Raw genomic sequence first — 121,896 nt, forward strand, 5'->3', positions numbered from 1 at the left:
CACTCAGGGATCATGATATTGAGGGGTCAAAGAGAGGTGAGTCCTTTTTTTTATAATCAAAGAGTACATTGTGGAGACCCATTATACTATATGGAAAGCTATGTGGGGGCCATTATACTACTAGCAGGGCTACGTGGGGGCCATTATACTATATGGAAAGCTATGTGGGGGCCATTATACTACTAGCAGGGCTATGTGGGGGCCATTATACTACTAGCAGGGCTATGTGGGGGCCATTATACTACTAGCAGGGCAATGTGGGGGACATTATACTGTTTGTAGAGCTATGTGTGGGCAATTATTAGGTTGGCTATGTGGGGGCCATTATACTATTAGGAGGGCTATGTGGGGGCCATTATACTCTATGAAAGGCTATGTGGGGCCATTATACTATTAGGAGGGCTACGTGGGGGCCATTATACTATTAGGAGGGCTACGTGGGGGCCATTATACTATTAGGAGGGCTACGTGGGGGCCATTATACTATTAGGAGGGCTACGTGGGGGCCATTATACTATTAGGAGGGCTATGTGGGGGCCATTATACTATTAGGAGGGCTACGTGGGGGCCATTATACTATTAGGAGGGCTACGTGGGGGCCATTATACTATTAGGAGGGCTACATGGGGGCCATTATACTCTATGAAAGGCTACGTGGGGCCATTATACTATTAGGAGGGCTATGCAGGGAACAATATACTGTTTGGAGGGCTATGTAGGGGCAATTATTCTATTAGATTGGCTATGTGAGTGCCATTATACTATTAGGAGGGCCATTATACTATTAGGAGGGCTATGTGGGGGCCACTATACTATTAGGAGGGCTATGTGGGGGCCACTATACTATTAGTAGGGCTATGCAGGGAACAATATACTGTTTGGAGGGCTATGTGGGGGCCATTATACTATTAGGAGGGCTATGTGGGGGCCACTATACTATTAGTAGGGCTATGCAGGGAACAATATACTGTTTGGAGGGCTATGTGGGGGCCTCTATACTATTAGTAGGGCTATGCAGGGAACAATATACTGTTTGGAGGGCTATGTGGGGGCCATTATGCTCTATGGAAGGCTATGTAGGGGCCATTATACTATTAGGAGGGCTATGTGGGGGACATTATACTGTTTAGAGGGATACATATGGACCATAATACTGTTTGGTGGGCTATATGGGGTCATTATATTGTTTTTAGGGCTATGTGGAGGGCATCATACTGTGTGGAGGGTTGTGTTGGAGCCATCATACTGTGGAAGGAGATGTACGGACCATCATACTGTGTGGAGAGGTGTGATGGCCATTATACCGTATGAAGAGCCATTGTACTGTGTAGAAGGCTGTGTGGGGGACATCATATTTTGTGGGGGGCTGTGTTGGGGTCACAGTTGGGGCACGATACTGTGTTGAGGTCATGATACTTAGCCGGGGGAGGAGGGGAATGCATTACAGTAGGGTCACCATACTTACATGTGGCGGTACTGTGGAGGAATTCACTGTGTGAGTATTATACTATGTTCGGGGGGCACTTTTTGATGGCATCATATTTTATTGGGGCAATGGAAGGGTAATCTAGGAGCTTCAGTAGGAGGGAATTACTTTGTAAGGTCTGCAAAGTTTTAAAATATGGGACTTCTGCTATGGGCACCATGATTTTTATGTACAGCCCTGAACTATTATATTCCATTTTTGGGGAATAAGCCGTTCATTTTCGGATTGACCCCCTCTGAGATATCCAGGAACTGGTCCACATTATCCCTACGTGAGGCCGAATTTGCCATGTCACCAGGTATGAAACGTCTCGGGAGTCAATAGAGTAATGGCATCCTGCCTCCAGTATGCTTATAAGTCCACATTAATTGTGAGGTTAACCACATAGGACCATCTTATGAGATATGAACAGCGCACACCCTGAGGAACAAAGGTCCTTGCAGACATTTTTTTGATCATTTTGACAGCACTGTGGATGAAAGAACCTCCTGTAACTTCTCCAGGTCCAGAGCTCATTTGGTAAATCATCATAATTAGCCTTAAAATTGACAACATTCTACGTTTCTTTGTAGACAGGATGTTGAGGAGCTCTCACTGCTTTCTTGGTAGACTTTCTGTCTTACTTGCACGGTTAAATTGGTGTTGACAAGTCGAGATTAAGAACAGATCATTATAGACGGCTTTAGGTTATTAAGAATTTATGGACGCAGAGACCAAACCGACTCCACCTCTTTAAGCCCCTTTGTAGATCCCATAATCTCTTGTAGTTTGGATGACTTCACCATCGTGAGGAGCAGGACACACCCTAGGAAGTTTTAGGGTGAAGAGTTTTGAAAGGGCCAGAATTTTTGAGTAGCTCTTAATAAAAACCAGTATCTTCTACTCGCCACCTTCTGGCTCGTTGTAGGCCTCATCAAACACCAACCTACGTCAGATCTGGATGGGGCATGTATCTGAAAGTCCACCACGTTAAAGTCTTATTTTTAGTAGACATCTGACTAAGGTTTGTACAGGTTTCCCCATAATGGTGAAGGACCGTCAAGGGGCATAGAAATCTTCACACAACTGATAAGTAAGCAAACCAGAGACCACCCAACTGCATAAACTCTCCAAAATTGAGAGTGGGGTTTGTACTACTACTGTACTGTCACGCTCCTGCCCCTGAAGACAGCAATCGAGTTATGTAGATGATGTCATGCGTTTTGTATACACATATTGTGCCATGTGAAGTGTGTACTATGTCCTGTGGTTTTTAGTGTGTATTGTGATATGGTAAGGTATAAAGTATAGAGCAAGACATAGGTTAGGTTTTAGGACATAAAGTAGTGACTATAGGGTACGACAGACTTTGGTAAGCATTATAGGTGTAATACAGTATGTTTAATATATGTAAATGTAGTGCATATTGGTTGTGAAGGAGATCTGTCAGTTACAGAAATAGGGACAAAGTTCAGGACTAGCCCATAGTGGGAGGGGAAAGCCCCAGCCAAAAGGGACTGTTTTCTAACAGGCAATCAAGTAAGGAAGTTTGTTAATAAGGTCAAGTCCAAGTTGCAGTGAGCTGATAGTGGAAGCTAGAATGTATAGTTCGGGGCAGTGGGAGGCCTTACTGGGATCCACTGCAAACGTTCCTGTAAAGTCCGGAGCTCAAGGCTCATACAGGTACTACAAAGAGTGCCTTATCCTCTGGAATGCAGAGGAAGATGGACGGGGAACCGCGTGAAGAGAAGGTAATGGATCCCGGGTGTACTGTGGAACTGGACGGGAAATCCCTGGGGCTAAGAGAAACAGTAAACGTAGGGATAGTCCAGGAGGATCGGATAGAAATGCTGAAAATCTGCTGTATTAAGGAAACCAGAAATAAGAAATTTTGTACCAGTACTGCAATTTACAATCTAATGAACTTGAACTGTCAAGTAAACTTCTGTGATGAAATAAACTGGGTGTCCCCTGATTTATGTGTGGCGGCTCTGGAAGATGGAGGCCTGGAGACAACGGCGGCCACCAGCTTACAAGTGAGTGTAACACACTCCACACACGACAGCACATTGGGACGGGGATTTTCCTGTTAAGTACCAGGGCGTCATGAAGCAGCAGCTCAACCATGGCTACCTCCTCACCTCGGCCATGTCTCTGAGCACTGAACACCTTATACTTCTGTGTCTTGCTCAGTGGCGGTCGGGCTCAGCCTCCTCACCTTGGCCATGTCTCTGAGCACTGAACACCTTATACTTCTGTGTCTTGCTCAGTGGTGGTCGGGCTTAGCCTCCTCACCTTGGCCGTGTCTCTGAGCACTGAACACCTTGTACTTCTGTGTCTTGCTCAGTGGTGGTCGGGCTTAGCCTCCTCACCTTGGCCATGTCTCTGAGCACTGAACACCTTGTACTTCTGTGTCTTGCTCAGTGGTGGTCGGGCTTAGCCTCCTCACCTTGGCCGTGTCTCTGAGCACTGAACACCTTGTACTTCTGTGTCTTGCTCAGTGGTGGTCGGGCTTAGCCTCCTCACCTTGGCCGTGTCTCTGAGCACTGAACACCTTGTCCTTCTGTGTCTTGCTCAGTGGTGGTCGGGCTCAGCCTCCTCACCTCGGCCGTGTCTCTGAGCACTGAACACCTTATACTTCTGTGTCTTGCTCAGTGGCGGTCGGGCTCAGCCTCCTCACCTTGGCCATGTCTCTGAGCACTGAACACCTTATACTTCTGTGTCTTGCTCAGTGGTGGTCGGGCTTAGCCTCCTCACCTTGGCCGTGTCTCTGAGCACTGAACACCTTGTACTTCTGTGTCTTGCTCAGTGGTGGTCGGGCTTAGCCTCCTCACCTTGGCCATGTCTCTGAGCACTGAACACCTTGTACTTCTGTGTCTTGCTCAGTGGTGGTCGGGCTTAGCCTCCTCACCTTGGCCATGTCTCTGAGCACTGAACACCTTGTACTTCTGTGTCTTGCTCAGTGGCGGTCGGGCTCAGCCTCCTCACCTTGGCCATGTCTCTGAGCACTGAACACCTTATACTTCTGTGTCTTGCTCAGTGGTGGTCGGGCTTAGCCTCCTCACCTTGGCCGTGTCTCTGAGCACTGAACACCTTGTACTTCTGTGTCTTGCTCAGTGGTGGTCGGGCTTAGCCTCCTCACCTTGGCCGTGTCTCTGAGCACTGAACACCTTGTACTTCTGTGTCTTGCTCAGTGGTGGTCGGGCTTAGCCTCCTCACCTTGGCCGTGTCTCTGAGCACTGAACACCTTATACTTCTGTGTCTTGCTCAGTGGTGGTCGGGCTTAGCCTCCTCACCTTGGCCGTGTCTCTGAGCACTGAACACCTTATACTTCTGTGTCTTGCTCAGTGGTGGTCGGGCTTAGCCTCCTCACCTTGGCCGTGTCTCTGAGCACTGAACACCTTGTACTTCTGTGTCTTGCTCAGTGGTGGTCGGGCTTAGCCTCCTCACCTTGGCCATGTCTCTGAGCACTGAACACCTTGTACTTCTGTGTCTTGCTCAGTGGTGGTCGGGCTTAGCCTCCTCACCTTGGCCATGTCTCTGAGCACTGAACACCTTGTACTTCTGTGTCTTGCTCAGTGGTGGTCGGGCTCAGCCTCCTCACCTTGGCCGTGTCTCTGAGCACTGAACACCTTATACTTCTGTGTCTTGCTCAGTGGTGGTCGGGCTCAGCCTCCTCACCTTGGCCGTGTCTCTGAGCACTGAACACCTTGTACTTCTGTGTCTTGCTCAGTGGTGGTCGGGCTTAGCCTCCTCACCTTGGCCATGTCTCTGAGCACTGAACACCTTGTACTTCTGTGTCTTGCTCAGTGGCGGTCAGGCTCAGCCTCCTCACCTTGGCCATGTCTCTGAGCACTGAACACCTTATACTTCTGTGTCTTGCTCAGTGGTGGTCGGGCTTAGCCTCCTCACCTTGGCCGTGTCTCTGAGCACTGAACACCTTGTACTTCTGTGTCTTGCTCAGTGGTGGTCGGGCTTAGCCTCCTCACCTTGGCCATGTCTCTGAGCACTGAACACCTTGTACTTCTGTGTCTTGCTCAGTGGTGGTCGGGCTTAGCCTCCTCACCTTGGCCGTGTCTCTGAGCACTGAACACCTTGTACTTCTGTGTCTTGCTCAGTGGTGGTCGGGCTTAGCCTCCTCACCTCGGCCGTGTCTCTGAGCACTGAACACCTTGTACTTCTGTGTCTTGCTCAGTGGTGGTCGGGCTTAGCCTCCTCACCTCGGCCGTGTCTCTGAGCACTGAGCACCTTGTACTTCTGTGTCTTGCTCAGTGATGGTCGGGCTTTGCCTCCTCACCTCGGCCGTGTCTCTGAGCACTGAGCACCTTGTACTTCTGTGTCTTGCTCAGTGATGGTCGGGCTTTGCCTCCTCACCTCGGCCGTGTCTCTGAGCACTGAACACCTTGTACTTCTGTGTCTTGCTCAGTGGTGGTGTAAGAAGATGAGCAGAGACAGAGTCAGCAGTTCCCGGTGCCCTTTAAGGCCGGAAATATCGGGACTGTCACCACTGTTGCCGGGGGAGGTTTCTTCTGGGGGGATGGACGTTCACGCTGGACAGTAAGGCTTCAGGGAATTTAAGGAGGACTAAGAGCAGAAACGGGTCAGACTTGGAGGGAAAGCGACAGAAGGTTAACTCCCTCTCCACACTCTTGGTATATAATTTCCCCATAGACTGGGTAGTTGTAATTATGTTGTGGGCCACTAGGTGGAGGCATACTGGTGTGGCCTGGTAGGATGTTAATAGAGGGTTAATTATAGGAGGGGTTGCCGGGTAGTAAGAGGGAAGCTTGTAGAAAGTTAAGTCAGACGGGGCCAGGGTGCCCAAGAATCCACATAGGCTATAGGCCCAGACAGCTTGGCAGTCATGTAACGTTATTGCCCACATTACCCTCGGCCACTGCAGGTCTTAGCTGGAGAAGATGTGGCGTCTTACAGCCTGGGCCAATGCTTTTAGGGCAGAAGTTGGCTGGACTAAAGAGATGAAAGGAGTTGGCACTTCTTCGAGATCGGTATAGCCGGGCCGGATGCTTCACTGGGGGTCACCAAGCATGGTGATTGATGAATTCAGTACTGGGACAAAACAAGCTGAAGGAAATGTCATTGTAGTAAGGTCAGGACTGGAAGGAACTGGGAAGCAGTCTAGTATGGTCCGGTCCGGGCGTGCACTACACAGAAGTGACAGCAAGCAAGGGAAAGATCAGGAAGCAAGTAAATGTGATGATATACCAACTGTGGATGTAACGTGTGAAATCCTAAGTTAAGAAAGTATTAAAGTTGTCTCGGACTGTGTCTCCCTTGATCTGAGTCGCCTAGAAGTGGGACCTTTATGGCCTGGGAAGTGCCCGGGTGAAGATAGGATGTTTCTGTGTCTTGCTCAGGAGTGGTCGGGCTCAGCCTCCTCACCTCGGCCGTGTCTCCTCGTACACGTTGTACTTCAGGAATATGACAGCACTGGATGATAATGCCAAAAAGGCCTGTATATGTCACAGTGGGTTCATTGATAGGTTGTGCGACTCTAATGAATTTGGTATATTCTTCTGCCATCTGCCAACAGCAGAAATGTACATGAGGCAGGGGCTGGGGTACATTCCACTTTTAGGGAGTAACTTGTGATCCATTTTTTGTGTGTGCTTGGCCACTTTGGCTCCATCCACTTTTCTAAAAGCTGGCTGGGAAAGGCTTAAGGGTGTGTGCACACGCTGCGGATTCTGCTGCGGATCCACAGCAGTTTTTGCTGCGGTGTACAGTAGCATTCTAACCTATGAGAAAAAAAAAAAAAATCAAAATAATTTCACTTTGGGACACGTGGAAGATGACTCACGACTGCGTTCACACACAAAAGCAGTTTTGAAAAGATCTCCTTTATTTACATTTCAAGTCAAATCACATGCAAAAAACAGTTTTCTTGTTTCATATGAATATCGTAGTTAGCAAAAAACAGTTTTAATAGCAATTAAATATACAAAAATATAGCTTACAAAAACAGTGAGTTTTTATTTTATTTATTTTTTTTTTTACGTTTTAAAAAATAATTCTGCTGCAGAATTTGCTCTTCTCTTTTTAGTGTACAAACACGTCTATGAAACCGAGAACCTGAGGTCTCACAAACTACGCGAGAAAAATAATGAAAAGCAAAAAAATAAAAATAAAAAATAAATAAAACACACAAGGAGAAAAGTAATAATAAAACAAATATCCTTTTTGTGGTTTAACACTGTATTGACATTACCGTGTTTGGTCAATATGGATAGGTCATGACTTTAAAAAAAAAAAAGTCTTTTTGTAGAGGGATTTAAAAGGGACATGACACTCAGGCACGTTATTGCTTCCGGAATTTTCTTCCAGAAAGTACAAACAAGGAAAAGTGGGAAATTCTTAGAAACCACTTCCCAGTTGGAAATATTAATGATGTATATCAATGATGTATATCATTGCCATAATTGTCATCAAAATTCTAAAGAAACTCCCACAGCAGGCATAATAATGGAGCACAGATCTAATGTTGTTTTCATTATTTAGAGGAGACTATATCGAAATATCTTCACTAGATCAACATTGAAAACACAAAATGCTGCCCCCTGTGGTCATAAATAAGGGTTAGAAATGCCTGGGAAATTTATTTCTCAGTAATTGGAGTTCCCCATGTTCTGGACTTAGAACCATTACTGATATGTGACATCATGATAATTGTAATATGACCTTTACATTTTTTTTTTTAAAAAAATAGAAAAAAAAAAAAGTTACAAATTTTGGCACAAGATTTTAGACAACTCCCCACCATCACAACACTCCCTCATCTACCTATTACAATCTAGTTAGATTCTAGCGAGAAAATTTGACCAATACAAAAATACGTATCCAACAACTGGGCCTTAAGATCAAATCCTTAAAAAAAAAAAAAAGTTTGCGAAAACGACACTGGATCATCTATTTTGTCTATACATGGCAGCCATAACCGCTACACAACCTTGAAGGGCACTGATGTCCCCAAATTTCCTTCTGATTGGTATAGAAATCAAGATGGCTGCCTCCATTGTGTACTTCTCCGACGAGGCTTTAAAACACTTTTTCACAGATAAACTAAAATTATTAGTGAAAATTTTATATTTTTGGACAAATGAAAGACCAGCTAAAAGATCTACAGTGTCCAAAGAAAATCTAATTTTAGTCTCTTTAAATACCAGCAGCCATTGTGGTGTGTGGTAAAGATACAATCAACCAATATTTTAATACAAAATACAAGTTCCTGATTATGTGGTTAGTTTTAGGTGATATTTTGAGGAAAAAAAAAAAAAAAAAAGAAAAAGGTATTATAAAAATAATAATAATCTCTTATCTCACAAGATGGCCGCCACCACAATTAAAGGGATAACATTTTAGTCAACCAATTTTACCAAATGCTCCAAAAACTTTACAACTGACTCCATTAAAAAAAAAAAAAAAAAAAAAGAAAAAAAAACACGTTAATAAACAATTAATCCAACCTGACCTGGAAGAAATTAGAATATTTCAAGACCATACCCATTACATGGACGATACAGATACATTTTTAAAGCAACAGAGCCCTTATAGACAAGTATACAAACTCGGCTTTAGTCACTCAGGCACAACTAGGAGTCTAACGTTACAATATACTTCCCATCGATTACCGCGCTCGTCACATAGGGAAGTCAAAAAATTAACCAAAAATACTTTAAAAAAAAAATAATTTTTGGACTGCACGTCAGAACTAATTACATTATGGGAATCGTAGGGAGCACCACAGGTATCAGTGTAAGACCATAGTAAGGAGCGCATCAAGAATGCAAAAAAAAAAAAAGTTTGGCCAAACTATAAGAAATATATTTTATTACAATGATTTAAAGCAAAAAATAAAAAAATAATAGAGAAAAAGCTCATAGATTAGGCAAGCTATCAAGAAAATGTAAATTCTTCATTTTGAAAGCCATACACCTGACTGTAAAAGTCTACTTGTTATTCTTAGGTTTCTTTTACACTTCCCAGTGTTTTTTGCGGGCAGTATTGCTAAAATTTTCACGGTTTGCCGCAAAAAAAAAAATCTTTTTAGGGTCACCGCTTTTTAGGTTTTGAAAAATTGGGTGAAAAAAAAAAAAAAAAAACGGCGTTACATCCCCCCCCCCGCCCCATCACTGGCGCTGGCTGGGGAATGAGAACTGTAGAAATTTAGAGGATGAGGCTCATAAAGCAAGAATGACAGTCTGACAGCAATAATACGATTGTTAGATATTCGTAATACTGAAGTGGCTTAGATACACCGATGGAAAACACCATATACCAGAGTCGACATAAGAAAGCCGAGTCACTGACGTGCACATATACTCTAGAGCTGCACTCACTATTCTGCTGGTGCAATCACTGTGTACATACATTATACATGTACACAGTGACTGCACCATCAGAATAGTGAGTGCAGCTCTGGGGTATAATACAGGATATAACTCAGGAGCAGTAATGTAATGTATGTACACAGTGACTGCACCAGCAGAATAGTGACTGCAGCTCTGGGGTATAATACAGGATGTAACTCAGGATCAGTAATGTAATGTATGTACACAGTGACTGCACCAGCAGAATAGTGAGTGCAGCTCTGGAGTATAATACAGGATGTAACTCAGGAGCAGTAATGTAATGTATGTACACAGTGACTGCACCATCAGAATAGTGAGTGCAGCTCTGGGGTATAATACAGGATGTAACTCAGGAGCAGTAATGTATGTACACAGTGACTGCACCAGCAGAATAGTGAATGCAGCTCTGGAGTATAATACAGGATGTAACTCAGGATCAGTAATGTAATGTATGTACACAGTGACTGCACCAGCAGAATAGTGAGTGCAGCTCTGGGGTATAATACAGGATGTAACTCAGGATCAGTAATGTATGTCTGGAGTATAACACAGGATGTAACTCAGGATCAGTAATGTAATGTATGTACACAGTGACTGCACCAGCAGAATAGTGAGTGCAGCTCTGGAGTGTAACTCAGGATCAGTAATGTAATGTATGTACACAGTGACTGCACCAGCAGAATAGTGAGTGCAGCTCTGGAGTATAATACAGGATCAGTAATGTAATGTATGTACACAGTGACTGCACCAGCAGAATAGTGAGTGCAGCTCTGGAGTATAATACAGGATCAGTAATGTAATGTATGTACACAGTGACTGCACCAGCAGAATAGTGAGTGCAGCTCTGGAGTATAATACAGGATATAACTCAGGATCAGTAATGTATTGTATGTACACAGTGACTGCACCAGCAGAATAGTGAGTGCAGCTCTGGGGTATAATACAGGATGTAACTCAGGATCAGTAATGTATGTACACAGTGACTGCACCAGCAGAATAGTGAGTGCAGCTCTGAGGTATAATACAGGATGTAACTCAGGATCAGTAATGTAATGTATGTACACAGTGACTGCACCAGCAGAATAGTGAGTGCAGCTCTGGAGTATAATACAGGATGTAACTCAGGAGCAGTAATGTAATGTATGTACACAGTGACTGCACCATCAGAATAGTGAGTGCAGCTCTGGGGTATAATACAGGATGTAACTCAGGAGCAGTAATGTATGTACACAGTGACTGCACCAGCAGAATAGTGAATGCAGCTCTGGAGTATAATACAGGATGTAACTCAGGATCAGTAATGTAATGTATGTACACAGTGACTGCACCAGCAGAATAGTGAGTGCAGCTCTGGGGTATAATACAGGATGTAACTCAGGATCAGTAATGTATGTCTGGAGTATAACACAGGATGTAACTCAGGATCAGTAATGTAATGTATGTACACAGTGACTGCACCAGCAGAATAGTGAGTGCAGCTCTGGAGTATAATACAGGATCAGTAATGTAATGTATGTACACAGTGACTGCACCAGCAGAATAGTGAGTGCAGCTCTGGAGAATAATACAGGATCAGTAATGTAATGTATGTACACAGTGACTGCACCAGCAGAATAGTGAGTGCAGCTCTGGAGTATAATACAGGATCAGTAATGTAATGTATGTACACAGTGACTGCACCATCAGAATACTGAGGGCAGCTCTGGAGTATAATACAGGATGCAACTCAGGATCAGTAATGTAATGTATGTACACAGTGACTGCACCAGCAGAATAGTGAGTGCAGCTCTGGAGTATAATACAGGATGTAACTCAGGATCAGTAATGTAATGTATGTACACAGTGACTGCACCAGCAGAATAGTGAGTGCAGATCTGGGGTATAATACAGGATGTAACTCAGGATCAGTAATGTAATGCATGTACACAGTGACTGCACCAGCAGAATAGTGAGTGCAGCTCTGGAGTATAATACAGGATCAGTGTATAGTGTCTGTACACAGTGACTCAACTTTTTATGTGGACTAATTCTATAGGTAAATGATGACACGGTGTTTTTTTGTTGTTGTTTTTTTCTTTTAAAGAACAGCTATTGTTTTGATTGGTTACTAACACTTGAATATTCTACTTAGTCTTGCCAAAACTGTTGACTCATCTCAAAAACACGACCATCACATCCCAATAAGCCTTCTGTAGCAAATGACCGGCGCTAAATAAAGTAAGGCGCTTGGAGATAACACTGAGCGGGGAACCAGAGCACACTGCTTCCTAACTAGAAGAGAAAAAAAAAAAAATGTATAATATAATAATATCTTTATCTTATTATGAAAATGACTGAGAACAACAAAAGAGTAAGAAAACTCGCAGGATCTACATAAGGAAGGAGAATGGTGAGACAAATACCAGAGAAGTGACGCCTTCAAAAACAGCGCCACACTGGTCCACAGGCGGTGTGTGGTATCACCACTTCATTTAGCGCTGCAGTAACAGACACAAGCCAGGTGAGGCGCTGTAAGACAGAAGTTCTATCCTTCTAGCAAGAATGACTTTAAAAAAAATAAATAAATAATAATCTTTATTATAGAGAGTGATTAAAAAATAAAGTTATTAGGATCCACCGAAACCTGAATTATTAATATTAAATCCAACATGGAGTATGTGGGGGGGGGGAAACACACGTAGATCAAAAAAGGTGATCTTGGGTCGTGCAGTTCCCTTTAGAATCCTGATGTTTACATTTAAGCTGTTGCCCCGGAAACAGTTTCCTTCAAAATTCCAAATGCTTCCGTTTAAATCATTGCCTAGCAACAGATGTTCTCCCAAAGAGGTGACTACTTAGGGCCTTCGTGTCTTGCAAAACAGTTTATTTTCCACCCCGGATATGCTTTAACATTAATCTTTTGTATAGGAAAAAAAAGATGTAATCTGTGATATTGTCTCCTCATTAGAAATTTGGATGGTCCCGGGCTTTTTTTTTTTTTTTTATAAGGGACGATTTTACAAGACACCTTTAGCCATCTTTGAAAAAAAAAAAAAATACTAAGTGCTCTTATCCTATCCGGCAGATAGGACCGATCATTGCCACGTTACACGGGCCTCAAAGTCTTAAATATACAATTTGGCTTTTTTATTGTTAATTTAAAAAAAAAAAAAAAAAAAATCCCTAGTTTTTTTTGCCCCCCCCCCCCCCCCCCGCCCCAACCCGACAAAAAAAAATATCATGCGTAATATAATGACAACCATTTTATGGGCACTGACAAGGCTTGGCATTGCCAACATAGCCTGGCATATGATGCTTTGGGGGGGGGGGGGGGGGGGGGGGGAGTTACTAAAGGGTTAATGGCCCAAGTGCTGCGTTTCCTGTAAAATTCTACCATTTCTTGGTCGCCTGGCGACAACTTCCTGTAAAATCCACAAAAAAAAAAAAAAAAAAAAAAAAAAAATAATTTTAAAACGTGGATCAGTTTCCCCCTTCAACACTTTTGCGTCTATCGCTCGCTGAAGAAAGAGTCAGCTGAAAATGTGTCAGTGAGCTCTTTGGACAAAAAGTCTGTAACTGTTATCTGTCGTTTTCTGAGCTCTTCTCAGCCGATTTATGACCAAAGCAAAGCATTTTTTGTGGCTTGTAGAAACCGGAGGGGGGTAATATTTTTAATAAAACCCCCAAAAAATGATTTTTTTTTTTTAGCCCCAAAAAACACATTTAAACCATTATCAGCTCTGAGGCGCCTCAATGGTGTAATTAGGGCAGAAAGGTCCGACTTTCGGGATTCTGGTGAAGCTGGTATAAGTGCAAGTAATGGGTGCACTAATTTATGAAGACCCTACGGGTGTGTACAGGACCCCGGCGAGGACCAGGCTTCTCTCATCCAGGGGTCTGCACGCTTTACAGGAAGCAGTTTGCATAGTGCGGCATTACTCCATCCCCAGCTCCTCGGGGGCCGGCGCCATCCCTTCCCTTTGTAAATGGACACTGGTGCCGCGTCCGACCTCGGCACAGCGAAACTTCCAGTAAAAGAATTTCCATATAAAAGGTTTTAAAAGAAAAACGAAAAAAAGTTGCAAGAGTCCCAGTGAGATCTTGTAAAGTGCTCGACCAAGGCCAAATACTGCTGCCAAGTTCCCTTGTGTGCCCCCTGCGGAGGGACGGGCGATCAAAGTGCTTTGGTTGCTACAGAGACCACACATCCATGTCAGAGATGGCGGCAGGAATCCATCAGCTGCAGACCAGGATTCTGGGATCTGCCCCGAAGAATCGGGATAAGGACATGTGATCTGTGGCTTCTGGTATGGGCGACCCTTGACGACGTGCCAGCCGTAGACTATACAATGTTCTCCGCCCCGGGCAGCGGGCCCTGCGGGGGTCCGGGCTCCTGGTTATTGTGAAGCTGTGCCAACTGCAGGACGGGCATGTTACACAAAGGGCACACTTTCCGCACTTCCAGCCATTTAATGAGGCACCTGAAAGAAGAACATAATTAGAGAAACAAACATGGCATAAAGGGTTAATAATATAAGGGACACAGTGACTGCACCAGCAGAATAGAGAGTGCAGCTCTGGGGTATAATACAGGATGTAACTCAGGATCAGTAATGTAATGTATGTACACAGTGACTGCACCAACAGAATAGTGAGTGCAGCTCTGGGGTATAATACAGGATGTAACTCAGGATCAGTAATGTAATGTATGCACACAGTGACTGCACCAACAGAATAGTGAGTGCAGCTCTGGAGTATAATACAGGATGTAACTCAGGATCAGTAATGTAATGTATGTACATAGTGACTGCACCAGCAGAATAGTGAGCGCAGCTCTGGGGTATAATACAGGATGTAACTCAGGATCAGTAATGTAATGTATGTACATAGTGACTGCACCAGCAGAATAGTGAGTGCAGCTCTGGAGTATAATACAGGATGTAACTCAGGATCAGTAATGTAATGTATGTACATAGTGACTGCACCAGCAGAATAGTGAGCGCAGCTCTGGGGTATAATACAGGATGTAACTCTGGATCAGTAATGTAATGTATGTACACAGTGACTGTACCAGCAGAATAGTGAGTGCAGCTCTGGAGTATAATACAGGATGTAACTCAGGATCAGTAATGTAATGGTCGGGATCATGTGTGTTGCGTTCTAACCTTAACCCCTTTCCTACATTAGACATACTATTCCGTCCATGTGATCTGGGACCTAAGTCTCAAGGACGGAATAGTACGTCTAGCGCGATCAGCGGCGCTCAAGGGGGGGGGGCGCCGCTGATCGCAGCCGGGTGTCAGCTGATTATCACAGCTGACACCTGGCACTATGTGTCAGGGGCGGTGTCGGACTGCCCCCGACACATTAACCCCCGCACACTGTGATCAAACATGATCGCAGTGCTTCGGCGGCATAGGAGAGAAGGGAGGGGGCTCCCTCGTGCTTCCCTGGGCCTCCTTCCCTGCAGGTCCCCGGATCCAATATGGCGGCGGGGGCCTGCAGGGAGGCGTCTTCCTCACTGCCTGCAAAGCGCAAGCATGAGGAAGCCTGTGTAGCGCCTGTGTCAGATCAGCGATCTGTCACATGACAGTGATGTCCCCCCTGGGACAATGTAATAAAGTTTAAAATATATATAAATTCATTTTTTGAAAAAACAAAACAATAAATATACACATATTTGGTATCGCCGTGTCCGTAATGACCCGACCTATAAAACTGTCCCACTAGTTAACCCCTTTCTTGAACCCCTTAAAAAATAAAAAACGAAGCAAAAAATAATGCTCTATCATCATACTGCCAAACAAAAAGTGCAATAACGCGCGATCAAAAAGACGGATATACCGTATTTTTCGTTTTATAAGACGCTCCGGATTATAAGACGCGCCACAAATTGAGAAAAATAGGAAAAAACTTTTTTTAATAAAATGGTGGTGCCTCTTATAATCCAGGTGTCTTATTGCTTACCGGGGGTGGTGGCTGCGGTGAAGTGGGGTCCCAGGGTCGCTGCTGGAGGAGGCAGCAGCGGGGCAATACTGCAGGCAGGGATGAGAGGGTGCTCCGATGTGCATTTTGCTGCCAGGGGGGCTTGTGCTGCTGCCAAGGGGGCTGTACTGCTGCCGGGGGGGGGGGGGGGGGGTCGTGCAGCAGCCCGGGGCTCTGCCTACATTTACCGGGTGTCCGTCGGCGCTGTGGGTGTCTCCGGTTCCAATTCGGGGCTCTGGCGACATTTTGCGACAGGCCAGAGCCCTGGGGCTCCTTCTCGGCTCCCTCTGTTTTGGGATTCGGCAATATGGCGGCGCATGCGCCGATTGTGATCTCGGGACTGAGATCTCGAGAGATGAGATTTCAGCGAGATCTGTCCCGAGATCATCATCAGCGCATGCGCCGCCTCCGGCGGCGGCCGCCATATTGCCGGAGCCCAAAACAGAGGGAGCCGAGAGGGAGCCCCGGGGCTCTGGCCTGTTGCAAAATGTCACCAGAGCCCTGGGATTGGAACCGGAGACACCGCTGGGCACGTGGAGACACGGCTGGGCACCCAGAGACACCCACAGCGCCGATGGACAGCCGGACACCCCTGCGGCCTACACCCAGTAATGTATAACCTCTTTGTAAGACGCACCCCCATTTTCCCCCCAAGTTTGGGGGAAAAAAAGGGCGTCTTACAAAGCGGAAAATAGAGTAAATATCCATGGTACCGCTGAAAAAATAAAAAAGTTATTGCTCGCAGAATAAAACGATGCAAAAATAGTTTTTTTTTATATAAAATAGTTTTCATTGCATAAAAGTGCCAAAACATAAAAAAGGACATAAATGAGGTATCGCTGTAACCGTACTGACCCGAAGAATAAAACTGCTTTATCAATTTTACCGCAGGCGGAACGGTGTAAACGCACCCCCCCCAAAAGAAATTCATGTAATGCTGGTTTTTGTTCATTCTGCGTCCCAAAAATCGTAATAAAAAGCGATCAAAAAGTGTCACGCGCCCGAAAATGGTACCAATAAAAACGTCAACTCGTCCCGCAAAAAATAAGACCTCACATGACTCGGTGGGTCAAAATATGGAAAAATTATAGCTCTCAATATGTGGTGATGCAAAAACTATTTTTACAATAAAAAGCGTCTTTTAGCGTGTGACAGCTGCCAAACATAAAAACCGCCATATATAGTAAATCAAACCCCCCAGTTATCACCCCCTTAGTTAGGGAAAAATAATAAAATAAACAAAAAAAAAAAAAAAAAAATGTATTTCCATTTTCCCATTAGGGTTAGGGGTGTGTTGGGGTTAGGGTTGGAGTTAGAATTTGGGGGTTTCCAATCGCAACATGACGTTTGATCTCAATTCCAGCCAAAAACGTCAAATGGCGCTGCTTCCCTTCCGAGCTCTGCCATGCGCCCAAACAGTGGTTTACCCCCACATATGGGGTATCAGCATTCTCAGGACAAATTGCACAATAACTTTTGGGGTCCTGTTACCCTTGGGAAAATAAAAGTTGGGGGGTGAAAAGATCATTTTTTTGTGGGAAAAAATATGATTTTTTAATTGTACCGCTCTACGTTATAAACTTCTGTGAAGCCCTTGGGGGTTCAAAGTTCTCACCACACATCTAGATAAGTTCCGTGGGGGGGTCTAGTTTCCAAAATGGGGTCACTTGTGGGGGGTTTCCACTGTTTAGGCACATCAGGGGCTCTCCCAACGCGACATGGTGTCCGTTCTGAATTGCAGCCAAATTTGCAGTGAAAAAGTCAAACGGCGCTCCTTCCCTTCTGAGCTCTGCCATGCGCCGAAACAGTGGTTCCCCCCCACATATCAGGTATCATCGTACTCAGGACATATTGCACAATAACTTTTGCAGTCCAATTTCTCCTGTTACCCTTGGTAAAATAAAAAATTTAACCTGAAGTAATTTTTTTTGTGAAAAAAAAAGTTAAATGTTCATTTGTTTTTTTAAACATTCAAGAAATTCCTGTGAAGCACCTGAAGGGTTAATAAACTTCTTGAATGTGGTTTTGAGCACCTTGAGGGGTGCAGTTTTTAGAATGGTGTCACTTTTGGGTATTTTCTATCATATAGACCCCTCAAAGTGACTTCAAATGTGATGTGGTCCGTAAAAATAAGATGGTGTTGGAAAAATGAGAAATCGCTGGTCAATTTTTAACCCTTATAACTTCCTAAGAAAAAAAAAAAAAAATTTGGGTTCCAAAATTGTGCTGATGTAAAGTAAACATGTGGGAAATGTTACTTATTGAGTTTTTTGTGTGCCGTATCTCTGTGATTTAAGGGCATAAAAATTCAAAGTTGGAAAATTGAGAAATTTAAAAAATTTTCGCCAAATTTCCGGTTTTTTTTTTTTTCACAAATAAACGCAAGTTATATCAAAGAATTGTTACCACTAACATGAAGGACAATATGTCACGAGAAAACAATGTCAGAATCACCGGGATCCATGGAAGCGTTCCAGAGTTATTACCTCATAAAGGGACAGTGGTCAGAATTGTAAAAATTGGCCCGGTCATGAACGTGCAAACCACCCTTGGGGGGTGAAGGGGTTAAACACAGTGAAGGCGCAGGACTTACTTTCTGTGAAAGGCGTGCTTGCATGGACATATACCCAGCTCATCCTTGGGCTTGAACTCCTCTAGGCAAACAGCACAAATCTACAAGGAGATGAAAGCAGAATGACGTGATGTCATGTGGGAACCAACAGAGGAAATTATAGTTTTCAGAGAAATCAGACACTAACCTCATAGAGATTCAACTCTTTTACTTTCTCTTTCAAAATAACCTGAAAAATAAAAAAAAAAAAAAAAAAAAAAATATATATAACAGAAACTTTAGTCCTACCAATGTTTTATGTCAGAAAATAAAAATCCCCTCTTCCAAATACTGATTGACTGGTTATTATCACATCAGGGGGCGTTAAATCAGTGCAATATCGCCCCCTGGCTTCACTCATTAGAATTTCTGGAACACTGGTCCCAAACTTGTTTCATAACTACAGCAGGACAGACAGAAAGTTCTAGCCATTGTCAAACTTTCACAGTCCTAATTTTTCTTTGCCTATGACCAATTTGCCTGTCTTATATGGAATTCCGGCCATCCAAAGACTCAGGGGGTGAAAGAATGCAGAAATCGGAAGTTTGGAGCCTCACCTGTTTATACGCATAGAGCTCCTTACGGGTCTGATGTCTCAACCTGTAGAGGGCGATAATGAGAAGGACAGGTGAGGACACTGGTACCGCCACCAGGCATCACACATACTGTATGACGCTCGACAAGAAATCAACATTTTTTTGATCATTTTTTCGTCAGCCAAGTGCACCCTATAAAAATAGTGGGATGTCTTAAAGGGCAGTAGACACCCCAGCAGCACAGAGCATTTCAGGAAAGAGTGGTGTGAGGGACGCTGACACAATAGGATGACATTGGAGTAAAGTGTGAGCGGGACTGAGGAAAGGATCACCCAGCAGCACCGAGTATTTAAGGAAGAGAAGGTTGTGCTGATACTGTGGCTCCATTTATAAGAGAGCAGGCAGATCACAGCCACAAGTCAGCGTGCTACTCTCCTGAAACACTCTGCTCTGCTGGAAACCTTGCTCCTGCAGTGCACAAGTCAGTTTCCTGACCTTATGGGGGATAGCGAGTTAACTCTTCACCCATGTGGCACTAATAGATGGGATACGGTAAGGCACAAGTTAATGGAGCCTTGTAGAACAATCAGAATCTCGCAGCAGCACAGAGTATTTCAGGAGAGAAGACATGTGCTCACGTGAAGACTAATTGGTTATATTACTGCATCAGGTATTTAAGTGGACGTGAAGAACACAAGCCGATACGCCATCTGCACAACAACGAGACATAAGCACTAAATGCATCTCAAGTGACAGAGAAAATTGACATTAACGCACATCGACCAATCAGCTTTCATAAAACAATCATGAGTCAAGCCATAAAAGCATACATCCGACTGGTTGCGATGGGTCATTTCGCATTTGCCATTTGCCGACAGCTACCCCCTATTGTGTGCAAGTGAACACCGAAAGTCCTATAGCACTGCCATGGCAACCAGTCATTATAGGGAAGAACATTGTGGAATTTACCTCCATTAGAAGAACCTTTATTGTCTTGGAGTTCAAAACACTGAAATCTGTAAAACAGGCAGCACAGTCTAAAAGGAAAAAGCCCTTTGTAAACTGCATGACGACATTTATAGCAATGCAAGATTGGTAAGAAAAAAAAAAGTGAAAGAAAAATCAAGTCAATACTCGCATCACTCTAAGAAAACTAAAAAGGAGAGTGTAAAAAGAAACAAGGAATAGAAATCGCCACCACAACTACATCAAACGAAACACACACAGCACGTGATGTACCACAGAGAGACATTGCTTATAATCCGAAACAATGAATAGGAACCGAAATGGGCTTCTCGCACACCCCATGACTTTCATTTTTAATGCTGTCTCTCAACACAAGCTTGTCAAGTATCTACAAGTAAATAGATTATTGCATTGGCATCATCATTGGTTGTAGCTCCCGGTAAACCTCTATATGGCAACTATTACTACTACTTCATCAATCCAGAAGGTATAGGCTCTCATGTACAGCCCAATGTGTCATCTACATGGAGTAGTAGACTGCTCGATGAGGATTTCATAGCTGTTTTCTAGATCAACAGTCCTAATAGCAGGTCACAGGATTGAGACCAATGTTTTAGGAGCACAGGCTTGGCTCATCCCAATACAAAAGGGGTCATGGGAACACATTATTATAGCGCCATTTATTCCTTGGCGCTTTACATGTGAGGAGGGGTATACATAATACATACAAGTACAGTAATCCTAAACAATACAAGTCACGACTGGTACAGGATGAGAGAGGACCCTGCCCGCGAGGGCTCACAATCTACAACGGGATGGGTGAGGATACAGTAGGCGAGGGTAGAGCTGGTCGTGCAGCGGTTTGGTGGATCAGTGGTTACTGTAAGTTGTAGGCCTTCAAGTTCTTTTTGAACGTTTCCATGGTAGGCGAGAGTCTGATATGTTGTGGTAGAGAGTTCCAGAGTAGAGGGGATGCGCGGGAGAAGTCTTTTATGCAATTGTGGGAAGGGGAGATAAGAGGGGAGTACAGGAGGAGATCTTGTGAGGATCGGAGGTTTCGTGCAGGTAAGTACCGGGAGACGAGGTCACAGATGTACGGAGGACTCAGGTAGTGGATGGCTTTGTATGTCATGGTTAGGGTTTTGAACAGGAGTCTTTGGGTAATGGGGAGCCAGTGCAGGGATTGACAGAGGGGAGAGGCCGGGGAATAGCGGGGGGACAGGTGGATTAGTCGGGCAGCAGAGATAAGAATAGATTGGAGGGGTGCGAGAGTTTTAGAGGGGAGGCCACAGAGCAGGAGGTGCAGTAGTCAAGGCGGGAGATGATGAGGGAATGGACTAGGGTTTTTGCAGATTCTTGGTTGAGGAATGAACGGATTCGTGAAATATTTTTGAGTTGAAGTCGGCAGGAAGTGGAAAGGGCTTGGATATGTGGTTTGAAGGAGATATCAGTGTCAAGGATAAACCCAAGGCAGCGAGCTTGTGGGACTGGAGAGAGTGGGCAGCCGTTTACTGTAATGGATAGGTTTGTTGGGGGGGGGGGGGGGGTCACGTGAGATGGGGGGGGAAAGATGATTAATTCTGTTTTGTCCATATTAAGTTTTAGAAATCTAGCAGAGAAGAAGATGAAAGGATGAAATAGCAGACAGACATTGAGGGATTCTGGTTAGTAGGGAGGTGATATCTGGTCCAGAGATGTAGATCTGTGTGTCATCAGCATAGAGGTGAGACTGAAAGCCATGAGATTCTATGAGCTGTCCGAGGCCGAAGGTGTAAACGGAGAAGAGCAGGGGCCCTAGGACTGAACCTTGCGGGACGCCGACGGATAGGGGGCGCGGTGAGGAGGTGTGGTGCGAATGGGAGGCGCTGAATGTCCGGTCTGCTAGGTATGACGCGATCCAAGATAGGGCCAAGTCTGTGATACCAAGAGATGGGAGGGTCTGTAATAGTAGGGAATGGTCCACTGTGTCAAAGGCAGAGGACAGGTCCAGGAGGAGGAGGACAGAGTAGTGTCGCTTGGCCTTGGCGGCTAGTAGGTCATTGGTGACCTTAGTTAGGGCAGTTTCAGTGGAGTGGTGTGGCCGGAAGCCGAATTGCAAGTGGTCAAGGAGGGAGCAAGAAGAGAGGTGGGAGGACAGTTCAAGATGGACATGTTGTTCCAGTAGATTTGAGGCATAGGGGAGAAGTGATATAGGGCGATAGCTAGATACAGAGGATGGGTCAAGAGAGGGCTTTTTGAGGATAGGTGTGATTGAGGCATGTTTAAAGCTTGAGGGGAAAACACCAGTTGTTAGTGATAGGTTGAAGAGATGGGTTAGGGTTGGGATGAAGACTGTGGTGAGGTTTGGGATGAAGTGGGATGGGATCGGGTCAAGTGCACAGGTAGTGAGATGTGATCTTGAGAGTAGAGTGGAGAGTCAATCTTCTGTAATGGTGGAGAAGTTGGTTTTGGGGGAGGAGGGCAGGGCAGGTAGGAGGAAGAGCACTGGGGGTTGTTGACCAAAACTGTCTCTGATGACCAAAACTGTCTTCCTATAATCTAACATGTTATGGACAGTTAAACGCTTTACCTGAATATTTATTATTTTTAAAAGGTTCCTAAAATGGAGAACTTACGGTTTCCGATCTAGAAGTGTCCTCATATCCTTGATTAATAGTTAAGTTCCTCTCTTTCCTGGAGATCAGCAGCAACTCACTAGTTCTTCTTTCTAAGAGTGCTGTATCTAGTAATGGGTAATGTATCAATACATGGGACAGACGGATTAAAAGGGAAAAACTAGAAACAAAAAAGGGGTTGAAGGGGGGGGGGGGGGGTCGCTTAATTACCAAAACAGCGCCACACCTGTCTACAGGTTGTGAATGGTATTGCAGCTCAGCCTCTTTCACCTTCTTGGCATACTGTTCCTGAACTAGGAAGCTCAGGATGAATAACGCTATTAGTTCTAATCTGATAGAAACAGATCATGATACTTAATAAGACTAACCCGCAACATCAGATGAACTGACGGGCAGGGAAGGTGCAAGCTCTGGAAGAACAATATGTGCTTTTTTTTTTTTTATCTTATGCAAGGCTGGTTTCACACTTGCGTTTTTTTCCGCGGGATTTTAGCGCTAAAAAACGCATGCGTTTTTTTTCCCTATACTTTGCATGGGATGCGCTTATGTGCGCATACACACGCGTTTGTATGCGTTTTTGCGCGCATGCGTTTTTTTGCGGTATGCGCTCGGGCGCACAAAATGCATCCTGTTGCATTTTTTGGGCGTCCGACTTGCCTCAAAAAAACGCATGCGCGCGCAATGCGTTTTTTTACAGCAAGACACCCATTATAAGTCTATGGGTGCGCATATGTGCGCATTGGCATGCTTATGTATGCGTTTTTTTGCACATGCGTTTTTTTTTTGTTAAGCATGGAATTTAGGGGTTTGGGTTAGAGTTAGGGTTAGTTAAGGGGGTTTAGGGTCAGGGTTAGGGTTAGTTAGGGTTTGGGTTAGGGTTAAGTATGGTTTGGTTAAGGGTTAGGGTCAGGGTTAGGGTTAGGGTTAGTAAAGTCATGGTTTGGGTTAGTGTGAGGGGCCACCTAATGTTTGGAAAAACGCAAACGCATAAAAACGCATAAAAACGCATAAAAACGCTGCGTTTTTTTCATGCATGCTCATAAAAATGCAGCAGTTGTATGCTTTTGTATGCGTTTTTTCAATGCGTTTTTTTGCGGGAAAAACGCGCTGCAAAAAAAAGCAAGTGTGAAATTAGCCTAATCCCTTTAATTAAAAACATTTATATATCACAGCTGGGTCTGAGCACACAAGGGGTTGGCTGTAGGTAAATACGGGATATTGACTTTATGATGTAGGAGCTGTGCCCTCTCGACATTCGCTTTCATTTTTAACGGATGTTTATTTTCCTGCAACCAAGGCACGCAATGTCTTATGAGAAAGAGAAACTGATACAAAGTAGCACCCCGCTGTGACTCAGCGGCTGCAAAGTGGAAGCATTTTTAAAAAGGAATGTAAACAGGTGTCAGGGGGATCTACAGGGTTAAAAACCACCCTGAATTTTAGTTTTTTATAGGACTGTAAAAATAATATGGATAGTAGCTGTCTATTTATGACCCAATGGATAGATTGGGTAATAAGTTGTTTTTTTACCTCTTAGGAGCATAGAAAAAAAAAAAAAAAAAAAGCGTGTAATAATACCGCCACATGGTGCCAAGGTAATATTACCGCACCATATTACGTGCTTAAATAATATGCAGCATGCACATAATACTGCCACAAAGTGCCAAAGCAGCACTGCCACATAATATGCAATAGCCACAATACTCCCTTAAAGAGCCAACATATTACCGCCATATAGTTCCCACATAATAATACATTAAAATTCTTAAATAATATGACCATATAACGCTATTGTTTTTTGTTTTCAGCAAGGGTTGTTAGAGCACCCCTTAAGAACAGGGCACTTAGTTTGGGGTATAAAACAACCAGTTTACGGAATATCAGTTTTCTCAAAACAGTTTGTTATATCTCCTAAGAAGAAGAGAACTGAGGGACTCATTAGATTTTAGGGATGGGCGCTCTTTAAGGAATGCAAATCAGTAGTTGAATGCTCCACCCACCCACCCCAAAAAAAATTAAAAATAAAAATGGATGGAAATGCTGCCACAATCACCTATGCAAGCAAGATTACCTAAGCATGCACAAGTAGCATGCAAAGTCAGCTATGTGGGGGCGCTGTTGCATTGACAGCTATGGAAAAATAGGTCCCTTTTCAGTGGTAAAAAAGTGGTACTGCAACTTCACAAACAGGAACAGAAAAGAACTACAACCACAGGTTAAATTAATGTCACACGGATAAACCAACAGTAGAAATTTAGAATATATTTTCAAAGTTTTACTGCTTCTATATATTAAAGATAAACCTGAAAATAATGTGCCTGTGTTATATTGTGCTGGTATTAAAGGATTATACTCCACACACATCTAAAGCTGCATTTAGAATTCTGATAATTATCTACTGTTCAGATGTGAAGCCCAGCCGGAGTGATTATTTCGGCTTTAGGCATGGAAGGAGCAAACAAGTCAATCAGAGGCAAAATGCAGGAAAAAAAAAAAAAAAATAAAAATAAAAATAAGGGGGGGGAGGGGGTTACGTTTGGAACAAGATTTCTGTATCATCCTGCCATAATATCCACGTGTGCCACATACAGGATATACATATCGCTATGCACTAGAAGATAGGACTCAGGGAAGCAGGAATGTCACCCAGTTTAAATTTTCTTGTAATTTCAATCTACATAATACCGCCATGACAAACCAAGATAATAATACTACACACAGTGCTTGATTAATACGGTCGTGTAATATCACCCCAAGATACTCCTGCATAAAAAACATAACAGTGCACAAGACTACCATATAATATTACCATATGGTGACCATATAATGTGAAGCATCCTCATAATACACCTTTAAACGCCCACATACTTCCAACATATCACTGCTACAAATTATTACCATAGTAATATAATGTAATGTACCATAGTGCTCACTTACTATCATGCATTCACATACTCCTGTAAAGAGTGCCAATAATACTGCCATATAGTGGCCACACTAATCCTTAACAGTTAACACATCACTGTCACATAGTGACCATTAAGCCTTAAAAGCCCACAAAGTGCTTAGATAATACTGCCACATAGAGACCATATTAATCCTTAGTCCTTAAAATCCCACATAGTGCCTAAGGACGGTTTCACACATCAGTTTTTTGGCGTCCGCCAAAGTGTGAAAAAACAGATCCGTTTCCGTTTTGCCACAAACGCATGCTACCGGGATCTGTTTTTCGGACGGATCCGCTTTAGCCACTAATGCAAGTCTATGGGAAAAAAAACAGATCCGCCAAAAAAAAAAATGGCGGATCCGTTTTGTTCCAAAACGGCGGATTTTGACGGACGCCAAAAAACGGGTGTGTGATCCACCCCTTAGATAATACTTCCATAAGCCTCAATAGCCGATATCATACTGCCATACAGTGCTTAAATAAATACTGCTATAAAATCCTACCTTTTTGTGCCTAACAATTCTGACGTTTGCTATATCTATACCGTATACAGTAAGCATCAGTTATATGCTCTACAGATTAACAATATACTACTATACACGAGAAGCCACATACTCTGTAGAGCATCTCATTCTCTGCAGGCTGCATGATCTGCGGCACACAGTATAGCAGTATACCGCCATCCGGCGAGATGCCCATCAGCTACAGACACATTATGTAATGCAACATTCTGCAGAATTAATTGCTGAATGGTGGAGTTCTGCTTTATTGTCCGGAGCAGACAGCATCTGACATTTGTGTAGGACGGATCACATTCTGCCCCTGGTTTAGCAGATCGCAGTGACTCAGTGACGGCTTCTTCAGGAGTCACATTACTGGAGCATCTTATAAAACTGGAGTTCCCTGTAGGGATTATTCACCGGGCGTCCCTCTCAATCCCTGATGCATCATTTTATATGGTGATTGTCAGGAAGTGCAAAGAATATATTTGGGTCATCCCCTAGGCTTGTTCTAGTGACAAGAGTGTGTGCAGGACATGAGCGGAGTACGGCCATGTCCCAGTTATGGCTTCTATAGGGCGAGTCCCGCGAATCAGTAGACCCCAGACATTAGTTATCCATAGAGGATGATGGCAGTCTTGTGCAGAAGGCGCAAGACCTACGTCTACAGTGGCAACTTTCTAAAAGAGTAGGAAGGGTGCCAGGAATTGTTTTTTAATCCTATTTAAAGTCATAAGAAATAAGGCGAGTAATCAGAACTTACCGTATCAGGTAGCAGCAGAAGAGCAGGCTCAAGATGAAGACGAATATAGCAGTGCCGAACACTACGATATAGATGTTGAGAGGGAGGTTCTGGAATCCAATATTCGGCATTCTGAAGCTATAGTGCTGGAAATCCGGGCTCATGGATGGGCTGCAGGATTAACAGAGAGGAGAAATTAGTAAAATCATGTAAATACAAACTTTATTTTATAAAAAAAAAAAAAAATGAAAAACACAACAGCATGATGGTTGAAGTAATCAAACTGGACCTTATCAGTTGTTAATACTACGTCACATCTAAGGGGTACCGCTATGGGGACTACACACATCCCAACTCAAGTGAAGGTAGAATCTGGATAGGCTTTGTATGTAAGGCTATGTCCTCATTTGTTGCTAATAATAACAATAATAATGAAATTCATGACATTCAGCTAGATCCATCACACAATGTATATCACACTGGCACACAACAGACCGTACTGAATTGTAATGGGGACAGTCAGTTTCTACCAAGTTGTAATGTTATTTTTCCTACTACTATAAAATCTGAAGTAGAGGGTCTGAACTGAGCTCAAGTGTATATAGAACTTAAGATTAAAGCCACACTTGACCATGTGATGTATGCAGTACCGTAGAAGTTTGTTTTAAAGTTAGCACCGTGACAACGTTTTTGGGAGAAAGCAAGCATTATCTTTCTTATAATGCTGTGTAATCTATTTTAGTGCATACTGTATATAACCTCAAATCTGTACTTTTATGCTGGGAACCATTTCCTGCATATGCTCTCCTGGCACTGTTAGCAGAACACTGGCACCATTTCCAGTAGCCTGTATCATGTGATTGTTGGTAAGAGAAGAATTGTTACAATGTGCTGATGGTCAACATAACCATTCAAACTGATGCCTAGAGAGCGGCATCTACCTCAATCACGTCCTAAAGGAAGATATTTCCAAAATAGGCATGAACTGGAAAAATACTAGAGTGCAATTCCCCAATATACAACAATAGTGTTTTTCCTGTAGAACTCTTCACCTCCTCAAATAGTTTGGACCTTCATTGCCATCCCTTCATTGATGCAGCAGCCTCCTTCACAACATTCCTCCAGTTTTACAATCCTATGTTTCCTCTGCTACTCCCTCCTGGCTGGAAAATTCCACAGGAGACAAAGAGATGGCAATGACAAGCCCACAGCATTATGTGTGCTCACTGAAACTTTGTTTCCAGGATCCAAATTTTCCAGATTCAGAAGAAATGAAGAGGGATTAAATTTAACCACAGCATAAAATAAATAAAATAGGAAGTCTAGGGGTGAGTGCAGAACCCGTTACGGTTCTGATTATTGAACCAACATTTAGTTGGTATATGGAAAATCATGAGAGTCACTCATTGTGGGAGGAAAGGGAATGGTCAATTTGCCATAGGACTACAGATACTAGCATAATGGGGCTAAAACGTTTAGTGGTTTAGGTCAACCTAGCTTATTGGCTTTTTCAAAGAATGGGGGGCTATTATGTGTAGATTGGAAGGGCATACTAGTATTTATATTCTATGGGATTAGACTGAACTTGCTGGTATTTAGTCAGTGTTTAAAGCATCTACAAAGAAAACTACCACTAACCTAAACTTTTGGCACTCATACTGGCATTGAGATTTGCAGCCAGGCTTTTCTTTCACTCAGGGTACAGGTGGAGTTTACTACTCTAGCCCTGTATCTGAATAACTTGGCCATGGTAAAATAGCTTGCTGGCACCCTAGAGGCCATCAATCTGTATTTCCAACCCCCAGCTATTCCCTTCTTTACTAAGGAAGGATTCTTTAAGGTATAAGCACAATATACAGTCATCTCAAGCATTGTTGTTGCAGGAATTTAAAAAAACAAAACAAAACAAAAACAAAACACAATTCTATAAAATATACAGCTATGACATTTACAGAGTAAAAAGAGATTGAAATTGGTATTTTCCGTTCTTACATTGCACAGTCATACCATATTCTCGGTAACAGCTGATGGCGAGAGATAAGGGGCACGTCGATATCTTACGTGCCCCTTATCTCTCGCAGCACTAGTTCCTGATTTGTAACCACAATTTAAGGTTCGATAATTGACCGATTACATGAAAAACATTACAAAATGCAATATTTAAATATGATAAAATATAGGATAAAGGAAAAATGTGCCAGGAAGGTGTGAAAGGAGTTTTCCCAGTTTCAAGTAACTATTATATAGTCATTGTTTGACGAAAGGTTCCGTAACTTTTGAATATACTTTTTCCTTTCTGTTCCTCATCCTTTTCTCTCTGCTTGCTGTCTGTGAGTAGAAACATCCAGAGGCTCAAAATACTGAAGTCTTAGAGATTTATCCTCGTGACCCTACACAAACGCCATCATCTTAGGAAATGCTTAAAATAAAAATATCTTATAGATATTCTAGTAATATAAACTACATAAAATAAAACAAAACACACTAAAATAAAATAGATTAAAACAAGATAAAAAAATAAATAAATAAAGTTTTTTCCTCGAAAATTTTTAAAAATTAGAGGCATGAATGATGCCAGGAGTGGAAATCCCCATTGGAAAAGTCCTTGAAGCTGCGCCAAAATTCCAAGTGTTATGTAGAAAGAATGTTACACTTGTCCTTGGGGAGGAAAGCGATGCCCTTACCCACGGCGGCTGGCGTTGTACCTCTGCAGATGGATGTGTACGGGAGGAAAGAACTGCATTGTGGAGGCAGCTGCAGTGAATGGCAGATCTGTTTCCATGCCCTGGGCCTGCAGCCAGCATTATATGAGTCACCAATGGGGAGGAGAATCTGACATGTGCACAAGGAGGAGCAGGGGGGGGATGAGGCTGCAGAGCTGGGATCTACTGTACCATCATAGAAAAGTCCTATTATGTCACCGTGGGCTGACCCCACCTAGCAGCGCAGACTAGGGGATTATCAGGGGGCAGGTGACTGCATGCTGCTAATAATGAGCTTTCTGCAAGAGGATGCTGGGAGTAGTAGTTTAACCAACACACCATTAGCTTTATCAAAAGACCGCAGCTAAATAAAATGCTGCCCTCTACTGGTGAAAGGGGATGTTCACACGTGCGTTACACGCTGCCGATTAGGTGCGGATTTATCCGCGCAGATTTTGTAAAATCCGCAGATCAAAATACCTGCGGTTTTACCTGCGGATTGCTCTGCGGTTTGGCCCTGCGGTTTTTCATCTCCTCAATGGAGGAGATGGCAAACCGCAGCAGAATCCGCAGAAAGAATTGACATGTCAATTCTTTCTGCGGATTGAAAACCGCAGATAATCCGCGTGGAAAATTCCGCACCGTCTGCACTGCGGTTTTTGATTCCCATAGGGAATAATGGTACTGTACACCGCAGCAAAATCCGCAGCGTGTGCACACAGCCTTATGGGGTCTGTCGGGTTCCATCATAGTGTTCGGCCATATAGTGATAGAACGACTACTCCTGAGCAATAAGACGCCAGTAAGGTAGAGATATAACAGTGATATCTGGCCAGGACCGGATGGGCTATCTGGTGATTCTGGTATTATTACTATTAAGAGGCACAGAGGAGGCATTACTACTATGAGGAGGCACAGAGGGGGCATTATTACTATGAGGAGGCACAGAGGAGGCATTATTACTATGAGGAGGCACAGAGGAGGCATTATTACTATGAGGAGGCACAGAGGAGGCATTATTACTATGAGGAGGCACAGAGGAGGCATTATTACTATGAGGAGGCACAGAGGGGGCATTATTACTATGAGGAGGCACAGAGGGGGCATTATTACTATGAGGAGGCACAGAGGGGGCATTATTACTATGAGGAGGCACAGAGGGGGCATTATTACTATGAGGAGGCACAGAGGGGGCATTATTACTATGAGGAGGCACAGAGGAGGCATTATTACTATGAGGAGGCACAGAGAAGGCATTATTACTATGAGGAGGCACAGAGGGGGCATTATTACTATGAGGAGGCACAGAGGGGGCATTATTACTATGAGGAGGCACAGAGGGGGCATTATTACTATGAGGAGGCACAGAGGGGGCATTATTACTATGAGGAGGCACAGAGGAGGCATTATTACTATGAGGAGGCACAGAGGAGGCATTACTACTATGAGGAGGCACAGAGGGGGCATTATTACTATGAGGAGGCACAGAGGAGGCATTATTACTATGAGGAGGCACAGAGGAGGCATTATTACTATGAGGAGGCACAGAGGGGGCATTATTACTATGAGGAGGCACAGAGGGGGCATTATTACTATGAGGAGGCACAGATGAGGCATTATTACTATGAGGAGGCACAGAGGGGGCATTATTACTATGAGGAGGCACAGAGGGGGCATTATTACTATGAGGAGGCACAGAGGAGGCATTATTACTATGAGGAGGCACAGAGGAGGCATTATTACTATGAGGAGGCACAGAGGGGGCATTATTACTATGAGGAGGCACAGAGGAGGCATTATTACTATGAGGAGGCACAGAGGGGGCATTATTACTATGAGGAGGCACAGAGGGGGCATTATTACTATGAGGAGGCACAGAGGAGGCATTATTACTATGAGGAGGCACAGAGGAGGCATTATTACTATGAGGAGGCACAGAGGAGGCATTATTACTATGAGGAGGCACAGAGGGGGCATTATTACTATGAGGAGGCACAGAGGAGGCATTATTACTATGAGGAGGCACAGAGGGGGCATTATTACTATGAGGAGGCACAGAGGGGGCAATATTACTATGAGGAGGCACAGAGGAGGCATTATTACTATGAGGAGGCACAGAGGGGGCATTATTACTATGAGGAGGCACAGAGGGGGCATTATTACTATGAGGAGGCACAGAGGAGGAATTATTACTATGAGGAGGCACAGAGGAGGCACTATTACTATGATGAGGCACAGAGGGGGCATTAATACTATGAGGAGGCACAGAGGAGGCATTATTACTATGAGGAGGCACAGAGGAGGCATTATTACTATGAGGAGGCACAGAGGGGGCATTATTACTATGAGGAGGCACAGAGGGGGCATTATTACTATGAGGAGGCACAGAGGAGGCATTATTACTATGAGGAGGCACAGAGGGGGCATTATTACTATGAGGAGGCACAGAGGGGGCATTATTACTATGATGAGGCACAGATGAGGCATTATTACTATGAGGAGGCACAGAGGGGGCATTATTACTATGAGGAGGCACAGAGGGGGCATTATTACTATGAGGAGGCACAGAGGGGGCAATATTACTATGAGGAGGCACAGAGGGGGCATTATTACTATGAGGAGGCACAGAGGAGGCATTACTACTATGAGGAGGCACAGAGGGGGTATTAATACTATGAGGAGGCACAGAGGAGGCATTATTACTATGAGGAGGCACAGAGGAGGCATTATTACTATGAGGAGGCACAGAGGGGGCATTAATACTATGAGGAGGCACAGAGGGGGCATTATTACTATGAGGTGGCACATAGGGGGCATTATTACTATGAGGAGGCACAGAGGGGGCATTATTACTATGAGGAGGCACAGAGGGGGCATTACTACTATGGGGAGGCACAGAGGGGGCATTATAACTATGAGGAGGCACAGAGGGGGCATTATAACTATGAGGAGGCACAGAGGGGGCATTATTACTATGAGGCACAGAGGGGGCATTATTACTATGAGGAGCCCTACATAACACTACACCTATGTACAAGAATATAACTACTATAATACTGCCCCTATGTACAAGAATATAACTACTATAATACTGCCCCTATATACAAGTATATAACTACTATAATACTGCCCCTATGTACAAGAATATAACTACTATAATACTGCCCCCTATGTACAAGAATATAACTACTGTAATACTGCTCCTATGTACAAGAATATAACTACTATAATACTGCCCCTATGTACAAGAATATAACTACTATAATACTGCCCCCATGTACAAGAATATAACTACTATAACACTGCCCCTATGTACAAAAATATAACTACTATAACACTGCCCCTATGTACAAGAATATAACTACTATAATACTACCCCTATGTACAATAATATAACTATTATAATACTGCTCCTATGTGAAAGAATATAACTACAATAATACTACCAATAAGCACAAGAATATAACTACTATAATACTGCTCCTATACACAAGAGTATAACTACTATAATACTGCCCCTATGTACAAGAATATAACTACTATAATACTGCCCCTATGTACAAGAATATAACTACTATAATACTGCTCCTATGTACAAGAATATAACTGCTATAATACTGCGCTTATCTACAAGAATAGAACTACTATAATACTGACCCTATGTACAAGAATTTACCTACAATAATACTGCCCCTATGTACAAGAATATAACTACTATAATACTGCTCCTATGTACAAGAATATAACTGCTATAATACTGCGCTTATGTACAAGAATAGAACTACTATAATACTGCCCCTATGTACAAGAATATAACTACAATAATACTGCCCCCTATGTACAGGAATATAACTACTATAATACTGCCCCCATGTACAAGAATATAACTGCAATAATACTGCCCATATGTACAAGAATATAACTACTATAACACTGCCCCTATGTACAAGAATATAACTACTATAATACTGCCCTTATGTACAGGAATATAACTACTATAATACTGCCCCCTATGTACAAGAATATGACTACTATAATACTGCTCCTACGTACAAGAATATAACTACTATAACACTGCGCCTATGTACAAGAATATAACCACTATAATACTGCCCCTATGTACAAGAATATAACTACTATAATACTGCCCTTATGTACAAGAATATAACAACTATAATACTGCCCCTATGTACAAGAATATAACTACTATAATACTGATCCTATGTACAAGAATATAACTACTATAATACTGCCCCCTAAATACAAGAATATAACTACTATAATACTGCTCCTATGTACAAGAATATAACTACTATAATACTGCCTCTATATACAAGAATATAACTACTATAATACTGCCCACTATGTAAAAGAATATAACTATGATACTACCCCCTATGTACAAGAATATAACTACTATAATATTGCTCCTATGCACTAGAATATAACTACTATAATACTGCCTCTATGTACACGAATATAACTACTATAATACTGCCCCCTATGTACAAGAATATAACTACTATAATACTGCTCCTATGTAGTAGAATATAACTACTATTCTACTGCTCCTATGTGCAAGAATATATCTACTATAATACTGCCCCAATGTACAAGAATATAACTACTATAATACTGCTCCCTATGTAAAAGAATGTAACTATTATAATACTGCCCACTATGTACAAGAATATAACTATTATAATACTGCCCCCTATGTACAAGAATATAACTACTATAATACTGCCGCTATGTACAAGAATATAACTATTATAATACTGCTCCTATGTACAAGAATATAACTACTATAATACTGCTCCTATGTACAAGAATATAACTAATATAATACTGCCCCCTATGTACAAGAATAAAACTATTATAACACTTTCCCCTATGTACAAGAATATAACTACTATAATACTGCCCCTATGTACAAGAATATAACTACTATAATACTGCCCCTATGTATAAGAATAAAACTACTATAATACTGCCCCTATGTAAAAGAATATAACTACTATAATACTGCCCCTATGTACAAGAATATGACTAATATAACACTGCTCCTATCTACAAGAATATGACTACTATAATACTGCACCTATAAACAAGCATATAACCACTATAATACTGCCCCTATGTACAAGAATATAACTATTATAATACTGCTCCTATGTGAAAGAATATAGCTACTATAATACTGCCCCTATGTACAAGAATATAACTACTATAATACTGCTCCTATGTACAAGAATATAACTGCTATAATACTGCGCTTATGTACAAGAATAGAACTACTATAATACTGCCCCTATGTACAAGAATATAACTACAATAATACTGCCCCCTATGTACAAGAATATAACTACTATAATACTGCTCCTATGTACAAGAATATAACTGCTATAATACTGCGCTTATGTACAAGAATAGAACTACTATAATACTGCCCCTATGTACAAGAATATAACTACAATAATACTGCCCCCTATGTACAAGAATATAACTACTATAATACTGCTCCTATGTACAAGAATATAACTGCTATAATACTGCGCTTATGTACAAGAATAGAACTACTATAATACTGCCCCTATGTACAAGAATATAACTACAATAATACTGCCCCCTATGAACAAGAATATAACTACTATAATACTGCCCCTATGTACAAGAATATAACTACTATAATACTGCCCTTATGTACAAGAATATAACTACTATAATACTGCCCCTATGTACAAGAATATAACTACTATAATACTGCCCCCTATGTACAAGAATATAACTACTATAATACTGCTCCTATGTACAAGAATATAACTACTATAATACTGCCCCCTATGTACAAGAATATAACTACTATAATACTGCTCCTATGTTCAAGAATATAACTACTATAATACTGCCTCTATATACAAGAATATAACTACTATAATACTGCCCACTATGTAAAAGAATATAACTATAATACTACCCCCTATGTACAAGAATATAACTACTATAATATTGCTCCTATGCACTAGAATATAACTACTATAATACTGCCTCTATGTACACGAATATAACTACTATAATACTGCCCCCTATGTACAAGAATATAACTACTATAATACTGCTCCTATGTAGTAGAATATAACTACTATAATACTGCTCCTATGTGCAAGAATATATCTACTATAATACTGCCCCAATGTACAAGAATATAACTACTATAATACTGCTCCCTATGTAAAAGAATATAACTATTATAATACTGCCCACTATGTACAAGAATATAACTATTATAATACTGATCCCTATGTACAAGAATATAACTACTATAATACTGCCGCTATGTACAAGAATATAACTATTATAATACTGCCCCCTATGCACAAGAATGTAACTATTATAATACTGCTCCTATGTACAAGAATATAACTACTAAAATAATACTCCTATGTACAAGAATATAACTAATATAATACTGCCACCTATGTACAAGAATAAAACTATTATAATACTTTCCCCTATGTACAAGAATATAACTACTATAATACTGCCCCTATGTACAAGAATATAACTACTATAATACTGCCCCTATGTACAAGAATATGACTAATATAACACTGCTCCTATGTACAAGAATATGACTACTATAATACTGCACCTATAAACAAGCATATAACCACTATAATACTGCCCCTATGTACAAGAATATAACTATTATAATACTGCTCCTATGTGAAAGAATATAACTACTATAATACTGCCCCTATGTACAAGAATATAACTACTATAATACTGCTCCTATGTACAAGAATATAACTGCTATAATACTGCGCTTATGTACAAGAATAGAACTACTATAATACTGCCCCTATGTACAAGAATATAACTACAATAATACTGCCCCCTATGTACAAGAATATAACTACTATAATACTGCTCCTATGTACAAGAATATAACTGCTATAATACTGCGCTTATGTACAAGAATAGTACTACTATAATACTGCCCCTATGTACAAGAATATAACTACAATAATACTGCCCCCTATGAACAAGAATATAACTACTATAATACTGCCCCATGTACAAGAATATAACTACTATAATACTGCCCTTATGTACAAGAATATAACTACTATAATACTGCCCCTATGTACAAGAATATAACTACTATAATACTGCCCCCTATGTACAAGAATATAACTACTATAATACTGCTCCTATGTACAAGAATATAACTACTATAATACTGCCCCCTATGTACAAGAATATAACTACTATAATACTGCTCCTATGTACAAGAATATAACTACTATAATACTGCCCCCTATGTACAAGAATATAACTACTATAATACTGCTCCTATGTTCAAGAATATAACTACTATAATACTGCCTCTATATACAAGAATATAACTACTATAATACTGCCCACTATGTAAAACAATATAACTATAATACTACCCCCTATGTACAAGAATATAACTACTATAATATTGCTCCTATGCACTAGAATATAACTACTATAATACTGCCTCTATGTACACGAATATAACTACTATAATACTGCCCCCTATGTACAAGAATATAACTACTATAATACTGCTCCTATGTAGTAGAATATAACTACTATAATACTGCTCCTATGTGCAAGAATATATCTACTATAATACTGCCCCAATGTACAAGAATATAACTACTATAATACTGCTCCCTATGTAAAAGAATATAACTATTATAATACTGCCCACTATGTACAAGAATATAACTGTTATAATACTGCTCCCTATGTACAAGAATATAACTACTATAATACTGCTGCTATGTACAAGAATATAACTATTATAATACTGCCCCCTATGCACAAGAATGTAACTATTATAATACTGCTCCTATGTACAAGAATATAACTACTATAATACTGCTCCTATGTACAAGAATATAACTAATATAATACTGCCCCCTATGTACAAGAATAAAACTATTATAATACTTTCCCCTATGTACAAGAATATAACTACTATAATACTGCCCCCTATGTACAAGAATATAACTACTATAATACTGCTCCTATGTACAAAAATATAACTACTATAATACTGCCCCTATGTACAAGAATATAACTACTATAATACTGCTCCTATGTACAAGAATATAACTACTACAATACTGCCTCTATATACAAGAATATAACTACTATAATACTGCCCACTATGTAAAAGAATATAACTATAATACTACCCCCTATGTACAAGAATATAACTACTATAATATTGCTCCTATGCACTAGAATATAACTACTATAATACTGCCTCAATGTACAAGAATATAACTACTATAATACTGCCCCCTATGTACAAGAATATAACTACTATAATACTGCTCCTATGTAGTAGAATATAACTACTATAATACTGCTCCTATGTGAAAGAATATATCTACTATAATACTGCCCCAATGTACAAGAATATAACTACTATAATACTGCTCCCTATGTAAAAGAATATAACTATTATAATACTGCCCACTATGTACAAGAATATAACTATTATAATACTGCCCCCTATGTACAAGAATATAACTACTATAATACTGCCGCTATGTACAAGAATATAACTATTACAATACTTTCCCCTATGTACAAGAATATAACTACTATAATACTGCCCCTATGTACAAGAATATAACTACTATAATACTGCCCCTATGTATAAGAATAAAACTACTATAATACTGCCCCTATGTACAAGAATATAACTACTATAATACTGCCCCTATGTACAAGAATATGACTAATATAACACTGCTCCTATGTACAAGAATATGACTACTATAATACTGCACCTATAAACAAGTATATAACCACTATAATACTGCCCCTATGTACAAGAATATAACTATTATAATACTGCTCCTATGTGAAAGAATATAACTACTATAATACTGCCCCTATGTACAAGAATATAACTACTATAATACTGATCCTATGTACAAGAATATAACTACTATAATACTGCCCCCTATGTACAAGAATATAACTACTATAATACTGCCCCTATGTACAAGAATATAACTACAATAATACTGCCCCCTATGTACAAGAATATAACTACTATAATACTGCTCCTATGTACAAGAATATAACTGCTATAATACTGCGCTTATGTACAAGAATAGAACTACTATAATACTGCCCCTATGTACAAGAATATAACTACAATAATACTGCCCCCTATGTACAAGAATATAACTACTATAATACTGCCCCCATGTACAAGAATATAACTGCAATAATACTGCCCATATGTACAAGAATATAACTACTATAACACTGCCCCTATGTACAAGAATATAACCACTATAACACTGCCCTTATGTACAGGAATATAACTACTATAATACTGCCCCTTATGTACAAGAATATAACTACTATAATACTGCTCCTACGTACAAGAATATAACTACTATAACACTGCCCCTATGTACAAGAATATAAATACTATAATACTGCCCCTATGTACAAGAATATAACTACTATAATACTGCCCCTATGTACAAGAATATAACTACTATAATACTGCTCCTACATACAAGAAATAACTACTGTAATACTGCCCCTATGTACAAGAATATAACTACTATAATACTGCCCTCTATGTACAAGAATATAACTACTATAATACTGCTCCTACGTAGTAGAATATAACTACTATAATACTGCTCCTATGTGCAAGAATATATCTACTATAATACTGCCCCAATGTACAAGAATATAACTACTATAATACTGCTCCCTATGTAAAAGAATATAACTATTATAACACTGCCCACTATGTACAAGAATATAACTATTATAATACTGCCCCCTATGTACAAGAATATAACTACTATAATACTGCCGCTATGTACAAGAATATAACTATTATAATACTGCCCCCTATGCACAAGAATGTAACTATTATAATACTGCTCCTATGTACAAGAATATAACTACTATAATACTGCTCCTATGTACAAGAATATAACTAATATAATACTGCCCCCTATGTACAAGAATAAAACTATTATAATACTTTCCCCTATGTACAAGAATATAACTACTATAATACTGCCCCTATGTACAAGAATATAACTACTATAATACTGCCCCTATGTATAAGAATAAAACTACTATAATACTGCCCCTATGTACAAGAATATAACTACTATAATACTGCCCCTATGTACAAGAATATGACTACTATAATACTGCACCTATAAACAAGCATATAACCACTATAATATTGCCCCTATGTACAAGAATATAACTATTATAATACTGCTCCTATGTGAAAGAATACAACTACTATAATACTGCCCCTATGTACAAGAATATAACTACTATAATACTGCTCCTATGTACAAGAATATAACTGCTATAATACTGCGCTTATGTACAGGAATAGAACTACTATAATACTGCCCCTATGTACAAGAATATAACTACAATAATACTGCCCCCTATGTACAAGAATATAACTACTATAATACTGCTCCTATGTACAAGAATATAACTGCTATAATACTGCGCTTATGTACAAGAATAGAACTACTATAATACTGCCCCTATGTACAAGAATATAACTACAATAATACTGCCCCCTATGAACAAGAATATAACTACTATAATACTGCCCCATGTACAAGAATATAACTACTATAATACTGCCCTTATGTACAAGAATATAACTACTATAATACTGCCCCTATGTACAAGAATATAACTACTATAATACTGCCCCCTATGTACAAGAATATAACTACTATAATACTGCTCCTATGTACAAGAATATAACTACTATAATACTGCCCCCTATGTACAAGAATATAACTACTATAATACTGCTCCTATGTACAAGAATATAACTACTATAATACTGCCTCTATATACAAGAATATAACTACTATAATACTGCCCACTATGTAAAAGAATATAACTATAATACTACCCCCTATGTACAAGAATATAACTACTATAATATTGCTCCTATGCACTAGAATATAACTACTATAATACTGCCTCTATGTACAAGAATATAACTACTAAAATACTGCTCCTATGTAGTAGAATATAACTACTATAATACTGCTCCTATGTGCAAGAATATATCTACTATAATACTGCCCCAATGTACAAGAATATAACTACTATAATACTGCTCCCTATGTAAAAGAATATAACTATTATAATACTGCCCACTATGTACAAGAATATAACTATTATAATACTGCCCCCTATGTACAAGAATATAACTACTATAATACTGCCGCTATGTACAAGAATATAACTATTATAATACTTTCCCCTATGTACAAGAATATAACTACTATAATACTGCCCCTATGTACAAGAATATAACTACTATAATACTGCCCCTATGTACAAGAATATGACTAATATAACACTGCTCCTATGTACAAGAATATGACTACTATAATACTGCACCTATAAACAAGTATATAACCACTATAATACTGCCCCTATGTACAAGAATATAACTATTATAATACTGCTCCTATGTGAAAGAATATAACTACTATAATACTGCCCCTATGTACAAGAATATAACTACTATAATACTGATCCTATGTACAAGAATATAACTGCTATAATACTGCGCTTATGTACAAGAATAGAACTACTATAATACTGCCCCTATGTACAAGAATATAACTACAATAATACTGCCCCTTATGTACAAGAATATAACTACTATAATACTGCTCCTATGTACAAGAATATAACTGCTATAATACTGCGCTTATGTACAAGAATAGAACTACTATAATACTGCCCCTATGTACAAGAATATAACTACAATAATACTGCCCCCTATGTACAAGAATATAACTACTATAATACTGCCCCATGTACAAGAATATAACTGCAATAATACTGCCCATATGTACAAGAATATAACTACTATAACACTGCCCCTATGTACAAGAATATAACCACTATAACACTGCCCTTATGTACAGGAATATAACTACTATAATACTGCCCCTTATGTACAAGAATATAACTACTATAATACTGCTCCTACGTACAAGAATATAACTACTATAACACTGCCCCTATGTACAAGAATATAAATACTATAATACTGCCCCTATGTACAAGAATATAACTACTATAATACTGCCCCTATGTACAAGAATATAACTACTATAATACTGCTCCTACATACAAGAAATAACTACTGTAATACTGCCCCTATGTACAAGAATATAACTACTATAATACTGCCCTCTATGTACAAGAATATAACTACTATAATACTGCTCCTATGTACAAGAATATAACTACTATAATACTGCCCCTATGTACAAGAATATAACTACTATAATACTGCCCCCTATGTACAAGAATATAACTACTATAATACTGCTCCTATGTACAAAAATATAACTACTATAATACTGCCCCTTATGTACAAGAATATAACTACTATAATACTGCTCCTATGTACAAGAATATAACTGCTATAATACTGCGCTTATGTACAAGAATAGAACTACTATAATACTGCCCCTATGTACAAGAATATAACTACAATAATACTGCCCCCTATGTACAAGAATATAACTACTATAATACTGCCCCTATGTACAAGAATATAACTACTATAATACTGCTCCTATATACAAGAAATAACTACTGTAATACTGCCCCTATGTACAAGAATATAACTACTATAATACTGCCCCCTATGTACAAGAATATAACTACTATAATACTGCTCCTATGTACAAGAATATAACTACTATAATACTGCCCCCTATGTACAAAAATATAACTATTATAATACTGCTCCTATGTACAAGAATATAACTACTATAATACTGCCTCTATATACAAGAATATAACTACTATAATACTGCCCACTATGTAAAAGAATATAACTATAATACTACCCCCTATGTACAAGAATATAACTACTATAATATTGCTCCTATGCACTAGAATATAACAACTATAATACTGCCTCTATGTACAAGAATATAACTACTATAATACTGCCCCTATGTACAAGAATATAACTACTATAATACTGCTCCTATGTAGTAGAATATAACTACTATAATTCTGCTCCTATGTGCAAGAATATATCTACTATAATACTGTTCCCTATGTAAAAGAATATAACTATTATAATACTGCCCACTATGTACAACAATATAACTATTATAATACTGCCCCCTATGTACAAGAATATAACTACTATAATACTGCCGCTATGTACAAGAATATAACTAATATAATACTGCCCCCTATGTACAAGAATAAAACTATTATAAAACTTTCCCCTATGTACAAGAATATAACTACTATAATACTGCCCCTATGTACAAGAATATAACTACTATAATACTGCCCCTATGTATAAGAATAAAACTACTATAATACTGCCCCTAAGTACAAGAATATAACTACTATAATACTGCCCCTATGTACAAGAATATGACTAATATAACACTGCTCCTATGTACAAGAATATGACTACTATAATACTGCACCAATAAACAAGTATATAACTACTATAATACTGCCCCTATGTACAAGAATATAACTATTATAATACTGCTCCTATGTGAAAGAATATAACTACTATAATACTGCCCCTATGTACAAGAATATAACTACTATAATACTGCTCCTATACACAAGAGTATAACTACTATAATACTGCCCCTATGTACAAGAATATAACTACTATAATACTGCCCCTATGTACAAGAATATAACTACTATAATACTGCTCCTATGTACAAGAATATTACTGCTATAATACTGCCCCTTATGTACAAGAATATAACTACTATAATACTGCTCCAATGTACAAGAATATAACTGCTATAATACTGCGCTTATGTACAAGAATAGAACTACTATAATACTGCCCCTATGTACAAGAATATAACTACAATAATACTGCCCCCTATGTACAAGATTATAAATACTATAATACTGCCCCTATGTACAAGAATATAACTACTATAATACTTCTCCTATATATAAGAAATAACTACTGTAATACTGCCCCTATGTACAAGAATATAACTACTATAATACTGCCCCCTATGTACAAGAATATAACTACTATAATACTGCTCCTATGTACAAGAATATAACTACTATAATACTGCCTCTATATACAAGAATATAACTACTATAATACTGCCCACTATGTAAAAGAATATAACTATAATACTACCCCCTATGTACAAGAATATAACTACTATAATATTGCTCCTATGCACTAGAATATAACTACTATAATACTGCCTCTATGTACAAGAATATTACTACTATAATACTGCCCCCTATGTACAAGAATATAACTACTATAATACTGCTCCTATGTAGTAGAATATAACTACTATAATATTGCCCCAATGTACAAGAATATAACTACTATAATACTGCTCCCTATGTAAAAGAATATAACTATTATAATACTGCCCACTATGTACAAGAATATAACTATTATAATACTGCCCCCTATGTACAAGAATATAACTACTATAATACTGCCGCTATGTACAAGAATATAACTATTATAATACTGCCCCCTATGCACAAAAATGTAACTATTATAATACTGCTCCTATGTACAAGAATATAACTACTATAATACTGCTCCTATGTACAAGAATAGAACTAATATAATACTGCCCCCTATGTACAAGAATAAAACTATTATGATACTTTCCCCTATGTACAAGAATATAACTACTATAATACTGCCCCTATGTACAAGAATATAACTACTATAATACTGCCCCTATGTATAAGAATAAAACTACTATAATACTGCCCCTATGTACAAGAATATAACTACTATAATACTGCCCCTATGTACAAGAATATGACTAATATAACACTGCTCCTATGTACAAGAATATGACTACTATAATACTGCACCAATAAACAAGTATATAACTACTATAATACTGCCCGTATGTACAAGAATATAACTATTATAATACTGCTCCTATGTGAAAGAATATAACTACTATAATACTGCCCCTATGTACAAGAATATAACTACTATAATACTGCTCCTATACACAAGAGTATAACTACTATAATACTGCCCCTATGTACAAGAATATAACTACTATAATACTGCCCCTATGTACAAGAATATAACTACTATAATATTGCTCCTATGTACAAGAATATAACTGCTATAATACTGCCCCCTATGTACAAGAATATAACTACTATAATACTGCCCACTATGTAAAAGAATATAACTATAATACTACCCCCTATGTACAAGAATATAACTACTATAATATTGCTCCTATGCACTAGAATATAACAACTATAATACTGCCTCTATGTACAAGAATATAACTACTATAATACTGCCCCTATGTACAAGAATATAACTACTATAATACTGCTCCTATGTAGTAGAATATAACTACTATAATTCTGCTCCTATGTGCAAGAATATATCTACTATAATACTGTTCCCTATGTAAAAGAATATAACTATTATAATACTGCCCACTATGTACAACAATATAACTATTATAATACTGCCCCCTATGTACAAGAATATAACTACTATAATACTGCCGCTATGTACAAGAATATAACTAATATAATACTGCCCCCTATGTACAAGAATAAAACTATTATAATACTTTCCCCTATGTACAAGAATATAACTACTATAATACTGCCCCTATGTACAAGAATATAACTACTATAATACTGCCCCTATGTATAAGAATAAAACTACTATAATACTGCCCCTAAGTACAAGAATATAACTACTATAATACTGCCCCTATGTACAAGAATATGACTAATATAACACTGCTCCTATGTACAAGAATATGACTACTATAATACTGCACCAATAAACAAGTATATAACTACTATAATACTGCCCCTATGTACAAGAATATAACTATTATAATACTGCTCCTATGTGAAAGAATATAACTACTATAATACTGCCCCTATGTACAAGAATATAACTACTATAATACTGCTCCTATACACAAGAGTATAACTACTATAATACTGCCCCTATGTACAAGAATATAACTACTATAATACTGCCCCTATGTACAAGAATATAACTACTATAATACTGCTCCTATGTACAAGAATATTACTGCTATAATACTGCCCCTTATGTACAAGAATATAACTACTATAATACTGCTCCAATGTACAAGAATATAACTGCTATAATACTGCGCTTATGTACAAGAATAGAACTACTATAATACTGCCCCTATGTACAAGAATATAACTACAATAATACTGCCCCCTATGTACAAGATTATAAATACTATAATACTGCCCCTATGTACAAGAATATAACTACTATAATACTTCTCCTATATACAAGAAATAACTACTGTAATACTGCCCCTATGTACAAGAATATAACTACTATAATACTGCCCCCTATGTACAAGAATATAACTACTATAATACTGCTCCTATGTACAAGAATATAACTACTATAATACTGCCTCTATATACAAGAATATAACTACTATAATACTGCCCACTATGTAAAAGAATATAACTATAATACTACCCCCTATGTACAAGAATATAACTACTATAATATTGCTCCTATGCACTAGAATATAACTACTATAATACTGCCTCTATGTACAAGAATATTACTACTATAATACTGCCCCCTATGTACAAGAATATAACTACTATAATACTGCTCCTATGTAGTAGAATATAACTACTATAATATTGCCCCAATGTACAAGAATATAACTACTATAATACTGCTCCCTATGTAAAAGAATATAACTATTATAATACTGCCCACTATGTACAAGAATATAACTATTATAATACTGCCCCCTATGTACAAGAATATAACTACTATAATACTGCCGCTATGTACAAGAATATAACTATTATAATACTGCCCCCTATGCACAAAAATGTAACTATTATAATACTGCTCCTATGTACAAGAATATAACTACTATAATACTGCTCCTATGTACAAGAATAGAACTAATATAATACTGCCCCCTATGTACAAGAATAAAACTATTATGATACTTTCCCCTATGTACAAGAATATAACTACTATAATACTGCCCCTATGTACAAGAATATAACTACTATAATACTGCCCCTATGTATAAGAATAAAACTACTATAATACTGCCCCTATGTACAAGAATATAACTACTATAATACTGCCCCTATGTACAAGAATATGACTAATATAACACTGCTCCTATGTACAAGAATATGACTACTATAATACTGCACCAATAAACAAGTATATAACTACTATAATACTGCCCGTATGTACAAGAATATAACTATTATAATACTGCTCCTATGTGAAAGAATATAACTACTATAATACTGCCCCTATGTACAAGAATATAACTACTATAATACTGCTCCTATACACAAGAGTATAACTACTATAATACTGCCCCTATGTACAAGAATATAACTACTATAATACTGCCCCTATGTACAAGAATATAACTACTATAATATTGCTCCTATGTACAAGAATATAACTGCTATAATACTGCCCCCTATGTACAAGAATATAACTACTATAATACTGCTCCTATGTACAAGAATATAACTGCTATAATACTGCGCTTACGTACAAGAATAGAACTACTATTATACTGCCCCTATGTACAAGAATATAACTACAATAATACTGCCCCCTATGTACAAGAATATAACTACTATAATACTTCCCCCATGTACAAGAATATAACTGCAATAATACTGCCCATATGTACAAGAATATAACTACTATAACACTGCCTCTATGTACAAGAATATAACTACCATAATACTGCCCTTATGTACAGGAATATAACTACTATAATACTGCCCCCTATGTACAAGAATATAACTACTATAATACTGCTCCTACGTACAAGAATATAACTACTATAACACTGCCCCTATGTACAAGAATATAACTACTATAATACTGCCCCTATGTACAAGAATATAACTACTATAATACTGCCCCTATGTACAATAATATAACTACTATAATACTGCCCCTATGTACAAGAATATAACTACTATAATACTGCTCCTATATACAAGAAATAACTACTGTAATACTGCCCCTATGTACAAGAATATAACTACTATAATACTGCCCTCTATGTACAAGAATATAACTACTATAATACTGCTCCTATGTACAAGAATATAACTACTATAATACTGCCCCTATGTACAAGAATATAACTACTGTAATACTGCCCCCAATGTACAAGAATATAACTACTATAATACTGCTCCTATGTACAAGAATATAACTACTATAATACTGCCTCTATATACAAGAATATAACTACTATAATACTGCCCCCAATGTACAAGAATATAACTACTATAATACTGCTCCTATGTACAAGAATATAACTACTATAATACTGCCTCTATATACAAGAATATAACTACTATAATACTGCCCACTATGTAAAAGAATATAACTATAATACTACCCCCTATGTACAAGAATATAACTACTATAATATTGCTCCTATGCACTAGAATATAACTACTATAATACTGCCTCTATGTACAAGAATAAAACTACTATAATACTGCCCCCTATGTACAAGAATATAACTACTATAATACTGCTCCTATGTAGTAGAATATAACTACTATAATACTGCTCCTATGTGCAAGAATATATGTACTATAATACTGCCCCCTATGTACAAGAATATAACTACTATAATACTGCTCCTATGTACAAGAATATAACTACTATAATACTGCTCCCTATGTAAAAGAACATAACTGTTATAATACTGCCCACTATGTACAAGAATATAACTGCTATAATACTGCCCCTATGTACAAGAATATAACTACAATAATACTGCTCCTATGTACAAGAATATAACTACTATAATACTGCTCCTATGTACAAGAATATAACTACTATAATACTGCCCCTATGTACAAGAATATAACTACTATAATACTGCTCCTATGTACAAGAATATAACTGCTATAATACTGCCCCCTATGTACAAGAATATAACTACTATAATACTGCTCCTATGTACAAGAATATAACTGCTATAATACTGCGCTTACGTACAAGAATAGAACTACTATTATACTGCCCCTATGTACAAGAATATAACTACAATAATACTGCCCCCTATGTACAAGAATATAACTGCAATAATACTGCCCATATGTACAAGAATATAACTACTATAACACTGCCTCTATGTACAAGAATATAACTACCATAATACTGCCCTTATGTACAGGAATATAACTACTATAATACTGCCCCCTATGTACAAGAATATAACTACTATAATACTGCTCCTACGTACAAGAATATAACTACTATAACACTGCCCCTATGTACAAAAATATAACTACTATAATACTGCCCCTATGTACAAGAATATAACTACTATAATACTGCCCCTATGTACAATAATATAACTACTATAATACTGCCCCTATGTACAAGAATATAACTACTATAATACTGCTCCTATATACAAGAAATAACTACTGTAATACTGCCCCTATGTACAAGAATATAACTACTATAATACTGCCCTCTATGTACAAGAATATAACTACTATAATACTGCTCCTATGTACAAGAATATAACTACTATAATACTCCCCCTATGTACAAGAATATAACTACTGTAATACTGCCCCCAATGTACAAGAATATAACTACTATAATACTGCTCCTATGTACAAGAATATAACTACTATAATACTGCCTCTATATACAAGAATATAACTACTATAATACTGCCCCCAATGTACAAGAATATAACTACTATAATACTGCTCCTATGTACAAGAATATAACTACTATAATACTGCCTCTATATACAAGAATATAACTACTATAATACTGCCCACTATGTAAAAGAATATAACTATAATACTACCCCCTATGTACAAGAATATAACTACTATAATATTGCTCCTATGCACTAGAATATAACTACTATAATACTGCCTCTATGTACAAGAATAAAACTACTATAATACTGCCCCCTATGTACAAGAATATAACTACTATAATACTGCTCCTATGTAGTAGAATATAACTACTATAATACTGCTCCTATGTGCAAGAATATATGTACTATAATACTGCCCCCTATGTACAAGAATATAACTACTATAATACTGCTCCTATGTACAAGAATATAACTACTATAATACTGCTCCCTATGTAAAAGAACATAACTATTATAATACTGCCCACTATGTACAAGAATATAACTATTATAATACTGCTCCCTATGTAAAAGAATATAACTATTATAATACTGCCCCCTATGTACAAGAATATAACTACTATAATACTGCCGCTATGTACAAGAATATAACTACTATAATACTGCCCCTATGTACAAGAATATGACTAATATAACACTGATCCTATGTACAAGAATATAACTACTATAATACTGCTCCTATGTACAAGAATAAAACTATTATAATACTTTCCCCTATGTACAAGAATATAACTACTATAATACTGCTCCTATGTGCAAGAATATAACTACTATAATACTGCCCCCTATGTACAAGAATATAGCTACTATAATACTGCCTCTATGTACAAGAATAAAACTACTATAATACTGCCCCCTATGTACAAGAATATAACTACTATAATACTGCTCCTATGTAGTAGAATATAACTACTATAATACTGCTCCTATGTGCAAGAATATATCTACTATAATACTGCCCCCTATGTACAAGAATATAACTACTATAATACTGCTCCTATGTACAAGAATATAACTACTATAATACTGCTCCCTATGTAAAAGAATATAACTATTATAATACTGCCCACTATGTACAAGAATATAACTATTATAATACTGCTCCCTATGTAAAAGAATATAACTATTATAATACTGCCCCTATGTACAAGAATATAACTACTATAATACTGCTCCCTATGTAAAAGAATATAAATATTATAATACTGCCCACTATGTACAAGAATATAACTACTATAATACTGCTCCCTTTGTAAAAGAATATAACTATTATAATACTGCTCCCTATGTAAAAGAATATAAATATTATAATACTGCCCACTATGTACAAGAATATAACTACTATAATACTGCCCCCTATGTACAAGAATATAACTCCTATAATACTGCCCCCTATGTACAAGAATATGACTAATATAACACTGCTCCTATGTACAAGAATATAACTACTATAATACTGCTCCTATGTACAAGAATATGACTAATATAACACTGCTCCTATGTACAAGAATGTAACTACTATAATACTGCCCCCTATAGACAAGTATGCTGAGCGGACGGAGCAGGTGCGGGGGCCGGTTTGGGGGAAACGTCTCGGGGAGCGGACGTTTATGCGGGTTTCCCTTTCCCACCCTGCAGTGCGGCCTCTGAGAGCTGATACATGAGTAATGCAGCAGATGTTCCTAGTGCTGCTCCATGTGAGCGGCTACAAGGTCACCCAGCTGCTGGCATTACCACACACAGGGCCTGGGGGTTATATTAACCCAGTCACTGCCTGCTCCATCGGCTGGTGCCCTTACCACACAGGGGGTCTGTCCACTGGCAGGGTGAATTAACCCAATCACTGCCAGGACACCATGGAGTCATTACTGCATGCAGGCTTATAGACGAGAAGGGTTAAATTCTCCCCATCACTTGCGGTACTAGCATCCTGGGAACCTTCACACAATCCCTCTGCTGGTAGGACTCGCTGCTCCTCCTTTTTCGGCTGCATTGATCTTTTTTTCTAACTAGATCCAGACATCGTTATTTTATTGCCTTTCTTTATATAGAAAGTGGGAACAGATCCTAGATCTGGAGACAGATAACGCTCAGCGGAGAACCTCACCCTCCGACGCGCGCTGGATTGTTGGGTGAAATAGGTTTGGTTTTTGGGGTTTTATTTCCTTTTCTTTAACTCCAGGAAGCGGAATGACTTTATGTTTTGTTTTTTATTTTTTAAGACTTTAAAAAACTGTCAGGATTCTCTGTTGCCAGTTGCAGAAGTATGCGATTTGCCTGCATGCAGTCACATGCCGACAAGACGTGCACAGCCTCTCTCAACATAAGCTAACTGAGCAAGGCTGGATACGTCTAGTCGGCATGTGACCCGAAGTATGCAAATCACATAATAAGTGTCACATGACCTCCAGAATATCCTGATAATGTGCGCACTGTGATGATTCACATTGATTCTACTCTCTCTACATCGTTTCTTTCCGCCCCTAAATGTGTGACTGCGCATGCTGACAGAAAGAAAAAACTATCCGGGGGTCCTAATTTTCTTGAGAGGTCGGAGACCAGGACGTCTTCCTGTTTTCAAGATATTCCAGAAAATTTGGAGAGTGTGAACGAACACCATGGATTATTGATTTGTGGGATCAGACATGATGGGGACGTTCGAGTCAGGACCAGGGGTTACACGCGTTTCTGGCTTTACAAGTTTTCCGACACGGAGAGAGAAGATGGCGTCTCTGGAGTCCACGCGTTTCACACATTTGTTGTGTCCAAGTATATGAACACGCAGGCGCCACGTCTTACAAGATACGGTATATAATCGGGAGCCGCATCGTCAGGCCGCGACTATTAAGGGTTTCCGTGCGCAGGTTAACAAGTAAGGGAAAAAAGAAAGTAGGTCATATCTAGTGCCAATCTCACTGCCAAAAGAAGTCTGGATGACTCCCAAGATCCGTGCTAGTAATTGCCTTAAGAAATACAACGGAAAGATGAGTCTGAGCGTGATCCATGGGAACTACCACAGCGATGGCAGCCAGTACACATATAATGAGCGCAGCTCTGGAGTACAATACAGGATGTAAGTAATGTAATGTATGTAAACAGTGACTGCACCAGCAGAATAGTGAGTGCAGCTCTGGAGTACAATACTGAATGTAACTCAGGATCAGTAATGTGATGTATGTACACAGTGACTGCACCAGCAGAATAGTGAGTGCAGCTCTGGAGTACAATACAGAATGTAACTCAGGATCAGTAATGTGATGTATGTACACAGTGACTGCACCCGCAGAATAGTGAGTGCAGCTCTGGAGTCTAATACAGAATGTAACTCAGGATCAGTAATGTAATGTATGTACACAGTGACTGCACCCGCAGAATAGTGAGTGCAGCTCTGGAGTCTAATACAGGATGTAACTCAGGATCAGTAATGTAATGTATGTACACAGTGACTGCACCACCAGAATAGTGAGTGCAGCTCTGGAGTCTAATACAGGATGTAACTCAGGATCAGTAATGTAATGTATGTACACAGTGACTGCACCAGCAGAATAGTGAGTGCAGCTCTGGAGTACAATACAGAATGTAACTCAGGATCAGTAATGTGATGTATGTACACAGTGACTGCACCCGCAGAATAGTGAGTGCAGCTCTGGGGTATAATACAGGATGTAACTCAGGATCAGTAATGTAATGTATCTACACAGTGACTGCACCAGCAGAATAGTGAGTGCAGCTCTGGAGTCTAATACAGGATGTAACTCAGGATCAGTAATGTAATGTATGTACACAGTGACTGCACCCCTGAGGATAATACAGGATGTAACTCAGGATCAGTAATGTATGTACACAGTGACTGCACCAGCAGAATAGTGAGTGCAGCTCTGGGGTATAATACAGGATGTAACTCAGGATCAGTAATGTAATGTATGTACACAGTGACTGCACCAGCAGAATAGTGAGTGCAGCTCTGGAGTACAATACAGAATGTAACTCAGGATCAGTAATGTGATGTATGTACACAGTGACTGCACCAGCAGAATAGTGAGTGCAGCTCTGGAGTACAATACAGAATGTAACTCAGGATCAGTAATGTATTGTATGTACAGTACACAGTGACTGCACCAGCAGAATAGTGAGTGCAGCTCTGGAGTACAATACTGAATGTAATTCAGGATCAGTAATGTGATGTATGTACACAGTGACTGCACCAGCAGAATAGTGAGTGCAGCTCTGGAATACAATACAGAATGTAACTCAGGATCAGTAATGTGATGTATGTACACAGTGACTGCACCAGCAGAATAGTGAGTGCAGCTCTGGAGTCTAATACAGGATGTAACTCAGGATCAGTAATGTAATGTATGTACACAGTGACTGCACCCCTGAGGATAATACAGGATGTAACTCAGGATCAGTAATGTATGTACACAGTGACTGCACCAGCAGAATAGTGAGTGCAGCTCTGGGGTATAATACAGGATGTAACTCAGGATCAGTAATGTAATGTATGTACACAGTGACTGCACCCCTGAGGATAATACAGGATGTAACTCAGGATCAGTAATGTATGTACACAGTGACTGCACCAGCAGAATAGTGAGTGCAGCTCTGGGGTATAATACAGGATGTAACTTAGGATCAGTAATGTAATGTATGTACACAGTGACTGCACCAGCAGAATAGTGAGTGCAGCTCTGGAGTACAATACAGAATGTAACTCAGGATCAGTAATGTGATGTATGTACACAGTGACTGGACCAGCAGAATAGTGAGTGCAGCTCTGGAGTACAATACAGAATGTAACTCAGGATCAGTAATGTATTGTATGTACAGTACACAGTGACTGCACCAGCAGAATAGTGAGTGCAGCTCTGGAGTACAATACTGAATGTAATTCAGGATCAGTAATGTGATGTATGTACACAGTGACTGCACCAGCAGAATAGTGAGTGCAGCTCTGGAGTACAATACAGAATGTAACTCGGGATCAGTAATGTGATGTATGTACACAGTGACTGCACCCGCAGAATAGTGAGTGCAGCTCTGGAGTATAATACAGGATGTAACTCAGGATCAGTAATGTAATTTATCTACACAGTGACTGCACCAGCAGAATAGTGAGTGCAGCTCTGGAGTCTAATACAGGATGTAACTCAGGATCAGTAATGTAATGTATGTACACAGTGATTGCACCAGCAGAATAGTGAGTGCAGCTCTGGAGTCTAATACAGGATGTAACTCAGGATCAGTAATGTAATGTATGTACACAGTGACTGCACCAGCAGAATAGTGAGTGCAGCTCTGGAGTCTAATATAGGATGTAACTCAGGATCAGTAATGTAATGTATGTACACAGTGACTGCACCACCAGAATAGTGAGTGCAGCTCTGGAGTCTAATACAGGATGTAACTCAGGATCAGTAATGTAATGTATGTACACAGTGACTGCACCAGCAGAATAGTGAGTGCAGCTCTGGAGTACAATACAGAATGTAACTCAGGATCAGTAATGTGATGTATGTACACAGTGACTGCACCCGCAGAATAGTGAGTGCAGCTCTGGGGTATAATACAGGATGTAACTCAGGATCAGTAATGTAATGTATCTACACAGTGACTGCACCAGCAGAATAGTGAGTGCAGCTCTGGAGTCTAATACAGGATGTAACTCAGGATCAGTAATGTAATGTATGTACACAGTGACTGCACCCCTGAGGATAATACAGGATGTAACTCAGGATCAGTAATGTAATGTATGTACACAGTGACTGCACCCCTGAGGATAATACAGGATGTAACTCAGGATCAGTAATGTAATGTATGTACACAGTGACTGCACCAGCAGAATAGTGAGTGCAGCTCTGGGGTATAATACAGGATGTAACTCAGGATCAGTAATGTAATGTATGTACACAGTGACTGCACCAGCAGAATAGTGAGTGCAGCTCTGGGGTATAATACAGGATGTAACTCTGGATCAGTACAGGGTCAGTAATGTTATAGACTTGCGAAGTTACACAGCTTTATGTAGATTATATCTAAATATAATTGCACAACGGTGCTTAAATGTGGACTTGTCCTTTTAATAAAAGAGCTATTTATTTCTTAACCGTATCCGTACCTTTTAATTATCAGAGTTTGGGAAGGTAATTTTTGTCCCCACATCTAACAGATGAAGCCCCGGAGGGCACAGAGCAGCTATAAACCCCACAGAGTTGCACTGTCTTATTCATACGGCGGTGCACACAAGTCCCCTCTATCTGTGCTGCAGAGCTGCACTTCCCCCGGTTCTGCTGAATGAGGTTATAGAAAAATGTGATCAGGATGGAATGATCTGACGCATATGAAATGAAGCACTGACAACTGGCCTCTTGAGGGACTCCGCATGCCAAGCATCGCTGCCCCAGTCCCACGCCGGCTATACAGATCACCTACGTACAATATTAACTCTCACATGAATTGATGCCCTCTGTCATGCAGGGTGCAGAGGTTTTATCCCATCGGTGCCATGGTGCATAAGGGGGTAAAGCCCTGATTCAGAAGTAGTGGAGCCCAGGAGCCTCATCCTCCCATGTCATCCCCTGCTGTTTCAGTGTCCGGGGATACTTGGAGTGAACCTGGAGTCAGGAACTTTCCAAGTTTTCCACTCAGCGTTTCTCCATTCTGTATCTTATATTCACATCTAGAGTTGCATCTAGAATTCTGCTGGTTTCTTCTTAGCGCTGACTTCAGTTCTAATACTTTGGGTCCTTTTATAGGGTATCGTGGGGAACTTGTGTATCATTATAGGGTATCGTGGAGGAATTGTGTATCATTATAGGGTATCGTGGAGGACTTGTGTATCATTATAGGGTATCGTGGGGGACTTGTACATCATTATAGGGTATCGTGGGGGACTTGTGTATCATTATAGGGTATCGTGGGGAACTTGTGTATCATTATAGGGTATCGTGGAGGAATTGTGTATCATTATAGGGTATCGTGGGGGACTTGTACATCATTATAGGGTATCGTGGGGGACTTGTGTATCATTATAGGGTATCGTGGAGGAATTGTGTATCATTATAGGGTATCGTGGGGGACTTGTGTATCATTATAGGGTATCGTGGAGGACTTGTGTATCATTATAGGGTATCGTGGAGGAATTGTGTATCATTATAGGGTATCGTGGAGGACTTGTGTATCATTATAGGGTATCGTGGGGGACTTGTACATCATTATAGGGTATCGTGGGGAACTTGTGTATCATTATAGGGTATCGTGGGGGACTTGTGTATCATTATAGGGTATCGTGGAGGAATTGTGTATCATTATAGGGTATCGTGGAGGAATTGTGTATCATTATAGGGTATCGTGGGGAACTTGTGTATCATTATAGGGTATCGTGGGGGACTTGTGTATCATTATAGGGTATCGTGGGGGACTTGTACATCATTATAGGGTATCGTGGGGGACTTGTGTATCATTATAGGGTATCGTGGAGGAATTGTGTATCATTATAGGGTATCGTGGAGGAATTGTGTATCATTATAGGGTATCGTGGAGGAATTGTGTATCATTATAGGGTATCGTGGAGGAATTGTGTATCATTATAGGGTATCGTGGGGGACTTGTACATCATTATAGGGTATCGTGGGGGACTTGTGTATCATTATAGGGTATCGTGGAGGAATTGTGTATCATTATAGGGTATCGTGGAGGACTTGTGTATCATTATAGGGTATCGTGGGGAACTTGTGTATCATTATAGGGTACCGTGGAGGAATTGTGTATCATTATAGGGTATCGTGGAGGAATTGTGTATCATTATAGGGTATCGTGGGGAACTTGTGTATCATTATAGGGTACCGTGGAGGAATTGTGTATCATTATAGGGTATCGTGGGGAACTTGTGTATCATTATAGGGTATCGTGGAGGAATTGTGTATCATTATAGGGTATCGTGGAGGACTTGTGTATTATTATAGGGTATCGTGGGGGACTTGTACATCATTATAGGGTATCGTGGGGGACTTGTGTATCATTATAGGGTATCGTGGGGAACTTGTGTATCATTATAGTGTATCGTGGAGGACTTGTGTATCATTATAGGGTATCGCGGAGGACTTGTACATCATTATAGGGTATCGTGGGGGACTTGTGTATCATTATAGGGTATCGTGGAGGACTTGTACATCATTATAGGGTATCGTGGAAGAATTGTGTATCATTATAGGGTATCGTGGAGGAATTGTGTATCATTATAGGGTATCGTGGAGGAATTGTGTATCATTATAGGGTATCGTGGAGGACTTGTGTATCATTATAGGGTATCGTGGGGGACTTGTACATCATTATAGGGTATCGTGGGGGACTTGTGTATCATTATAGGGTATCGTGGAGGAATTGTGTATCATTATAGGGTATCGTGGAGGACTTGTGTATCATTATAGGGTATCGTGGGGAACTTGTGTATCATTATAGGGTACCGTGGAGGAATTGTGTATCATTATAGGGTATCGTGGAGGAATTGTGTATCATTATAGGGTATCGTGGGGAACTTGTGTATCATTATAGGGTACCGTGGAGGAATTGTGTATCATTATAGGGTATCGTGGGGAACTTGTGTATCATTATAGGGTATCGTGGAGGAATTGTGTATCATTATAGGGTATCGTGGAGGACTTGTGTATTATTATAGGGTATCGTGGGGGACTTGTACATCATTATAGGGTATCGTGGGGGACTTGTGTATCATTATAGGGTATCGTGGGGAACTTGTGTATCATTATAGTGTATCGTGGAGGACTTGTGTATCATTATAGGGTATCGCGGAGGACTTGTACATCATTATAGGGTATCGTGGGGGACTTGTGTATCATTATAGGGTATCGTGGAGGACTTGTACATCATTATAGGGTATCGTGGAAGAATTGTGTATCATTATAGGGTATCGTGGGGAACTTGTGTATCATTACAGGGTATCGTGGAGGAATTGTGTATCATTACAGGGTATCATGGGGAACTTGTGTATCATTATAGGGTATCGTGGGGGACTTGTGTATCATTATAGGGTATCGTGGGGGACTTGTGTATCATTACAGGGTATCGTGGGGAACTTGTGTATCATTATAGGGTATCGTGGGGGACTTGTGTATCATTATAGGGTATCGTGGGGGACTTGTGTATCATTATAGGGTATCGTGGGGGACTTGTGTATCATTATAGGGTATCGTGGGGGACTTGGGTATCATTATAGGGTATCGTGGGGAACTTGTGTATCATTATAGGGTATCGTGGAGGAATTGTGTATCATTATAGGGTATCGTGGGGGACTTGTGTATCATTATAGGGTATCGTGAAGGACTTGTGTATCATTACAGGGCATCGTGGAGGACTTGTGTATCATTACAGGGCATCGTTGGGAACTTGTGTATCATTACAGGGTATCGTGGAGGAATTGTGTATCATTATAGGGTATCGTGGGGGACTTGTGTATCATTATAGGGTATCGTGGGGAACTTGTGTATCATTATAGGGTATCGTGGAGGAATTGTGTATCATTATAGGGTATCGTGGGGGACTTGTGTATCATTACAGGGCATCGTGGGGGACTTGTGTATCATTACAGGGTATCGTGGGGAACTTGTGTATCATTATAGGGTATCGTGGAGGAATTGTGTATCATTATAGGGTATCGTGAAGGACTTGTGTATCATTACAGGGCATCGTGGAGGACTTGTGTATCATTATAGGGCATCGTGGAGGACTTGTGTATCATTATAGGGCATCGTGGGGGACTTGTGTATCATTACAGGGTATCGTGGAGGACTTGTACATCATTATAGGGTATCGTGGAGGAATTGTGTATCATTATAGGGTATCGTGGGGGACTTGTGTATCATTATAGGGTATCGTGGAGGACTTGTGTATCATTATAGGGTATCGTGGGGGACTTGTGTATCATCATAGGGCATCGTGGGGAACTTGTGTATCATTATAGGGTATCGTGGAGGACTTGTGTATCATTACAGGGCATCGTGGAGGAATTGTGTATCATTATAGGGTATCGTGGAGGACTTGTGTATCATTATAGGGTATCGTGGGGGACTTGTGTATCATTATAGGGTATCGTGGGGGACTTGTGTATCATTATAGGGTATCGTGGGGGACTTGTACATCATTATAGGGTATCGTGGAGGAATTGTGTATCATTATAGGGTATCGTGGGGGACTTGTGTATCATTATAGGGTATCGTGGAGGAATTGTGTATCATTATAGGGTACCGTGGGGAACTTGTGTATCATTACAGGGTATCGTGGGGAACTTGTGTATCATTATAGGGTATCGTGGGGGACTTGTGTATCATTATAGGGTATCGTGGGGGACTTGTGTATCATTATAGGGTATCGTGAAGGACTTGTGTATGATTACAGGGCATCGTGGAGGACTTGTGTATCATTACAGGGCATCGTGGGGAACTTGTGTATCATTATAGGGTATCGTGGAGGAATTGTGTATCATTATAGGGTATCGTGGGGAACTTGTGTATCATTACAGGGTATCGTGGGGAACTTGTGTATCATTATAGGGTATCGTGGGGGACTTGTGTATCATTATAGGGTATCGTGAAGGACTTGTGTATGATTACAGGGCATCGTGGAGGACTTGTGTATCATTACAGGGCATCGTGGGGAACTTGTGTATCATTATAGGGTATCGTGGAGGAATTGTGTATCATTATAGGGTATCGTGGGGAACTTGTGTATCATTACAGGGTATCGTGGGGAACTTGTTTATCATTATAGGGTATCGTGGAGGAATTGTGTATCATTATAGGGTATCGTGGGGGACTTGTGTATCATTATAGGGTATCGTGAAGGACTTATGTATCATTACAGGGCATCGTGGAGGACTTGTGTATCATTATAGGGTATCGTGGAGGACTTGTGTATCATTATAGGGCATCGTGGGGGACTTGTGTATCATTACAGGGTATCGTGGGGGACTTGTGTATCATTACAGGGTATCGTGGAGGACTTGTACATCATTATAGGGTATCGTGGAGGAATTGTGTATCATTATAGGGTATCATTATAGGGTATCGTGGGGAACTTGTGTATCATTATAGGGTATCGTGGAGGACTTGTGTATCATTATAGGGTATCGTGGGGGACTTGTGTATCATTATAGGGTATCGTGGGGGACTTGTGTATCATTATAGGGTATCGTGGGGGACTTGTGTATCATTATAGGGTATCGTGGGGGACTTGTGTATCATTATAGGGTATCGTGGAGGACTTGTGTATCATTACAGGGCATCGTGGAGGAATTGTGTATCATTATAGGGTATCGTGGAGGACTTGTGTATCATTATAGGGTATCGTGGGGAACTTGTGTATCATTATAGGGCATCGTGGGGAACTTGTGTATCATTATAGGGTATCGTGGAGGACTTGTGTATCATTACAGGGCATCGTGGAGGAATTGTGTATCATTATAGGGTATCGTGGAGGAATTGTGTATCATTATAGGGTATCGTGGGGGACTTGTGTATCATTATAGGGTATCGTGGGGGACTTGTGTATCATTATAGGGTATCGTGGGGGACTTGTGTATCATTATAGGGTATCGTGGGGGACTTGTGTATCATTATAGGGCATCGTGGGGAACTTGTGTATCATTATAGGGTATCGTGGAGGACTTGTGTATCATTACAGGGCATCGTGGAGGAATTGTGTATCATTATAGGGTATCGTGGGGGACTTGTGTATCATTATAGGGCATCGTGGGGAACTTGTGTATCATTATAGGGTATCGTGGAGGACTTGTGTATCATTACAGGGCATCGTGGAGGAATTGTGTATCATTATAGGGTATCATTATAGGGTATCGTGGGGAACTTGTGTATCATTATAGGGTATCGTGGAGGACTTGTGTATCATTACAGGGCATCGTGGAGGAATTGTGTATCATTATAGGGTATCGTGGAGGAATTGTGTATCATTATAGGGTATCGTGGGGGACTTGTGTATCATTATAGGGTATCGTGGGGGACTTGTGTATCATTATAGGGTATCGTGGGGGACTTGTGTATCATTATAGGGCATCGTGGGGAACTTGTGTATCATTATAGGGTATCGTGGGGAACTTGTGTATCATTATAGGGTATCGTGGAGGACTTGTGTATCATTACAGGGCATCGTGGAGGAATTGTGTATCATTATAGGGTATCGTGGAGGAATTGTGTATCATTATAGGGTATCGTGGGGGACTTGTGTATCATTATAGGGTATCGTGGGGGACTTGTGTATCATTATAGGGTATCGTGGGGGACTTGTGTATCATTATAGGGCATCGTGGGGAACTTGTGTATCATTATAGGGTATCGTGGAGGACTTGTGTATCATTACAGGGCATCGTGGAGGAATTGTGTATCATTATAGGGTATCGTGGAGGAATTGTGTATCATTATAGGGTATCGTGGGGGACTTGTGTATCATTATAGGGTATCGTGGGGGACTTGTGTATCATTATAGGGTATCGTGGGGGACTTGTGTATCATTATAGGGCATCGTGGGGAACTTGTGTATCATTATAGGGTATCGTGGAGGACTTGTGTATCATTACAGGGCATCGTGGAGGAATTGTGTATCATTATAGGGTATCGTGGAGGACTTGTGTATCATTATAGGGTATCGTGGGGAACTTGTGTATCATTATAGGGCATCGTGGGGAACTTGTGTATCATTATAGGGTATCGTGGAGGACTTGTGTATCATTACAGGGCATCGTGGAGGAATTGTGTATCATTATAGGGTATCGTGGAGGAATTGTGTATCATTATAGGGTATCGTGGGGGACTTGTGTATCATTATAGGGTATCGTGGGGGACTTGTGTATCATTATAGGGCATCGTGGGGAACTTGTGTATCATTATAGGGTATCGTGGAGGACTTGTGTATCATTACAGGGCATCGTGGAGGAATTGTGTATCATTATAGGGTATCGTGGGGGACTTGTGTATCATTATAGGGCATCGTGGGGAACTTGTGTATCATTATAGGGTATCGTGGAGGACTTGTGTATCATTACAGGGCATCGTGGAGGAATTGTGTATCATTATAGGGTATCGTGGGGGACTTGTGTATCATTATAGGGTATCGTGGGGGACTTGTGTATCATTATAGGGCATCGTGGGGAACTTGTGTATCATTACAGGGCATCGTGGAGGACTTGTGTATCATTACAGGGCATCGTGGAGGAATTGTGTATCATTATAGGGTATCGTGGGGGACTGGTGTATCATTACAGGGCATCGTGGGGGACTTGTGTATCATTACAGGGTATCGTGGGGGACTTGTGTATCATTACAGGGCATCGTGGGGGACTTGTGTATCATTACAGGGTATCATGGGGGACTTGTACATCATTATAGGGTATCGCGGAGGAATTGCGTATCATTATAGGGTATCATTATAGGGTATCGTGGGGGACTTGTGTATCATTATAGGGCATCATGGGGGACTTGTGTATCATTATAGGGTATCGTGGAGGACTTGTGTATCATTACAGGGCATCGTGGGGGACTTGTGTATCATTACAGGGTATCGTGGGGGACTTGTGTATCATTATAGGGTATCGTGGAGGACTTGTACATCATTATAGGGTATCGTGGAGGAATTGTGTATCATTATAGGGTATCGTGGGGGACTTGTGTATCATTATAGGGTATCGTGGAGGAATTGTGTATTATTACAGGGTATCGTGGGGGACTTGTGTATCATTACAGGGCATCGTGGAGGAATTGTGTATCATTATAGGGTATCGTGGAGGAATTGTGTATCATTATAGGGTATCGTGGGGGACTTGTGTATCATTATAGGGTATCGTGGGGGACTTGTGTATCATTATAGGGTATCGTGGGGGACTTGTGTATCATTATAGGGTATCGTGGGGGACTTGTGTATCATTATAGGGCATCGTGGGGAACTTGTGTATCATTACAGGGCATCGTGGAGGACTTGTGTATCATTACAGGGCATCGTGGAGGAATTGTGTATCATTATAGGGTATCGTGGGGGACTGGTGTATCATTACAGGGCATCGTGGGGGACTTGTGTATCATTACAGGGTATCGTGGGGGACTTGTGTATCATTACAGGGCATCGTGGAGGAATTGTGTATCATTATAGGGTATCGTGGGGGACTTGTGTATCATTACAGGGCATCGTGGGGGACTTGTGTATCATTACAGGGTATCATGGGGGACTTGTACATCATTATAGGGTATCGCGGAGGAATTGTGTATCATTATAGGGTATCATTATAGGGTATCGTGGGGGACTTGTGTATCATTATAGGGCATCGTGGGGGACTTGTGTATCATTATAGGGTATCGTGGAGGACTTGTGTATCATTACAGGGCATCGTGGGGGACTTGTGTATCATTACAGGGTATCGTGGGGGACTTGTGTATCATTATAGGGTATCGTGGAGGACTTGTACATCATTATAGGGTATCGTGGAGGAATTGTGTATCATTATAGGGTATCGTGGGGGACTTGTGTATCATTATAGGGTATCGTGGAGGAATTGTGTATTATTACAGGGTATCGTGGGGGACTTGTGTATCATTACAGGGTATCGTGGGGGACTTGTGTATCATTATAGGGTATCGTGGAGGAATTGTGTATCATTACAGGGTATCGTGGGGGACTTGTGTATCATTATAGGGTATCGTGGGGGACTTGTGTATCATTATAGGGTATCGTGGGGGACTTGTGTATCATTACAGGGCATCGTGGGGAACTTGTGTATCATTATAGGGTATCGTGGGGGACTTGTGTATCATTACAGGGTATCGTTGGGGACTTGTGTATCATTACAGGGTATCTTGGGGAACTTGTGTATCATTATAGGGTATCGTGGAGGACTTGTGTATCATTATAGGGTATCGTGGGGAACTTGTGTATCATTATAGGGTATCGTGGGGAACTTGTGTATCATTATAGGGTATCGTGGAGGACTTGTGTATCATTACAGGGTATCGTGGGGAACTTGTGTATCATTATAGGGTATCGTGGAGGACTTGTGTATCATTATAGGGTATCGTGGGGAACTTGTGTATCATTATAGGGTATCGTGGAGGACTTGTGTATCATTATAGGGTATCGTGGGGAACTTGTGTATCATTATAGGGTATCGTGGAGGACTTGTGTATCATTATAGGGTATCGTGGAGGACTTGTGTATCATTATAGGGTATCGTGGAGGACTTGTGTATCATTACAGGGTATCGTGGGGGACTTGTGTATCATTATAGGGTATCGTGGAGGACTTGTGTATCATTATAAGGTATCGTGGGGGACTTGTGTATCATTATAGGGTATCGTGGAGGACTTGTGTATCATTATAGGGTATCGTGGAGGACTTGTGTATCATTATAGGGTATCGTGGAGGACTTGTACATCATTATAGGGTATCATGGGGGACTTGTATATCATTATAGAGTATCATGGGGGACTTGTACATCATTATAGGGTATCGTGGGGGACTTGTATATCATTATAGGGCATTCTTGTGGACTGATACAGCAGTCACCAGCACAACAGCCACCTCTCTAACAGTGCAAAACACAAGTTTTTAGTGCAGCTCTGGAGGCGATTGGCATAAAAATATGATAACAGCTTAGTAAATAGGGTTTCCTCTTTGGGTGCAAGGAGAAGACAATGTTAAATTAAAAATCCTACCATAATGTAACAGAACTGTTTCCCACCATGTTCTACTCTGGACAAAAGGGACTCAGTGCCCACCGGGTCCAGAGCCCCGTGAGGAACACCTGAGTCCACATGTAATGCAGCTCGTCAGTCTGTATCGTGGCCTTATTGCAGCCTGGACAGATGAATGATTATGTGCAGGAACGTCTGTGTGCCAACCACAGGCAGTTGACAATATATGGCAGAGCGCCATGCCTGGTGGTAGCTAAGAAAGCAGATAGGTGCTAGCTGGATCAGCTTTCATTCAGACGTCTGTACAAAGCATCCATGAGTGTATCTCTGTTTTTTGGTTCCCTAAAGGGTTTCTACTCCGAGGTGGTTGGAGTTATAGGGTCTGACCACTCGGTCCTCCACCGACCCCGAGGATACAGAGCCATGTAAAAGTTTGGGCACCCCTGGTCAAAATAACTGTGAACATTTAAGAAAGTTGAAGATGAAATGATCTCTAAAAGGCCTAAAGTTATAGATGACACATTTCCTTTGTATTTAGGGGAAAAAAATATATATCTCATCCTTTACATTTTAAAAATTACAAAAAGGAAAATGTTTGATGCAAAAGTTGGGCACCATGCATGACTAGTACCTGGTAGCACCCTCTTTTGAAAGTATCACAGCTAGTAAACACATTTTGTAGCCAGACAAGAGTCTTTCGATTCTTGTTTCAGGGATTTTCATCCATTCTTCCTTGGAGAATTCCTCCAGTTCTGTGAGATTCCTGGGTCGTCTTCCATCCTCTGCTATTTTGAGGTCTAACCACAGATTTTCAATGATGTTCAGATCAGGGGACTGTGAGGGCCATTATAAAACCTTCAGCTTGCGCCTTTTAAGGTCGTCTATTGTGGATTGTGACTTGCGTTTAGGATCATTATCCATTTGTAAAAGCCATCCTTTTCCTCTATTCAACTTCAGCTTTTTTTAAAATGGTGTTATGTTTGCATCAAGAATTTGTCGAAATTTCATTGAATCTATTCTTCCCTCTACCCATGAAATTTTCCCCGTGCAATTAGCTGCAACACAACCCCAAAGCAAGACTGAACCACCCCCATCCTTATTGGTTAGTGAGATGTAATTTTCCTGAAATTCTATGCCCCTTTTTCTCCACACACACCATTGATCATTGCCAAAGACTTCTAGTTTAACCTCATCGGCCCATAGGACTTGTTTCCAACATACATCAGACTTGTTTAGATATTCTTTGCATACTTATGATGCTGAATTTCATGGTGAGGATGCAGGAGAGGTTTTCTTCTGATGATTCTTCCAGAAGGCCATATTTGTGCAGGTGTCTCTGAACAGTAAAACAATGTACCACACCTCCAGAGTCTGTTAAGGTGTTTTGTAGTCAAGCGGGGGCTCTGATTTGCCTCTCTAGCAATCTTACGAGCAGCTCTGAAATTTTGCTTGATCTTCCAGAGCTTATCTTGACCTCCACTATTCCTGATAACTGCTATTTCTTAATTACATTTTGAGCTGAGGAACGGGCAACTTGAAAATGCTATCTTCTTAAATCCTTCTGCTGCATTGTGGGCCTCCACCATTTTCATTTTCAGAGTGTTAGGCAGCTACTTAGAAAAACCCATGACTGCTGTTTTTGGCACAAGGTTAGAGGAGGCTGTGTTTTTATAAAACTGGGAAATTTGCATCACCTGCCTTTTCCTAGCAATGATAGTGAACAAGCTATAAACCTAACAGGCTAATTAGGGTCTGAAACCTTAGTCAAAGTTCTCTCAGCACACAAATCTCCATGGGTGCCCAAACTTTTGCATTGGTCCAGTTTCCTTTTTGGAATTTTTAAATGTTATTTTTTTTTTGCCTGAAATACAAAGCAAAAAATGTCATCTGTAACTTTAGGCCTATTAAAGATCATTTCATCTTCAACTTGCTTTACTATTCACAATAAAAGTAATTTTGACCAGAGGTGCCCAAACTTTTACATGCCACTGTATAGTCAGGCACAGAAACCCTTTTTTATAGCCCTGTTTTCGGGACAAGTGGGGATCCCAGCAGTCAGTTCGCCAGCAACTTCACACGTTGGTATAAATCCTTTAAATAAAGCCCACCCGGAACGCTTTTTTTCTGATTTGCCCCTTTCTTTGAATCCACCGTTGAATACCCATCCATTTACACAGCGTACTTCCTGTAGCCATTTCTGGTTCTTCTTTCCTACAACTACCATGATGCACAGCACTTAAAGGGAACCTGTCATGATGAGAATGGTATCCAATCTGCAGGCAGGATGCTATAGAGCAGGAGGAACTGGGCAGATTGATAGACATTAGTGTGGTAAAAGTTTTACCGAACCTTACATTATATTCATTGCAATCCCCGCTGTTGGTATGCGTAGGAGTCCAGTGTGCGGTCCTGTACAGTGATTGACAGTGACACGTTGATGCATACTGTCAATCACGCATAGGAACGCCCATTGGCCTAATCCATACAAACATCAGGGATTTCAATATACAAGTAATACTGAATGTTTTCCAACAATCCTGTATATCATTCCGCTCAGCTTCTCCGTCTTTATATCCATGATGTCCACAGATCGGACTGCATGTACAATGTGACAGGTCTCCCTTTAATCCACAGGGTCTCGCATACATGCACTACTTGCATCGTTTTCTTGAGGCTCGATCACAACAGAATGCAGTGAAACAACGACACCGCTCCAGCGCCAAGAAGTTACCGCTGCTAGTCGAGCCATATCTGACTCTGAATGCACGTGAGGTCACTGATGATTCGTGTCCAATGTGACAGGCTCCCTTTAATCCACGGGTCTCGCATGCATGCACTACTTGCATCGTTTTCTTAAGGCTCGATAACAATAGATTGCAGTAAAACAACAACACCGCTCTGGCGTCGAAGTTACTGCTGCTAGTCAAGACATATCTGACTCTGATTGTACATGAGGTCATTAATGATGTGTCTAAAATGTGGCAGGCTCCCTTTATTCCGCGGGTCTCGCATACATGCACTACTTGCATCGTTTTCTTGAGGCTCAATCACAACAGAATGCAGTGAAACAACGACACCGCTCCAGCGCCGAGAAGTTACCGCTGTTAGTCGAGCCATATCTAACTGTGAATGTACGTGAGGTCACTGATGATTCGTGTCCAATGTGACAGGCTCCCTTTAATCCACGGGTCTCGCATGCATGCACTACTTGCATCGTTTTCTTAAGGCTCGATAACAATAGATTGCAGTAAAACAACAACACCGCTCCGGCGTCGAAGTTACTGCTGCTAGTCAAGACATATCTGACTCTGAATGTACATGAGGTCATTAATGACGTGTCTAAAATGTGGCAGGCTCCCTTTATTCCGAGGGTCTCGCATACATGCACTACTTGGATCGTTTTCTTGAGGCTCGATCACAATAGATTGCAGTGAAACTACGACACGGCTCTGGCGCAGAAAAGTTACTGCTGCTAGTCGAGCCATATCTGGCTATGAATATACATGTGGTCATTGATGACTTACTAGACATTCCCGAGGCTCGGTAATAAAGTCAAGACTTTTTGTATGGGACATCACAGGAAATCTTAAAATTGTAGGGATCGGAAAAAATAGTGTTTCAGGACATTAACCGTTTTCGAAACCTGTGAAGAATTTTTGATGTGTGGAAGAAAACCAGTTTAACTTGCACCAGAATGCTCCAATATCTGAGACAACTTTTGCATAAATTTAGGCCCCCATTAACAAACCTATTATTGTAATTAATCATAATTTTCATGCATTTAAAAGCAAATATTTCCAGTATAAAAATTCCACTTTCTGATCGTTTTACTGGGCAGCACAGTTTTATCGACTCATATATTGGTCTTATATGAGACATTATGGGACAGTACATCCTAATTGTAAAGGATCAGGAATAGAATGACAGAACAACAGTACATACTGACACTGATGATGCAATAAGAAAAGAAAGTGTAGAGACCATTGTAACAATGCAGATTTAGGTCAAAGTCTATTGATCCTCATAGGCACAGTCCTGGTGACATGTATAGTCATCCTAAGGCACCTGTAACCCATGAATAACTCCAAAATGTCCAAAATAGCGACAGAAAGAAATATTAAAACTTCACGCAAAAGGACGATTCCAGGTCTAAGGTTTCCAGGATACTTTTTGACTCGATATGCTAGTATTTATTTTCCTAGGGATTTATGAACAGCAATAAATTTACATCATTGTATTCAAATTCTCACTCGTAGGTATACAGCAATACTGCTCTACTCACTGCATCTGCCCAGAAACTAAATTTAGATGCAGGTCCAGTCCCGGGTTACAGGGAGATCATATATCTTCATGTGATCAATCACTGTAATAAGATATATGGAAAACAGGTAAGATGAAACATGAATAACCCCGTTCAGTAGTGGTCGTTTTTCAAATTATTTTCTCGGGCCAAGGATTGTGTGTGAAACATTTCTTCCCATCTGCTGGAGTTTGTACAAACATAACACTGGCTAGAGTTATTCCTGGACAAAATCAACTTTTTATTCATGTTTCCAGCTATCTGCTTTGCTGCACAATGATTACCACACCCCAACAAGCATTAGGCTGTGTGCCCACGATGCGATTTTTAAGCGTTTTTGCCGTGATTTTCGGTGCGAAAACATTTAAAAATCGTGTACAGAACGCCCCCCATGCATTCCTATGGCATTCCGCACATGCTGTGCTAATGCTGCGCTTTTTTCCGCGGCGGAATCGAATCGCGGAAAAAAAATCGCAGCATGCTCATTCTTTTGTGCGGAATCGCAAAGAATTGCCACGATTCCGCACCCATAGGAATGCATGAGAATCGCTTACTTCCCGCATGTGGCTATGCCCACCATGCGGGAAGTTAAGCGTCTCATGTGCGGTTGGTACCCACGGTGTGGAGGAGAGGAGACTGTCCTCCAGGCCCTGGGTACCATACCCCTGTAAAAAAAAGAATAAAAAATAAAAAATGGGGGTATATTTACCTTCCGACGTCCCGCGCTGCATTCCCGGCCTCAGCGTTCCCAGTAATGCCTTGCAGCAAGGTCCTGTGATGACGTAGTCTCGCGTGACTCTAGCGGTCTCGTGAGATCGCTATAGCAACGCAAGACCAACGTCATCACAGGTCTCTCAAGGCATCGCTGGGAACGCTGAGGCCCGGGAATGCAGCGCGGGAGGTCGGAAGGTAAATATACCCCGATTTTTTTATTTTTTACATTCTTTCTTTTACTATTGATGCCGCATAGGCGGCCTCAATAGTAAAAACCTGGTCACAGTTGTCAAACACTATGTTTGACGAGTGTGACCAACCTGTCAATCACTTTTCAAGCGATGCTTCAAATCGCTTGGAAAGTGCTTGAATATCGCACACGAAAATCGCGGAAAAATCGCAAACATAATCGCGGTAAAATCGCACAGAAAAAAACGCACGATTTCTGGGAAGGAGTCCGGTTTTCCGTGTCCGGATTTAAACGCAACGTGGGCACATAGCCTTACAGTTAGGTTACATCTTGATACATTGACAATTCTGCTTGTCTTTAAAAAATATAGCCATCAGGGGTGAAATTTGAGTCCATCGCGGTTCCTATTATAAATTTTCACATACACATATATATGTACATATTGATTTCAGTTTATATATTGACAAATGGTTGAATCACATTAGGAAGAGGATTTAGAGTCTAAATGATAAGAATTAGTGAATCTGAATTATTTTGTGCCTGCCACAGAGATAATCTAAGGAACTGATATGGGGTCCCACTTCATCCCAAGTTCAAAACTATCTGGACCTAGTGGAGAAAAGAGCCTAAATTTAAATTCCCTCAACCAACCAAAAATCTGCAAAACCTCCCCTAGCTCCAGGCCGTCAGAACCAGAGAAGGGCACTGTAATAGGACATGACTGCCAATCCTGTGTCAGAAACCGTATTTGCATGAAAATAATACATGTACCTCCTTCACAAGACTGTCAAAACAATAATGCTGCAGTTGTATATTGTTAGTTTGGATGCAATTTTCAGTTCCTTTAACATAAAAAAAGATTGCTGGTGTGCCATAGCCTCTACCTCACTGTTAGAATCATTGTATATTTTGACTTGTTATAGTTCTTTACATCAGAAATCTTAGATAATTATTAAATCTAGCAATACACATTAATTTCAGAGGAATATAACAAATAATTTTGTTTTCAGGGTGCAACCAGACATACGGTAGCTTGTACCCCTCGCCTGCTCCACTAAATTGATCATGCATGTCAACAGAGGGATCAGGAGAAATTTGCCAAAGAAGAAGCTATGTGCTGTATTCACAGGTATTAACTTGGTAGTATTGCTACTACAGCCAATAAAATATTGAATACAGCTGTGATGCAGATTTCAGGCACATAGCCTTTGAAGATCGCCTGAAGACGCGGCAATGAATGAATGGAGATACCCTCTGATCTGCTGGATGTAAATATCTATACACAATTCTCAACATACCTGGAGAAGTTACAACATAGGGATGGGTTCTGGAAAGGAATGACAACTTGGAAGCAACTGAGACCAAGAAAATCTGAGACTCAAATGCACCCATCTCCCCATGTTGCAGTATACTCCACCCAGGTCACAATAAAATACATACTATAAAATAGAACTTCATAAACTAATAACATGCGCTGAGCAAAGGAACAAACAGAATTATCTTCTGCCAAGGAGGTGTGATCCAACCTGAACATTAAAGACCAAAGAAAAGTAAATAAATCGCGTAAAGACAGTGTAGTGTCCTGTCATATATGGAAGTCAGCAGCACAATACAATATATGAAAATACTAACTTTTTAGCTGTGAAAATTCTTGTACATAGGGGCAGTATTATAGTAGTTATATTCTTGTACATAGGGGCAGTATTATAGTAGTTATATTCTTGTACATAGGGGGCAGTATTATAGTAGTTATATTCTTGTACATAGGGGGCAGTATTATAGTAGTTATATTCTTGTACATAGGAGCAGTATTATAGTAGTTATATTCTTGTACATAGGGGGCAGTATTATAGTAGTGATATTCTTGTACATAGGGGCAGTATTATAGTAGTTATATTCTTGTACATAGGGGGCAGTATTATAGTAGTTATATTCTTGTACATAGGGGGCAGTATTATAGTAGTTATATTCTTGTACATAGGAGCAGTATTATAGTAGTTATATTCTTATACATTGGGGCAGTATTATAGTAATTATATTCTTGTACATAGGGGCAGTATTATCGTAATTATATTCTTGTACATAGGGGCAGTATTATAGTAGTTATATTCTTGTACACAGGAGCAGTATTGTAGTAGTTATACTCTTGTATATAGGGGCAGTATTATAGTAGTTATATTCTTGTACATAGGAGCAGTATTATAGTAGCTTTATTCTTGTACATAGAGGCAGTATTATAGTAGTTATATTCTTGTACATAGGGGGCAGTATTATAGTAGTTATATTCTTGTACACAGGAGCAGTATTATAGTAGTTATATTCTTGTATATAGGGGCAGTATTATAGTAGTTATATTCTTGTACATAGGAGCAGTATTATAGTAGCTTTATTCTTGCACATAGAGGCAGTATTATAGTAGTTATATTCTTGTACATAGGGGGCAGTATTATAGTAGTTATATTCTTGTACATAGGGGCAGTATTATAGCAGTTATATTCTTGTACATAGGGGCAGTATTATAGTAGTTATATTCTTGTACATAGGGGCAGAATTAGGCTATGTGCACACGCTGCGGATTCTGCTGCGGTTCCGCAGCTTTTTTGGCCCTGCGGAACTGCAGCAGTTCCGCAGACATGGTACAGTACCATGTAACCCTATGGGTTTTAAAAACCACTGTGCTCACGCTGCGGTTTTTTCCTTGCGGTTTTGCTGCGGTTTATAAACCGCAGCATGTCAATTGTTTCTGCGGATTCCGCTGCGGTTTCACACCTTTAACATAGTAGAGGAATGTAGAGGATAGTAGTGTGAAACCGCAGGGGAAAACCACAGGCCAAACCGCAGGAAAAGCGCAGGTCACTTTACCTGCGGTTTTACCTGTGGTTCCGCACGGAAAAACCCGCAGGTGAATCCGCAGCGTGTGCACATAGCCTAATAGTAGTTATATTCTTGTACATAGGAGCAGTATTATAGTAGTTATATTCTTGTACATAGGGGCAATTTTTATTATAAAACCCAAACATAAATACAATTTTAATAAAACAAAAATCATCCAGTATTACAAAACACAAACCACTTAGGTAATATATACGCAGCACTAATAATCAGATCATATTCATAAATAAATTAAAGTGTCCACACCTGGGGATGGAAAAAGAAAGTTAGAGGGAAAAAAAAACAAAAAAAACATTATCATATTTTCTAACTGAACTTTACGTTTCTCCATAACGTTATGTTTCTTGGACTCCTTCCAACTTCCAGTGATTTTATCCACCGGAGTTCTGACATAACCTGATTGGCTGCAGCGGTGTGATCGAACGGCTCATTGTGCAGTGACACCCGGGTTCTCATGTGCCAGTGATAGTATTTGATGACACTGATTATAATGTACATCGTCTCTCTGTTGATGTTACTAACAGTGGAGGGGACACCATAGATTATGTCAGGATACTTTAGAGTCCGCAGTCTGGGGATTTTTAGATTAGCTGACACTTCCTCCCAGATCTTCCTCCCTCCCCAGCAATCACATATAAAGTGCTCCATAGTCTCCTCCTGCTGACAACCAAGGGGACACGTCCGATTCGAGACACACAGATGTTTCAGGTTCCCTTTGACAAAGAGCCGACTATGCAGTGAAAGCCAAGTGACATCAAACAGTTTAGGAGGAAGCCGTTTCCCGTTTAGGAACCTAAGGCTTTCCTGCAGGGTGGTGGTGACACAATCTCTCAGGGCCAGTGGAGAGCAGAAGAAAGTCCTACATACACGAGCATACAGGTCTCTTCTCATACTGCCCTCAATGTAAGACCTCTCCAGTCCCCACCTCCTAACACACTTCAGACCATAGTCCAGATACTGGGGGAGGTGGTCACCTGTCCATCTCCTCCTCTTGAGACTGCCGCCCCGCACCCAAGATTCTGCAAAAGGCAATATCCAGTACCTGATACTATTTACCCACAGGGAGCTACTGTTTGAGTCCATGTTCCCAAAATTCACCTTTAGAAACAAGGAGTCAAAGAAAACCCTTGGATTCAACATATCCAGCCCACCCTCTCTCCGCCGTAGGTACGTTATTCCCCTCTTTATCAGGTTCATCCTATTCCCCCACAAGAGCTGGAAGAACAGGCTGAAGAGCCTCACTGAGAAAGATTCTGGCAAAGGGAAAATGACAGAGACATACAAGAAAACGGGGACCAGGTACGTCTTCAACATTGTGACCCTTTCTCTGTAGGTCAGCCTCCAGTTCTTCCATCGCTGAACCTTTGCATTTCCGGTTTCCAATTTCTCCTCCCAATTTAGCGTGGCATTATCATCCCTCCCAAATTTAACCCCTAGGATCTTAATATGGGTGGAGGCTTTGGAAAACTGCGGCAGATCAAAGCTGGGCTCAGTATCTAATGTCCACAGAGCTTGACTCTTTTCAAGGTTGACCAGAGACCCGGAGGCCTCTGAGTAGCTTCTGATGGACGCAGATAACATCTGCACCTCACAAGGATTGGAGATCACCAGTGTCACATCGTCCGCATAGGCAACAACATTCAGAGGCGGGCAGTGGGGGACCGGCACCCCCTGAAAATCGCACTCCTGCAGTGACCTCAGAAATGGGTCTAGGGCAAAAACATACAGGAGCGGACTCATTGGGCAGCCCTGTCTCACCCCCGCCCCAACTCCAAAAGTGTCACCCTGCCAACCATTAATCAGAGGAAAGCTCACCGTCTCTCTGTACAACGTCTTCAACCAATCCACAAATTGTCCCGGAATACCGTACTTTGACAAAGTGGCCCACAGATAGTCATGATCAACCCTGTCAAAGGCTTTAGCCTGGTCCAGACTAAAAACATATCTCCCACACCGCAGAGCTTTACATCTCTCAAACATCTCTTGTATCGAGATGACTGCTCCAGAGATGTTCCGCCCTTTTACTGTGCCAAACTGAGAGCCTGCCAACAGTGCCGGGGACAAACAGACTAATCTAGAAAATAGGATCTTTGCTAGAATCTTCCTGTCCACATTCAAGAGGGCAATCGGCCTCCAGTTCTTGATGTCACTCGGCTCTTTACCTTTAGACAGCAGAATTAACGAGGACACCCTCATGGATGGAGGCATCAGGTGATTTTCTAGACAATTTCTATACACATCCACGAGAATTGGAGCCAGGAGGTCTCTGAATTTCTTATAAAATTCTGCCGTTATACCATCTGGACCTGGTGCCTTCTTCAGATATAACTTATCAATAGCCTCCTTAACTTCTTACACCGTTAATTCTGCTGTCAAAGGAGAAAAGTCCAGATCATTAGTATCAGGCACTGGAGTTGCCTCCAAGAATTGAGTCATCTTATCTTTATCCAAAACTTTCCTCTGAAACAAGTCAGCATAGTAAGATCTCACCACCTCCAGGATACCCTCCCGTGAATCCTGCAATACACCCTGGGAGTCGATGAGACCCGTGACCATTTTTTTGGCCACCCTCTCCCTGCAATTCTCAAAGGGATCAGGGGCCCCTAAGGACCCATAATCCCGTTCAAGAACCAGGGAGGTATACCTGCTATACTGATACTGCTTTATCTCAGATTTCAGCCGGTCGATCTTCACTTTGTCATCCCCGCCCGCCGAATACAGTGACTCCAATTCTTTGCGCAGCTTTAGGTACTGGCTGTACTTATTCCTCCCTTTATTAACCGACAGTCTCTTTAAGAGGGATCTGATATCCTCCTTGACGTCCTCCCACCAGTCGGTCATGTTGTCATAGAAGTCAACCCTGTCTAGATGAAGCTGGATAAGGGAGTGAACACGGCTCTGAACATAGGCATCATCCAGGAGACTGGAATTGAGCTTCCACAACCCTCTACCAATGTCCGGACGGTTAGAGGAACCCAAAGAGAAGCACAAGGCAAGGTGATCAGAGTAAGGGACGACCTTCTCACTCAGGGCGCCGACAGCCTCAGTAGGACTGACAAAAGCAAAATCTATCCTACTGCTCCTGTTGGAACATGAATACGTGAATTTTGGCTGTCGCCCACCCTGTGTGAAAACGTCGGTCAATCCTGCCTGCATTATGACGTTATGTAGGACCTTACCGTCCCTGGTCACTGCCCTGCCCGAGGAGCTGTCACCTGATGTCATTATGGCATTAAAGTCCCCCGCCATCACCACTGGAAGAGAAGTGAAGAGGTAAGGCTTGACGTCATTAAACAGCTGGATCCTGTCCGTCACTGTCTGTGGCCCATAGATATTAATAAGCCGGAGTCGCCTCCCATGGACAGTGACTTCCAGGACCAGACATCTTCCCATGACCACCTCCGTCATCCTATGCACAGTCACATCATTGGTGTTAAACAGGACAGCGACCCCGGCGTAAGGCTCCACAGCCAGTGACCAGAAAGAAGGACCGGACCGCCATTCCCTCTCAGCCTCTCTCATAAGCTCCAGAGATGTCAGTCGTGTCTCCTGCAGGAAGATGACATCTGTGTCCAGATATTTGAGATGTTCATACACCGTGTGTCTAGTTCTCCTCAGCTTAATGCTATTCACATTGCTCGAGGTCACTGTCAATGAGAACCCCGCCATCACAGCACAATATAGAAGGAGCAGAGTAACAGCCATCATCATGAGTCAGAGATGTTCTGTCCACCACTGGTGTCCATGTCAGACTCTACCTGAGGGTCCACAGATAAGGGCTTCCGCTTTGGCGGGGGATGGTCCTCTATGTCCCTGTCACACTCAGCATCAACTTTCCTCAACTCTTCCTCATAATTGTCACCATTGGACTCCGATAAAACTCCATACTTGTTGGACACGACCATCACTCCTGCAGAATTCTGAACCTTCTTACTAGCACTCTGACCAGTGTCATGTTCTGCCTCAGGTTTACGGGAGGATGTGTTCTTTTTCTTCCTTTTATTATTATTAATGCTCCAGTCATCAGATACAGACAGCGATGCTGAAGGGGGGGGTATCTGAGGCTGCTGGACCTGATGGACGACCTCCATGTTCCCCTCTGCACCCTGCTTCTCTGGTGCTGCCTGAGTGGACTCCTGGTGGGCATCTGAGCTGGTCAACATCTCTCCTGACATTAAATCCTCCTCCTCATGTGTCCCTGCCACCACATCCTCATCCTCCTGAGCCTCTGCCCCTGCCATCACTAACTCATCAGGGAAGACTCTGCAGATGTTGTGCCAGGCGTCTGGACAGTCCCTGTGAGGGTGGCCCATCCTACCACAGAGGTTGCACCTGACATCCCGGCAGTCTGCAGCGATATGGCCGATTGCCCCACACAGACTGCACTTCACCACAGTACAGGCGTTAGCCAGATGACCTTTCCCACCACATTTGAAGCACTTTCTGGGATGCCTGGGATAATAACACCTTCCCTTCTCCCTCCCAATGAAGAAGGAGTTGGGTAAGTGGTCAGTGATGTTATCACATTGCCGCAATTTTACCAAGACCCGCCACCCCATTGTCCAGATACCATCCTCATCTCTGACCTTGGTGAGTCCAGAGACGAGGTCACAGTGTCTCCGGAGCCACACCTCGATGTCCTGTGGAGGAACGGCCTCATTCCAGAAGGTGATATTCACTGTGACAGTGTCCGGCCTGGAGATAGGAACCAACACAAACTTATTCCAGCCCTCAGCATCTCTGAACTTGGGGTAATTGGCCCAGAATCTGTCCAGGTCAGACATGAGCTTGAAGCTGACCTCGTAGCCCTGCCTGTCCTGAAGATTAGACACCGCCAGTATTTCCTTTGCTACAAACCCCATCTGGCCGCAGAGCAGCTCTCTCACCACATACCTGCGTTGTGGCAGATCCTCCTTGGCACCTATGTATTTAAACCGCACCACAATAATGCGTTTGAATGTCTGGCCGGTATACCTGGCGCTGGAAGTGAAGGATGGGGCGCTGCGGCTCCAGGCATTCCTGGGGGGCACCTGCCGGGTCACACTGGGCTGACTGACAGGGAGAGGGCCTGCAGCAGGGGGGGCTGTCACACCTTGTGGACTGGATGGCAAAGGGGGATAATCACACATATCATGCACATTATCATGAGCAGCATCATTATCATCAGACAGTGCGACGTCCATTACAGAATGTGAAACCCCTCCAACCCCCGACCCCATGGGCAGAGCATCACCAGCCACAGTCTGTGCTTCAGCCTCATCAGCACAAACAGTCTCACAAATACTGTCCTGCTTCTGTGTGGGGCATTCTGGGACCTGTGGTGCCTCTGCTGCAGTCTGAAGTGTATGCTCCTGTTCACACTGAGCTGCCTGCTGCTGCAGTTGTTTTCCCTCCTGGAAGCAGAAGCGGGCAGCCTGTAACACTGCCCGTGTCTGCTGCTGGGGGGTCCCGTCCTGAACATCAGGGGTCCTGGCCTCTACAGCACAGTCCTGCTTATAGGAGGCGAACCGCTCGCGGTTCCTGTAGGTCTCTGCCAGGGGCCCCATGCTCTCCAGCACAGACTCAGTGTCCTGCACAACACTCGCCAGCTGTACACCCAGTGTGTTCAGTCTCAGGTCATACGCCTCATTACTGGCAGGATTAGTGGTCTTTAGGTTATAGATGAAGTCTACCTCCATTTGCAGCGCTTTTTTTTGCTGCTGTAACTCACCCAGTTTTCGGACAAGTCCCGGTATCTCATCCGCTAGCTGCAGCTCGGGTGCACGCGCCGGCCCCACAGGTTTAGTCTTGACCACGGGTACAGGGGTTTTGAAGACAGTCTTGTGCGGGTCCACCACGGATGGTTTTGTGGCCCCTTGGCTGGATGCAGGCTCCGCAGCAGGTTTATCGCTGCCACCTGACTGCGACTGTGTGCGTCCTGACCGCGCCATACTGCCATGTGCTGTAGGTTCTCCTGCATTGTCTGCCTTTCCAAAGACGTCCGTCTCTGCCTGGAAGCAGGAGAGGTGATCTGCACAGCTGGGGCCGATCTCACCTGTGCACCTGGCAGGAGCTGCTTACTGACTGGGGAGCTACAAGACTTCACATTCTGCTGGTTTCCATCACTCACTGACACATTGCCTTCTTGTTTCTTTGCTGGAACTGGAGAAGGCTTTCCTCCCAAAACTTTTCTCACAACTGTTTACTTCTTCATAGAACTGCTGCAGCTTTGACTCGCTGCATTCACTGGACTCACAGCGGCTTTGGGATTAACATTCCCATTAGAAGCCTGGGAGGCTAGTCCCAGTGTAGGCCGGGAAGCCTGGGCCTTGCCAGGGGAGCTTCCCCGCCCAGGGTGGCTCCTCCCTGGGCTTGCTCCAGACATCAGGAGAACCACTGACACACAACCTCACAGCTAGGAGGCAGTATTATAGTAGTTATATTCTTGTACATAGGGGGCAGTATTATAGTAGTTATATTCTTGTACATAGGGGGCAGTATTATAGTAGTTATATTCTTGTACATAGGAGCAGTATTATAGTAGTTATATTCTTGTACATAGGGGGCAGTATTATAGTAGTTATATTCTTGTACATAGGGGGCAGTATTATAGTAGTTATATTCTTGTACATAGGAGCAGTATTATAGTAGTTATATTCTTGTACATAGGAGCAGTATTATAGTAGTTATATTCTTGTACATAGGGGGCAGTATTATAGTAGTTATATTCTTGTACATAGGAGCAGTATTATAGTAGTTATATTCTTGTACATAGGAGCAGTATTATAGTAGTTATATTCTTGTACATAGGGGCAGTATTATAGTAGCTATATTCTTGGACATGGAGCAGTATTATAGTAGTTAAATTCTTGTACATAGGAGCAGTATTATAGTAGTTATATTCTTGGACATGGAGCAGTATTACAGTAGTTAAATTCTTGTACATAGGAGCAGTATTATAGTATATTCTTGTACATTGGAGCAGTATTATAGTAGTTATATTCTTGTACACAGGGGGCAGTATTATAGTAGTTATATTCTTGTACATAGGGAGCAGTATTATAGTAGTTATATTCTTGTACATAGGACCAGTATTATAGTAGTTATATTCTTGTACATAGGAGCAGTATTATAGTAGTTATATTCTTGTACATAGAGGCAGTATTATAGTAGTTATATTCTTGTACATAGGAGCAGTATTATAGTAGTTATATTCTTGGACATGGAGCAGTATTATAGTAGTTATATTCTTGTACATAGGGGGCAGTATTATAGTAGTTATATTCTTGTACATAGGGGGCAGTATTATATTAGTTATATTCTTGTACATAGGAGCAGTATTATAGTAGTTATATTCTTATACATTAGGGCAGTATTATAGTAATTATATTCTTGTACATAGGGGCAGTATTATAGTAATTATATTCTTGTACATAGGGGCAGTATTATAGTAATTATATTCTTGTACATAGGGGCAGTATTATAGTAGTTATATTCTTGTATATAGGGGCAGTATTATAGTAGTTATATTCTTGTTCATAGGAGCAGTATTATAGCAGCTTTATTCTTGTACATAGAGGCAGTATTATAGTAGTTATATTCTTGTACATAGGGGGCAGTATTATAGTAGTTATATTCTTGTACACAGGAGCAGTATTATAGTAGTTATATTCTTGTATATAGGGGCAGTATTATAGTAGTTATATTCTTGTACATAGGAGCAGTATTATAGTAGCTTTATTCTTGTACATAGAGGCAGTATTATAGTAGTTATATTCTTGTACATAGGGGGCAGTATTATAGTAGTTATATTCTTGTACATAGGGGCAGTATTATAGCAGTTATATTCTTGTACGTAGGGGCAGTATTATAGTAGTTATATTCTTGTAGTTAGGGGCAGTATTATAGTAGTGATATTCTTGTACATAGAGAGCACTATTATAGTAGTTATATTCTCGTACATAGGGGCAGTATTATAGTAGTTATATTCTTGTACATAGGAGCAGTATTATAGTAGCTTTATTCTTGTACATAGAGGCAGTATTATAGTAGTTATATTCTTGTACATAGGGGGCAGTATTATAGTAGTTATATTCTTGTACATAGGGGCAGTATTATAGCAGTTATATTCTTGTACATAGGGGCAGTATTATAGTAGTTATATTCTTGTACATAGGGGCAGCATTAGGCTATGTGCACACGCTGCGGATTCTGCTGCGGTTCCGCAGCTTTTTTGGCCCTGCGGAACTGCAGCAGTTCCGCAGACATGGTACAGTACCATGTAACCCTATGGGTTTTAAAAACCACTGTGCTCACGCTGCGGTTTTTTCCTTGCGGTTTTGCTGCGGTTTATAAACCGCAGCATGTCAATTGTTTCTGCGGATTCCGCTGCGGTTTCACACCTTTAACATAGTAGAGGAAAGTAGAGGATAGTAGTGTGAAACCGCAGGGGAAAACCACAGGCCAAACCGCAGGAAAACCGCAGGTCACTTTACCTGCGGTTTTACCTGTGGTTCTGCACGGAAAAACCCGCAGGTGAATCCGCAGCGTGTGCACATAGCCTAATAGTAGTTATATTCTTGTACATAGGAGCAGTATTATAGTAGTTATATTCTTGTACATAGGGGCAGTATTATAGTAGTTATATTCTTGTATATAGGGGCAGTATTATAATAGTTATATTCTTGTACATAGGGGGCAGTATTATAGTAGTTATATTCTTGTACATAGGACCAGTATTATAGTAGTTATATTCTTGTACATAGGAGCAGTATTATAGTAGTTATATTCTTGTACATAGAGGCAGTATTATAGTAGTTATATTCTTGTACATAGGAGCAGTATTATAGTAGTTATATTCTTGTACATAGGGGCAGTATTATAGTAGTTATATTCTTGGACATGGAGCAGTATTATAGTAGTTATATTCTTGTACATAGGAGCAGTATTATAGTATATTCTTGTACATTGGAGCAGTATTATAGTAGTTATATTCTTGTACACAGGGGGCAGTATTATAGTAGTTATATTCTTGTACACAGGGGGCAGTATTATAGTAGTTATATTCTTGTACATAGGGAGCAGTATTATAGTAGTTATATTCTTGTACATAGAAGCAGTATTATAGTAGTTATATTCTTGTACATAGAGGCAGTATTATAGTAGTTATATTCTTGTACATAGGGGGCAGTATTATAGTAGTTATATTCTTGTACATAGGGGGCAGTATTATAGTAGTTATATTCTTGTACATAGGGGGCAGTATTATATTAGTTATATTCTTGTACATAGGGGCAGTATTATAGTAGTTATATTCTTGTACATAGGGGCAGTATTATAGTAGTTATATTCTTGTACATAGGGGCAGTATTACAGTAGTTATATTCTTGTACATAGGGAGCAGTATTATAGTAGTTATATTCTTGTACATAGGGGCAGTATTATAGTAGTTATATTCTTGTACATAGGGGCAGTATTATAGTAGTTATATTCTTGTACATAGGGGGCAGTATTATAGTAGTTATATTCTTGTACATAGGAGCAGTATTATAGTAGTTATATTCTTGTACATAGGGGCAGTATTATAGTAGTTATATTGTTGGACATGGAGCAGTATTATAGTAGTTATATTCTTGTACATAGGGAGCAGTATTATACTAGTTATATTCTTGTACATAGGGGCAGTATTATAGTAGTTATATTCTTGTACATAGGGGCAGTATTATAGTAGTTATATTCTTGTACATAGGGGGCAGTATTATAGTAGTTATATTCTTGTACATAGGAGCAGTATTATAGTAGTTATATTCTTGTACATAGGAGCAGTATTATAGTAGTTATATTCTTGTACATAGGAGCAGTATTATAGTAGTTATATTCTTGTACATAGAGGCAGTATTATAGTAGTCATATTCTTGTACATAGGAGCAGTATTATAGTAGTTATATTCTTGTACATAGGGGCAGTATTATAGTAGTTATATTCTTGTACATAGGAGCAATATTCTAGTATATTCTTATACATAGGAGCAGTATTATAGTAGTTATATTCTTGTACATAGGGGCAGTATTGTAGTAGTTATATTCTTGTACATAGGGGCAGTATTATAGTAGTTATATTCTTGTACATAGGGGTAGTATTATAGTAGTTATATTCTTGTACATAGGAGCAGTATTATAGTAGTTATATTCTTGTACATAGAGGCAGTATTATAGTAGTTATATTCTTGTACATAGGAGCAGTATTATAGTAGTTATATTCTTGTACATAGGGGCAGTATTATAGTAGTTATATTCTTGGACATGGAGCAGTATTATAGTAGTTATATTCTTGTACATAGGAGCAGTATTATAGTATATTCTTGTACATTGGAGCAGTATTATAGTAGTTACATTCTTGTACACAGGGGGCAGTATTATAGTAGTTATATTCTTGTACACAGGGGGCAGTATTATAGTAGTTATATTCTTGTACATAGTGAGCAGTATTATAGTAGTTATATTCTTGTACATAGGAGCAGTATTATAGTAGTTATATTCTTGTACATAGAGGCAGTATTATAGTAGTTATATTCTTGTACATAGGGGGCAGTATTATAGTAGTTATATTCTTGTACATAGGGGGCAGTATTATAGTAGTTATATTCTTGTACATAGGGGGCAGTATTATATTAGTTATATTCTTGTACATAGGGGCAGTATTATAGTAGTTATATTCTTGTACATAGGGGCAGTATTATAGTAGTTATATTCTTGTACATAGGGGCAGTATTACAGTAGTTATATTCTTGTACATAGGGAGCAGTATTATAGTAGTTATATTCTTGTACATAGGGGCAGTATTATAGTAGTTATATTCTTGTACATAGGGGCAGTATTATAGTAGTTATATTCTTGTACATAGGGGGCAGTATTATAGTAGTTATATTCTTGTACATAGGAGCAGTATTATAGTAGTTATATTCTTGTACATAGGGGCAGTATTATAGTAGTTATATTGTTGGACATGGAGCAGTATTATAGTAGTTATATTCTTGTACATAGGGAGCAGTATTATACTAGTTATATTCTTGTACATAGGGGCAGTATTATAGTAGTTATATTCTTGTACATAGGGGCAGTATTATAGTAGTTATATTCTTGTACATAGGGGGCAGTATTATAGTAGTTATATTCTTGTACATAGGAGCAGTATTATAGTAGTTATATTCTTGTACATAGGAGCAGTATTATAGTAGTTATATTCTTGTACATAGGAGCAGTATTATAGTAGTTATATTCTTGTACATAGAGGCAGTATTATAGTAGTCATATTCTTGTACATAGGAGCAGTATTATAGTAGTTATATTCTTGTACATAGGGGCAGTATTATAGTAGTTATATTCTTGTACATAGGAGCAATATTCTAGTATATTCTTATACATAGGAGCAGTATTATAGTAGTTATATTCTTGTACATAGGGGCAGTATTGTAGTAGTTATATTCTTGTACATAGGGGGCAGTATTATAGTAGTTATATTCTTGTACATAGGGGCAGTATTATAGTAGTTATATTCTTGTACATAGGGGTAGTATTATAGTAGTTATATTCTTGTACATAGGGGCAGTATTGTAGTAGTTATATTCTTGTACATAGGGAGCAGTATTGTAGTAGTTATATTCTTGTACATAGGGGGCAGTATTATAGTAGTTATATTCTTGTACATAGGGGGCAGTATTATAGTAGTTATATTCTTGTACATAGGGGGCAGTATTATAGTAGATATACTCTTGTACATAGGGGCAGTATTATAGTAGTTATATTCTTGTACATAGGGAGCAGTATTATAGTAGTTATATTCTTGTACATAGGAGCAGTATTATAGTAGTTATATTCTTGTACATAGTAGTATTATAGTAGTTATAGTCTTGTACATAGGAGCAGTATTATAGTAGATATATTCTTATACATAGGAGCAGTATTATAGTAGTTATATTCTTGTACATAGGGAGCAGTATTGTAGTAGTTATATTCTTGTACATAGGGGGCAGTATTATAGTAGTTATATTCTTGTACATAGGGGGCAGTATTATAGTAGTTATATTCTTGTACATAGGGGTAGTATTATAGTAGTTATATTCTTGTACATAGGGGCAGTATTGTAGTAGTTATATTCTTGTACATAGGGAGCAGTATTGTAGTAGTTATATTCTTGTACATAGGGGGCAGTATTATAGTAGTTATATTCTTGTACATAGGGGGCAGTATTATAGTAGTTATATTCTTGTACATAGGGGGCAGTATTATAGTAGATATACTCTTGTACATAGGGGCAGTATTATAGTAGTTATATTCTTGTACATAGGGAGCAGTATTATTGTAGTTATATTCTTGTACATAGGGGCAATATTATAGTAGTTATATTCTTGTACATAGGAGCAGTATTATAATAGTTATATTCTTGTACATAGGGGCAGTATTATAGTAGTTATAGTCTTGGACATGGAGCAGTATTATAGTAGTTATATTCTTTTACATAGGGGGCAGTATTATAGTAGTTATATTCTTGTACATAGGGGCAGTATTATAGTAGTTATATTCTTGTACATAGGGGCAGTATTATAGTAGTTATATTCTTGTACATAGGGGCAGTATTATAGTAGTTATATTCTTGTACATAGGGGCAGTATTATAGTAGTTATATTCTTGTACATAGGGAGCAGTATTATAGTAGTTATATTCTTGTACATAGGGAGCAGTATTATAGTAGTTATATTCTTGTACATAGGGGCAGTATTATAGTAGTTATATTCTTGTACATAGGGGGCAGTATTATAGTAGTTATATTCTTGTACATAGGAGCAGTATTATAGTAGTTATATTCTTGTACATAGAGGCAGTATTATAGTAGTCATTCTTTTACATAGGAGCAGTATTATAGTATATTCTTGTACATAGGGGCAGTATTATAGTAGTTATATTCTTGGACATGGGAGCAGTATTATAGTAGTTATATTCTTGTACATAGGAGCAGTATTATAGTAGTTATATTCTTGTACATAGGAGCAGTATTCTAGTATATTCTTGAACATAGGAGCAGTATTATAGTAGTTATATTCTTGTACACAGGGGGCAGTATTATAGTAGTTATATTCTTGTACATAGGGAGCAGTATTATAGTAGTTATATTCTTGTACATAGGAGCAGTATTATAGTAGTTATATTCTTGTACATAGGAGTAGTATTATAGTAGTTATAGTCTTGTACATAGGAGCAGTATTATAGTAGATATATTCTTATACATAGGAGCAGTATTATAGTAGTTATATTCTTGTACATAGGGGCAGTATTGTAGTAGTTATATTCTTGTACATAGGAGGCAGTATTATAGTAGTTATATTCTTGTACATAGGGGGCAGTATTATAGTAGTTATATTCTTGTACATAGGGGTAGTATTATAGTAGTTATATTCTTGTACATAGGGGCAGTATTGTAGTAGTTATATTCTTGTACATAGGGAGCAGTATTGTAGTAGATATATTCTTGTACATAGGGGGCAGTATTATAGTAGTTATATTCTTGTACATAGGGGGCAGTATTATAGTAGTTATATTCTTGTACATAGGGGGCAGTATTATAGTAGATATACTCTTGTACATAGGGGCAGTATTATAGTAGTTATATTCTTGTACATAGGAGCAGTATTATAGCAGTTATATTCTTGTACATAGGAGCAGTATTCTAGTATATTCTTGTACATAGGAGCAGTATTATAGTAGTTATATTCTTGTACACAGGGGGCAGTATTATAGTAGTTATATTCTTGTACATAGGGAGCAGTATTATAGTAGTTATATTCTTGTACATAGGAGCAGTATTATAGTAGTTATCTTCTTGTACATAGGGGGCAGTATTATAGTAGATATACTCTTGTACATAGGGGCAGTATTATAGTAGTTATATTCTTGTACATAGGGAGCAGTATTATTGTAGTTATATTCTTGTACATAGGGGCAGTATTATAGTAGTTATATTCTTGTACATAGGGAGCAGTATTATAGTAGTTATATTCTTGTACATAGGGGCAGTATTATAGTAGTTATATTCTTGTACATAGGGGCAGTATTATAGTAGTTATATTCTTGTACATAGGGGGCAGTATTATAGTAGTTATATTCTTGTACATAGGGGTTGTATTATAGTAGTTATATTCTTGTACATAGGGGAAGTATTGTAGTAGTTATATTCTTGTACATAGGGAGCAGTATTGTAGTAGTTATATTCTTGTACATAGGGGGCAGTATTATAGTAGTTATATTCTTGTACATAGGGGGCAGTATTATAGTAGTTATATTCTTGTACATAGGGGGCAGTATTATAGTAGATATACTCTTGTACATAGGGGCAGTATTATAGTAGTTATATTCTTGTACATAGGGGCAGTATTATAGTAGTTATATTCTTGTACATAGGGGGCAGTATTATAGTAGTTATATTCTTGTACATAGGAGCAGTATTATAATAGTTCTATTCTTGTACATAGGGGCAGTATTATACTATTCATAGTATCGTATACATGTTAATAGCAACCAATGAGAGATTATCATTCATTTTAACAGAGTAATGTAAGAAATGACTGAGGCCGTCATCTCCTTCATGCTGGTGGGTGATTCTCTACAGAGGGCAGTGGTGTTATAGGTGTGAGTACAAACGGGCATAACAACAGTGGTTGCAGAGGGTATAACCAGGTTTGGGAGGCAGGGTGGCCCAGAGATGCCAATCTACTTGGCTGTGCATCCTCGGATGCACATTCAAGTGAAATGTATAGCAGCGCAAAAACTGGCAAACATCCCCCGGCTCCCTGCACTGCAATACATGCTGGCAATCAGAGTATGGCAGCCGATGTCACCTTCCTAGTGATATCATGCTCTTACAGTGACATCATGAGCTGACTGTGGCGGCACACCGAAGTTAGCTGACAACTTTTGCGCCAGCTAGAGAAGCGTAAGAAAGTAAGAATAATCATTGATTGAATCTTTTTAAAATGTGCTGGAGAAGAACTGAATGGGCCCAGGATATTAGACCAGGATGAGAGAACGACACCAGTATGGGGACATTTTATCAGGATGGGGGGGTCCTCAGAGTTCTAGAACGTTCTACACTGCACACGACGAGATGACAAGTCCCACTCCACCAGCTCATATCACAGTGGAACGGTGGACAATGCGCTGTCTCCTATCTCCACGTGTGGAGCGGACGGCTGTGGAAGGAGATGGAGGAGGCTCCACATAGTACATAACAGAGGCATCAGTGTGCCACTAGCAAGGCCTAGAAGAAATGAGCAAAACCTGCCAAGCTTCTAGATACAGAAGACATCTTTAGCCTGGTGGTTTGGTTTGTGACATTATGGTCGCTTTACTGTCCCAACAGGAGTTGTCACCTAGTCTTACAGATCTGTCCACGTTGGCGATGACACCACAACAGTGAGGGATAACAGGCCGGTCTGAAGGACCTGCTCCCATGTGTTGTACACCGTGTCACCAGGATACTCAGAGGATGTGACCGTCGTCCTCTCTTCAAAACTCAGGTGAGCGTGTAATGTGCGAGAGCCGCAAGCACTCATAATGGCAGCTCAAATCACCATCTACATCTCCATAAAGGTGAGAGCCACTCACCACCTGCTGCTTCCACGAGAAGATACATCCGTAGATAAGAGCAAAAGTGCCTATCGTCTGAGGGAAATGTAGTCCTCCACTGTGAAGAAGTTCCACAGCATGGTGAATCTAAAAATCCTACCAAGTCATTTCAGGACGTTTTTCCACTTAATGTCACCTATAATCTGTACAAATCCATTGAGAAACAAATATTTTTGAGTGGAAAAATTAAAATAAAGAACTAATTTAATGTGTTGTATAAATCTGCACACCCTTAAACTAATATTTTGTTCTGGACTCTGGCTGGGCCATTCCAAAACGTTGATCTTCTTCTTGATCTTCATTGATCTTTGAAGGTCATTGTCATGCCGAAAGGTGAAATTCATTTTAATCTTCAGCTTTTTAGCAAAGGCCTGAAGGTTTTGTTAAGAAATTAACTGTTGATATTTCCCTCCACCTTGACTAAAGCTCCAGTTCCAGCTGCTAAAAAAAACCAACCCCAAACCATAATGCTGCCTCCACCATGCTCACTGGGGGTATGGTGTTCTTTTGGGTATGCGCAGTTTTGGCTTTACTTTTTGCAATTATGGCCAAAAATTTCATCCTTGTTCTCTCATCAGATCATAACACATTTTTCCACATTTTTTTGCAGACTTGAGGTAGGTTTTGACAAAACATAGCCAGGCTTGGAAGTTTTTCTTTGTAAGAAAAGGCTTCAATCTTGCCACCCTACCCCACAGACCAGATATATTAAGATTACGGGAGATTGTTGTCACATGCAACATACAGCAAATACTTGTCAGAAATTCCTGCAGGTCCTCCAATGTTGCTTTAGGCCGCTTGCCAGGCTCTTGGACCAATTTTCTTCTTGTCTTTTCATCAAGCTTTGAGGGAGATCCATGTCAAGGTAATGTCATCATTGTGCCAAATTTAAGCCACTTCTTGATGATGTCTTCACAGTGTCCCATGGTAGATCTAATGCCTCGGAAAAAAATTTTTTCTCCTTCTCCTGACTGATAATGTTCAGCAATGAGAGCCTTTTGCTGTGTTGTCAGCTGTTTACACACCATGGATTGTGCTGTAAAATGCAACTAAGAAAATGTCAGGAAAATCCTTCTAGAACAGTTTATATGGGGTTAATCAAGATTACTGAAAACGACGGTAGCTGTACTGCTACCATTTCCCAGACGTGCAAATGTGATTGGCTAATTCTGAACACAACCACATCCCCAAATTGTTAGAGGGTGTTCACACTTATGCGACCACATTATTTTACTTCTTCATTTTCCTGTTTTATTTGAATAAATTATGGGTGACATTAAAGGTGGAAAATGTTCTGAAATGTTTCTTCTTGGCATGATTTTTTTACAAGACTAAAATCTGGAATTTTAACAGACGTCTGTAGACTTTTTAGATCCACTGTATCTATCTATCTGATAACTTTGACCAAGGTATCAGACCTTAAACGGAAGGTGCCGCACATTTTTTTTTGTATTAAAAATGATTGTTTAGGGTTATGGCTTGTTGCTATCATTGTTAGTAAAGGCCATGTGATGCAAATCTACCAGCTTTATAAAAACCCAGCCTGCTCTAACCTTGTACCGAAAAACAGCAGCCATGGGATCTTCTAAGACGCTGCCTAGCACTCCGAAAATGAAAATGGTGGAGGCCCACAATGTAGGAGAAGGCTATAAGAAGAGAGCAAAGAGTTTTCAAGTTGCCCTTTCCTCAGCTCGTAATGTAGTTGAGAAATGGCAGTTATCAGGAACAGTGGAGATCAAGATAAGGTCTGGAAGACCAAGCAAAATTGGGCAATGACGAGCAGAGATCTCATTCTGCACATGTGCTACCTCCGGCACACCATTTTCCCGAAGACCGCCAGAGGTCGATCTGCGTATGCGTAGGCACGTTTTCATACAAAGGAAATGTGTCATCTTTAACTTTAGGCCTTTTAGAGATCATTTCATCAACTTGCTTAACTGTTCATAATAACAGTAATTTTGACCAGGAGTGCCCAAACTTTTACATGCCACTGTATCTAATATCTGTCTGTCTCATATCTATCTCGCTATCTATGATACGTTTTTCTGATGATCCGTGAGTACATTATATCCATTATTTGCCTACAATCTCTCATGTTTGCAACTTTGCTGTATAATTATGGAAATATCACACAAGTCGCCAGACGTGAGAACAAAGCTGCATCTTGTTACTGATCCATCAGCCTGTAGTAACCTCAGCCATGTTTCCACCCTCTGGTGATGTCATACCCCCACATTGATGATGTCACACACATCCCTGCTCTTGTTCTACATGACATCCTTTAACAGGTACTATAAGAATGAGGCAATCAATGGCATCTCACTAAGAAAACTGGAAAAGTCTTAGTATAAAGTATTTTTGGGAACTTTGTCTTTAGTTTAGATCCTCCCCCAATTCCTTGCCATATGTAAAAAAACTTCCAGAAAACAGGAATATTGATTAGCTTTACAGTAGCATGCCTCTACATGCTGCACAGTCTTGTTTTAGGCCCCCCTCCCCCCACCTTTACAAAGGAGATCTTGAGAAAGTTATGGTTCTGCAAATAGAGATAATCTGGCCATGCTCATGACCAAACCTGGTGACATGGATGGCACCATCAAACAGTCTAATATGTATGGAGCCTCCTGACCAACAGTCTCGATTTTAACAGAACCACAAAATGAAACGCTGTAGATCAGGGACATAGCAAAGCTGAGCCTAAAAAGAGGCCCTTTTTAGAGGTGTCCCTAATTTTGCATTGTGAATGTATCGAGAAGCTATCAGAAGAAGAAGTTGAGCATGTCCAAACTCAAGTGTTGACCAACGAGGAAAGTTGGAAGAGTCTCATTAAAATAAGTCAATCACGGTGATATCGGTGACTTTTCTTTTGTGTATGGACAGCTGTAAGCATTAGGACAGACCTAGAAAATGCAGGTACATTCAATTCCATATTTGTTAACCATCCCAATTTTTAGAGGATTTTCTCCATTCATGCTAAATCTGTTTTACAAAACACATTTTTGGGTAATTTTTAAAAGGCTTTCTTGGGTGGAACTGGGGTGAGGAGTAACATGTCCCATAATTTCGGATTTAAATGTTGTTAAGTACGGTATAGCATGGACTGTGTCACATCCGGTACAGACATTATCATTAGTATAGTGGAGCATGGATGCCATATTGGCAGTCCTCTCCTGTAGGACATGATGGCGCTACCCGAGTCACCAAAAAAGACAATCCATGTAATGTGTTATTCCAGAAAAAGTCACAACACACACTGTTCAGAAGTCAAGAAGGTCAATGACCATAGGACTGGTTATTTTGCAGTTGTCTAGGAGGCAACAGCCAGAGAAAACAAGGATAAAAATACTTGACCCTCGTCCTGTCGGGTCAAAGACCTTTGGAATTGATTTCCAAAAAGTGACACCATCGTCTGGGGAAGTCTTTTATCCGCTGATTGCCAGACTCACTGCACATGAAACTCTCAACGAGTTATTCCATCTTCTCAATCCTGTTTCTTGTGATATGGCTAAAACAGTATTTCCCAAACTCCAGTCCTCACGGACCCCACGGGTCATGTTTTCAGGATTTCCATAGAATTGCACAGATGGTGGAAGTATCATCAAGGCATCAGGAATTCTCTCTCCTGTGCAACACTATGGAAATCCTGAAAACATGACCCGTGGGGTCCGTGAGGACTGGAGTTTGGGAAACACTGCTCTACACTGACAGCCCTTCATAGATTTGTAGACTGCTATTAAATCTAATCTTGGCCGTCTCTTTTGCAAGCTAAACATTCCCAGATCCTTTAATCGTTTCTCGTAGGACATAGTTTGCAGTCTGCTCACCATCCTGATAGCTCTTCTCTGAACGTGCTCCAGTTTTTCAATGACTTTTGTAAAATGTGGTGTCCAGAACTGGGCACAATATTCCAGATGAGGTCTGACCAAGGAGGAGTAGAGGTGGATAATTACTTGTCATGATCTAGACTCTCTGCATCTCTTAATACAGCCCAGAACTGTTTGTATACTAATAGATCAAAGACTGCACACGAGCAAGTGAGATGCAGCATCAAAAAAGGCAAATTAGTCTTTTTGACATCTGCTGTTGCTTAGTTCTATTCCTCCCATTCTGTAGATTTAATTTTTATTAGGATAGACATTAGTTTCTGATTGTCTGGAGCAATCTCCCCATGTCTTCCTGCCACACTGTGCTCCCCAGAAACGGCCAATTATATAATCTGCATTCACTAGATGGTATACCCCCCTTATTATTTTCTTTGGAACAGGAATATCCTACGATCCTGGTCATGGTGAACACCAAAGCCTCATTTGACCCAACACCTACGTCTCTAACTCTTTCTTTCCAGCTGTGACCAGGAATGGATTAGGGTCTATGGAGGATATTGTTCAACACTCGGAGTGATGTCCCTGCTCGTTAGAGAATGAAAAAAAAATGTATGAAGGATAAATTTGGCTACAAAGAAGATCAAACTGTATCGGGTGTTGGATGTTCCTACGTAACCCAGCTTATGGTATAAGTGCTGAAAATAGTTAAACAGCGTGACACAAGACCTGCCTGGAATAAGTGGGCCACTTGGATTGGAGAAATGTGAAGAGTGTGAAAAAAGGATCCCCCTGGTTTTCACCTTTTAACCCTTGTAACAGGGATTTGGACTTTGATCCAGGATTTCCCCTGACACAACTTTAATTAAGGTTACCAACAGCTGACAGTAGAGAAGTCATGCAGAAGGTCAGGGCAGGCAGCGGACAAAACATCCAAGTAAAGTCAGGTCAGAAATTGAAAGGCAATACTTAAAAAAAAACACCTTACCATATACAAGCGCTAAGGAACCTTATTACTAAAGGAAGGAGCGATGGAGAAATGTCCCATTAGGGCAGATAAAGATGTTGACAGCCACGCAACCATAGTAGATTAGCAGGAGGAGAAGACTGTCGGCAAACTGGGAAGTGGCCACAGAGGTGAGCAGGACCTCGAACCGTAGCAAACCATTTACCAATTACCTCTGTATAGATAAACCCTAACCATATCCTGACTGATTTTTGAAAAAAATCCAAGAAAATTTATTTCCATAATCTGATGTTCTCAATGGGGTACCATTTACTCATAAATTTCCAAAAGTACTCAGCAATCTACGTTCATAGCGCCACTAGTCAAAGAGGACTAAAAAACTATAAAGGACCAAAAGAGTTTATCTATACTATTATTACGCAACCAGAAGCGATAATTTGTGTAAATTTTCTCTCGTCGCTCCTCCTAATCATCTGAAGGCTGGCTTGTAAAGTGATAATTCTCTCTGTCTGGATAACACGTTGCAGATAATCCAGTCGGTGGTCCTGATATAAGAGCATTAATAATAATGAGATAAGATTATGGCAGAACCTCGATGCTTACACAGCAGATATGCACAAGCCGAGCACCACAATAGTGGTGGGACCAGGACATCATTATCTTATCGGCAGATATCCAGCAGAAACTCTCCTGTGGAGCTTAAGATGAGGGGTTCTGGACCATCATGGAGAATCTGACACCCACATGTTCCTTTATATTGACTGTGAATGTGACAACCTTGGGCATAGATGGGATTGTCCGCAGCGTCGCCCGATTACATAATTGGCCCATCGCAATGGTAAAGGTTACATAAGACTTTCAGGGTTTCCTAAATGTAAACTCTTCAGATCCTCTAATAATCCCATCAATGCTTTACTTCCTGAGGAGAGACAACTTCTTATCGTACCCATGTGGGAAGGGGCTGGGCCGTTGCTCGCCGCGGATTCCCCATCGCAGCTGTTAGCTGCACAGGTGGCTTGCCAATTGCCACCCCGCATCGCTGCCGCTTGCCCCAGTCCGGGGACTGCGGCCCATCCGTCCAAGGACACCTCCGGGGCCTGTGGTGCCTCGGTGTCACCAGAGCGTCGGTGCGCTCGAAGACTATGTCAACTCTTCAGCAGCTGGGCCCAGCGGCTGCTATGCCAAAGGACCACCGTCCAGAACGCCGAGGGACGTCAGGACAGCTAAGTTGACTATATAGTTAAGGACCCGTAGTTGGCCATACCGCGGCCCTATAGTGACCGGCTTCTGCTCTGTTCTACTCTGTTCGTGTTTGCTTGTATTGAGCACTTGCGAGGGCAACTCTTGTTACCCCTTTGGTTGGTCAGGCTACAACTGAGGACAGTTACCTCTAGGCCTATAAACGTTATTACTAAAAGCACTAAACCGTCTCGCGCCCTCGCGCCTCGTCACTGCGTCCTGCATACCTGCTAGTACCACATTTGGCGTAGTCGGCAGGATGCAGTCTCCGAGCAAGGACGGCGGTGCGCCCGACCAGAGTGGGGCTGCGGGTGCTGACGATAATGGGGGCCCCCGCTCCAGCATCTCTCTGGGGGCTATGCTGAGTAACTTACCCCGGTTTTCTGGCTCCAATACACTGCTGTGGAGCTGGACAGAGCGCATGCGGGACCTTTTCCGCATGCATCCGATGACCCCCGATTTAGAGGCTGAGGTGGCCCTCATGGCGCTAGATGGGGAAGCCTGAAAGTCAGTGATGTTGAGACCCCCGGGACACCGCAACGGATGCAGGAGGAGGGAGAGACCATCACCCAGTATATGAATGCTCTCTAGGAGCTATACACAGCCATAGAGCGGAAGGACGGAGTAGGGATAGGGCCCATCGACATTACCCTGCGTGACCTGTTAGTGACTGGACTCCGGGACCCGTTAATCAAGCAGGCATTGCGGGAGCAGATCCGAGTGAACCCACGCATAGCTTTCTCTGAGGGGGAGTCAGGCCCGGGTACGAGAGCAGGAGCAGGGGATGACGGTTCCCGTGGGGAAGGCCCGGAGCATGGAGGCTTCCGTAAACGTTGTCGGAGAGCCTCAGTGGATTGAGGAAATGAGACAAGACGAAGTGAAGAAGAGAACGGAGAACGGAGCCCGCGCCCGGCCGGCTTGGCTACAATCCCGGGCCCTGGGGGCCTCGCATTACCCGGGGTGGAGAACTGGGCCACTTCGCACGAGAATGTCCGCGGTGTGGGAGATACCCACCCCGGCGGACATTAAACTAGAGGACTCTGGGCATGGGGGACGTCGCTCGGAGCCGGAAGCCACAACAAGGGCTGGTGGAAGTTCCGAAGATCTGGTCGCTAAGTGCCCAATAGTGTGGGCCGAAGTTGAGGGTCGTGCTGTACGGTGCCTAGTGGTTACGGGGTCGCAAGTAACGACCATGCCTGCAACTTACTTCCGGCAGCATTTCCTGGAAGCGGCAAGGCCCCAGTTGGGGCCCATGATACGACCAGTAGCCGTGAACCAACTGCCGGTACCTGTCGCCGGAGTGGTGTGGCTCCAGATGACGCTATGTGGTAAATCCCTCGGTCGCTGGGGAGTGGTCCTAACCCAAGGTGAAACTAACGACCATCATCCAGTTATCTTGGGCATGAACATACTACGGGAGTTCGGCAATCTACTCCTCGACGATCCCACGCAGGAGACCCTGAGCCAGTGGGGTTCTCACATGGCCCAAGGGCAGGTCTTCCAGGTTGGTGCGGGAGGCGCGAGTGCTCCAGGAGTGCCAGGAGGGTAAAGCGCTGGGCAAAGTCATCGCTCCGGCGGCTCCCCCGCTCGTGCTTCCTCCAGGGCAGACGTTGGTGGCCCTGCTGATCCACGTCCCGATGGCACTGGAGGGCGTGGAGGTGCAGGTGGAACCATGCTACTCGAAGCGCCTGCACCCTGGCATACTGGTAGCCCACTTCCTGGCCACGGTGCGGGAAGGGACCGTCCTGCTGCGTTGTGTCAACCTGGAAGACCAAGACGTCGCCTTGAAGCCCGGGCCAAGATGGCCAAACTAGTAAGGCCTTTGGAGGAGATGCTGCCGGACCCCGCGGTCCAGTTGAATGTGCAGCCCAAAGATCCTTGGGCAGTAACGGTACGAACCCTACAGACTGCCGTATCCTCAACCCAGGAGAAAAGTCGAGCCATCCTGGAGAGAATGCGGGCCGAACTTTCCGGCCTAACGCCAGTCCAACCTCTCCAGGTAGAGACACTTCTCGGACAATATCACAGTGTCTTTGCCAGTCATGAGGATGACTTCGGATGTACCACGGCCATCACGCATGGGATCCCCATGGCAGGAGCGGCCCCCATCCGGGAGCGATATCGGCAAATACCACCGCAGCTATACCAGGAAGTGAAAACTCTACTAGCTCAAATGCTTCGGAAGGGGGTCATACAAGAAAGCCAGAGCCCCTGGGCGGCCCCCATTGTACTGGTTCGCAAAAAAGATGGCACCCTGCGTTTTTGTGTGGATTACCGAAAGTTGAACGCCTGCACCATCAAGGACTCGTATCCACTGCCCCGCATAGAAGAGTCTCTGTCCGCCTTGGGGAACGCGAAGTACTTCTCGACTCTAGAGTTGGCCAGTGGGTACTGGCAGGTGCCGATGTCGTAGGAAGACAGAGCCAAACGGCATTTATCCTTCCCATGGGACTGTTCGAGTTTAATTGGATGCCGTTCGGGCTGGCCAACGCCCCAGGAACCTTCCAGCGGTTGATGGAGCGGTGTCTGGGAGACCTCAACTTTGAAGCCACGTTGATATACCTGGACGATATCATCATCTATTCCGCCACGTTCGAGGACCACCTGCAGCGGTTGGGGCAGGTGCTCGGCCGGCTGCAGAAGTACGGGTTGAAGGTAAAGCCCGAGAAATGCCACCTGTTCCGCACCCAGATCGAATATCTGAGGCATACTGTCTCGGTGGAGGGTGTCAGACCATCTCTGGAAAAGGTTGCTGCCATCCAGGGGTGGCCTACCCCCGAGACGGTGAATGACGTGCGGGCCTTCCTGGGGCTGGCCGGCTACTACCGTCGGTTCGTGAAGAATTTTGCACGCCGAGCCCGAGCCCTGCAGGACCTGCTGAAGGGGACTCCAGCTGGGGCGAATGGACGGAAGGTCCAGTGGCAGCAACCGCAAGAGGATGCATTTCAAGATCTCAAAGCTGCACTCTCGGAAGCCCAGGTATTGGCGTATGCGGATTTCTCGCAACCGTTCATCCTGCATACCGACGGGAGCCTCCAGGGACTAGGAGCTGTGTTGTCACAGGTGCAGGACGGCCGAGAGAAAATGATCGCCTATGGTAGCCGGTCGCTGCATGACTCCGAACGCAACCCGGACAATTACAGCTCTTTTAAGCTCGAGCTCCTCGCGGTAGCGTGGGCAATGACGGAGCGGTTCGCAGAGTACCGGGCGGGCTCCAAGGTGGTGGTGCGGACTGACAACAACCCACAAGCCCATTTTGAGAATGCCAAACTGGGGGCACTGGAGCAGCGGTGGGTGGCTCGGATGGCCAAGTTCAACTACAAGATGATCTACAAAAGAGGGGCTGAAAATGTGCACGCTGACGCACTCTCCAGAATCCGACACACCACCCCAGGGAGGAATCGAGATGACGAATTAGAAGGAGAAGAGACGCCGTTCGCCCTCACCACCGCCGCGCTTACAGCCAACACACAAGAAGCGCCTCCTCCGGGACCCTTAGGGGGAATGCTGGAACAGCCACGCGACAAGTGGATCCAGCAGCAACAGGAAGATGGAGAAATTGGACTCCTGCGCCGATGGGTGGCCACCGGCAAATTGCCCACTGGCTCACAGAGACAGACTTTGACCCAGGATATGCTGCTGATGTTGCGCCAGTGGGAGAAACTAATCATCAAAAAGGGACTTTTACATCGGAAAGCCGTGTCACGAACAACGTCTGCTACAATATGGCAGGTGATCGTGCCCGGAACCCATCTCAGCCAACTGGCTCGGGAAGCCCACGAAAAGGGGGCTCACTTTGGTGCTCAAAAGACTTTGCAATGGTTGCAGCAGATAGTGTACCATCCACGCTTGCACGCTGCTGTGGAAGAAGTTTGTCAAACCTGCTGCCCGTGCGAGCTCGCTAAACCTCCCGCGCAACGAGCCCCGGTGCAGACAATTGTGACATCAGCTCCCCTCGAGCTCCTCACGGTGGACTATCTGACCATATGCCCTGCCTACCAGGGGTACGAACATTGTCTCGTTATGGTGGATCATTTCACCAAGTTCGCTGTGGTCACCCCCACCTGAGACCAGACAGCGAAGTCGGCCGTCTATGCGATTTGTAAAAACTTTATCCAAGTGTACGGCTGCCCGCAACGAATACATTTGGACCAAGGAGCCTGCTTCCTAGGAAGAGTCATGGAAGAACTACATTATCTCTACGGTATCGATAAGTCTCGGACTACACCATACCACCTGAAGGGAAACGGAGTCTGCGAACGCTTCAATCGGACACTAATCCAAATGCGCGCACCCTGGAGAGCAACCAAAAGGCCCGCTGGCCCGAATACGTTCCTGAGCTTGTGTGGGTATATAATAACCGGGTGCACCGGGTGACTGGTTACACCCCCTACTCATTGCTGTTTGGACGGGAAGGCAAAGGAATCAGGGAAGTGGAGTTAAACCCGGAGAAACCCCAACCCTGGACTGGAGTATCCTCGTGGGTCCTAAACCACCGGCACCGGCTGCAGACCCTCCACCGAATCGTCCAAAGCTCCAGGATCTAGAACACCCGGGGGGAGCGCTGCCCCCACCAACTGACTTCCAGACTGGGGATCAGGTACTCGTACAAGATCAACGCCCCCAAAACAAGTTAGAACCACGGTGGGAGGAGAACCCGTACCGAGTGTTGTGCCGGATAAGCCCCGACGGGCCGGTGTATGAAATGCAATCCGAAGGAAACAGCGCACCTCTCACTCGTGTTGTGCACCGTAACATGTTACGGCCTTGTGCGTCCACTGATCCCATGCGACCCGAACCGATCCCTCAGGTCCCCGACCCGATCCCTCAGGTCCCCGACCCCCCGCCCATGGTCTGGGACCTGGACGATGAAGAGGACTCCCCAACCGCATCTGCGGGTCACCCAAGTAGTGACACTACAGTGGACCCGGGAATCCCACCAGAATCGACCATCCTACCACCATCCACCACCACAGAGGACTCCACCGTACCCGAACTTCAATGCTCCGAGCGATCAACAGCTGGCAAACCCCCTAAATGTTACGAACAGGACCAGTTCGTATGGCGTCTGGACAGTTCGTATGGACTGTCATCTCGAAAGACTAACCCGAGTCTACCAAAACCCTCGCCCGAGGACTGGCGACCATAGAGGACGGGGGAGTCTGGGAAGAAGGGCCCCCGCCGAGTGTCCGGGCGGGACCAAGCGGACCGTCACCTATTGTAGGTTCCGGGGGAAACTGTTCTCGGGGGACAGAGTTCAGGGACGGACCGTTGAGATGGACAGATGGGCTGGGGGAGGTGCCAGTATAAAAGGGGCGGGGAACGCTAGTCACGGTGAGTTAGCAGACCGGGACAGAAGCAGCAGGAGACCTTGGGAGCGACTGAGAGCCAAAGCGACTTACCAGTGCAAGGAGAGACGTTCACCTAGGACTTCATTGGGCCGGTGCCCAGACGACCGTCCGAGAGTCGCTGCCCCGCTTCAACCTGCGGCCACTGCCGCCTTTCCCCAGCCTCGCAGCTGCGGCCTGCCCGCTGCCGTTGCCGCCTCGCTCCAGCCCGCGGCTACGACCTGCTCGCGGCCATCGCCGCCTCGCTCCAGCTCACGGCTGCGGCCTGTCTCCCGCCACCCGCAGCCGCCCTGCTCTCACCCGTGGCCTCGGCAAGTCCAGTGCCGTCGGCGGCCACCACTGTCCCGCTCCGGTCCGCGGCAGGGGCTGGGCCGTTGCTCGCCGCGGATTCCCCGTCGCAGCTGTTAGCTGCACAGGTGGCCTCCCAATTGCCACCCCGCATCGCTGCCGCTTGTCCCAGTCCGGGGCCTGCGGCCCATCCGTCCAAGGACACCTCCGGGGCCTGTGGTGCCCCGGTGTCACCGGAGCGCTCGAAGACTACGTCAACTCTTCAGCAGCTGGGCCCAGCGGCTGCTACACTGAAGGACCATCGTCCAGAACGCTGAGGGACATCAGGACGGCTAAGTTGACAATATAGTTAAGGACCCGTAGTCGGCCATATCGCAGCCCTATAGTGACCGGCTTCTGCCAGACGTAGTCGTGTTCTACTCTGTTCGTGTTTGCTTGTATTGAGCCCCTGCGAGGGCAACTCTTGTTACCCCTTTGGTTGGTCAGGCTACGACTGGGGACAATTAACTCTAGGCCTATAAACGTTATTACTAAAAGCACTAAACCATCTCGCGCCTCGTCACTGCGTCCTGCGTACCTGCTAGTACCACACCCGCTTCATTTCAGTTTACAGAATAGGAAAGATGTACAGTATTAAGGCGCACTGCTTCTCAGTGATCAGGCATGGTCACTCAAAAGAGATCTCAAATTCTGAGGGTGCCATTGAGCCACCACTCGCGTGAGGCAAGTCACCTTAATATACCCCCAACTCATTTCGGTCCATAACCAAGACTTGATTGAAGAGTTCCTCCTAATGTCAGGATGCCCATCCTTCCTGAATACTTATTAGCCTTTGTTTTCACAAATTCTGACTTGTGTGTCTCCAGCCAACCCGTATTGGTCCAATGCTGAAGGAACGAACACAAGCCTACGGAAGAACCTTTCAGCGAAGTCATTTAGGCCCAGCAACTCCATGTTATGAGCCGCGATTTACTGATCTGATTGTAAGAGATTAGATTTATCCCTTCAAATCATCTAATCTGCTAAAGGGTGAAGTGCGGCAGCTGTCGGGGCGGATGGCACGGGATTTGAAGAAATTGCTCAAACGTGTTACAGTTGGTAAAATCCTATGTCAGCAGGTCATGTCAGAGGGGTAAAGATGTCACAGGCATTTAGACGTGTAGTTTCCAGCCAAATGATGGTTCAGACAACTTTCCACTGCCGATAATTTCAGTCCTAAACCGGACATAAGCTCTGTGTCAGTATCATGCCTTTTCCACCAATCGGACCATTCATAGGGTAAGTGACCTACGGGTTGTATAAGATGAATGAGCCCTTTAAATGGCACATTCAGCTCCGCTTCATCTCTACATATAATGCTGCAAAAACAAAAAAGCAATACCAAAATTTATACTAATACTCACAGATCACAGGGGCAAATATTTCACTCCAGCTGACTAATGGCTGGAAAATGGGATTTTCTAGCGCAAAAGATAAAGGTGTGTCACTAATAGCCACGTGCTATTTCCCGATCCCACTGATATTTACACTGTTACCGGTAATGCCACATAGGATTCCGGTCAGACAAGTCCACAATACAAAGGAAACAGAGAACTGTGACTGTGGACACGAGAGCCATGTATCAGTGACATACAGAGCGGCTTACCAAGCACCAGAGTGCTGAGCATTGCTATGTGTATCACTAAACTAGTGTAATACTGCTCCTATACACAAGAATATAACTAACATAATACTGCCCCTATGTACAAGACTATAACTACTATTATACTGCCCCTATGTACAAGAATATAACTACTGTAATACTGCTCCCTATGTACAAGAATATAACTACTATAATACTGCCCCTATGTACAAGAATATAACTACTATAATACTGCCCCTATATACAAGACTATAACTACTATAATACTGCTCCTATGTACAATAATATAACTACTATAATACTGCTCCTATGTACAAGAATATAACTACTATAATACTGCCCCTATGTACAAGAATATAACTACTATAATACTGCTCCAATGTACAAGAATATAACTACTATAATACTGCCCCTAAGTACAAGACTATAACTACTATAATACTGCCCCTATGTACAAGAATATAACTACTATAATACTGCCCCTATGTACAAGAATATAACTACTATAATACTGCTCCAATGTACAAGAATATAACTACTATAATAATGCCCCTATGTACAAGAATATAACTACTATAATACTGCCCCTATGTACAAGAATATAACTACTATAATACTGCTCCAATGTACAAGAATATAACTACTATAATACTGCCCCTATGTACAAGAATATAACTACTATAATACTGCTCCTATGTACAAGACTATAACTACTATAATACTGCCCCTATGTACAAGAATATAACTACTATAATACTGCTCCTATGTACAAGACTATAACTACTATAATACTGCCCCTATGGTACAAGAATATAACTACTATAATACTGCCCCTATGTACAAGAATATAACTACTATAATACTGATCCTATGTACAAGAATATAACTATAATAATACTGCACCTATGTACAAGACTATAACTACTATAATACTGCCCATATGGTACAAGAATATAACTACTATAATGCTGCCCCAATGTACAAGAATATAACTACTATAATACTGCCCCTATGTACAAGACTATAACTACTATAATACTGCCTCCTATGTACAAGAATATAACTACTATAATACTGCTCCTATGTACAAGAATATAACTACTATAATACTGCCCCTATGTACAAGACTATAACTACTATAATACTGCCTCCTATGTACAAGAATATAACTACTATAATACTGCTCCTATGTACAAGAATATAACTACTATAATACTGCCCCTATGTACAAGACTATAACTACTATAATACTGCCTCCTATGTACAAGAATATAACTACTATAATACTGCTCCTATGTACAAGAATATAACTACTATAATACTGCCCCTATGTACAAGAATATAACTACTATAATACTGCTCCAATGTACAAGAATATAACTACTATAATACTGCCCCTATGTACAAGAATATAACTACTATAATACTGCTCCAATGTACAAGAATATAACTACTATAATACTGCCCCTAAGTACAAGAATATAACTACTATAATACTGCCCCCTATGTACAAGAATATAACTACTATAATACTGCCCCTATGTACAAGAATATAACTATTATAATACTGCCCCTATGTACAAGAATATAACTACTATAATACTGCTCCAATGTACAAGAATATAACTACTATAATACTGCTCCTATGTACAAGAATATAACTACTATAATACTGCCCCTATGTACAAGACTATAACTACTATAATACTGCCTCCTATGTACAAGAATATAACTACTATAATACTGCTCCTATGTACAAGAATATAACTACTATAATACTGCCCCTATGTACAAGAATATAACTACTATAATACTGCTCCAATGTACAAGAATATAACTACTATAATACTGCCCCTATGTACAAGAATATAACTACTATAATACTGCTCCAATGTACAAGAATATAACTACTATAATACTGCCCCTAAGTACAAGAATATAACTACTATAATACTGCCCCCTATGTACAAGAATATAACTACTATAATACTGCCCCTATGTACAAGAATATAACTATTATAATACTGCCCCTATGTACAAGAATATAACTACTATAATACTGCTCCAATGTACAAGAATATAACTACTATAATAATGCCCCTATGTACAAGAATATAACTACTATAATACTGCTCCTATGTACAAGAATATAACTACTATAATACTGCCCCTGTGTACAAGAATATAACTACTATAATACTGCCCCTGTGAACAAGAATATAACTACTATAATACTGCTCCTAAGTACAAGACTATAACTACTATAATGCTGCCCCTATGTACAAGAATATAACTGCTATAATACTGCCCCTGTGTACAAGAATATAACTACTATAATACTGCTCCTATATACAAGACTATAACTACTATAATGATGCTCCTATGTACAAGAATATAACTAATATAATACTGCCCCTATGTACAAGAATATAACTACTATAATACTGCCCCTATGTAGAAGAGTATAACTACTATAATGCTGCCCCTATGTACAAGAATATAACTACTATAATACTGCTCCTATGTACAAGAATATAACTACTATAATACGGCTCCTATGTACAAGGATATAACTACTATAATACTGTCCCTATGTACAAGACTATAACTACTATAATACGGCTCCTATGTACAAGAATATAATTACTATAATACTGCCCCTATGTAGAAGAGTATAACTACTATAATGCTGCCCCTATGTACAAGAATATAACTACTATAATACTGCTCCTATGTACAAAAATATAACTACTATAATACTGTCCCTATGTACAAGACTATAACTACTATAATACGGCTCCTATGTACAAGAATATAATTACTATAATACTGCCCCTATGTACAAGAATATAATTACTATAATACTGCCTCTATGTACAAGAATATAACTACTATAATACTGCCCCTATGTACAAGAATATAACTACTATAATACGGCTCCTATGTACAAGGATATAACTACTATAATACTGTCCCTATGTACAAGAATATAACTACTATAATACTGTCCCTATGTACAAGAATATAACTACTATAATACTGCCCCTATGTACAAGAATATAACTACTATAATACTGCCCCTATGTACAAGAATATAACTACTATAATACTGCCCCTATGTACAGGAATATAGCTACTATAATACTGCTCCTATGTACAGGAATATAACTACTATAATACGGCTCCTATGTACAAGAATATAATTACTATAATACTGCCCCTATGTACAAGAATATAACTACTATAATACTGCCCCTATATACAAGAATATAACTACTATAATACTGCTCCTATGTACAAGAATATAACTACTATAATACTGTTCCCTATGTACAAGAATATAACTACTATAATACTGCTCCCTATGTACAAGAATATAACTACTATAATACTCCCCCTATGTACAAGAATATAACTACTATAATACTGCCCCTATGTACAAGAATATAGCTACTATAATACTGCTCCTATGTACAAGAATATAACTACTATAATACTGCTCCTGTGTACAAGAATATAACTACTATAATACTGCTCCCTATGTACAAGAATATAACTACTATAATACTGCTCCTGTGTACAAGAATATAACTACTATAATACTGCTCCCTATGTACAAGAATATAACTACTATAATACTGCTCCTATGTACAAGAATATAACTACTATAATACTGCCCCCTATGTACAAGAATATAAGTACTATAATGCTGCCCCCTATGTACAAGAATATAACTACTATAATACTGCCCCTATGTACAAGAATATAACTACTATAATACTGCCTCCTATGTACAAGAATATAACTACTGTAATACTGCTCCTATGTACAAGAATATATCTACTATAATACTGCTCCTATGTACAAGAATATAACTACTATAATACTGCCTCTATGTACAAGAATATAACTACTATAATACTGCCCCTATATACAAGACTATAACTACTATAATACTGCTCCTATATACAAGAATATAACTGCTATAACACTGCCCCCTATGTACAAGAATATAACTACTATAATACTGCCCCTATGTACAAGAATATAACTAGTATAATACTGCTCCTATGTACAAGAATATAACTACTATAATACTGCCTCTATGTACAAGAATATAACTACTATAATACTGCTCCTATGTACAAGAATATAACTACTATAATACTGCTCCTATGTACAAGAATATAACTACTATAATACTGCTCCTATGTACAAGAATATAACTACTATAATACTGCCTCTATGTACAAGAATATAACTACTATAATACTGCCCCTATATACAAGACTATAACTACTATAATACTGCTTCTATATACAAGAATATAACTGCTATAACACTGCCTCTATGTACAAGAATATAACTACTATAATACTGCCCCCTATGTACAAGAATATAACTACCATAATACTGCCCCCTATGTACAAGAATATAACTACTATAACACTGCCCCTATGTACAAGAATATAACTACTATAATACTGCTCCTATATACAAGAATATAACTACTATAATACTGCCTCCTATGTACAAGAATATAACTACTATAATACTGCTCCTATGTACAAGAATATAACTACTATAATACTGCCCCTATGTACAAGAATATAACTACTATAATACTGCTCCCTATGTACAAGAATATAACTACTATAATACTGCCCCTATGTACAAGAATATAACTACTATAATACTGCCTCCTATGTACAAGAATATAACTAATATAATACTGCCCCCTATGTACAAGAATATAACTACCATAATACTGCCCCCTATGTACAAGAATATAACTACTATAACACTGCCCCTATGTACAAGAATATAACTACCATAATACTGCCCCCTATGTACAAGAATATAACTACTATAATACTGCTCCTATATACAAGAATATAACTACTATAATACTGCCCCTATGTACAAGAATATAACTACTATAATACTGCTCCCTATGTACAAGAATATAACTACTATAATACTGCCCCTATGTACAAGAATATAACTACTATAATACTGCCCCTATGTACAAGAATATAACTACTATAATACTGCCCCCTATGTACAAGAATATAACTACTATAATACTGCCCCCTATGTACAAGAATATAACTACTATAATACTGCCCCCTATGTACAAGAATATAACTACTATAATACTGCTCCTATATACAAGAATATAACTACTATAATACTGCCCCTATGTACAAGAATATAACTACTATAATACTGCTCCCTATGTACAAGAATATAACTACTATAATACTGCCCCTATGTACAAGAATATAACTACTATAATACTGCCCCTATGTACAAGAATATAACTACTATAATACTGCCCCCTATGTACAAGAATATACTGTAACTACTATAATACTGCCTCCTATGTACAAGAATATAACTACTATAATACTGCCCCCTATGTACAGGAATATAACTACTATAATACTGCCCCTATGTACAAGAATATAACTACTATAATACTGCCCCTATGTACAAGAATATAACTACTATAATACTGCCCCCTATGTACAAGAATATACTGTAACTACTATAATACTGCCTCCTATGTACAAGAATATAACTACTATAATACTGCCCCTATGTACAAGAATATAACTACTATAATACTGCCCCCTATGTACAAGAATATAACTACTATAATACTGCCCCCTATGTACAAGAATATAACTACTATAATACTGCCCCCTATGTACAAGAATATAACTACTATAATACTGCTCCTATATACAAGAATATAACTACTATAATACTGCCCCTATGTACAAGAATATAACTACTATAATACTGCTCCCTATGTACAAGAATATAACTACTATAATACTGCCCCTATGTACAAGAATATAACTACTATAATACTGCCCCTATGTACAAGAATATAACTACTATAATACTGCCCCCTATGTACAAGAATATACTGTAACTACTATAATACTGCCTCCTATGTACAAGAATATAACTACTATAATACTGCCCCCTATGTACAGGAATATAACTACTATAATACTGCCCCTATGTACAAGAATATAACTACTATAATACTGCCCCTATGTACAAGAATATAACTACTATAATACTGCCCCTATGTACAAGAATATAACTACTATAATACTGCCCCTATGTACAAGAATACCATTGCTAGAATAATACCGCGGTCAGGTTAGTGGTTTGGGAACATTCCCTGACACCTTTGTTGTTCCATGAGGTAATCACACAATGATGCCATGAAAACATGGTGACAAAACGATTGTGCAAACACCTGGCATCGGTCCCTCTGCCAACAACCCTACATCGGGCAACTTACATAATTCCCAGTATATAAAGCCTCGGGCTCACTGCCTGTAATAATCGTTCACCAGGTTCGTCCATGTTAATCCCTGGAATATCTGACCTAGCAGGGAATGAGATACATTTTTTGTAAGTGGGAAGGAGGCGATGACATCGGGGGGATCGGTTTATTTCTGAGACCAGTGTAATATCAGAGGTTATTACAATATGGATGATATCATTCAGGCCCCTGTGGTATGGATGAAAGGCTCGCCGGGGACAAATAAATCTCCGGGTCTGGGATATATAAACCCACGTCTAGCAGCTGTCATCCGGGCAGGAACCACATGTGGGGCGGCTGGACGCACAACACAAAACCTCCGAGTTATGAGGCCAAATGTAATAGCGAGATGGCAGCCAAGTCCAAACAAGGCGGAACAAAAAAAAACTGCAGCCCCTTTCTGGTTCCCATTGAGAACTCATTTATAAAATGTAATAAATATCATATAAAAAGCAATATATACAGCACAATAAGATAAAAAATACTATAAAGGCAATAGAAAAGATAATATGTATAATAAAAAAATACACACAATGGAAAATCTAAAAAAAAAACCTATAATAAAATATAATATAAGAACTGAAAATATTAATTTGATAAAATATGTAAAATATATAACATAATAAGATAAAAAATCATATAAAAGCAAGAGAAAATCTAAAAAAAAATAACAATGGAAAATGTAAAAAAAAAAGTATATAATTAAATAAAATATAAAAATAGAAAATATTAATTTAATAAAAATATGTAAAATAAACACTATATACAACATAATAAGATATATAAAATCCTATAAATTCAATAGAAAATATAATAAAACATATATAAAAACCATGGAAAATAAAAAAAAAAATTCCATAATTAAATTATAATATAAAAAGCAGTATATACACAACACAATAAGATAAAATATCAGAAAATACAAAAAAAATATATAATATAATAAAATGTTAATATAAAAACAACAGAATTTTTAATTAATGTATTATACAAAAATGCGGTAGATAAAAATAGAAAATATTAATTTAATAAAATATGTAAAACAAACATACAACATAATAGGATATAATATCATATAAAAGCTATGAAAAATATAAAATATATAAAAAATGGCAAATATACATATATATATATATACAAATAGAAAATATAAAAAAATGTAATCAGATATATAAAAAATAATACATATATACGCACTCTAAATATAATAAAACTCAATATAATAAAAAAGTAAAATATATAATAAAAAAAAGATAATAAAAATCATCTGTCGTGGCGTGTGTTCCATTTGGTCAAGAAAGTGTAAAAAAAAAATATAGAATTTAATGAAATGATGCTGTAGAATATTCTCGGACAGAATATACCCTCATACTAGTATTACATGTGTTATAATGCAACAAGATGTCATTAATGTGGCATCTGATGATCCAGAATGTCTAATCCCAGCAGTGAGGCTGTAGGGAAGGAAGCACAGGACGGTTTCCTTGCAGCTTTGTACTACGGCCCCTGTACAGGGCCACACTGCACAGGTCCATGTCACGCTGACAGCTGGGGACCTTTTTCCCCCAACTCTTCCATTCATTAGATGAAGTGGTGTGAACAGGGTTTCCTCACCCCATGCTAATGACACTCATTAAAGTGAGAAGCTCAGGCCTGTGGCATCTGTGCCTTGCACAAAGGTCGTGTCCTAACAAAGCACCCAGGGGCCCTAGGCAGAGGCAGCTGTAAACTGTCATTGGCCATAAAAATGTCATTTTATTACTTGGTGTAAAAGCTGCTGTTCCCCTGAATCCAGCGATGTTTTTCTTTTATTCCTGCACCTCTCCGTTCCTGAGATATGGCCCCATCTTTCCTATATATATATATCTGGTCCTTGCTTGCCATTTGGGTGTGGTCCTGAAGAAGACCGCCCACTTGGCTAACAAGACTAGATTGATCTATTTGGAAGAAAGGGCCATATCTCAGGAACGGAGAGGCGCAGGAACAAGAGAAAAACATCGCCGGATTCAGGAGAACAGCGGGTAATAACATCGCATATTTATGGCACGTGACAAGTCTTCTGTAAAGGGACATTGAGCCTGGAGTCTGCAGATTAGGAAAGTGATGTGGTGTGATAAAGGGCGGCAGAAATCTATTCTGCACTGAAGATGTGGGAGGTAAAGGAGAAATCATGAGGATTATTGCTGTAAGCATCTGCCAAGCTGACAACAGAGACCAGTACAGGAGGAGGTGAGCTGTGACATCACCTACTGTGAATGGTGGATCCTGTGTTATCTACTGTAGATAGAGGTGTTATTTATTAGTCATTGTACAGGAGGAGGTGGGCTGTGACATCACCTACTGTGAATGGTGGATCCTGTGTTATCTACTGTAGATAGAGGTGTTATTTATTAGTCATTGTACAGGAGGAGGTGGGCTGTGACATCACCTACTGTGAATGGTGGATCCTGTGTTATCTACTGTATATAGAGGTGTTATTTATTAGTCATTGTACAGGAGGAGAAGGTGGGCTGTGACATCACCTACTGTGAATGGTGGATCCTGTGTTATCTACTGTATATAGAGGTGTTATTTATTAGTCATTGTACAGGGGGAGGAGGTGGGCTGTGATATCACCTACTGTGAATGGTGGATCCTGTGTTAACTAATAATAATAAATTTTATTTCTATAGCGCCGACATATTCAGCAGCACTTTACATTTCAGAGGGGATTTGTACAGACGATAGACATTACAGCATAACAATAATCACATAGATCATAACAAATACCAAGAGGAATGAGGGCCCTGCTCGCAAGCTTACAGTCTATGAGGAAAGAGGGAGACACGAAAGGTGGGTGGTAACAGTTGCCCTGATTGTATGGACCAGCCATAATGTTAAATGTGTAACAGTACAGACACAGAGGGCTAATGGATGCATAAAGCATGTGGGAACATGATGCGGGGAACCTGGTTATGGTAAAACTTTTGGCTGTGTCACACAGGGATAGATTAGGTTAATGTGTTGATGCGATAGGCCAGTCTGAATAAATGAGTTTTCAGGGCACGCTTAAAATTGTGGGGATTGGGGACTAATCGCATTGACCTGGGAAGTGCATTCCAAAGAATTGGCGCAGCACGTGTAAAGTCTTGGAGACGGGAGTGGGAAGTTCTGATTATTGAGGATGCTAACCTCAGGTCATCAGCAGAATGGAGGGAGCGGGTAGGGTGGTATACTGAAACAAGGGAGGAGATGTAGGGTGGTGCTGAGCCATGGAGGGCTTTGTGGGTGAGGGTAATAAGTTTGTACTGAATTCTGGAGTGGATAGGTAGCCAGTGTAATGACTGGCACAAGGTAGAGGCATCGGTGTAACGATTGGCAAGGAATATGATCCTGGCTGCAGCATTCAGGACAGATTGGAGAGGGGAGAGTTTGGTAAGAGGGAGACCGATTAGAAGAGAGTTACAATAGTCGAGACGAGAATGAATAAGAGAAACAGTAAGAGTTTTTGCAGAGTCAAAAGTAAGAAAAGGTCGAATTCTAGAAATGTTTTTGAGGTGCAGATGACAAGAGCGAGCCAGTGATCGAATGTGGGGGGCAAAGGAAAGCTCGGAGTCAAGTATGACCCCAAGACAGTGGGCATGTTGCTGGGGAGTAATAGTGGAACCACACATGGAAATGGCAATGTCAGGTATAGGTACATTAGTAGCGGGAGGAAACACAAGGAGTTCAGTCTTTGACAGGTTCAGTTTCAGATATGAGGACATGATGTTAGACACAGCGTTTAGACAATCGCTGGTGTTTTCTAGAAAGGCTGGCGTGATGTCAGGAGAAGAAGCGTATAATCTCAGCATAGAGATGGTACTGGAAACCAAATCTACTGATTGTTTGACCAATAGGGGCAGTGTACAAGGAGAAGAGGAGGGGGCCTAGGACTGAGCCCTGCGAGATCCCGATCGTAAGGGGAAGATGAGAGGAGGAGGAACCGGCAAAAGATACAGTAAAGGAGCGGTCAGAGAGATAGGAGGAGAACCAGGAGAGAACGGTGTCCTTGATGCCAATGGAGCGGAGCATAGTGAGGAGGAGCTGATGATCCACAGTGTCGAATGCTGCAGAGAGATCCAAGAGAATTAGCATGGAGTAATGACCATTTGATTTAGCTGTTAGTAGATCATTAGAGACTTTAGTGAGGGCAGTTTCAGTGGAGTGTAAAGAGCGGAAACCGGATTGGAGAGGGTCGAGAAGAGAGTTATCAAAGAGAGATAGCGGATAAGACGGGAGTGGACCAGGCGTTCCAGGAGTTTAGAGATGAAGGGAAGATTAGAGACAGGTCTATAGTTAGCGGCACAGTTTTGGTCGAGGGATAGTGTTTTAAGTAGTGGATGTATGATGGCATGCTTAAATGAGTAGGGAAAGATACCAGAAGAGAGAGAGAGGTTAAATATTTTAGTTAGGTGAGGGGTGACAGCAGGGGAAAGGGACTGGAGGAGATGTGACGGAAATGGGTCACTGGTGCAAGTGGTCGGGCGAGAAGATGCAAGGAGCCTGCTTACTTCTTCTTCTGTGACTGGTTCAAAATCAGAGAGTGAGCTAGATGCAGTGGGGGAGGGAGGACAGTGCATGGTATGAGGGGATTGGGAGATAATTTCCTGTCGGATATGATAAATTTTTTCTTTGAAGTAATTGGCCAGATCGTCAGCTCAGAGCTCCGTGGTTGGGGCCTGTACTCTTGGATTGAGTAAGGAATGAAAAGTGTCAAAGAGACGTTTCAGGTTATTGGACAGTGAGGTGATGAGGGTGTTGAAATAGATGAGGGTGTTGAAATAGGTTTGTTTGGAGAGGTGAAGGGCAGTGTTGTATGTTCTAAGCATAAACTTATAATGGATGAAATCTTAGTGTAGATTGGATTTTCTCCACAGACATTCGGCGCACCTGGAGCACCGCTGCAGGAAACGTGTTTGCACCGTGTGCCAGGGTTGTCGCTGTCTTTGTCGTGTTGTTCTATGTATAGGAGGAGCAAATTCATCCAGGGCACTTTGAAGTGTTTCATTGTAATGCTTCAGTGCAGAATCAGGACATGAGAGGGAGGAGATAGGGGCCAATGAAGACGGCAAGTTCTTCATAAGTTTCTGGGTGTTAATGGCCGGTATGTTTCTATAAGTATGGACAGTGGGGGGTGACCTGAGCAGCCTGGCAGCTCTTGATAGAGAATGAAAGAAGATTGTGGTCAGAGAGCGGGAGAGGGGAGTTTGCAAAATCATCCACTGCACAAAGCCGAGAGAAGACCAAGTCAAGGGAGTTTCCGTCTTCATGCGTTGGAGAATTAGTGAGCTGCGAAAGGCCAAATGAGGAGATTAGAGATAAAAGGTGAGTAGCAGATGGGGAGAGGGGAAGAGCAATGGGGATGTTGAAATCTCCCATGATGAGGGTAGGGATGTCACAGGAGAGAAAATGTGGAAGCCAAGTGGCAAAATGATCCAGGAACTGATGGGAGGGGCCGGGAGGACGATACACCACCGCCACTCGCATGGAGAAAGGGGTGTAGAGTCTGATGGCATGGACCTCAAAAGAAGGGAAGGCAAGTGAGGGTAGTTGAGGGATAACCTGAAAGGTACATTTTGGTGATAGGAGCAGACCAACGCCTCCACCTGCTCTATTGTCTGATCTTTTGGTATGAGAGAAGTGTAGCCCCCCCGTATGAAAGAGCACAGCAGCAGTGGTAGTGTCTGACTGCTGGATCCAGGTTTCAGTAAGAGCCAGGAGGTTAAGAGAATCAGAAAGGAAAAAGTCATGAGTGAAGGAGAGATTGTTACACACTGAGCGAGAATTCCAAAGGGCACAATTAAGAGAGACAGATGACAGGCAGGGAATATTAATAAGATTAGAGGGGTTTCTACTGTATATAGAGGTGTTATCAGTCATTGTACAGGAGGAGGAGGTGAGCTGTGACATCACGTATTGTGAATGGTGGATCCTGTGTTATCTACTGTATATAGAGGTGTTATCAGACATTGTACAGGAGGAGGTGAGCTGTGACATCACGTATTGTGAATGGTGGATCCTGTGTTATCTACTGTATATAGAGGTGTTATCAGTCATTGTACAGGAGGAGGAGGTGAGCTGTGACATCACGTATTGTGAATGGTGGATCCTGTGTTATCTACTGTATATAGAGGTGTTATCAGTCATTGTACAGGAGGAGGAGGTGAGCTGTGACATCACGTATTGTGAATGGTGGATCCTGTGTTATCTACTGTATATAGAGGTGTTATCAGTCATTGTACAGGAGGAGGAGGTGAGCTGTGACATCACGTATTGTGAATGGTGGATCCTGTGTTATCTACTGTATATAGAGGTGTTATCAGACATTGTAATCCTGCCTCTGGTGATAGGGAGCCTGCTGAAAACTCTTCCTGAAGTAGAAGTCTAACAACCCTAGTGTGAACATTTTTTAATAAAGATTGTGAAATAAAAAAAAGTACATGTAACATAAAAACCTGATTTAAGCAATAGGTGATTTCTGATGACACTTTCCCTTTAAGGGCAGAATTGTGCTTTTAATTACGATAAGGGCATTCATGGCATTTAATCTTATCATACTGTCATTATATTGTGCCGCCCAGACAATTACTGTGAATCTGGAGACTCCTCGCTACGTCACCTCCATAATGATGAACCGTCTGTGACCTGAGACAACGGCAGAAATATCAGATCACAACAGAAGCGAAAATTACTCCAAAAAACAACAACAACAATAATGACGCAGCTCATAAAAAACTATAATAAATAAACCCTACATTGCATCACACGTAATACACGTCCCACTAATGGGGCTCATACCTAATAAAGGAGAATTATGTTAATGACATAAGTCAGGTTCACGTCACGAGAAAGGGATAAAAATGTAAAAATAGCAAAAATAGTGTAATAAATGTAAAAGGAGATAATGAGGGAACCTCACACCTCACTCCAGGACCCTGCACCCCTCAGAGCAAACTGGCCAAACCTGACACCACTGGCTGCATCATAGAGACCACAGGAGATCTCCGAGGAGCAGAACGATACTGTATATGGGGGAGTCGGGCGAGATAGCTGATGGCGAACGATCTCATGTGGGGGGGGGGGGGCTGAAAACATTAAAACATTGAACAGTATGGCCCAAGGCAAAAATAACATTCAACATTAGGCTCTCAGCCTAGAAAACATTCGAGCATCAAACCACTAAACACCGGGGACTAGGTCTCCTAACCACTAAGGACTGGGTCTACAAACCACAGGACACCAGGGACTAGGGCTCCTAACCACTAGACTAGGGACTGGGTCTACAAACCACAGGACACCAGGGACTAGGGCTCCTAACCACTAAGGACTGGGTCTACAAACCACAGGACACCAGGGACTAGGGCTCCTAACCACTAGACTAGGGACTGGGTCTACAAACCACAGGACACCAGGGACTAGGGCTCCTAACCACTAGGGACTGGGTCTACAAACCACAGGACACCAGGGACTAGGGCTCCTAACCACTAGACTAGGGACTGGGTCTACAAACCACAGGACACCAGGGACTAGGGCTCCTAACCACTAGGGACTGGGTCTACAAACCACAGGACACCAGGGACTAGGGCTCCTAACCACTAGGGACTGGGTCTACAAACCACTGGACAATGGGGACTAGGGCTGAAAACCACTAAGAACTGGGTCTGCAAACCACAGGACACCAGGGACTAGGGCTTCTAACCACTAGGGACTGGGTCTACAAACCACAGGACACCAGGGACTAGGGCTCCTGACCACTAGGGACTGGGTCTACAAACCATTGGACACCAGGGACTAGGGCTCCAAACCACTAGGGATTGGGTCTTCAAACCACAGGACACCAGGGACTAGGGCTGCAAACCACTAAGGACTGGGTCTACAAATCATTGGACACCAGGGACTACAGGCTCCAAACCACTAGGGACTGGGTCTACAAACCATAGGACATTAGGGACTACGGGCTCCAAACCACTAGGGACTGGGTCTACAAACCATTGGACACCAGGGACTAGGGCTCCTAACCACTAGGGACTGGGTCTACAAACCACTGGACACCAGGGACTAGGGCTCCGAACCACTAGGGACTGGGTCTACAAACCACTGGACACCAGGGACTAGGGCTCCTAACCACTAGGGACTGGGTCTACAAACCACAGGACACCAGGGACTAGGGCTGCAAACCACTAAGGACTGGGTCTACAAATCATTGGACAGCAGGGACTAGGGCTCCAAACCACTAGGGACTGGGTCTACAAACCACTGAACACCAGGGCCAAGGGAACCAAACCACTAAGGACTGGATCTACAAGCCACCAGGAACTAGGGCTCCAAATGATAGATACAAGTTACTGGGGATCAAACTCTAAACTGGACTAATAGGCCACTCGGGAGGCTTGGAAGTCCTGGCCACCCAATCACTTTCTGCAAGGTCCTGGAACAACAAACCACCGGTCACCAGAACACGGCACAAAACTCGTGGCGCCGTGACTTTTGCACAGACGTGGACCCGCTGTTTGAGCTCAGCTTGTCATGTGGCATCACCTGTAAGAAAGTCCCAGCTGATATCAGAGACATGGGGTTCTCCTGGTGACCCGGGCGCACAGCACTCGCTGACTGCTCCCTGCGGCTCCTGACCTCCTGGGAACTGGCACTTTGGTTGCAGAGGAAACAGATGCAAATGCACCTGCCCTGCAGCTCTCATATTCACAGCTGCAGGGGATAAATATAACCCCCCATGTGACACAAGCCGTCACTACATGAGCCCACCCTCTGTCCAAACAATAGTAAGTGACCCCCCCAGGATCTCGTAAGCCCGTGCATCCGAGAGCCAGACTGCGCACGTAGAGAGTGACTGCAGCCCTGCGCACCCAGCTCCCTCCCTGTCAGTGATTTGGCTGTGATCGGTGTCAGTCTCCACTGCAGTTCTACCATTAGATTCATCTTTTTCTTATTCATCTCTACAAATTCATCGGAATTTACCCCAAAATTAAGACCGAAGTGTACGCAAATTCATAGAAAGCTGTACACCTCTTTGTCCGCATGCCTGGTGTTACAGCTCTTCATTTCTCTGCAAATTCAACTGGATGTGGCCTACGGTCACAGATCAGCTAGTTACAAACTCACTGTCAGAAAGAGCTCACTGAAGGATTCTCAGTTGACTCATTCACAAGTCAAAAAGCTTTTTTTTTTTTTTTTTTTTAGACAAAGGGAGTTGTTTCTGCTCTTACCAGTTCTGTACTACGTCTCCATTCATCACGTTATTCTGTGACTTTTGTCTTGACGCTCCAGAATTAAATTTTGGCACCGGACGCCGCAGCTGCTGTGCACAAAGCAGCCTACAGGGAGCGCTACAGCTGGACGGAGGGTATGGAAGCAGGGGGTCTCCGCTCAGCAGGAGCTGAATTCGCTCAGAAAGATCCCAGGAGGCGAAACTATGATGAAAGACATTCAGAAAGCGGCAGAAGAGGAAACAATATCCCCCACCGCCGCCCCGGGGGTCTGCAGTCCTCGTGGACGCTACATATGTGACTCCTCCTTTTCCTCCTCTTTGTAATATATTTTACTTTTCCATGACGCCGCACCATTTATAAGATCTCCGCTTGCTCTCAGTGAATGGTCCGACGCTGATACACTGTAACGAAGCAGCATGTCTGTATTCGCTGACAGCAAGCAGAGGTCTTGGAAATGGTGAAAGATGCCGATCATTGGACATGAATGTAAAGAGGTCAGGAGTGGCTGATACCGGGGAGCAATAGACAGTACGGGCTAATGCAGGAAGGTGCCATGGCTGGATATAATGGGCAACATCACTGGGTACACGGCTGACATGGGGGGCTCGGACGTCCCCAGAGCTGCCGCCTATGGGCACTACATAAGGTGAGCAGTACTGCGAGCTCTCTCCCATAGAAGTGAATGGGAGGTACCTGCAGTACCATTCGCCGCCACTACACAATATATGGCGCTGTGACACTACTCTTGCTCAGCGATCCCCTCGATCAGTGGATCAGAGTGAAATCGATCCCGCGCCGACGACTCCTTTTCCTTCTTAGGTCTCATTTCCTCCAGCCGCTAGTGCAGATCTCTGCTTGCTGTCAGCGTATGACAACATTGTTCTGCGTTTGTCGCCGCTTTCCCAATCCACTGGATTCTTCTCGCAATGTTTCCATTCGCTCCCAGCAAGCAGAGGGTGGGGAAAAAAAATGCAGAGGGTCATAAAAATGTAGTAAAACCTTTTATTGACGTGATCCGGAGTACCGCTTTAAGCGACTGTTGGGAAGCTGCGCAGTGTGAATGAGGCCGGAATACCAAGTATTATATTGGGGGATAATGCAGAGCGGCTCGGTATAATAGTACGGGAGCGTTATAACAGCCCGGAGCGCACCAACTGCCAAACAGGGGGAACGGGTTTCTTCGAGGCTCGGTTTTGTGTCATTTCTCTGCACCATATGTGCAAGTCCTAATGACATCCCCTCCTGGCTGCAGCTGCTCCTGTGTGTCCCCCCCCTCGGCCCACCAATGGGCAGCTTCTCCCCAGCGCACACCCCCCCCTTTTACGCTGACTATGAATTGTGCAAGCCTGCATTCACCTTCAGCGAGCTCCACATGGGAGCAAAGACAAATATAAACACCACAGGGGGGGGGGGGGGGGACATGGCACGGGGGGAAAAGAAAAGGGGTGCAAGGGTTTAAAAAAGCCAGAAATGATCATATGTTGTAATATAATAGCACAAAGCGGCGCAGAAAATGGCACAAAACCCGGTGCACCGTGGCTGGTGGCGGCAAGGATATGGCTTGTTACAAACCAGGGGACGGGTGTGATGCCCATGCCACAGAGCGGACCGGGGCAGGGGGAGAGGATGGGGCACATCTATGGCTGCAGTGTCTGATGGAGGAGGCACGGTGCCCATAGGGCAGATATGACGCCGACTTACCCTGGGAAGAGGCAGAACGTCCAGCTGTGCGGTCCAGAGGCTGCTCCTTATGTCCCAATGCTGGGGCTGGGCACCACGTCGCACCCTGGCAAAGGGTTCCAGCGCGGGCAGGTCCTGGGGCCCCCGGGCTTCTCACTCACCACCGCCTGGCTGGAAAGAAGAAAATGATCATTTGTCTGGCAGGATTTCTGTTCTTTGCACGTAGCAATAAGAGAGAGAAGTGTCCTCCCCTCCCCTGCCAATCATCCCCTGCCTGTCTGTATACAGAGGGAGGGCAGGGGGCCGGGCCCCGGGAAATGGGCAGGCACCAGAAAGAGCCAGAGGAGAGACAGACAGGGAGACACAAAGGGGCGCAGGAAACACGTTGGGGTCCGCCGTCACCGCTCAGAACCAATAGTGAATCGCTAACGTTGTCATCAGATATCTGCCTCAGCGGAATTACCATTCAGGAGTCTGGGAAAGCTGGGTGACAATCACTGTGGAAGCCAAATCTGCCCCCTACTGGTGCACTTTAGCTCTGGACCCTTCTCTTCCTTCCTACTCTGCAACCGTTTTTCGTCTGTTCCTAGTCTGCCCCATTTCTTGTTTGCCCCCCTAGTTCTTATCCACTTTATTTCTTGTCCGCGCCCTTTCTTGTTCGCCCTCTTTTCTTGTCCACCCCCCCGTTTTTTGTCACCGCCATTTCTTGTTCGCCCTCCCTATTTTTTGTCCACCCCCATTTTGTCTGCCCCCTATTTCTTGTCCACCCCCCCCATTTCTCGTCTGCCTACCCCCTATTTCTTGTCCCCCCATATCTTGTCCGCTCCCATCATTGTCCGCACCCCTATTTCTTGCCCCCCCATTTCTTGTCCCCCCTATTTCTTGTCCACCCCCCATCTCTTGCCCACCGGACCTGTCCTCTCATCTGTCTCCACAATTCCAGACTCACTGAATTACATAATTCGCCATAATTACATAACCGCACATCACACCCACCATTAACCTAGAACACGGCTCTACCTGCTAAACTGGAACTAATGGAGTCACTGGTCTGGAACTGGAGTATACTGGAATCATCTAGGATCTAGTCCAATCGTAAGGCCATAGGGGAGACTACCCAGCTTTTCTAGAGTCCAGAAAGGAACATTTCCCTGGAAGTTATCTGATTATGCCAAATACATAAAAGTTTCTGAACATTTTCCTGCGTTACACAGTCATGTAGTAAATGATGGATTCAATGGAGTTATTGGCAGCAACCAGGATGATCTAGGGTAATGAAATACTTAAAGCTATCATCCCTGGTGGTCTAGGGTAATTAAATGGCTAAAGCAAACTTCCCTGATTGTCAGGAGCTATTAAAGCTATTATCCCTGGTGGTCAAGAGTACTAAGGGGTTTTAATGCCGATATCTCAGCTGGTCTAGTACATTAAGGGCGTTAATGCTAATATACTAGGCGGTCTAAGATTTTACAGGGGTTAATGTGAAAATCCCAGCTGGTCTAGGGTACCAAGTGTACTAAGGACACATTACAGGTGATCCATGGCAGTGAAATCAATAGAGATCTAGGGCCATGCAGGGATTAATACTAACATCCCAAGTGATCTAGTGTATAGTAAAAGGGTTAATGCTATTATCTCCTGTAATCTAGTGCACTGAGGGGGTTAATGGTAACATTAGTGATATGACTAGTGATGAGATCTATGGTGATCTAGGACCATGAACGGATTAAAGGTGATCCAGAGTAGTGACTGCTGGTAAGCTAACATGCCTTGTGGTCTATGGCAGTGAAGAGGTTATTGATGAAATTCCTGCTGGTGAAAGAGTGACACGCCCCTGGTGGGCTGGAGTGGGGCAGTACCCCTGGTGGGCTGGAGTGGGGCAGTACCCCTGGTGGGCTGGAGTGGAGCAGTACCTGTGGTGCAGCCTGCAGTCTCCTTCCCCTCTCCTGGGTGTGACTGCAGCTTCTTGCAGCCAATCACAGGGCAGTTCAGCTTTTCCTACAGGCTCTGTGATTGGCTGGTGGGCATGATTCTGTGCCTGTGCAGGGTCAGGGGGAGGGGAAAGAACCAGTTTTCCAGTTTTTAGTTATGGCCCCTCTTTTACTTGTTGAGGCATTATGCAAACTTTAAGTTGATTGATTCAAAATCTATATCTGTTCCTGGGAAAAGCTGTGTGACAGCAGCCAGGACAACGCCCATGTCCACTGCCTAGAGATATAGTGGCAGTGCCATTCAGGAGTCCGGGAAAGCAGGGTCACCATCCATTAGATTGCCATTACATTGCTCTATGCCTGGTATAATAAGGGCAGGTGGCGCCGCTGATCACTACACAGCTCCATCTGTGCCAGCCAAAGTTCACCCACTGGCACTCAGTAAAGGGGTCCCCATAGTGTCTTATGTGGTAGAGGGGCCCTTGGGACCCCAATAGGTACCAGCACCCATGTGGCACAGGTACCTCTGCCACCTCCAGAGCAGCACCCCTGATGACCCCCTGCCACTTCTTTTTCCCGGTCACATTGGCCCGGTCTGATCTCCGCATGCTGATACGCGCTGTCGTGATTGATGATGTGGATCCGGTCGCCCCCCAGGGTTGT

General features: G+C 41.5%; 1 protein-coding gene across 6 annotated transcripts; it reads right to left on the bottom strand.

The window, feature by feature from the left end:
* Positions 1-7,307: 7,307 nt before the first annotated feature.
* On the bottom strand, positions 7,308-121,231 carry LOC141098755 (RING finger protein 24). 6 transcript variants are annotated; one of them, XM_073586727.1, is made up of 7 exons: positions 121,216-121,231; positions 119,324-119,473; positions 26,737-26,886; positions 18,967-19,009; positions 18,558-18,599; positions 18,392-18,471; positions 7,308-14,294 (listed from the first exon to the last, which is right to left on the bottom strand). In XM_073586727.1, exons 3-7 carry the CDS (start codon positions 26,877-26,879, stop codon positions 14,156-14,158), a joined length of 447 nt encoding a protein of 148 aa, XP_073442828.1. In that variant the 5' UTR covers positions 26,880-26,886; positions 119,324-119,473; positions 121,216-121,231; the 3' UTR covers positions 7,308-14,155. The 6 variants fall into 6 exon arrangements, with proteins under 6 accessions (XP_073442828.1, XP_073442827.1, XP_073442829.1 ...); XM_073586726.1 differs by lacking the exon at positions 121,216-121,231 and adding an exon at positions 120,323-120,511; XM_073586728.1 differs by lacking the exons at positions 119,324-119,473; positions 121,216-121,231 and adding exons at positions 29,002-29,043; positions 29,400-29,480.
* Positions 121,232-121,896: the final 665 nt, after the last annotated feature.

Source organism: Dendrobates tinctorius, unplaced genomic scaffold (genome assembly GCF_039654945.1).
Source record: "Dendrobates tinctorius isolate UK_male_01 unplaced genomic scaffold, ASM3965494v1 ptg000095l, whole genome shotgun sequence".
In the NCBI taxonomy this organism is placed as follows: Eukaryota; Metazoa; Chordata; class Amphibia; order Anura; family Dendrobatidae; genus Dendrobates; species Dendrobates tinctorius.

What these genes read in the sequence shown, in the direction of transcription:
- LOC141098755 (XM_073586722.1), bottom strand. Translation starts at nt 29,497, where the DNA reads ATGGAAACAGATCTGCCATTCACTGCAGCTGCCTCCACAATGCAGTTC. An exon ending in AGCTCTATGCGTATAAACAG is followed by an intron (nt 18,600 to 18,966) that starts GTGAGGCTCCAA and finishes TTTATTTTTCAG; the next exon opens with GTTATTTTGAAAGAGAAAGT. An exon ending in AAGAGTTGAATCTCTATGAG is followed by an intron (nt 18,472 to 18,557) that starts GTTAGTGTCTGA and finishes ATCTCCTTGTAG; the next exon opens with ATTTGTGCTGTTTGCCTAGA.